The 118,410-nt window shown below is 52.3% G+C and overlaps 4 protein-coding genes and 1 long non-coding RNA gene across 15 annotated transcripts; 3 read left to right on the top strand and 2 right to left on the bottom strand.

Moving 5' to 3' along the window:
- Nucleotides 1–23,937: 23,937 nt before the first annotated feature.
- DOCK6 (dedicator of cytokinesis 6) lies at nt 23,938–71,360 on the top strand. 7 transcript variants are annotated; one of them, XM_027547687.1, is made up of 50 exons: nt 23,938–24,019; nt 32,319–32,406; nt 33,051–33,226; nt 33,707–33,775; nt 34,027–34,156; nt 35,709–35,921; nt 37,588–37,673; nt 39,325–39,391; nt 39,494–39,643; nt 40,564–40,644; nt 40,765–40,918; nt 41,072–41,199; nt 41,337–41,430; nt 41,808–41,970; nt 45,183–45,300; nt 45,387–45,457; nt 45,649–45,787; nt 45,875–45,976; nt 46,615–46,701; nt 47,412–47,643; nt 47,861–48,022; nt 49,060–49,223; nt 50,044–50,148; nt 52,342–52,434; nt 52,670–52,765; nt 53,443–53,583; nt 56,777–56,890; nt 57,016–57,186; nt 57,520–57,659; nt 57,750–57,919; nt 60,010–60,170; nt 60,440–60,622; nt 61,300–61,426; nt 61,726–61,810; nt 61,966–62,062; nt 62,198–62,332; nt 62,598–62,750; nt 63,218–63,376; nt 63,490–63,590; nt 64,474–64,666; nt 64,754–64,897; nt 66,238–66,369; nt 66,483–66,497; nt 68,013–68,138; nt 68,237–68,326; nt 68,878–69,114; nt 69,479–69,622; nt 69,718–69,824; nt 70,479–70,640; nt 71,119–71,360. In XM_027547687.1, exons 1-50 carry the CDS (start codon nt 23,976–23,978, stop codon nt 71,159–71,161), a joined length of 6,342 nt encoding a protein of 2,113 aa, XP_027403488.1. In that variant the 5' UTR covers nt 23,938–23,975; the 3' UTR covers nt 71,162–71,360. The 7 variants fall into 7 exon arrangements, 6 of the variants coding, with proteins under 6 accessions (XP_027403488.1, XP_027403489.1, XP_027403490.1 ...); XM_027547688.1 differs by lacking the exon at nt 52,342–52,434; XM_027547689.1 differs by lacking the exon at nt 50,044–50,148.
- On the bottom strand, nt 42,062–43,964 carry ANGPTL8 (angiopoietin like 8). Its single transcript, XM_027547693.1, has 4 exons — nt 43,635–43,964; nt 43,296–43,457; nt 42,429–42,538; nt 42,062–42,344 (listed from the first exon to the last, which is right to left on the bottom strand). Exons 1-4 carry the CDS (start codon nt 43,929–43,931, stop codon nt 42,317–42,319), a joined length of 597 nt encoding a protein of 198 aa, XP_027403494.1. The 5' UTR covers nt 43,932–43,964; the 3' UTR covers nt 42,062–42,316.
- On the bottom strand, nt 64,909–66,781 carry LOC113895891. Its single transcript, XR_003511944.1, has 3 exons — nt 66,693–66,781; nt 66,016–66,141; nt 64,909–64,991 (listed from the first exon to the last, which is right to left on the bottom strand). It is a non-coding gene; the product is annotated as an uncharacterized LOC113895891 (long non-coding RNA).
- Nucleotides 71,361–72,022: 662 nt separating the features above from the next.
- On the top strand, nt 72,023–98,549 carry KANK2 (KN motif and ankyrin repeat domains 2). Of its 4 annotated transcripts, none has more exons than XM_027547696.1 (13): nt 72,023–72,113; nt 73,736–73,949; nt 74,932–75,047; nt 75,525–76,736; nt 87,281–87,457; nt 87,555–87,657; nt 88,901–89,152; nt 89,789–89,876; nt 90,410–90,629; nt 91,680–91,822; nt 94,204–94,404; nt 94,488–94,577; nt 96,462–98,549. In XM_027547696.1, exons 3-13 carry the CDS (start codon nt 75,011–75,013, stop codon nt 96,513–96,515), a joined length of 2,577 nt encoding a protein of 858 aa, XP_027403497.1. In that variant the 5' UTR covers nt 72,023–72,113; nt 73,736–73,949; nt 74,932–75,010; the 3' UTR covers nt 96,516–98,549. The 4 variants fall into 4 exon arrangements, with proteins under 4 accessions (XP_027403497.1, XP_027403499.1, XP_027403496.1 ...); XM_027547698.1 differs by lacking the exon at nt 72,023–72,113 and adding an exon at nt 72,216–72,299 and having other exon boundaries at nt 88,913–89,152; XM_027547695.1 differs by lacking the exon at nt 72,023–72,113 and adding an exon at nt 72,224–72,299.
- Nucleotides 98,550–105,892: 7,343 nt separating this feature from the next.
- SPC24 (SPC24, NDC80 kinetochore complex component) lies at nt 105,893–111,977 on the top strand. 2 transcript variants are annotated; one of them, XM_027547699.1, is made up of 5 exons: nt 105,893–106,083; nt 109,799–109,943; nt 110,119–110,223; nt 110,361–110,437; nt 111,756–111,977. In XM_027547699.1, the coding sequence occupies exons 1-5, from the start codon at nt 105,924–105,926 to the stop codon at nt 111,860–111,862; spliced, it is 594 nt and encodes a 197-aa protein (XP_027403500.1). In that variant the 5' UTR covers nt 105,893–105,923; the 3' UTR covers nt 111,863–111,977. The 2 variants fall into 2 exon arrangements, with proteins under 2 accessions (XP_027403500.1, XP_027403501.1); XM_027547700.1 differs by lacking the exon at nt 105,893–106,083 and adding an exon at nt 108,708–109,501.
- The last annotated feature ends 6,433 nt before the right edge of the window (nt 111,978–118,410 follow it).

The raw sequence follows: 118,410 nt of genomic DNA on the forward strand, positions 1-118,410 counted from the left end.
TGCAGGAGATGTAGGAGACCTCGCCTGCGATGCAGGAGACCCTGGTTCGATTCCTGGGTTGGGAAGATCCGCTGGAGAAGGGATAAGCTACCCACTCCAGTATTCTAGGGCTTCCCTTGTGGCTCAGCTGGTAAAGAATCCGCCTGCAATGTGGAAGACTTGGATTTGATCCCTGGGTTGGGAAGATCCCCTGGAGAAGGAAAAAGCTACCCACTCCAGTATTCTGCCCTGGAGAATTCCATGGACTGTATAGTCCATGGGGTCACAAAGAGTCGGACATGATTGAGCAACTTTCACTTTCACTTTCCCCCATAACCTCTTTGGAGCAGATATCTCAGAGGTATCTCATGGGCTGCAGTCCTCATTTTGCCAAATAAAAGTTAACTCATAACTCTAATGTGAAATTTTTTAAGTCAACGAAACCAAAGTCTTCTTCATGCCTTACAAGGCCCTGCTGTGTCCTCAGGGACCAGAAAAGTGCCTAGCACACAGTAGGTATTCAATAAATGCTTATTGAATGAGCAAATTAATGCAATGCCCAGCCTTCCACATCTTCCAATTATTGCAAACCTTCCATCTCACGATAAGAAATCATTGCTCAGAGGACTCCCCTGGCGGTCCAGTAGTTAAGAATCCACTTGCCAATGCAGGGGACACCAGTTTGATCCCCAGTCTGGGAAGATTCCACATGCCAGGGGGCAGCTAAGCCCGTGCACCACAACTACCAAGCCCACATCCCACGACTACTGAAGCTGGCATGCCTAGAGCCAGTGCTCCAAAACAAGAGAAGCCACCACAATGGGAAGCCTGAGCACTGCAACTAGAGAAATCCCAGGCACAGCAGAGAAGATCCAGTTCAGCCAAAAATAAATAAATAAATTATTGTCCATCGGACTTCCTTGTCTGTATCAGGCCTTCCCCCAGACACTCCTCTCAGGGGTGGGTGGGGCTACCCTTTTTTCTCACGGCAGAAGAAATGAGCCACAAAACTTAAAGAATCCCCCAACTCTTCTCGACCCCATGGACTGTAGCCCTCCAGGCTCCTTTGTCCATGGGATTTCCCAGGCAAGAATACTGGAGTGGGTTCCCATTCCCTTCTCCAGGGGATCTTCCCAACCCAGGCATCGAACTCAAGTCTCTTACACTGCAGGCAAATTCTTTACCGTCTGAGCCACCAAGAAGGCCCCCGGAGACCAGCCCAACTAGAGGCATCAAAAGAATCCCCAGGAGAACACAATTCACAATAAGTCCCTGGCTGTCCAGTGGTGGACGCTTCCAACGCAGGGCATGTGAGTTCGATTCCTGATCAAAAAATTAAGATCCTGCAAGGCATGACCAAAAAAAAAAAGTCATTGGGTACCAGGGATTCAGGGAGAGTGGGGAGTGGGAGGTAGAGGGAGAAACAAGTGAGGGTTTGAGGGTAATGAAATTGTTCTTTATGGTGCTGTACTTGCAGATGCAGGACACTGTGGATTTGTCAAAACCCACGGAATGTCCAATACCAAGAGTGAACCTGAATGTGAACTGTGGACTTCAGCTGATAATAGTGTTATCAGTATTAGTTCATCAGTTGCAATAAAGTTACCACACTAATGTAAGACGTTAATAATAAAGCCAATGGAGCAGGGAGAGAGGAGATATATGAGAACTGTACTTTCCATTTAACTTTTCTGCAAGCCTAAAACTTTGCAAATTTAAAATTAATTAAGTAAAAATGTCCAGTATTTGGTAATCACTTTAAATGGAGTATAACCCGTAAAAATATTGAATCACTATATTGTACACCTGAAACTAATATAATACTGTAAGTCAACTATACTTCAATAGAGAAAGAAATGAAAGTGAAACTCACTCAGTTGTGTCTGGCTCTTTGCAACCCAGGGATTCTCCAGGCCACAATATTGAAGTGGGTAGCCTTTCCCTTCTCCAGGAGATCTTTCCAACCCAGGGATCAAACCCAGGTCTCCCTCATTGCAGGTGGATTCTTTACCAGCTGAGCCACAAGGGAAGCCCAAGAACACTGGAGTGACTATCCTATCCCTTCTCCAGCAGATCTTCCCCACCTAGGAGTCAAGCCAGGGTCTCCTGCATTGCAGGTGGATTCTTTACTAAATGAGCTCTCGCAAAACAAAATAAAATCATTGAGAAACTTAAAAAAAAATCTGATAATGGCATCTGTTTTTGGAGCAAAAAAAAAAAACCCAGATGCTTTGCACTTTGTAAAATAAATGAAAATAAATTTATTTTAAAAACTTTTTAAAATCAGGATCTAAAACACAAATACAGAAAACTCCATAAAGCACATAGGCTGGATACAGTGAATCATGGCAAAGCAGACAACGCTGGATGCATGTTTTGAGGTGTTATATAAGTAATACAGTATTGAAGGTGTGATTTACATAACTTGCTAGGAAGGCAGTGTGGTGTGGTCCTTAAGAACATGGAGGAATTCCCTGGTGAAGCACTGGACAAGAATTTGTCTGATAATGCAGGGGACAGTGGTTCGATCCACAGTCCAGGAAGATCACACACGCTGCAAAGCGACTAAGCCTGTGTTCTGCAACTGCTGATGCCTGTACTCCTAGAGTCTGTGCTCCACAACAAGAGAAACCATCTCCATAAGAAGCCCTCGAGCCACAAAAAAAGTGTAGCCCCTGCTCGCTGCACCTAGAGAAAGTCCATGTAAAGCTTAAGAAGACCCAGCACAGCCAAACATAAATAAATAAGTAAAATTAAAAATTAAAAAAAAAGAGCTTAGCACAGAGCCTGGTGCACTGTGAACGCTAAGTTTATGTTTTTAAGACATGGAAACCTTTCTCTGCTGTTGACTCTTGTGGGATCCAGACTTGTGAGATTAACTGGCCTAATATAGGGATCTTCTTGGTGGTCCAGAAAACTGCATGCTCCCAGTTCAGGGAACCCAGATTCCATTCCTGGTCAGGGAACTAGATCCCACATGCTGCAACTAAAGATCTCACATGCCACAACTGAGGCCCAGAACAGCCAAATAAGTAAAATAAAAATAAATATTTTTTAAAAGTGGATTAATATATCCCCATTTTACAGATCGGAAAAATGAGGCCCAAAGATTAAAACACTCCCACTGATTCAGAAAGTGGTAGGGGCCAGAATCTGACTCCAGGGCCTCAGTCTTAACCACCACATAGATGCCTTGTTGACCACCTGTGACATCACTTTGCTGACAAATGTCCACATAGTCACAGCTATGTTTTTTTCAGTAGTCATATAGCAATGTGAGTATTGGACCATAAAGAAGACTGAACGTCAAAGAATTGATGCTTTCGAATTGTGGTGCTGGAGAAGACTCTTGACAGTTCCTTGGACAGCAGGAGATCAAACCAGTCAATCCTAAAAGAAATCAACCCTGAATATTCACTGGAAGATCTGATGCTAAAGCTGAAGCTCCAATACTTTGGCCACCTGATGTGAAGATCTGACTCATTAGAAAAGACTCTGATGCTGGGAAAGAATGAAGGCAGGAGGAGAAGGGGATGACAGAGGATGAGCTGGTTGGATGGCATCACCGACTCAATGGACATGAGTCTGAGCAAACTCTGGGAGACAGTGAAGGACAGGGAAGTCTGGTGTGCTGCAGTCCCTGGGATCACAAAGAGTCAGACATGACTTAACAGCTGAACAACATCCGTCCTTTCCCTCACGAATATAGTTTTTCTTAGCTTTTGTTTTGTTTTTGGCTGTGCTCGAGAGGTATGTGGGATCTTAGTTCACAGACCAGGGATCAAACCCACGTCCCCTGCAATAGGAGCCTGGAATCTTAGTGACTGAACCACCAGGGAAGTCCCAGTCTTTCTTATCATAAAGTATGAAATCCACCATAGCCTTGGAGGCTCAGTGATGGAGAAAACCCAAGTAGAAAAATCCCTACGTATTGCCAGAGGACACGTTGTTCAGTTGCTAAGTTGTGTCTGACTCTTTGCAACGCCAAGGACTGTAGCATGCCAGGTTCCTCGCCCAGAGTTTGCTCGAATTCACGTCCATTGACTGGGTGATGTTCTCTAAGCATCTCATCCTCTGTCCCCCTTTCTCTTTCTGCAGGTTCCATAGCAGGTTCCAAAGCTGTGCGTTCAGAATAATCTCATCTTTTGAAAAATTAGCACAGTTACCTGTTCTGTATGGAAAAATGACCAGAAGGAAATTCAAAAAAATGTCAGCCTTGTTGGACTTTGGGGCAACTTTTTTTTTCCTTTTCTTATGTAGTTTTTCTCTGAAAAAATGTTCGCAACTTGTCTAGAGTGAGCATGGATTCCTTTGGCACGCAGAAGAAATTGTGAAGAAAATGGAGGGATGTTATGACTGTCAAAGGTGACGGGGTGGTGGGGGAGGGGACTTGAGGACAGGCTTCTGCATTCCCGGGAGGGTTTTCTCACCATCTCAGCAGATGCTCCTTGCTGAGCCTGGCAGGGATGTTGGAAATCACGACCTCATCTTGGACCACGCGAGTGAGAGCTGATCTGTGGAAACAAAAAACAGCTCTGACCCGAAACTGAGCTAGGACTTCAGGGGTCATGGAAAACAGTCCCGCCCAGCACAGGAATTTCCTTTGTTGGCTGCATTCGGACCTTTTTTCTGTGGTTCTCTCTTAAAAGATTTGAGCGAGTTGGTGTAGACACTTCTTGGAGATCTTATTCCATGCCAGGTGCTTGGCAAATGGTCTGGATGCTTTCCTCCCATCCCTGGAGGTGGGTGCTGTTACGACACTCATTTCACAGAGAGGAAACCAGAGGCACAGTGGGGTAAGCTCCGTGTCTCAGCCCCCGCAGATGAGATGTGAAGGTCTGTCTCTTGAGCCCAAAGTCAAGGCTTCTTACTGATGGGTGGCATCTGCTCACTTACTAATTCATTCAATTTTTTATTCAAAGAGCATCCATTGAGCGCCGCTTGTATGCCCACCGTTGTGCCAAACAAGACAGACGCAGTCCCTGTCATCACAAACTCAAATATTTTGGGGACCCAGATATGTAAACAGACAAATACAACGTTGGGAATGTTGGACCTGGATTCTTTTTTTCTTCCTTTTTTTTTTTTCTTCCATGCTGCTCCAAAAGGGCAGCCCAAGGTCATTCGTCCCTCTACGGATATAAATCTGAAAGACGCAGGAGGGAGGAGATGCCTGAAGCTCAGCTCGGAAGGCTGAGGTCAGGGCAGTCCAGCCCTCAACTAGTAACCATTTCCTCCGTTACCTTGAGACCTTACTCTGTGGCTTGAATCCTCAGAGCAGGTTCCTGGCGTGGGTTCTCCCCTCCCACTTTGGGAAGCTTTTCCGAATGGGTTTTTAGCGCAAGCGCAGTGGCTCCCGTTGATGTCTGGCCCTGCCCTCCTCCCGTCTGCATCGCGCAAGGTGGCATGGTGATCCCAGTGCCCGAGATTCTCATCTTTACCCACTGGCACCTCTAAGCCCGGGGTGGCTTTGTCTTAACTGGACCTCATATTAACTCAACGACCTCTTTAAAGATCTTATCTCAATAAACAAATACACATTACTATATATATAATGCGGAGAAGGCCCTGGCACTCCACTCCAGTACTCTTGCCTGGAAAATCCCATGGATGGAGAAGCCTGGTGGGCTGCAGTTCATGGGGTCGCTAAGAGTCGGACACGACTGAGCGACTTCACTTACACTTTTCACTTTCATGCTTTGGAGAAGGAAATGGCAACCCACTCCAGTGTTCTTGTCTAGAGAATCCCAGGGATGGGGGAGGCTGGTGGGCTGCCGTCTATGGGGTCCCACAGAGTCGGACACAACTGAAGCGACTTAGCAGCAGCAGCAGCATATATATAATGGGGCTTCTCAGGTGGCGCCAGTGGTAAAGAATCCATCTGCCAATGCAGGAGACTCAAGAGACCTGGGTTCAATCCCTCGGTTGGGAAGATCCCCTGGAGAAGGGGATGGCAACCCACTCCAGTATTCTTGCCTGGAAAATCCCACGAACAGAGCAACTTGGTGGGCTACTGTTCATGGGGTCCCAAAAGAGTCGGACATGATTGAGCGCACACACAAATACATGTACAAAACCGATAACTTAAGAAGGAGCTACACAGCGTAGCACAGGGAACTTTACTCAATATCTGTAATCACCTATACGAGAACAGAATCTAAAAAAGAGTGGATATATGTGTATGTGTAACTGATTCGTTTTGCTGTACAGTAAGAACTAATACAACATAGTAAATCAATTATACTCCAATAAAAAAAAAACCCATTCTCCAAATACAGTTCCATTCCGAGGTCCTGGGAAATAGGGCTTAAACACATAAATTTTGTGTGCTTTTTAAAATACTTGTTTACTTACTTATTTTTGACCCTGCCTCATAGCATGTGGCGGAGAAGGCAATGGCACCCCACTCCGGTACTCTTGCCTGGAAAATCCCATGGACAGAGGAGCCTGGTAGGCTGCAGTCCATGGGGTCGCTAAGAGTCAGACACAACTGAGAGACTTCACTTTCACTTTTCACTTTCATGCATTGAAGAAGGAAATGGCAACCCACTCCCGTGTTCTTGCCTGGAGAATCCCAGGGATGGGGGAGCCTGGTGGGCTGCCGTCTCTGGGGTCGCACAGAGTCGGACACAACTGAAGCGACTTAGCAGCAGCACAGCATGTGGGATCTTAATCCGTGACCAGTAATTGAACACACGTCCCCTGCATTGGAAGCTTGGAGTCTTAACCACTGGAACTGAAGTTCCAGCCCATGAATTTTGGTGGGAATTCCCTGGCTTCCCAGTGGTTAGTGCTTTCACTGCTGGAGGTACAGTTTCAGCATTCAGGACCTCTGGGAGCTAGTGCAGGACACACACCTCAGTGAAACCACCTGCGGGAGAGGGAGCTGGGGTGTTCATCCAGCCCCACCACCCCCATCAGCCATCGGGCAAAGGCTGCTCCCAGAGGCCATTAATTCTCAGATACTTCTCCCCTTCTCCAGAGAAAACCATCTGATACAGCCATCTGCGTGTTCAGTTCAGTTCAGGTCAATCACTCAGTCGTGTCCAACTCTTTGCGACCCCATGAACCGCAGCACACCAGGCTTCCCTGTCCATCACCAACTCCTGGCGTTTATCCAAACTCATATCCATTGAGTCGGTGATGCCATCCAACCATCTCTTCCTCTGTCGTCCACCTCTCCTGCCTTCAATCTTTCCCAGCATCAGGGTCTTTTCAAATGAGTCAGTTCTTTGCATCAGGTGGCCAAAGTACTGGAGTTTCAGTTTCAACATCAGTCCTTCCAATGAACACCCAGGACTGACCTCCTTTAGGATGGACTGGTTGGATCTCCTTGCAGTCCAAGGGACTCTCAAGAGTCTTCTCCAACAGGATCTCAATGGCAAGTCTGCCATAGCCCTATTCATCCCTCAGCTTTCAGTGTCACCTCCACAGGAGTCCTTCCGTGATTTCTGCATCCTATTTCCATGTATTCGTCACATCAAGGTCAGTTGAACCCCAGAATTGGAGGACTTAATCTTGTGCCAAAATTGTTACATCAGGGGATTAAAAAAACCCTTCTTGGAGTCTTGGTTTCCTTGACTGTAAAATGGGAAGGGTGTACTAGTGAGAGAATGAAGCCAGGTGAGGTTCATAGCACAGGACTGATCCTGGCCCAGAGCTGCTGGAGTGAGAACCTGCCACCCACTGCAGGGTCTCTCCTCTGCCTCCAGATGGTTATGAGCACAGAGCTGGACTCACATAGGACTGCTCTAAATCCCCCCTGTGGGGGAATTCCCTGGTTGTCCAATGGTTAAGACTCTGTGCTCCCAATACATAGGGGTCAGGGTTCAATTCCTGGTCAGGGAACTAAATCCCACATGCCACAGCCAAAAGTTCACGTACTGCAACTAAGACTTTGCTTGCCGCAACTAAAGAACTCACGCTGCAAGGAAGATCAAAGATCTTGCATGTCGCAAAGAAGACTGGGCACAGCTTCTTTACTTATAAATAAGTAAATATATTTTAAATGTATTTATTTTTAATTGAAGAATAATTGCTTTATAGTATTATGTTGGTTTCTGCCAAACATCAACACGAATCAGCCATAGGTATACTTATGTCCTCTCCCTCTTGAACCTCCCTCCCCATCACACTTCTCTAGGTTGTTACAGAGCCCTGGTGTGAGTTCCCCGAGTCATACAGCAAATTCCCAATGGCTATCTATTTTACATATGGTAATGTATGTTTCCATGTTACTTTCTCCATACATCCCACTGTCTCCTTCCTCCCCCCATAAATAAATTTTTTTAAGTTTTTTTTTTTTTAATAAATCTTCCCATGACTCCCAGCTTTACCACTTACCTGCTGTGTGGTCTTGAAAAGATGACTTCCCCTCTCTGAGCCTGAGTTTGATTCATTGGACACTGGCTCTGTTCTAGGACTGAGGACACAGAGGTTGGCAAGGCAGACAAGCATCCCTGCCTGCGTGGAGCTGACATCTTTGTGAGATGGGGCTGGGAGAAGACAAACAGATGTGTGATATAATATAACATGTCGAGTGGAGAGATGTACTGAGAAGAAAAAGAAAGCAGGATCAGAGAAGAACTGTCTTCTCCTGGGTGGTCAGGAAACATGTCTCTGGGGTCTTTGTTTTCAATGTAATTTACACTGAGCTTCCCTGGTGGCTCAGTAGGTAAAGAAACCACCTGCAATGCAGGAGCCCTGGATTCTATCCTTGGGTCAGGAAGATCCCCTGGAAAAGGAAATGGCTACCTACTCCAGTATTCCTGTCTGGACATGGACAGAGGAGACTGGTAGGCAGCACAGTCTATGGGGTCTCAAGAATTAGACACGACTTAGCAACTAAACCACCACCCACCATATTTTCTTTTTTTTTTTTTTTTTACCACCCACCATATTTTCTAAAAATATTTATTTTTATTTGGCTGCATCAGGTCTTAGTTTTGGCACACAAGATCTTCATTATATCATGTAGGATTTTTCATAGCAGAGCTGACTCTAGTAGCTCGTGGGCTTAGTTGCCCTGTGGCGTGTGGAATCTTAGTTCCCTGACCAGGGATTGAACCCACAATCTTTGCATTGTAAGGTGGATCCTTAACCACTGGGCCACCAGGGAAGTCTCTCTGGGGTCATTAATTAAAGAGCTGAAAGAGGAAGGAAGGGAAGGATCCCTGTGGTTACCTGGGGGAAGAGCATTCCAAGCAGAGGAGACAGCAGGTCCAAAGGTCCTGGGGTAGAACCATGTGTGGAACAGGGAGGCGTGGTCAGAGCTGAATGAGCGAGTGTGGGGGATTCGGAGGCGATGAGGGTAGGGAGGTGGAAAAGCAGGCTGTGTAGGGCCTTGGGGAACATGGGAGGACTTGGCCTTTAACCCACAGGGAGATGGGAGCCATGGAAGATTCTGAGCAGAAGACGGCTGGGATCTGACTCAGTTGCTCAGGCACCCTCTGGCTGCTACAGGAGGGACCGAATGCGGGGGCTTAAGGTACAGTTGCTAAGGTGACTGCACTGGTCCAAGTGAGCCCTGAAGGAGGCTGTTGGAGAATGGGAGATGAAGAAAAGGAGAGAAGTGCTCAGATTTTGGCTAGATCCTGAGGGCAGAGCCGAGGGGAGCTCTGCACTGCGCTGTCTGTTGGGGGTAGATGTACCCCCTGTATCTGATGCATGATCGTTACAGATGCTATTGCCTTTTCCCCCCACCCCCAGCCCGCCCTCCTGGCTAACAAAAGCATTCAATGACATCATCACAAACTGCTTTCCTTCCCACTAGAACAGGAGCAAGGCAGGCCAGAGCATTATCGTGCTGTTTAATTTTGATGAACCTGGGAACTATAAAGTGACATCTTGTTCCAACCTGCATGTTTTTTTTTTTTGGCTGAGCTGGGTTTTTCTTGTAGTGTGCAGGTTTTCGATGCTGTTGGCGGGTTTTCTCTAGTTGTGGGGAGCGGGGGCTACTCTTTATTGCTTGTTGTGTGAGGTCTTGTCATTGCAGTAGCTTTTCTTGTTGCAGAGCACAGACTTTTGTAGCTGTTGGCGCGTGGGCTCAGTAGTTGCAGTGCATGGGACTCAGTTGCTGCCCAGCGTGTATCTTCCCAAACCAGGGATCGAACCTATGTTCCTTACATTGGCTGGCAGATTCTTAACCACTGACCACCAATCTTAACCACTGAGCCACCAAGGTAGCCCCCAAACCTGGGTGTTTCTGAGCATTGATAAGTGTGAGCATCTCTTTACAAGCTCATGCATCTTCTGGGCTTCCTTTTTATAATTTTTTTAATTAATTGGCCATGCTGCTCAACTTGCAGGGTCTCAGTTCCCCAACCTGGGATTGAACCCTGGCCACCACAGTGAAAGCCCAGAATCCTAACCACTAGGTCACCAAGGAATCCCCTGGGCTTCCTTTAAAACAAAAACTTTATTGAGGTGTGACTAACATACAAAAAGCAGTGTCTGTCTAATGGATACAGCCTGGTGGGTTTGAGTAGGCTCTTCTTTTGTGACTTTACCTGTTTCTGCTCTTGACCTATTTTCTGGGTTTCAGGTTAGTGTCCTGTTCCGGTTGATCTGTAAAAGTTCCTCAAACATTCGTTGGTTTCAGACCTCGCAGATGTTATCTCTCATTAAATAGGCAACTGGAAGACACCTTTAAAAAAAAAAAATATATATATATATATATATTTATTTATTTGGCTGTGTCTAGTCTTAGTTGCAGTACTTGGGATCCTTTGTTGTGGCGTGTGGGATCTAGTTCCCTGACCAGGGGTTGAACCCAGGCCCTTGCATTGAGAGTGCAAAGTTGTAAGCACTGGACCACCAGGGAAGTCCCTGGAAAACACCTTTTTTAGTGAATGCATTTAACTTTTGAAAATCTCTATTGGAATGTAGTTGATTTACAATGTTTTGTTAGTTTCTGCAGTGCAGCAAAATGCATTCATTACACATATACATATATCCACCCTTTTTTTAGATTTGTCCCCCATATAAGTCATAGTTGTTTAGTCATTAAGTCCTGTCTGACTCTTTGAGACCCCATGGTTCCTCTGTCCATGGGGTTTCCCAGGCAAGAATACTGGTTGCCATTTCCTTCTCCAGGGGATCTTCCTGACCCAGGGATTGAACCCACGTCTCCCGTATTGCAGGTGGATTCTTTACCACCGAGCCACCAGGGAAGTCCATATAGATCATTACAGAGCACCAAGTAGAAAGATGCTTTTGATTAAATGCAGCCTCTGTTCTTTCTGCATTTGAGTCTCTCTTAAGTCTGCCCATTTCTCTCCACCCTGGCCCCTGGCTTTGTTCCTTCAGGCCATCACCATCTCCTCCTTGCTACCCCATCCCAAGTCACTCTCCACTCTAGTACCCTGGCAATCTTTCTAAAACAAAGTTTAGAAAGTCTGACTACCTCCCTCTCCTGCTCTAAATCTTCCCCATGGCTCCCTACTGCCCTTGCGATAAAGTCTGGTGGAAGAAAAAAGTGTAAGTGTTAGTCTGACTCTGCAAACCCATTGTAGTCTGCCAGATTCCTCTGTCCATGGGATTCTCCAGGCAAAGAATACTGGAGTGGGTAGCCATTACCTTTCCCTGGAGACTTTCCCAACCCAGGGATCGAAACTCAGTCTCCTGCCTTGCAGGCAGATTCTTTACCATCTGAGACACAAAGTCTGGTTAGATCCCACCAACTTCTCCAGTCTCCTTTCTCTCCAGTGTTCAAATTACAAATGGATGAATCTCTGGTTATTCCCTGATGGTCCAGTGGTTAGGACGTCCTGCTTCCACAGCCAAGGGCGCAGGTTCAGCTGCTGGTTGGGAAACTAAGATCTCACAAGGTCAGCGGCATAGCCTCCTCCAACCCCCAGAAAAAAGGATGAATCTCAAAGAAAAAAATCTCTATACTCCAGTCAAATTAATGCCACCCAGTTTCCTGAATATCTCTCCTCTGGGTTCTGTTCACACGGTTCCCACTGCCTGGAAGGCCCTTCACCTGCCTGATTCCAGCCCAGCCTGTAAGTCTCAGCTTATATGCCCCTTCCTTTGAGAAGCCCTCCAGCTGGATCAGACATTGCCTCCGGGTCCCCCTCAGTGCCTAGGATCCCCCAAGACTGCTCTGATTACTGGAGCATCATCTGTTATCCAGACAATGAGCTGAATAAATAAATAAATAATAAATTTATTATCCAGACAATAAAACAACCCCCCAAATTCCCCCTTGCTGGTCTTTCACAGCCAGCCCCATTCGCCAGCCCCATCCCCCAGCCCCAGGCAAATACGGATCTGCTCTCCCACGCTAGAGATCTGTTTTCTGAGAAAGTTATATAATTGAAATCATACGATATGTAGCCTTTTGAGTCTGGCCTCTTTCGCTGCAACATAAAACGTTTTGGGGCCTAAAGCTTTGTTGCCTGTATCAATAGTTTGTTCCTTTCTGTTGCTGAGGAATGTTCCATTGTATGAATAGACCCGAGTTTATTTTATATTCACCCATTGAAGGACAATTGAGTGTTTCCAGCAATTGGTGATGATGAATAAAGCTGCTGTAAATAATCATGTATGTTTGGTTTTTTTTTTAACATGAACATAAAATTTCATTTCTAAATACTCAGCAGTGGGGTTGCCAGGTTGTATGGTGGTTGTGTGTTTAGTGTTTTAAGAACCACCAAACTGTTTTCCAGAGTGGCTATACCATTTTGCATTCCCACTGTTCCCAACCAGAGTTCCTGGCCTCCTTCATCAATAGAAATTGACTAGAGGCCAGACAAGAAATTCGGGCAAGGCTTTCCTTTCCTGGGGTCCCTGCTGCAGCAGGAGTGGAGGGAGTATAAATAACAGGTTCTTTTGCTCGCGCCGGGAGTGCGGGGGGAGCTGGTTCCTATATTGGGTGAGGGTGGGAGTGGGTCCAGGGTTCAAGATGGAAGGGTGGCTTAAGTGATCACCTCCTGTGTTGGGTTTTGGTCTTTTTGTATTTTGTTCATAATTGTCCCAACTGTGCATGCATGCAGTTATTTTTAGTCCCATATAGTTTCTTTGTATTTTGCTGCTGGAGGAGACATTTGTCCAGTTGCAAGCCCTGTGGCAAAGGGTCTCGATACCAGCCTGTCTCACCACCAGCAGCATCTGAGAAGCCCAGTTTTTCTGCATCCTCGCCTGCACCTGGTGCTGTCGGTATTTTTAGTTTGAATGTTAATCACTCAGTTGTGTCCAACTCTCTGCGACCCCACGGACTGTAGCCCACCAGGCTCCTCTGTCCATGGGATTCTCCAGGCAAGAATACTGGAGTGGGTGCCCCTTCCCTTCTCCAGGGGATCTTCCCAACCCAAGGATCGAACCCGGGTCTCCTGCATTGTGGGCAGATTCTTTACCATCTGAGCCACCATCCTAATAAACATGAAACAAGTTTTTTACAGCTGCCATCATGAGCCAAGGTGAAGAATTTGAACCTGAACATCTGAGCATATACTCGGTGCAAGGTGTAGCTTACTTTTCTTGGCAAAACTGTTTTAAAGAGAAAGGAAGTTGCTGGCCTGAGAAAACTTGGTCTACCTAGAAGCTGAAGTTTTGTTGAAGTCATTGACAACTGCCCCAAAAATTAATTGTTAAAAACTGTCTTTCCTAACTTGTATCCAAGCCCCACCAGTTTTTTTTTTAATTCTTTGAAGGGGATATCTAGAAAATCAAGTAAATATGGGTATATATATATTTTTTTTTCTCTAATATTTTACTAAAAATGGGCTAAAGAATACACCTGCAATGCCGGAGATGCAGGAGATGCAGATTCAATCTCTGGGTGGGGAAGATCTCCTGGAGAAGGAAATGTCAACCCACTCCAGTATTCTTGCCTGGGTAATCCCATGAACAGAGGAGTTTGGCAGGCTATAGTCCATACAGTAACAGAGAGTGGGACATGACAAAGGGCTGAGCACAAAGCACAATATTTCACTCAAAGGATGACTTCCTGTACACCCTGGCATGCATTGCTTTTCTCATTCCAATCCATTCCATATGCTTCAGGGATGTTGCTTTCATTGTTTCTTTGGTTGAAATTCACAGCTCATTCTTTTTCACAGCTGCATAGTATTCCACTGCACAGAAACAGTGAAGCCAGCCCCACAGATAGAGTTGTGTCCAATCTTGGCTGTTTAGTTGACACTGCTATGAACATCCTCATCGTTTTCCATGGAAAGACTAGATTTCTAGAAACAGGCCTTCTGAGTCCAAGGGTTCGAGGGTTTGTAATTGGGAAACCTCCAGCTGATTTGTCCCCCACTTGGAATTTACCTAATGACACTCTGCCTATGAGGGACAGGAGAGTCAGATGTTCCTGAAACAAACCAGAGGGTGTATCTGACCCGCTCTGCACCGCTCCAGGGCTCCCCTCAGCCTGCAGGGCTACGCCCAGGCCCCCACTGGGAGGTCCTGCAGGACCTGCTGCCACAAACCCATCAGCTTTGAGTATCACCTTTCCCTCCCTGACCTCCACTTGGGAGACTTCCATTTCTCTCCATCTTTGCTTTGTTGTTGTCATTCTATTTATTTTTTAAAAAAATTCTAAGGAGTTCCCTGGTGGAGGACCAGTGGTTAGGACTCTGTGCTCTCACTGCCATGGGCCCAGGTTAGGTCCCTGGTCAGGGAACTAAGATGCCGCAAGTCACGCAGTGTGGTAATTTCATTTATTTATTTATATTTTACTTCTCTCTTTTTTTCTTTAATTTATTACTTCTCTCCATCTTTTCATTGCTCATCCCTCTGCCTAGAACTCCCTCCCTGATTCAGCCTAAACTTCAGGTCTCAGCACTGACATTACGGCTTCCCATCCCTGGCATACAGCAGGTGCTCAATAAATGCTGCTGGAGTGAATGAGTGAATGAATAAATAAATGAGGTGGAAAGGGAAGCGGGGGCAAGCTTATGGGGCACATAAGGGAGTCTGTAGGCCACAAGGAGAAGCATGGCTCCTTCTCAGGGCAATGGGGAGCCACAGCAGGCTTTAGGCTGGGATAGGCAATTTGAAAAATTTCTCTTATTTGTAGGGGCCATCTTTTTGTGCCTTGGGATCTTATCAGTGAAAGTATGTACGTGCCTAAAAGAGAACCCCTCATAGGATTTCCCTGGTGGTCAAGTGGTTAAGAATCCACCTTCCGAGGATTCGGAGGATTCCAGAGGACGTGGGTTTGATCCCTGGTCGGGGAACTAAGATCCAACATGCCACAGAGTAACTAAGTCCCTGCACTGCAACTGCTGAGCCGAGTGCCACAGCTAGAGAGAAGCCAGAACAACAAATATCCTGCATGCCGCACTTAAGACCCCACAGCAGCCAAAAAACAGAACAAAGCAAAAACAAACAAAAAAAATTAGAAAATTATTTTTAAAAAAAAGAGAGAGAGAGAAACCCTCAGGGAACTTCCCTGGTGGCTCAGTAGCTAAGACTCTGCACTCTTAATCCAGGGGGCACAGGATCATGTTCCAACTAAGACCCAGTGCAGACAAATAAATAAATATTAAAAGACAAAGAAGAAGTCCCCTCAGAAGGTAAAGGAAACCCATTACAAATCCATTACATAGGATACAGTTATCAAAATATTTTAAAAATATTTGTCTATTTATTTGGCTGCACCAGGTCTGATTGGTGGCATATGAGATCTTTGATCTTTGCAGCAGCATGCAAGATCACTAGTTGCAGCATGCAAACCCTTATTTGCAGAACGTGGGATCTAGTTCCCTGACCAGAGATCAAACTGGGGTCGCCTGCACTGGGACCATGGAGTCTTAGCCACTGGACCGCCAGGGAAGTCCCTTAAAATTTGTTGAATTGTGACGGAATTTGGGCATCTTTGCTCACGCATTAAATAGCAAGAGAGATCCAGTGGCAGCTCCAATGACTGCTATCGTTGGAAGCAGGGGCAGGCCTGAGTATGAATTTTTCCCCTCCAAATTCATGGATCCCCCTGAATTCTATTTGCAGAACTCTTGGATGTCTGGGAGCCCTGGAGGAAAATTCCCAGACATTGGAATGTGACAAGAGCACCAGAAATGAGCAAACTGGACAGAAGTGTCACTGGGAGGGATAAGCAGGGGTTACCAGGGACAGTGGATACATGTCCAGACAGACAAGCGTCCGGCAGCTTGACCATCTGTTCAAAGAAAAACAGGAAGCCTGTGGCCTGCCCCTCTGGCCTCCCTGGGCCCAGCCTTTGTCTTTGTGACTTACACTCCCAAGGCAGTCCTGGACACCCCGAGCCAGCTCCCTGCTTCCTTCCCCTACTCCGGAAGTGGCAGGAAAAACAACCCACTGAGGCAGCATCTCCCAGGTTCTGTGCTCTCCTGACACCATCTCCTGGGCTCTGAACGTGGGCCCCCAGGATCAGCTCTGAGAGTAACATCCCCGTTGCACAGGTAAGGAGGCTGAGGGCCAGACAGCCCCCCATCCCCCACCTCTGCCAATCCATGTGGCCAAGCCGGGGCCGGAATCCAGGTCTCTTCGGACTCCAAGTATTGCCTGTGACCATTCCTACTTTAAACTCACCACTGTATAGTCAAGGAACACTGCTCAATGTTATGTGGCAGCCTGGATGGGACAGGGGTTTGGGGAAGAATGGATACATGTACATGAATGGCTGAGTCTCTTCGCTGTCCACCTGAAACTACCACCGCGTTGTTAATCGGCTATACCCCAATACAAAATTAAAAGTTTTTTTAAAAAATAAGTTCACTATTGACTGTGAGACACCTTTTCATTCATTCATTCATCAAGTGATTCACCAAATTGCCAAAATGCATCTGAAGAATTGAGCTTCCCAGGTGGCTCAGTGGTAAAGAATCTGCATGCCAAGGTAGGAGAAAGCAGGAGATATGGGTCCAGTTCCTGGGTTGGGAAGATCCCCTGGAGGAAGAAAAGGCAACCCACTCCAGTATTCTTGCCTGAAAAATTCCCATGGGCAGAGAAGCCTGGCGGGCTATAGTCCACCAGGTCGAAAAGACTCGGACACAACTGAGCAACTGAGCACATACATTTGAAGAACCACTGGAGCAGTTTCCCGAATATGACAGACCCTCCCAAAAGTATGGATTTGAGGCTGGTGGCTGTTTCTCTTTGCACCTTGGTTTCCTGCCCCTGTGGCTGGTGACCTGGGGTGATGACACCACCTCCTGGGATGACTCCAGGGCCTATACACAGCAGGTGGTCAGGAGATGCTTGCTGAATGGAAGTTCCCTGTACCCCTCTTTCCCAACCTGCCCTTATCAGCTTATCCCTCTACACCCCTCCCCTTGTGGCAAAAAGGTTCTCTGCCTGTGGGCAGAAGAGCTGGGGGCAGGAACTAGTGTCCTGGTTGCACCATTCTTGCTGTGGGCACCAGAGGGCAGTGGGCACCCACATTCAGCCTCCCCCTATATGCCCCCAACACCCCTCAGTTTGGAAAGTTGAGGAATTAACCAAATTGATCTCAGCTTCCCTGGTGGTCCAGTGGTTAAGAATCTGCCTGCCAATGCAGAGGGTGTGGGTTCAATCCCTGGTCCAGGAAGATTCCTCATGCCACAAGGCAACTAAGCCCCAGTAACACAACTACTGAGCCTGTGCTCTAGAGCCCGGGAACTGCAACAAGAGAAGCCTCCGCAACGGGAAGGCGGCACACGGCAACTAGAGCAAGCACGTGCGCAGCAACGAACACCCAGCGCAGCCAAGAATAAATAACTAAGTGAAAACTTAAGATGAAAAAAGGAATTGAACCCCCTGCCATCAGGCTGCTTTCTCCCACCACACTGAAAGAGTAGGCACCAGGCGGCAAGGAGGCATCAAAGTCCTCTGGCCACTGGATCCTGTACCACTCTGTCTCATTCATTCTCTTATACAGCACCTACGGTATGTCCAGCCACGAGCTAAGCACTCAGGACACAGCAGTGAATAAGGTAGAGAGAAGTCCTTGCTTTTACAAAACTGACACTTAAGGAGGAGAAACAGATACCGTGGAATCAGGCAGTTACAACCAAGAGTCATCAGGGCTGTGAGGGGGAAAGCAAGGGGCGGGGGGCGCTGAGGAGGCCCTGACCCAACTTGGGCAGGGGAGGGAGGTGATCAAGGAGACCTAAAGAATGGTTGGAAGTTCTTTCAGGTAAAGATTAGGGGAAATAGTGTTCCAGGCAGAGGGTACAGCGTGTGCAATGGTCTGCAGGCAGCTGGTTTTGACCCTGACAAAGATAGAAGCAAACGTATTACAAAACAACGCTACAATGATTCAAATAGCGAGGTCCTGGAACAGGCATTGAGCAGCAGATCAAGAGAACAGAAGAAAGAGAGACAAATATTTATGGAGCGCTGACTGTGTACCAGGTGCTGGGGAACTCAGACATGAATTTTGTTGTTGTTCGGTCGCTAAGTTGTGTTTGACTCTTTGCAACCCCATGGACTGCGGCACACCAGGCTCCTCACTATCTCCCAGAGCTTGCTTAAACTCACATTCATTGAGTCGGTGATGCCATCCAACCATCTCGTCCTCTGTCGTCCCCTTCTCCTCCTGTCCCCAATCCTTCCCAGCATCAGGGTCTTTTCCAATGAGTCGGCTCTTTGCAACAGGTGGCCAAAGTATTGGAGCTTCAACTTAAGCATCAGTCCTTCCAATGAATATTTAAGGTTGATTTCCTTTAGGATTGACTGTTCTGACTGTTTCGATCTCCTTGCTGTCCAAGCGATTCTCAAATCTTCTCCAGCACCACAATTCAAAAACATCAGTTCTTTGGTGCTCAACATTCTTTTTGGTTCAACTCTCACATCTGTACATGGCTACTGAGAAAACCACAGTTTTGACTCTACAGACCTTTGTTGGAAAAGTGATGTCTGCGCTTTAGGCATGGATAACGCAGGACAGGGCTTCCCTGATAGCTCAGTTGGTAAAGAATCTGCCTGTACTGCAGGAGACCCCAGTTAGATTCCTGGGTCAGGAAGATCCACTGGAGAAGGGATAGGCTACCCACTCCAGTATTCTGGCCTGGAGAATTCCATGGACTGTACAGTTCATGGGGTCGCAAAGAGTCGGACACAACTGAGCGACTTTCACTTCACTTCACCTCAACACAGGACAGTGAAACACACTGTGATCGGGGCCATGACGGGGGAGGCATAGGCAACCGTGGGGGCAGGGATGTCCTCACTGAGACTCAAGGGATGAAGAAGGGATCAAACAGACAAGGTGTGGGTGGAACAGCATCCCAGGTGGAGGGAATAGCATTGGGAAGCAGCGTGAAGACAGCTGGTCTTCAGTTTCACTCCATCTCTCACATAAACATTCAACTTGCCTGCAAGTCAGTCTGCCCAGAGCCCACCCACTTCTGGGCCATCTCCACAGCCCCTCCTCAACTCAGCCCAGGCATCTCCCACCTGGGCCAGTGCGGTCCCTCCTCCCAGGTCTGCAGGTTGGCACCATCAGACCCCACTATCTGTTCCCCAGCATCAGCCAGAGGAGGCTGAAGTCCCCACCAAGCTTGGCCTCAGTATTTTTTTTTAATATTTATTTTAGTTTTGGCTGTGCTAAGTCTCTGCTGCTGCATGTGGGCTTTCTCTGGTGGTGGTGAGTGGGGGCTACTCTCCAGCTGTGGTGGCTTCACTTGTTGCGGAACACGGGCTCTAGGGCACGCAGGCTTCAGTAGTCATGGTACATGGGCTCCGGAGCGTGGGCTCATTAGTTGTGGCACATGGGTTTGGTTTCTCCACGGCATGTGAGATCTTCCCGAATCAGGGATCAAACCTGTGTCCCTTGCATTGCAAAGAGGATTCTTAACCACTGGAGTACCAGTGAAGCCTGGCCCCTGTTTGAGCAGCTGCCAGGGTCCAGTCCAGCCTGGTGGTACCTTGAAGAGGACCCGCCTTGCCAATCAGATCTGGTTGGCATGGGGGTGGGCAGGTTGCTGGGGCAAGGCCTTTATTGGAGGGATCTGGGGCTTCCCTGATGATTCAGTGGGTAAAGAATCCACTTGCGACATAAGAAGAGATGCAGGAGATTCAGGTTCAATCCCTGGGTTAGGAAGATCCCCTGGACAAGGTAATGGCAACCCATTCTATTATTCTTGCCTCAAAAATCCCATGGACAGAGGAGCCTGGTGGGCTACAGTTGAAAAGGTTGCAAAGAGTTGGACATGCCTGAGCAACTAAACACACAAGTCCAAGATGGTGCACGAGTCAACTTCCACTAGACACTGAGCCTCAGTACACGCTCACTGTAACACAACAGTAAGCTAAATGACACACCCCAGGTGCCATGACAGTTCCAAGACCGACCATCAGGGTCAAAAAGTGGGTGGTGGCCTGCTTCCTGGAAATTCCCACCTCCTTCCCCCAAGTAGCTAGATGCTCCTCCTGCTTATTAGCCTATGAAATTATCCACCCCTCTAAAAACTGACAACCCCATCCCCTGGTCCCGGTCTTGCCTTCTGAGATGGCTCCTACTCTGTGGACTGTGTTTCTCTCTAAATAAACCCACTTCTTACCTATCACTTTGTCTCTCACTGAATTCTTTCTGCGAGGAGGCAGTGAGAACCTGAAGTTCTTTAACTCCTGAGACCAGGTGTGTGATCTCAGTTAAAAGATCGTGGCTTTCAGTCCCAATCTGTTATCTGGTTTTGCTAAGGCAGGATTCATAGTCCCATCTGGCCCCTGCGTGGAATCAACTCCTACAAGGGCCTGGAGCTTAGTACTGACCACAACCCTCACAGAGCAGACAAGGAAACAGAGGCGGAGTGGTTGAGAGATTTATCGTGGGTCACACAGTGTGAGCTGGATTAGAACCTGACTGGTATTTATCTTTTTAAAAAAATATTTATTTATTTATTTGGCTGCGCTGGGTCTCAGCTGCAGCACACTGGATCTTCAGTCTTTGTTGCAGGCTCTTTAGTCGTAGAAAGGGGAAAACGTAAGTTGCTCAGTCGTGTCCGACTCTTTGCAGCCCCATGGACTATACACAGTTTATGGAGTTCTTCAGGCCAGAATACTGGAGTGGGTAGCCTTTCCCTTCTCCAGGGGATCTTCCCAACCCAGGAATCAAACCCAGGTCTCCCGCATTGCAGGCATATTCTTTACCTGCTGAGCCACAAGGGAAACTCAAGAATACTGGAGTGGGTCGTTGTAGAATGCAGGATCTTTAGTTGCCTCATGTGAACTCTCAGTTGCGGCATGTGGGACCAGTTCCCTGACCAGATATTGAATCCAGACCCCCTGCATTGGAAATGTGGAGTCTTAGCCACTGGACCGCCGGGGAAGTCCCTCAACTGGTATTCAGAGAAAAGCACTTAGGAGTCAGGCTCCCTGGGCCACAGATCTGGAAGGACAGATCTGAAAATGATTCACTCGGTGAAATAGTCTCCTCATCTGTACAAGGGGTATGTGACAGCACCCACTTGTGCGGAGGGAAACAGCACATACAAAAGCCCTGAAAGAGAGCTGCGCCCTAAAGCTTAGAGCCAGGTGGAGAAGGTAGGCAGCCGGGGTGGCGTGATTATGGGAGACAGTGGGAGGAGGGAAGGGCAGGCTGATGTCGCGATCAGAGCCAGAGCCTTTGTGGGCCACAGCGAGGACTTTGGCTTTTACTCTGAATGAAGTGGGAGCCATGAAGGAGATTCTAAGCAGAGGAGGGACCTGATTCCAGGGTTCACCGGCTCCTTCTGACCATGGAGGCGTGAGGGCAGGAGCGGGGGACCAGGTAGGATGAGGCCTGGGCTGGGAAGAGGCAGAGAGGAGTGGAGAAACCTGCCAGTCTTTGCTCACCTTCCTGCTTCCAGCCCAGCAGCTCCCAGCAGCCTGAAGGCAAGGCAGGGACTTTAGCCTGCCAGACTGCAGGTTGTGTTGAGGGTGCGGTGAGGCAGGGAGTGATGGGTGGGGTTACACCCGGCGCCTCCCAACCCACAGTGGCTGGACAACTGGGGCAGGTGTGTGGGCTGCTGACACGCTTGTGCACACACCACAAGCCAGGCTGTGCCCTCAGGAGCCTGGGGCTACATGGCAGGGCTACAGTGTTCCCCCACCATCCAGGCCCCCCTCCTGTGGGCTCAGGATCTGACACTGATCCACTGGGCAACTGGGGCAAATCACTGTTTCTCTGGTTGTCCAATCACTAAGTTGTGTCCAACTCTTTGCGACCCCATGGACTGCACCACGAGAGGCTCCTCTTTCCTCCACTATCTCCTGTAGTTGGCTCAAATTCATGTCCATTGAATTGGTGATGCTATGTAACCATTTCATCCTCTGCCTGTTTCTTTGGGCCTCATCTGTAAAAGGGAAGGGCTATTGCCAGCACCCATTCGCAGGAATGGGCTTCCCTGGTAGCTCAGTTGGTAAGGAATTCACCTGCAAGGCAGGAGACCCTGGTACAATCTCTGGGTTGGGAAGATCCCCTGGAGAAGGAAAAGGCTACCCACTCCAGTACTCTGGCCTGAAGAATTCCATGGACTATATAGTCCATGGGGTCGCAAAGAGTCGGACTGAGTGACTTTCAGTTTCATACACAGGACTGGAAACAGTACGTGCAAAGGCCCCCAAGGTACAGCTCATCCCTAGTCTGATTCAGTCCCCAATTCTACCTAGGACATTTTCTGACCAGGGCTAGAAGGGCCTTCAGAAGGAGGCCCCTGTGCATGCAAAGGCGGAGAGGTGAGCAAGAAGCTGGATATGCAGATGGTAAATGAGGGCTGGAGAATTCCTCTAAAACTGCTGCAGTGGGACCAAGACAGGAACCATTGGGGAGAGATCTGAGACCACATATTGGCCAAGACGTCCCCACATCCTCCTTCCACCGGAGGCGGCCCCATGGCGCAGCCTCCCCAACTGGCTCTCGCAGATCCCACCACCAGGTCCGGTGTCACATCCCTTAGCAGGCGCCTCGGAACCTGGCTGGACCCCTCTGCCTCTCTCACCACAGCCTGTGCTGTGCTAAGTCACTTCAGTCATGTCCAACTCTTTGCGACGCTATAGACTGTAGCCAGCCAGGCTCCTCTGTCCATGGACTCTCCCAGGCAAGAATACTGGAGTGCGTTGCCATTTTCTACTCCAGGGGCTCTTCCCCCACCCAGGGATCCCACCCGCAGTCTCTTGCCTCTCCTGCACTGGCAGGTGGATTCTTTACCACTTCGCCACCTAGGAAGCCCGTGCCTCAGTTTTGTTCAGTCGCTCAATCATGTCCAACTCTTTGCGACCCCATGGACTGAAGCACACCCCACCTCCCTGCCCCTTATCATCGCCCAGAGTTTGCCCAAGTTCATGTTCATTGCATCGTTTATGCTGTCCAACCATGTCATCCTCTGATGCCCTCTTCTTCTGTCCTCGATTTTTCCCAGCATCAGGGACTTTTCCAATGAGTCCTCTGTTCGCATCAGATGACCAAAATACTGGAGCTTCAGCTTCAGCATTAGTCCTTCCAGTGAATATTTAGGGTTGATCTCTTAAGATTGACTGGTTTGATCTCCTTGCTGTCCAAGGGGCTTTCAGGAGTCTTGTCCAGCACCATAGGTCGAAGGCATCAATTCTTTGGCCTTCTGCCTTCTTTACGGTGCCTCAGCTTACTCATCTGTAAAATGGAAGAAACAATAGGTCTCCCCAGACTCCACCCCAGTTCACCCCCTGCCCCACACATGAGAACTACAGGGCTTTGCTTAATAAACGCTGGAGATGATACTTATGGTACTTATAGTGATTTTAGCCAGAGGGCAGAAAGAGCATCCCCAGGGGAGGGAGTCAGAGACCCCCGCCCCAGTCCCTTGTCTTCTCCTCCCCTGCCCACCTCAGAGCCTCAGTTTCCCCAGCTCAGCCCCGAGGGCACGAGGGCGGCCCGGGGGACCCGCGCCCCTCCGGCCGGCAGGGGCAGCACAGAGCGGCCCGGGACACCCGGAAGGGCCCCGCCCCCGGCCCGGCCCCGCCTAGCCCGGGCTGCCCAGAACCGGGAGGCGCTGCGGCGGCGGCGTTCACGGCGGGGACGGTGCGCGCGGCGGCGGCGGCGAGGCCGGCGGCTGGACGCGCGGGGCGCCATGGCGGCCGCCGAGCGCCGCGCCTTCGCGCACAAGATCAACAGGTAGAGCGGCCGTCGGGCCCCCTCCCGGGCCGCCCCCACGTGTCCGAGCCCCGCCCCGGGGCGGCCCAGCCCGGGGCGGCCCAGCCCTCCCCCGCCTGGGCGTCCCTCATTCAAGCCCCTTGGGTCTTCGCCCGGTCAGCCCGCTTCCTCCGGCCCGGGGGGCGCAGGCGTGGGGAGGTAGGGAGGGCGGCGCGGGTCGGGACTGGGGGTCGTGTCGGGGCTGCTGGCGTGATGGTGGCGGAGGTCCGCCCTCGGAACCGGTGGGACGCGTCGGGGTGTGTCCGGGGGCCTTCCTGGAGGAGGTGGCTCCCGCGCTTCCTCACCAGCTCCTGGCCGATTCCCGGCCCTCGAACCCCGGGGCGTGGGAGTTGGGGGGCTCTTTCCGTCCCATCTGTGCCTGGTGTGGGGCGGGAATGTATCAGGCGCCGGAATTTGGGGCCGGGATGGCGTTCCTGGCAGCTCTTGAACCCCCTCGGGAAGTTTCCCGTGCTCTCTTCCCCGCCAGGGTCCCGTGCCCAGTTGTCTGGGGCGGGTGGGGGGGTGGGGAAGGGGACAGCTGTGGATGTCCCCCCGCCCCCAGCCCTGCTTCAGGCTCTCCTAGCACCGCCTGGACGCGCTGGAGATGGATGGGTGATTGAATGGAAGGAGTGGGGGCTGGGGACAGAACCAGCTGGTGGGCAGACGGGGGAGGGGACGGGCGCCAGGCGCTGGGGAATCCGTTTCCCTGGCCACTGGAGACTGTAAGAGACTCGGCCCGGGGAGGGGGATGTCGGACTCTCTGGGGCTGAAGCGCCTCCCCCCACCACTCTGGTCTGTACCTCCAGCAAAGCATTCAGAATCTGCTGGGGGCAGGGAAGCGGTTCTCTTGTATTAGTGCGTGGGCCGGGACACCCTGTGTGTCCAGCACTGCTGTGATGGAGACACCCCGGAAAAGAACCCACCCTTGGGGGCAGATACAATGGGGCAGACAGAGGAGAAGCCGGATAAAGTAGATTACATGTTAGTGGTAAGCAGTATGAGGACATACCAGGCAGAGATGGGAGGTGATGAGTGTGAGGACTACTTTAGACCTAGGAATCAGGATCAGGAAGGCCTGGAGAAGAAGATGACAAGTAAACAAAGAGCTGAAGGAGATGAGGGAGGGATCCATGCCCGGATGTGGGGGGAAGGGCATGTGCAAAGGCCCAGGGGCAGGAACCGGTGGAGTGTGTTTATAGATATCTGCTGCCAGCTGGGCTTCCTTGGTGGCTCAGATGGTAAAGAATCCACATGCAATGTGGGAGACCTGGGTTTGATCCCTGGGTTGGGAAGATTCTCTGGAGGAGGGCATGGCAACCCACTCCAGTCTTCTTGCCTGGAGAATCTCCATGGACAGAGGACCCTGGTGGGCTACAGTCTATAGGGTCGCAAAGAGTCAGACACAACTGAGCGACTAAGCACATAGCAGGTTGGAGCAGAGTGAGAAAGGGGCTGTGGGAACGGGTTGTACAGGGCTTGTGGGTTATGGGGAGGAGTTCAACTTTTACCCTGGGTGAGGTGGGAGCCATGGAGAGTTCAGAACAGGGGAGGGACGCTGTGACCTGGTGTCTGGACGCGTATCAGTTGGGCGGTTTTTACGTTCTGCTATCTCTGTGTCTGAATTGTCCCTCTGTCTTGGACCTTCGGTGTTTCTGAGCCTGGGGAGGTTATTACTGTTTCTTCGCCACTCAAGTCCCTGTGTCCCTGTGTCCTTGGGTCCTGGCATCCACTTGAGTGGAAGCAGAGGCCCTGGGTTTTGCCCTGGGAGATGGATACTGTAGAGCTCAGAGTAAGAAAAGCAGAACAAGATCTTGGGGCTGCCATGTTGTCGTCATTAGCTGTTAAGTCATGTCTAACTCTTTTGCCGCTCCATGGACTGTAGCCCGCCAGGCTTCTCTGTCTATGGGATTTCCCAGGCAAGAATACTGGGGTGGGTTGCCATTTCCTTCTCTGGGGGATCTTCCCAACCCAGGGATCAAACCTGTGTCTCCTGGATGGCAGGCGGATTCTTTACTGATGAGTCAGATTCTACCCCACCAGGGAAGCCCTGGGGCCCTAGTAAACCACAAACAAAAGGCTCAGGCCATCCTCTGACAGGGTCTGCAGAGCAGACACCCAGGTGTCTACATGCTGAGACCTAGGCCTGTATTCATCTCCTTGTTCGCTGAGATCATTCATTCCGCAAATGCCACAGGAACCTGCATGTTAGACTGTCCCCCAGATTCCTAATGAACAGGCTCATTTAAAACAAAGATTTGGAGGGACGACTTAAAAGTACAAACTCATAGAGCCAGTGGTTAGGACTCCAGGCTCCCACTGCAGGGGCATGGGTTCAATCCCTGGTCTGGAACTAAGATCCTGCAAGCCATGTATCCAGATAAAAAAAAGTGATGGTCATTGTCACCATTCCAGGTTGGATTTTAAAGAATACAAGTGAAAAAAAAGAAAAAAAAACATGTCGCATACAGTACATTTGTCCGTATTGTTTGTGCTCAGTTGTGTCCGACTCTTTGCAACCCTATGGACTTCAGCCCACCAGGCTCCTTTGTCTGTGGGATTCTCCAGGCAAGAATACTGGAATGGCTTGCCATTTTCTTCTATAGGGGTTCTTCCTGATCCAGGGATCGAATCCACATCTCTTGCATCTCCTGCATCGAATTGTCTCCTGCATTGGAGAAGGATTTACCATTTGAGCCACCATGATGGATGATATGCGTTCAGAAAAATGCCAAGTTTAAAAGAGTAATTATGAAACAAATTCCAGGACTTCCCTGCTGGCCTACTGGTTAAAACTCTGTGCTTCCGATGCAGGAGGCACGGGTTTCATCTCTGGGCAGGGAACTAAGATCCCACATGCCTTGCAGTGCGACCAAAAAATTGAAAAAAAAAAAAAAAGAAATGCCATGGAAGAAGTCACTTGGATCAAAACAGGGGCTGTCTCTACCTTCCTGAGCCTTCCCACTCTAGCCGCCCTCCCAGGTGATCTGCACCTGGTTCTGCTCCTCAGGGAGCTACCATGCTGGTGGCTGCTACTATCGTTTCCCCACTTGCATTATAATGTCTTCATTTAATTTGGCTCCCTGTCTGCTCTGAGTTGGTTTTGCCTGTTTAGAACATCCCATAAATGGAACCACATGGAATCTCAAGTCCTCTGTGGCAGCAAGATGTCAGGAGAAGGGCTCATCTGTGTTGCTGCATATAGTCAGACGCATCCCTTTTCATCGTCGCATACTTTTCCCTCTGCTTGTGTATTCTCCACCTTCAGTCAAGGAACTTGTGAGTTGTTTCCCTTTGAGGTTGTCATGATCAGAGCTACCGTGAACATTCTTGGCCATGTGTTTCCGCCTGAGTATCTACACCTCAAAGTGGAATTGCTGGATTGGCATGTTTTCAACTTTGCTTGTTCGTTTACAGATGGTTTTCCGAAGGGATTCCCCTAGTAGCAGATAAGAATTCCTAATCCTTGGTGGCATTCATATTATTTGCCTTTAAATTTTGCCAGCACTCATATTATTTGCCTTGCCAGCACTCACTGTTCGCCTTTAAATTTTTCTGCCAGTCCAGGAGGTGTGTGTATAGGGTGGGATATGAGGAGGAGTCTCTTCATGGTTTTATTTTTCGAATTTTATTTTTGGCTGCACCATGTGGCTTGTGGGATCTTTAGTTCCCTGACCAAGGCTTGAACTCATGCCTCCTGCAGTAAGTGCAGAGTCCTAACCACCGAACCACCAGGGAGTTCCCATTTATGTGTGGTTTTTTTTCTTTAAGATTTTAAACATTTATTTACTTATATTTATTTTTGGCTGCGGTGGGATCTTTGTTGCTGCTTGAGGACTTTAGTGGTGGCGAGCAGAGGCTGCTCTCTAGTTGCGGTGCTCTGGCTTCTCATTGCAGTGGCTTCTCTAGTTGCAGAGCACAGGCTCAGTAGTTGTGGTACACGGGCTTAGTTGCTCCGCTGCCTGTAGGATCTTCCCAGATCAGGGATTAAACCTGTATCTCCTGCACTGGCAGGAGGGTTTTTTTGTTTTTTTTTTACTGAGCCACCAGGAGAGCCCTATAGTTTTGTGTTTATTCATTTTCTTCCCTCACTTTTTGCAGACTTATGTCAAATTCCAAGGCTTATTGTCATTCTTATTTCTGGTTTTATCATCCTCCTTCCCTGTAAGAGTAGACCTCTGTTAATCTGACCAGCCCTAGGGGGAGGTCCTGGAGAAGGCAATGGCACCCCACTCCAGTACTCTTGCCTGGCAAATCCCATGGACGGAGGAGCTTGGTGGGCTGCAGTCCATGGGGTTGCTAAGAGTCAGACACGACTGAGCGCCTTTACTTTCACTTTTCACTTTCCTGCATTGGAGAAGGCAGTGGCAACCCACTCCAGTATTCTTGCCTGGAGAATCCCAGGGACAGGGGAGCCTGGTGGGCTGCCGTCTATGGGGTCCACAGTCTCACACGAATTCCTAGTGATGCCACTGCTTCCTCTTTCCCCTCTGAGCACCTCTTAGAATCATATCAGGTTGTCAGGTTTTCACCTTAGAAAGATTGATCTCATCAATCAAATTCTGAGACCCGTTCCTGAGAAAACCCACTAAGTTCAGCTCAACATTTTGCCTGCTTTTTTGTAATGTGGTCCATGGGGACATCCGAAGCACATCTGATGTGGGAGTGAGACACAGGAGTGGGTAATGACTCCAGGTGAGGGTCCTGAGCATCCACAAGGGTGGGCTGTGCTTGGTGAGACACAGAGGATGGTGGGAGGGCAGGGTATCTGTGTGTGTGTAAGTTGCTAAGTTGTGTCTGACTCTTTGCAACTCCATGAACTGTAGCCCGCCAGGTGCCTCTCTCTGTGGAATTCTGCAGGCAAGAGTATTGGAATGGGTTGCCATTGCCTTCTCCAGATTCTCTGTATGGACCCGGTTAATCTATATAGCATAGATTTGAAGATTTGTCGGGGTTCAGATGGTGCTGAAGGCCGAGACCGGATGGGACCGCTCTGGGGGCAGGTAAAGGGCAGGTGTTCCGCAGTCTCTGTTCTTGGCTCTGCTCCCTGTCACGGGCGTCGTGGCATGCCTAACGCTGAAGGACTGTGACCCCCAGCTGACCAGGGCTCCATTCTGGGCACTGCTGTGTGACCCCGGGTGCCTCACGACCCCTCTCTGAGCCCCACTCACCTTTGGTTTACAAAAGCAGGGTCAGAAATTCCAGTTTGCCAGGATGCTCTTTGAGGCAATGTGGTGACAGCAACTCTTAATTAAGCACTTACTGTGTGCCAGGCCCTATACTCAGAACAGCTCGATAAGAGGTGGGTACCAGGGTGGCACAGTGGTAAAGAATCTGCCTGCCAACGCAGGAGATGTGAGACACATGGGTTCTATCCCTGGGTCAGGAAGATCCTCTGGAGAAGGAAATGGCAACCCACTCCAGTATTCTTGCCTGGGAAATCCCACGGATTAGAGGAGCCTGGTGGGCTACAGTCCATGAGGTGGAAAAAGAGTTGGACGCGACTTAGCGACCAAACAACAACAGATACCACTAAGCCCAGAGGCCTGGAGAAGAGGTGTCGTTCACCCAGGCTCGCCCAGCTCCAAGTGCAGAGCTCTGTGGCTCGGTGAACTAGTTCCCGTGGCCATGCCATTGTGGACTCAGTGGGTTCCCACCCTGGGGCACTCACTCCAAGGCCAGTGACCAAATGAAGCTGGACGTTCGGCCCCCGCTCCCCTCCCTGCTTTGCAGCAGCAGCTGCAGAACAGCTGGGCCCAGGGCACAGACAGGTTCCCTGTTCCAGCATCTTTTGTAAATCACCCCCAACCCTCTGTGCCCAGGCTTCCCGAGTAAGCGGCCAGGACTTGGGGAATTTGAGGACAAGTCTCTGGTGGCTCCGAGAGAAAAGAACCTGCCTGCAATGCAGGAGACCTGAGTTCCATCCCTGGGTCAGGAAGATCCCTTGGAGAGGGAAATGGCAACCCACTCCAGTATTCTTTCCTGGAGAATTCCATGGAAAGAGCAGCCTGATAGGCTACAGTCCATGGGGTCACAAAGAGTTGGACATGACTGAGCGACTAACACTTTCACTTCCCCTGATTTTTAATATCCTTTGAAATTCCTGCAAGCTAGTCTTCCCTCTTCGCCTCCCACCCCCCATCCAATAGAAATAGTTGACACAGAAAATAAATAGAATCCAGGGTCAGAGAAAGAAGGAGGCTGCCGTCTCACATCGGAGACCCCACGTTGAATCAGGGTCGTGGTCGAGTTCTGTTTGACCCACACAGATTTGAATTCAGAGGCCTCCAGGCTCCGCTGAAGCTCCCAACTGACCCCACCCCCACCCACACCTGTCTTACCTGGGCCCACCCCGCACATCTATCTCACTGATGACACATGGGCCACATTTGCAATCCTTAGCACTTTTAATTTCTTTTTGTTTCAGTAGTTTGAAAAAACATTTATTATTGATTTCTTTGGCTGCACCGGGTCTTACCTGTGGCACTCAGGGTCTTTAGTTGCTGCATGTGGGATCTTAGTTCCCCAACCAGGGATTGAACCTGGATTGGGAATGTGGAGTCTTAACCACTGGACCCCCAGGCAGTTCCAGGCATAACTTTTTTTTTTAATTTAATTTTATTTTTTAACTTTACAATATTGTATTGGTTTTGCCATATATCAAAATGAATCCGCCACAGGTATACACGTGTTCCCCATCCTGAACCCTCCTCCCTTCCCTCCCCATACCATCCCTCTGGGTCGTCCCAGTGCACCAGCCCCAAGCATCCAGTATCGTGCATCGAACCTGTTCTGGCGACTCGTTTCATATATGATATTATACATGTTTCAATGCCATTCTCCCAAATCATCCCACCCTCTCCTTCTCCCACAGAGTCCAAAAGACTGTTCTATACATCAGTGTCTCTTTTGCTGTCTTGTATACAGGGTTGGGCATAACTTTCTATTAAGCAGATTTCCAAACAATGAGAAAAGAGTGATTGAGGCCTGAATCTCCCACAGTTGCTTTCTTGATTTTAAGAGACACTGAGGCCCAGAAAGATTATCCCACCTGCCCAAAGCCACACAGCTAAAAGATAAGGGGCTTTCCTCAACTTACGGTAGATTTAGGCAAGGTGGACTGAGAGGAGGATCAGAAAAGATGCACTCATTCCATCAAAAAAAAAAAAAAACGTTAATGGGAATTCCCTGGCGTTCCAGTGGTTAAGACTTGGCACTTTCACTATCAAGAGCTTGGGTTTGGTGGAGGAATTAAGACCCTGTAAGCCGTGTGGCATGGCCAAAGAAAATAATTTATTGAGCATCTACTGTGTGTGGGGTCCAGTGCCGGGGCCTTCATGGGGACAGCACAATCCTAGTCTTATTTGTACAAAGCCCTCGGGGAGCAAGGGTCTCCAGGCCCAGAGCACAGAGTCCAGCCTCAGAGCCTTGGCACTCAACTGTTCCCTCTGCCTGGCACACTTTCCCCCAGATAACTGCATGGCTGTCCCTTCCTACAAGCTCAGCTGAAGGAATTGAGAGTTTGGGGAACCCCTTCCCCTACTGGGTCTGTTCCCAATTCCTTCTCCTCCTTCCCCTCCTCCTTCCCCCATGCTGGCTGTCTCTCCCCTGTGGGTCTTGCCCCTTGACCCTCAGTCTCTGCTGTGACTGAAGGCCAGTGCGGATGCAGACGGCCCAGGAAGGTTACTGCACTGACCTTGGTGGCTGGGTTGTGCTCCAGGAGTCATGCTGGCCTCTTACACACCGTCAGCCTCAGTCTTAGACCCCGATAGGGTGTGTGTATGAACACCAGGCCCCCTGCTCAGCTCCACTGCTCTGTGAGGGCAGGGCAGCTCCAGATAGGGAAACTGAGGCTCAGGGGCAGAGTGACTTGTCTAGCAAGGGTGGAACGGGGCTCACCTTCCTGATAAGGGGTTGGGGGGCAGAGATCCCCTAGATGAGGACGTGGAGACCTTTCTGCAGATCTGGGAGCCTGTTCTGGTGGGAAGAAGAAAGAGCGGGGATCAGTGACCCCCAGGCGCTGCCCAGCCGCAGCCCCCTGCCCCCCTTATCTGTGCTTGGAAGAGGAAAGGGGGTGATGTGTCTGCCACAGCCTTGGGGGCACCCATGCTGAGATCTATGCATCCTGGATCCTGGGTTCTCTTGGCCCGTGGCCGGATTTTTTTCTTTCCACAGCCTGGCTTTTCCTCTCCTAGCATGAATCTGTGGGCCCCAAAGCCCCAGTTCCCAGGACCCCGCTGCCCGAGTTTTCGCGCCCTCTATGGTCCCCTTCCTGTCCCCGCAGGACAGTGGCTGCCGAAGTGCGGAAGCAGGTGTCCCGGGAACGCAGCGGCTCTCCCCATTCCAGCCGGCGCTGCAGCAGCTCCCTGGGGGTGAGTGTTTGGGAGGCGCTCCCCTACCCAACCTGCTGTGGGGGAGCTGAGGCTGGGAGGGGCCCAGCTGTGGCAGGGGAGGGGGGTCCCAGTCCTGGCCCAGCACTGTCGCATTCCCCATTCCCAGTGAGTGTGATGGGGAGCTGGCTGGTCCCCCTCTGCAGGGAGCAGCCCCGTGGGTGGTCAAGGGGGGAGAGGTTCGGCCCCCACCCCCCCTCCCCTGTGCCCACACCTCCTGCTGTCTAGACTGGACCACCCAGCTGGGGATGCTGGGGAGGGAGGTCTGGGGAATGGGCTGCTGCGGCAAGGGAGGAGGTGGGGCTCTCTCGCCCCCAGGGCCTTAGGAATTGTCTCTTTCTTTGCTACAGTCCACAGGCCTTTCCTTCCACCAGGAGTTTCCTGCCCTTCCAGGCACAGGGTGTGATTTCCTGCCTGGAAAGAGGGGCCCGGCCCAGCTGGGAAGGGGGTGGAGCGGCTGAGGTCACTCACTGTCCCCTGCGGCTCCTCCAGGGCCCCTCCCACCACTCCAACACCCTCCATGGCTCCCACCGCCCCCTTGATTGTCTGAGGCCAGCCCAAGCCCACACTCAGCCTCCAGCCCCCAACCCCGGGGCCCAGGTCACAGCCACTTTGCTCCACCTCAGGTCCCACTGACCGAAGTTGTTGAGCCCCTGGATTTTGAGGATGTGCTTCTGAGCCGGCCGCCGGATGTAGAGCCTGGGCCTCTCCGGGATCTGGTTGAGTTTCCAGCTGATGACCTAGAGCTACTGCTGCAGCCCCGGGAATGCCGAACCACGGAGCCCGGTATCCCCGAGGACGGGTGGGTCAAGCCCCACACCCTCCCTATCTGTATCTCCACACTGCCTCTGTACCCCACATCAACAGTCCCTCTCCCACCAAGCTCCCGAGAGCCCTGAGTTCAGCTTCTGGCTTGGCTCTGTGACCTTAGACAAGTCCCCTTCCCTCTCTGAGCCTTTACCTCTATATCCCTGAAAAAGACAGAAGGACAGGCCACTGGAAAGATTTAACACTGGGTCCTGCTTCTGTGTGGGGCTCCTTGATGGCTCAGACAGTAAAGAAACTGCCTGCAATGTGACAGACCTGGGTTCGATCCCTGGGTTGGGAAGATCCCCTGGAAGAGCTCATGGCAACCCACTCCAATGTTCTTGCCTGGAGAAGCCTATGCACAGAGGAGCCTGTTGGGCTACAGTCCATGGGGTTTGCAAAGAGTCGGCCATGACTGAAGTGACGGACGCTTTCGCTTCTCTGCTTTTGTTTACCCTGATTGTATTTTGTGCAGAAAGATGGATGCCCAGGTGAGAGCTGCGGTGGAAATGTACACTGAGGACTGGATCATTGCCCATAGGAGGTGGGTCTGACTCGGGGGCAGCTCAGGGTAGAGAGGCCAGGTCTGAGCCCAGAGGAGCCCGTTGTCTGCCACTGTCGCTGCTCCTCCTGGTTATGCGCCCACTGTCCCTGCAAGGGTAGCTGGACTTCCGCGGCGGCGCATCCAGGGGATGGATGGCCCTGCAGGCATCACGGGGGCCTTGCGGGTGTGTCAGTCAGCACCTTGGGGAGCCCTGGGGAGCCCCCATTTCTGCTACCCTCTCATCCTCCTAGATACCAGCACCTGAGTGCGGCGTACAACCCCATCACCACGGAGACTCAACGGGAGAGGCAGAAGGGGCTTACCCGCCAGGTCTTTGAGCAGGACACTTCTGGGGATGAGAGGTCCAGCCCCGAGGACTCGGTGAGGGAGCCCTGGCAGGGGTCACTATAGGGGTGGGCGGGTGGAGGGGTGTGCACCGCCTGCCTGAGGCTTCAACTCTAAATCCTTTGTGATGGGCAATGACCTGAACAGCGCTCCAGCCCCACAGGAAATCTATCAGCCCTGTAACTGAAAAGTTAAGAATCATAATTATCAGCATTTATGAGCTTCTTTTTTTTTTTAAGTTACCCAGTCATGTCCAACTCTTTGTGACCCCATGGACTATAGCCTGCCAGGCTCCTCTGTCCATGGAATTCTTCAGGCCAGATACTGGAGTGGGTAGCCATTCCCTTCTCCAGGGGATCTTCCCAACCCAGGGATCAAACCCAGGTCTCCCGCATTGCAGGCAGATTCTTACCATCTGAGCCACCAGGGAAGCCCTATTAAGTGCTTGGTGTATACTAAATGTTTTATACTTGTCCTCTTTTCATTCTGTGAAGCAGGGAAACACCCATTTTGCAGATAGAGAAATTAAGGGGGCTGTTCCTTGGCGGTCTAGTGGTTAGGATTCGACGCTATCACTGCTGTGGCCCGGTTTTAGAACCTGGTTGCAAGGAACTGAGATCCCACAGGCTGCCCAGTGCAGCCAAAATTCAAAAAAAGAAAAAAGAAACTAAGGCATGCCTGGCTTAATAGAGGGCTTTCATTGGCCTGCTGAGGTTTGAACCTGTATTTTGTCAACCAATATTTATTGAGTGCCTACTTTTACCAAGAATCATATAAAGAAATACTGTTATTGTTTCTAGTGTTATCTGTTTATGAATGTAGTTGGGGAAACTGAGATCCTTAGCTGTTGGGGTTAGAGACCCAGGGTCACAGAGCTGAGCTGGGATTTAAAGTAGGGTAATCTGCTTCTGGGGGCTTTCCCAGTGGCTCAGCAATAAATAACCTGCTTGCCAATTCAGGAGTGTGGGTTCAATCCCTGGGTCTCGAAGATGCCCTAGAGGAGGAAATGGCAACCCACTCCAGTGTTCTTGCCTGGGAAATTCCATAGACAGAGGAGCCTGGCGGACTCTAGTCCATGGGGTCACAAAAGAGTTGGACCAACTGAGCACCTCAACACCAACAAATCTGCTTCTGACCAGAGCTGAGTCTAGAAGGTCTGGCAGATCCTGGGCTAGTAACAACCCCAGTGAGAAGAACTCTCCCTTCCCTGGCAACAGTGAGCAAAGTCCTCAAAGGCTCTCATTGGCCCAGCCCAGACATACCTGACTTTGCTGTGTTCTGATTGACCAGACAAGGGTCATGTGATGCCCAGACTGGGAAGTAGCCTTCCCAACCATAGTAAAGGGTGACACCCATTTTGCAGATGAAGAAACTGAGGCATGGCAAGCTTAGTAGAGGTCCTTCACTGGCCAGCTGAGTCTTGAGCCTTAATTTTTTCAACTGGTATTTTTTGAGTGTCTACTTTTACCAATAATAATCATATCTCCAGACAGAAGTTTCTAGAAAGAAGGTCAGCAAAGCCCTCAGGTGACCCTTGTCATGGTGACCTTAGCCCCTGGTCCTGAGCATGTGCATTCTCTACTGGCAGGATGACCCCCGACACTCCTCAGGCTCCCTGGATGACACCCCACGAAGCAGTGGTGCCTCTGGCATCTTCGACCTGAGGAACTTGGCGGCAGATTCTTTGCTACCCTCACTCCTGGAGCGCGTGGCCCCAGAGGACGTGGACCGGCGTAATGAGGCATTGCGGCGGCAGCACCGGCCCCGAGCCCTGCTCGCGCTCTACCCCGCACCCGACGAGGTGGGTGCCCGCTCAACTGCACAGCCCCTGGGATCAGTACACAGCCAATTGACATGTATCCCTGTGTATGATCCCAGTGAGATTTCCTGGGTGCCTAATGTATACCCTGCATTTCAATTCAGTAGCTCTTACTGGATTCTCCTATATTGTATACCCCTGTATTTATCCAGGCAGCATTTATTGGGAACTTACTATATGCTGCTGTATTTACTCAACCAATATTTATTGTATGCCTACTGTATAGTCTTTAAACAAACAGCATTTAATCAACCAGCATTCATTAAGCACCTGTTATATATGCCTGTGTTTATTGGGCACTCACTGTGTTGTTCAGTCTCTAAGTCGTGTCCAGCTCTTTGCGACCCCATGAACTAGAGCTCGCCAGGCTTCCCTGTCCTTCACTATCTTTTGGGATTTGCTCAAACTCATGTCTATTGAGTTAGTGATCCAACCACCCCATCCTCTGTAGCCCCCTCTCCTCCTGCCCTCAATCTTCCCCAGCATCAGTGTCTTTTCCAATGAGACAGCTCTATTTAATGACTATTATTTATTATATATCCCTTTATTTTTATCTACCCAGCATTTATTGGGCTTTTACTATATACTCATATTTATTCCATCAATATTCACTGTATGTCTACTGTATAGTTTTCTATTTAAACAGCATTTGAGCAACTAATACTTATTGAGCATCTGTATATATCCAACTGACTTTTATTAAGCACCTAGTATATACATCTGTGTTTTAATTCAGCGATTCACTGAGTGCTTGCTGTATAGCCCTATGATTATTCAACCAGTTCTTACTGGGTGTCTAGTATGTATCACTATGTATGTCTAGTCAGCATTAATTAGATATTTTCTGTATACATCTATGTTTGTTCAACCACATTATAGTAGGTACCTACTACATACCTCTATTTATCCAACCAGGATGTGTGAGTGCCTGTTGTATAGCAGCCACTGGGGATACAGCCATGAACAAGATAGACCCAGTCCCTGCCCTCTGAGTTCAGTCTAGTGGAGAAGAGACCTCCCTACAGGAGATGACAACCCAGAGTAGTGCCATGATGAGCTGTGTGTCATTGTCCCTCAGGGCTTCGCAGGTGACACTGGTGGTACAGAACCTACCTCCCCGTGCAGGAGATATTAAGAGATGCTGGTTCTATCTCTGGGTCAGGAAGACCCTCCCCCGCCCCCCACCAGAGGAGGGCATGGCAGCCCACTCCAGTATTCTTGCCTGGAGAATCCTAGGGACAGAGGAGCCTGGAAGGCTATGGTCCGTGGTGTTGCAATGAGTCAGACACAAGCATAGCGACTTAGCACACACGCACGCACATTGTCCCTCTCACAGCCCTCCGTGTCCCAGCCATGGGGCCCACTGCATCAGGGCCTGGTGAGGACCTGGAGTGTCAGATACCTCTGGGTGAAGGAAGGCTTCCTGGAGGAAGTGCCAGCTAAACTGTGACCTGCTGATGAGCAGGTATTGACCAGGCCAGGAGAAAGGGAGAAGGAGGGCATTCCAGGCTGGGGGAACAGCATGTGCAAAGGCTCAGAGGCTGGGGACTGAAAGCTTAATCAGGCTGAGGGTAGAGCTGGTCTCAGGCCACACGTTCCAGCTGCTCCCTGGAGGATGGGTCCCAGCTGCCCCTTTGGCTCTTGGCAGGATGAGGCTGTGGAACGTTGCAACCGCCCAGAGCCACCGCGAGAGCACTTCGGACAGAGGATCCTGGTCAAGTGTCTGTCGCTTAAGTGAGTGTGCTGATTCGTCCCTCCCTTCAGGCACGCAAGGGGGGATCCTGGGGGGATTACAGTGAGGCATACAGTCGGCGTTCACTATGCGAGCCAGGCCATTACTGTGTGCAGCCCTGAGACCATAGACTTTCAGGCTGGGAAATAAGACTTCTTTCATTATTCAAAGCCACTAATCCTAAGTTCCAGTTGAGTGCCAGCCTCAGCTCTCAGCCTTCCATGTTTATTTTTTCTTTGTATATTTATGTGTGTGTGTATTTTTTATTTAAAAAATTTTAATTTATTTTAATTTTTAAAAAACTTTTGCTGTGCTGGGTCTTCGTTGCTGCACTGGCTTTTCTGGTTACGGCAGGCAGGGCTGCTCTCTAGTTGCGGTGCATGGGCTTCTCCTTGTGGTGGCTTCTCACCTTGCAGAGCATGAGCTCTAGGTACACAGGCTTCCGTAGTTGCAGCACTTCGGCTCGGTAGTTGTGGTGCACAGGCTTAGTTGCTCCGGGGCATGTGGGATCTCACCATTCTAGAGATCAAACCTGCGTCTCCTGCACTGGCAAGCAGATTCCTTACCACTGAGCCACCAGGGAAGCCCTCCACGTGTATTACCTCTGACCTTCACCGCAACATCACGTTGTGGGTTCGGGTGAGAAACTGAGGCTAGGGAGGTGAAGTCATTGTGCCCAAGATCACAGTGACTTGTGAGGCCAGAGTCTGGCCCTCGCCCAGTCTGCAGCTGGCACCCAGGCTAGAGGGGGCGCTGGTGACCCTGGGCCTGGCTTCTCGCCGCCACAGCCCCTGCACATCGGCCCTGGGGAGCAGCCAGAGTGCGTGGGAATGGAGCGGAACAGGATGTGGCCTTGGACCCAAGCCCGGCCCTGCCCCTCCCTACCCTGAGTTCCTGCCTGGATGGGGGCAGGAAAGGGAGGCCCCATCTGGCCTGAGGCCGTGGTGGGCTGCCTGCCTCCAACACACAGGCTGGGAACCAGCTCTGTAGGCTCATTCAGTCATTCAACCAACAGTGAGCGCCTGCTGTATGCAAGTTGTATAACTGGGATGACCACACGGGGCTCCCTAGGTGGGGAACACAACACACACAAAGGTCTGGAGAAAGAAAAAATGAGGCCAAGAGGTGGGTGGGTTTGCTCCACGCAGGGCAGTGGTGAGCCTCAAATTTTAAGTTTTTTTTTCTTTTTCTTTTTGGCTGTGCTGGGCTTTGTTGCTGTGCCCTGGCTTTTTCTAGTAGCATCGAGTGGGGGCTACTCTCCAGTTGTGGTGCTCAGGCTTCTCATTTCGGTGGCTTCTCGTTGTGGAGCATGGACTCTAGAGCGTGGGCTCAATAGTCGTAGTGCACGGGCTTCGTTGCCCCGTGGTGTGTGGAATCTTCCTGGACCAGGGACTGAACCCATGTTCCCTGCATTGGCAAGTGGATTCTTATCCACTGGACCACCAACTGAGGACAGACCTCAGTTTCCCCTTTTGCAAAATGGGACAGGCCTTTCCTACAAGTCCTTAGATGGTGCTTCTTTGTGACCCAGTGGGAGTCAGATGCCCTCCCCTCCCAGTGCGCTGAGGCTGGGCTGGACCTCCAGAGGGAGAGGGCATATGGAGATGAGAGGGTCAAGGTCAGCCCCTGCCAGAGAGCCCCCATTCATTGCAGGTTCGAGATTGAAATCGAGCCCATCTTTGGCATCTTGGCCCTATACGACGTACGAGAGAAAAAGAAGGTAGGAGCCCCTTTCTTCCCCTTCCTCCCACCCGCTCCTCTTCCTTGCTGCAGGTGATGGTCTTCCTGGGGGTGGGGGCTCAGCTGTTTCTTGTGCCCCTAGATCTCAGAGAACTTCTACTTTGACCTGAACTCGGACTCCATGAAGGGGCTACTGCGGGCCCACGTCACCCATCCTGCCATCTCGACCCTGGCCCGCTCTGCCATCTTCTCTGTGACCTACCCTTCGCCTGACATCTTCTTGGTCATCAAGGTATACTGACTGCGGCTGGCAAGGGGTTGATCATGGTGAAGGCCACAGGTGAGGTCCCTGCTCTCATAGAAGAAGACATGTCTCCAAGAATGGTGATCAGGGCTGTCATGCAGGAAGCCCAAGAGGAAGCCTGAGCCCACAGGGAGCTTCTGAGTGAACCCAGGTGGGGAGAAATCACCAAGGGCTTCTTGGAGAGGTGACAGCTGAGCTGGCACCCATGAGTAGGCAACCTGGGGAGAAATGGCATCCTGGCACATGTGGGTAAACATTTAAAATGGGTGTTTTTTTTTTTTTTGGTTGAGTTTTTCAGTTTATTAGGGGTGGGAAAACTTAATTGGCACATGGTTTGGGATTTTGTTTCCAGGAGTGAGCTCAAATTTCCTTTCCCAAAATGTTCAATTAGTTTTTGATCAATTAATTAATGACATTAATTGGACACCTTAAGGCAGGCACTGCTTCCAGTCAGTCAGGCTCCACAAGGATTCTGGCCTTTGCTCCTCACAGCCCAGGGAGGTGGGGGTTGCCATGGGGCCCATTTTACAGATGGGGAAACTGAGGCACAAAACCCAGAAGGAATGTGCTCAAGGTCCCACAGCCCCCAAGTGGTCAGGATTGGAGTCCAGGCCCAGAGCCGTGCTTGGAGTGGACTTTGCTTATACTAAGAAATAAAGATGTAAATATGGGAGGAAAAATGGAATCTTGGCTTTGGGGGCAGGGCTTAAATGGTGGGGCGGGGGCAGCTAGTTACGCAGGCTGACAGCTAGCACTCAGTCCAAGGGATATGGGAGCCATGGGAGGTGTTGGAGCGAGAGCCCTAGCTGGGTGGAATGTTTGGGAGATGGTGAAGGTCAGAGAGGTTGGGAGTGAGGTGGGGAGGTTGGGGTCCTGGCAGCACCTTACTGGGCTTACCCGCCCCTCAGCTGGAGAAGGTGCTGCAGCAAGGAGACATTAGCGAGTGCTGCGAGCCCTACATGGTGATGAAGGAGGTGGACACAGCCAAGGTGAGCGTGGGAGGCCGGGCGGAATGTTGAAGGGGTACCCCCGCAGAGCAGATCCTGGATTCAGCAGGCCTGGGACACTGAGCTTGTGGGGGGTGGTGTGTGTCGGGGGTCTCCTCCCAGAACAAAGAGAAGCTGGAGAAGCTACGCCTGGCGGCTGAGCAGTTCTGCACCCGTCTGGGCCGCTATCGCATGCCCTTCGCCTGGACGGCCGTGCACCTGGCCAACATCGTGAGCAGCGCCGGGCAGCCAGACCGAGACTCAGACTCAGAGGGCGGTGAGGAGGCGGGACCGACGGGCCAGGGGCGGAGCTACTAGGGTAATGAAGGGGCGCCCTCTGCTGGCCGGACTAGGTACCAGGCCTGAGTCTGCAGTGTCTTGGCTCCCCGCAGCCTTCATTTCTGTCCCTCTCCATCACTGTCTCCACTAGAGCGCCGACCCACCTGGACCGACCGCCGCCGTCGGGGACCCCAGGACCGGATGAGTAGTGGGGACGACGCTTGCAGCTTCTCTGGCTTCCGCCCAGCCACACTAACCGTCACCAACTTCTTTAAGCAGGTGTCATGGCTGGGGGCGGGGGTAGGGGGCTGAGAGAGGGGAACCCCACGCACATCCCCATTTCCCTCTTGCGGCCGCACGATCGCCGGGGATCCCCAAACCTCTCAGCCCTGGTTCACTGGGGCGGGTTCGTGCAGGAGGCTGAGCGGCTCAGTGACGAGGACCTCTTTAAGTTCCTGGCTGACATGCGGCGCCCGACATCCCTGTTGCGACGCCTGCGTCCCGTGACCGGTGCGTCGTGTGCCCCATACATGAGACGTGTCACTCATGTAGTCACTGAAACCCGCATCTGCTGTGCCAGATCTTGGTGACCATGATAGACAAAGCCCTGACTTCGGGGGTGGACCTTCCAGTGGGGGCCAGAGATGAGAAACAGAATAAATAAGACAGGTAGTGGGTCAAACCGGGAATGTGGGCAGAGCTGATCAAAGATGGGAGGCAGCAACGGGAGTTGAGGGTGACTTCCCGCCATAGCACCTGAAAGATGGAGCCACCAGAGGGCATTGTGGGAGAGTCAGAGCCCTGACCTGAGCTCGGAGTGTGTGTGTAGGGGAGGGGACCCCAGCTGGAGACTCCGAGGAAGGTGCAAACTGGCTCCCCCTCCCTAGCCCAGCTCAAGATCGACATTTCCCCGGCCCCCGAGAACCCCCACTTCTGCCTCTCCCCGGAGCTGCTTCATGTCAAGCCCTACCCAGACCCCAGAGGCCGGCCCACCAAGGAGATCCTGGAGTTCCCCGCCCGTGAGGTCTATGCCCCCCACACCAGCTACAGGTACAACCTCTGGGGCAGCCGGGCATTTGAATATGGGGGTCATCATGCAGAGTGAGGTCTGCTTCCCTTCCAACACACACAGACGCTGGCCTGAGATGCCACTGCTCTGCTTTAATAGGGAATGTGTAGGCATGAAGGGGCATATCCTTCCTCCACCCTTCCTCGACCATCCATGTTCTCTGCCTGCGTCCCCGCCTGCTTCCTTCTCTGCTCCATGACTGGAAGCCGGGCCCAGCACCCTGGCTGACCTCAGCGGATGGGCAGCTTCTCCCTGTGCAGGGGCCGCATGGGGCAGGGCCGTGTCCCTCGATGCATGACTGGTCCTCAGTTCTGCCCAGGCTCAGGCTCAGGCTGGGAGCGCAGCCATGTGGAGTCTGGGAAGGAGGTGAGGCTTAGCCAAGGCACAGGGATACCCCCATTCCGCTGCCCTCGCACACCTAGACCCCCTCCAGGCTCACCTCTCCTGAATCTGTCTCAGCCGCTGCTGCTGTGCCATCATCTCCTGCTTCTGTCGCTGCACATGACCCGTGAGGACCCACACGATGTGGCTCTGCTCATCAGCATGGGCCTGTGGATCAGGACAGAACCCTCAGCTGGGGGCCCCCTCACCTCCTATCCCTGGATTCTGCCCAGACTCCCCCCGCTTCCCACTGTATCTGTGTGATCTGCAAGCCACTGCCACTCCTTGGCCTCAACTTTCCCAGCTGTAAAATGGGGATGAAATAGGAGTCCCTCTATGGGATTGTTCTGAGCATGATAGAGATTGTGATGATTTAATTGCTAAGTCGTGTTCGACTCTTGCAACCCCATGGACCGTAGTCCACCAGGCTCCTCTGTCCATGGGATTTTCAGGCAAGAATACTAGAGTGGGTTGCCATTTCCTTCTCCAGGGGATCTTCCTGACCCAGGGATTGAACCTGTGTCTCCTGCATCACGAGTGGATTCTTTACCACTGAGCCACCAAGGAAGCCCATGATAGAGATTATTAGGGGGTATAAAACAGTGCTGAGTACATCATAGGTGCTCCAGAAACACTCTTCTAGTATGCGTTTATTGAATAACTATTATGTGCCCCATCTCAGGTTGAGGATTTTATCTGCGCTGAGTCCCTGGCTCTATTTTGAGACATCAGTTGTTGTTCTTATTTACAAATAAGGCAACTGAGGCATGAAAAGGCACATGGCTTTTGCCCAGGGTCACGTAGCATAGAGGCCAGGGTACGAGAAGCCTTAACTGGGTCTGGGGGTCTCTGGGACAGAAGGTTCAGAAATGAGGTCTGATTGTGAGTCAAGGTCTTGATTCCCCCAGGGCCAGGAACCCCTTACCTTTAAGGCCTCAAATTCTTGGCGGACATGGCCCAGCCACACGCCCTTCAGTTGAACTTCTAGCTGCTTCATTTTCTCCTGCAGCACCTGCTGTCCCCGGGCCACCTCTCCCAGCGCCTGGGCTGTGGCCTCTGCCTGCAGCTTGAGACCATCCTCTTCTATCTACCAATAGACCGTGGATGTTAGTAGGATGACCTACTGAAATCAGCCTGATTTTAACATTGGAAATCCTGTGTTCCAGGAACCCCCTCACTCCTGGGAAAACCCCAAAGATCAGCCCAGGCATAACTCCACTATAGACTCCTACCCACCCCACAACACCCCAACTGCAGTGCCCACCTGCATCTCCAATAGACTCGCACGTAGCTCTTGGGCTGCATCCTGGCCCTGGCTGACCTCCTTCCCCAGGAGCCCCAGCACCTGGCCATAGAGGCTCAGGCTGTTCCTGGCCTTTATCAGCTGTGCCTCTGTGGCCTTGTACACGCCGTTGAGAGCCTGGCTCAGCTGCAGGGCCCCGTGGAAGAGCAGGGTCAGCTCCTCCTGCTGTGCTGGCTCTGAGCCACTCATGGAACCCACCAATGCCGGCTGGGCCGTCATTGCCAGGGCACACAGCAGGCACAGCACGAGCATGGGCATGGCTGGAAGGCTGGGGAGGGTGTGGCCACAGCCCCGTTGGGGCTGCCTTTTATGCCTTAACACCCGCCCCTTAACTTCAGGTCAATCGTTAACCAGCCAGCTGGGTGCCCCGTGTTGTGCAAGGGCCTGGAGGTGGCACCACAGTTGCATCAGGCGGATGTCCAGCCAGCCACGCTGGAATCACGCTGGCTAGGGCTTGGGGCCAGGTGTGGGCTGGGGCACTGGTGAGAGGATAGGCCCAGGCCTGGCTGGAGAGCCCTACGGCTCCTAGCCTCCCTTTCCCATCTGTGGATGGGCACGACAACAGTAACGACAATAACGGTGAGGCTTTTATGATCGCCAGTGGTTCACCCGGAGCTGCCCCACTGCTATCACACAGTAGCTGGTCTCATAACCTTCTCACAAGCCTGCAATGCCCGAGTCTTTGTTGACCTGGCTAAAAGCTAGGGGAGCAGGTGATGGTGATCCTTTCAAGGCCACACAGCCTGACTCCAGGACCTCCACGTGCCCTGGATCAATGCTCACTGCTGTTTTTCCCCCTGGATGACTGTGGGCAAGTGCTTCTGTTTCCCTGCCTGTGACTGTGAAATGGGGGATGATGTGAGGTTCCCCCTCAACAGGCTGCTGGTAAGAAATAAATGAGTCGCTTCACGTCAGGTGCTTAGAACAGAACCCAGCACACAGTTGGCCCCACATTAATGTTTGGTGCAATTATTGACATTATTGTTGTTTAGTATCATTGATATGACAAAGGCTCAGCTGGGAGGCTTGATGCCCCCATTATATAGTTAGGGAAGCGGAGACCCAGGGGCCTGCTGGGGTTTGTACAAGCTTACTCTGGAAGAGGGAGGCAGAGCCCTGACCTCAGCCCAGCTCTTGTCTCCAGCTCTCGCCTCCGTTTCCCCAGCTGAGAGACAAGCCATGTAACTCTAGTGGCCTCTTCTTGGGGAAGGGGCAGTCGGGCTCCGGAGCTGGATGAGGGGCAGGTCAGCCTGCCCCTGAGCACCCATGTGTCTCCTCTGCCTCACCATGCACCCTCAGTGGCCCTGAAGTCCCTCTGTATTCCCACCCTCTGTCACTGTTCCCCCATCTGTGCTCTGAATGGTACCCATCTATTCCCCACTCTGGACTCAACGTCTCCTGCCTGCTGCCCATCACTGTCCCTGACCCAGCCCTCCGTGTCCCGGTGGGGTGGCCACTGTCCCCCAGGCTCTCTGTCCCTCTGACGTGGCCATGCCCCTGCCCCCACAGGAGCCTGCTGTTCGTGTACCCACACAGCCTCAACTTCAGCAGCCGCCAGGGCTCCGTGCGCAACCTCACTGTGCGAGTGCAGTACATGGCAGGCGAGGACCCCAGCCAGGCCCTGCCGGTCAGCGGCTGGACCAGGGGAGGTGGATGGAGGTGGGGGGAGGGGGTTGGTCCCCAGCCAGTCCCTCATGCCTTTGCTCCCCCCAGGTCATCTTTGGCAAGTCCAGCTGCAGTGAATTTACCCGTGAAGCCTTCACACCGGTGGTCTATCATAACAAGTATGTGGTCTGGGGTGGGGGACTGGTGGGGATACAGATGGGCAGGAAGGGGGTGGGGGGATGGGCAGTCTCCTGGAGTGCAAATAGGGGCACCTGAGACAGACAGCAGGGACAGTGGGGCCCGGCAGAGGGGGTGGGACAGGCAAGGGGGAGCCTAGCCTCCAGCAGAAGCCCCAGCCCGGCCCTGCCAGGTCTCCCGAGTTCTACGAGGAGTTCAAGCTGCGTCTTCCCGCCTGCGTGACTGAGAACCACCATCTGCTCTTCACCTTCTACCACGTCAGCTGCCAGCCCCGGCCTGGCACAGCCCTGGAGACTCCTGTGGGCTTTACTGTGAGCCCCCCCACCGCCTCTCCCCATCCATGCCCCGCCCTCCCAGCCCTTGTCCGGCCCCACACCTGACCCCCCGTCTCTCCCCAGTGGATCCCACTGCTGCAGCACGGCCGGCTGAGGACAGGCCCCTTCTGCCTCCCTGTGTCGGTAGACCAGCCCCCGCCCAGCTACTCCGTACTCACACCGGATGTACGTGCCCTGGACCCCCTGCCAACCAGCACCGGGTCCCAAGAACCCCAGCCATGCCCTGCTTTCCTTCCCGCAGCACCCCGGGCGCCTTGTCCTCTGCTGAGGCCTCATCACACCCACCCCTGTTATTAATCCTGTGTGTCTTCCTGCCCCATCTGTATCCCTCCCTGCTGTGGGGTGTCCCTCGCTTGTTAATGCCCCCCGCCCCCGCACTCACTGTTCCCCACCGATACCCCATTGCCTTGCCGCTTCAGGCCCCCATTTGCAGCTCTGCCTGCTTGACACTCTTCCTGGAGCACTTCCTCCCCATGGGAATGCTGTGTCAACCTCCCACAAACCCTTTCATTTGCGCCCGGGTCCTCTCATTATGTTGTCTTTTGTTCATTCCCTCCAATAACATTCATCCTCAGTCTCCCTTCTCCTGTGAGCGTCCTGGGCATCCCTGAGCTTGCCCTGTCAGTGCTGCCCACAATCCACCCCCATCTCTGGGCTGGGCTGTGGGGCCAGGGGGCAAGGTGCCCAGCAGTTCCCCCAGGCAGGGCCACAGTCAGGCCACAGTGTCGCAATGGCTGAGCTGGTGGCCTGAGCGGTGGCGGGGGAGGGCGGGCCCGTGCCCACCTGGCGTGTCCCTCCCGCAGGTGGCGCTGCCGGGCATGCGCTGGGTGGATGGTCACAAAGGCGTGTTCAGCGTGGAGCTCACAGCTGTGTCCTCTGTGCATCCCCAGGTAGGGGGCGGGGCCGCAACCCGGGAGTCTGGCCCTGGGGTTGGGCAACAGTTTCCTCTGTCCTGGGAGGCCTGGCCTTGGGCCATGGACGTGACTTTGGTCAGCAAGGCTGGCTCCTAGGGAAGCTGCTGACTCAGGCGGGGGTGGCCATGCCAATGGTCATCGCAGCTGGAGCTTTGGCCTTTTTTGCATGGTCTCTCCTCTTCCCCCTGGCCCCAATTTGTCCCTTGCTATGTCTGCGATCGCTCCTGTTTTTTTTTTTTTTTTTATCTATTTATTTTTGGCTGTGCTGGGTCTTCGTTGCTGCACACTCTTTCTCTAGTTGCAGTGAGTCGGAGCTCCTCCCTAGTTATGGTGCATGGGCCTCTCGTGGTGGTGGCTTCTCTTGTGGAGTGCAGGCTCTCGGGCACGCAGGTTTTAGTAGTTGCAGTGTGCGGGCTTCAGTAGTTGGGGCATGTGGGCTCTAGAGCCTGGGCTCAGTAACTGTGGTGCACAGGCTTAGTTGCTCCGTGGGCATGTGGCATCTTCTCAGGCCGGGGTTCGAATCCACATCCCCTGCATTGGCAAGTGGATTCTTAACTGTTGGACCACCAGGGAAGTTCCCTCCTCATTTCTTTTCCATTCACTGGTCTCCAGCCTCGGTGTCTTGACCCACTCAGTCTCCCGCTCAAACCCCAGTCCTACCCCGCTCACCCCTGGCCCCCCACCAGGACCCCCACCTGGACAAGTTCTTCACCCTGGTGCACGTCCTGGAGGAGGGGGCCTTTCCGTTCCGGCTGAAGGACGCAGTGCTGAGTGAGGGCACCGTGGAGCAGGAGCTGCGGGCCAGCCTGGCGGCCTTACGGCTCGCCAGCCCCGAGCCCCTCGTCGCCTTCTCCCACCATGTACTGGACAAGCTCGTTCGTCTGGTTGTGCGACCCCCGGTCATTGGTGGCCAGATTGGTGAGCTATCACAGCCTCAGACTTTAGTTTCCCCATCTAGAGAGTGGGCCCAGTGTCTAGTGGTGACCTCCCATAGCCCATTTATCTCTCTGGGCTCAGCTTTCCAATCTGAAAAATGGCCCCTCAGTCCCCTAGTCCCCTGAGCTTTTGAAGACCACATGACCCCCTTGGATCCTGAAGCAGGAGCTTGGAACGTAACCTCTGCTCTGCCTGGCAGTGAACCTGGGTCGTGGCGCCTTTGAAGCAATGGCCCACGTGGTCAGCCTCGTCCACCGGAGCCTAGAGGGTGCCCAGGACACCCGTGGTCACTGCCCGGTGCTGGCTGCATATGTCTACTACGCCTTTCGACTGCCTGGCACAGAGCCCAGCCTCGCGGGTGGTGAGTGTTGGTGGGAGACTCGGGGGCACAGGAGATACCTGGGAGGGAAGCATCCTAAGCAAAGGGAAGGCATGTGCACAGGTCCTGAGGCTGTACAGGCCTTGGTTGATTTACACAATTTATAGGAGAGCGAGAGAGAGAGAGCTTTGTACCCCAGCCCCAGGACTGTGGTCTCTATAAATTTTATTGACAAGCGATTCAGCCAGTTAGCAAGCAGGGACTGGAGCAGAGCAGCCTGGGTTTGACTCTCAGTTCTGCCTATAAGCTCTGTGACCTCAGGCAATGCCTTTACCTCTCTTGGCCTGTTTTCCTATCTTTTAGCCAGTGATAATACTGGTGCCCCTCCCGTGGGGGTGTTAGTAATAATAAATGGCAAGTGGAAGTGTTAGTCACTCAGCGACCCCAGGGACTGTAGCCCCCTAGGCTCCTCCGCCTATGGGGTTCTCCAGGCAAGAATACTAGAGTGGGTTGCCATTTCCTTCTCCAGGGGATCTTCCTGACCCAGGGACTAAGCCCAGGTCTCCTGCATTGCAGGCAGATTCTTTACCATCTGAGCCCCTAGGGAAGTCCAAACGGCATGGTGAAATACTTGGCACAGTGAACACTCAGTAAAGTTGGATTATTTTCATTTGCTAAATGATATAATAATAGCCAGTAACCCCTCTGGACACATACAATATGCTGGGCACTCCGTGTTTTTCATCCTTCTCAAAATTGCTATGAGGCAGAGCCACTATGACACCCATTTTATGGGTGAGGAACCTAGAGGTTTAGAGGCAGAAGGTGACTTTGGGGACTTCCCTGGAGGTCCAGTGGTTAAGACTCTGTGCTTCCACTGCAGGGGACGTGGGTTCAATCCCTGGTCGGGGAACTAAGATCCTTCATGCTGCATGATGCAGCCAAAAGAACAACCCATAACAATAACAACAAAAACACAAAAAAAGAAAGTGACTTCACCAAGGGCATCCGACTGGGAAGGGACAGGAGGTCATCAGGGCAGGTGGGCAGGGGGCTGAGCATATTCCTTCCATCCTCAGGGGCACCTCCATTGACGGTGCAGCCTGCCACGCTGGCCCGTGGCCCTGGCCGCCCCGCCAGCCTCTACCTGGCACGCTCTAAGAGTATCAGCAGCAGCAACCCCGACCTGGCCGTGGCCCCTGGCTCTGTGGATGACGAGGTCTCCCGCATCCTGGCCAGCAAGGTAGGTGAGCGGCCCCTGCTGGCGCCAGCCTCAGGGGTCATGGCTGCTGTGTGGGTGGGTGAAAGATCTCAGTGTTGAAGGAAAATGGAACGACAGACAGCAGCACAGATGAAGACTTGACCCTGAGGGATCCCCTGGCGGTCCAGTGGGTAGGACTCCGCACTTTCACTGCCAAGGGTGCGGGTTTAATCCCTGGTTGGGGAACTAAGATCCCACAAGCCACGTGTGTGTGTGTGTGTGTGCGCGCTAAGTCGCTTCAGTTGTGTCCGACCCTTTGTGACCCAGTGGACCTTAGCCTGCCAGGCTCCTCTGTCCATGGGATTCTCCAGGCAAGAATATTGGAGTGGGTTGCTATTTCCTTCACACAAGCCACACAGAATAGCAAAAAAAAAAAAAAAAAAAAACTTGACCCTGGACAGCAGGGCTGGGCTCTGGCTGTCAGTTCGGGAGCTGTGACTTGGATTCTGAGGCTGACCCAAGGATGGGTGACTGGAGCTTGAAAGAAGAGCAGCGTGTACGTAGCACAGCGGGGTGTTTCCACATGTGCCACACGCATGTATCCACAGGGGGGCGGCCTTGTGCACATTGCCCTCGCACATTGGAGCACGGTTGCGTGTACTCGTGTATTCCATGCACAGACATATGTGGTAGGCATATACACACATACCTTGTGCGTGTTTTGCACACGTGTATTCCAGGGTCACATGTGGGTGTCCACGTGGGCACATGTGTGGCCCAGGGCAGTGAGCACGCTCCGTGTTTGTTGCTGGTTTCCCTGCCCTCTGCCCACAGTCACTCCCATTTACCCGTATATCTCCAGGGTATCGACCGCTCACACTCTTGGGTGAATGCTGCTTATGCTCCAGGAGGCAGCAAGGCTGTGCTGCGACGGGCCCCCCCTTATTGCGGGGCCGACCCCAGACAGGTGCCCTCCCTACCTGACGTGCCCCTGCACGTGCATCACCCCACCTCAGCATGGGCTCCTCCCACCTTCCTGGCTGCTGCCAACTAACCTAGGGGGGCTGCCTGGAGGAGGCAGCAGACCACCCCCCCACCTCCTGCCTTTGTTTGGGGCTGTGGCATGGATGTTGAGGATGTTGTAGGCAACACAGGGGCATCTTCACCAGCTTTTTGCTGCCACACAGACCACAGCCTCAGGCAGAGACAGAAGGGACAGAGTAGTATCCAAATAGCATGCAATTGATGTGCAGTGACAGAAAGGGAGGGGCAGTATGCAATAGCATGCAAATGACCCAGCCACTCTAACCTCACTTCCTGCATGGCCTCTCTCTCCCCTTAATCCACTCTGTTCAGGAGATTCAGCTGTCCCCTTGACACAGCAACCTGAATGATGCCCAGAGGGCAGAACTGAACCTTGGCTCCCTCACCCCATTTCAGGCAGAGGGACCCCTTCCCAGGACCCTGGGTGTGGGGAGGGGCTTTGCCATCAGATAGTCCTGGCATCAGTCCTGGTTCTGTTAGGGGCTCGCTCTGCACTCCAGGCTTTGAATTTTCAGAAGTAGTGAAGACTCGCTGCTCAGTGCAGCGACCCCAAGCTTGGGAACGAGTTAGGGCATCGCAGGTAGGACTTTGTTGGGGAGACAGATCCTCGGGCCAGCCTCATCCTTGAGCTGCTGGCTAGTCTGGGAGATTGATGCCCATCAAACAAACGCATGACTATGTAAGTGGAGGAGGCGAAAACGCCTGCAAGGAAGTGAACCGAGACAGGGCAGTCTGAAGAGTCTGTCTCCTAGAAGGTGACCTAAAGAGTGAGATAGAGCCAGCCAGGGACGAGTGGGTGTTCCAGGTGGAGGGAAAGGCTCTGCAGAGGTTGGGAGCAAGCTCAGAGGCCCCTGGGCACCCAAGGCTAGATTCCCTGCACACTTGGCCCCAGGCCACGTGTTCCAGCTTTGTGCCTGTCACCTAGGCAACCTGCACAGCATGGCAACCAGGGGACTGTTCACAGCTTGAGCAGGGGAACTCTGGGCAGGCTTCTAAGATTTCTGAGAGTCTGGCTTCATGGGCCTTTCCAGTACCCCCCTGACATTTTGAACAGGCCTCCCCACAGTGCCCTCAGTTCTCTGGGGTGTCAGCTGGGCTTGGAAGGGCACACTGCAGGTGACAAGGTGTCAAGAGGGCAGGCATTCCGGACCTCAGGAGGAGGAGGGGGGAGGCGGCAGTGAGGCTGGCCTTGGCAGGCCTTGGCAGTGGGTGGCCCATCTGATGCAGGCCGGGGAGCCCAGGGTGTGTGGCTGGGACTGTGGGAGCTGTGGGGGCCCCCTCATGCTCGAGGCAAGGGCCTGGGCAGTTTCCAGGGCTGGGCCAGTTCCACCATTGGGCATCTCCTCTCCCTGTCAGTGGCTTCACCTTCTGACCAGCCAAGGAGGCGGGGAGAGTGGAGCTTGAGCACTCCATGCCCATTTCACAGATGGGGATGCTGAGGCCTGGCGAGGCCCCAAGTAAGGCTGGAGTGGGGCCAGGCCTGGAACCTGGAGCTCTCGGCTGCTCCTGCTGCCTCTCACCACTTCACCTCCTCTGTCCTTATCTTTCTTTTTCTTCTTTCTCCTCCTCCATTCTCCCCTTTAATCCCCTTTGTCTGTACTCTGCGCCCCTGTCTACGCTCTCACTTCTCCTTGTTGCCCTGTCCATCGGTGAACTCACGGACTCACCCTCCACCCTCAACCCCACTCGCGCTCCCTGCTCTGACCACGTTATCGTCTCCATCTATGTTGATTTCATTCTCTCCACCTACACGCCCCACCCCCCACCACTTTTCTTACTTTTGTCTGCCCGGTCCTGCTCCATCCGTGCTCACCTCCGACGGGCTCCCGTCCACATCCTCACCTGTCCCCTTCACTCTGCTTGTCGCCTCCTTACCATGTCTTGCTTATTCTCATCTTTTCCATCACTTTCATGCTTTCTCCGTCTGAATCCACACACTGCTGTCTTTATTTATTAACACTGCTCGTTCCATCCACGCCCCCACTGTCCGTCCACATGGGCACACCTCCCCTCCATCCATGCCGCCGACCGTCTCTCTTCTCCATCCGTACCGTCTGTACCCACACTAACCGCCCCCTACCCCCCACCATCCCATCCCCTCGCCATTCCATCATAGGCCATCGACCGCAGCTCTAGCCGAACCTCTTCCTGCCTCGAGAGCTCCTCCTCATCCCTGCCCACCACCCAGCCGAGACCCACTATGCAGAAGGTAGTCGGAGACGGGGTGGGTGACTCCACTTTGGGGTCCAGAGCTCCCTTGACCCCCCAAGCCCAGTGGGGTCTGGAGAGCCAGGAAGAGGGCACACTGACTCCTTCTGGCCCCTCTCCTCCTGCATGGCCTCCCATTGCGCTAACCCCGAGCCATCCAGCTGCATCCTCCCCTGTCACGCTGGGGGTACAGCGTGGGTGCCTCTGCACTCCGTGACCCGTGCCCCTGCCCCCAGCTGCTGCATGAGGAGCTGGCCCTGCAGTGGGTGGTCAGCGGCAGTGCTGTGCGCGAAGCCGTCCTGCAGCACGCCTGGTTCTTCTTCCAGCTCATGGTGAGACTCCCTGTTCCCTGCCCGAGAGCAAGGGCCCCTGGAGAGACTCTCTTAAGGGAGAGAAACCCCCTGAGATTTCATCTAAGCCCCCTGAGAAATGGCCCCAAGAGACCCCCCACATGGAGATAAGAGATGCCTAAGGGAATCTCTCCCTGAAGAGCCCCTGAAACTTACTTGAAACCCCTTCCCCTGTGTGAAGGATTCTCCCCCCCACTTTTCCTGTGACACCATTGAGAAACTACCTAACAGGGAGACCCACATCATCCCCAAGAGACAGAAGGAAACTATTGAGATCAGACTTGAACATGCCCCCAGACTCCTCAAGAGGTGCCTTGAACTATTCCTGCTGACGATAACTGCCCCCACCTCAATCTGGTGGGCCTTGAAACCCCACCCTCATTCCTACCACCCAACTTTGACCACTGGAGACCAGTTCTAGCCCTACACATGCTCTCTCTCAGCCTCCTACCCCTCTAGCTAGCCCTCACTTAGGCCCCACCCATGGCCTTCTCGGGCCCCGCCCACCATTCTCAGGCCCCACCCACACGGTCAGGTTCTAGGATCCCTTATGCCCACCTTTAACCCACCTCAAGCCATCACTCACAGTCCCCCAAGTTCCACCCCCTTCTGGCAAGCCACCTCCACCTCCACCCCCTGTCCTCTCGTTCGGCCCCCAGGTGAAAAGCATGACGCTGCATCTGCTCCTGGGTCAGAAGCTGGACACACCCCGCAAACTTCGCTTCCCTGGACGCTTCCTGGACGACATCGCAGCCCTGGTGGGCTCTGTAGGCCTGGAGGTTATCACCCGTGTCCACAAGGTGAGGGGTGTGGGGCCTCCATGGTGTGTGGGGGTCAGGGGTGCTGAGGGAAGACGTGGAGCCAGCCAGGTGGGGTGCCAGTCTGCCCGGTGGGGTGCCAATCTGCCAGGTGGGGTGCCAGTCTGCCCGGTGCTTCCTGGCTGCAAGACCACAAATCCCATTCACTGGATGGGTCTGTTCACTCAACATCTGTTTCTTAAAGCACCTACTGTGTGCTTTACAGCCCTAGGCTGGAAACTAGAGACAGACAGTGGTGACCAAAGCAGACCCAGTTCCTTGCCTTCATGGAGCTGTTAGGGAACAGCAGTTGCAAAGGCCCTGGGGCAGGACCTGCCTCTGTTAGAAAGCAGTGAGCCTGAGCCTACGCTTCAGGCTGCAGTGGAGTTAACCAAGGACGGGAATGAGAGTTGGGGAGGGCAGGGAGCTGGTAGGGCAGATCCATTAGCCCTTGCACAGTGCCAGTATACAGTAAGTACTCAATAAACAGACATTGATATTTGAAACCTTGACAATTAGACAACCTTGACAACCAGACGCTGAACCACTGATTCTAGTGCTCACAGGAGCTGTGCAGACAATAATGATAATACTTGTGCGTTTGTTGAGCACTTGCTGTGTACCTAAATACTTTAGATGGATCCCATCATTAAACTCTCCCAACAGCTTCATGAACTTAGTGTTATTGTTTTCTCCATTTTACCAATGGAGAAACTGAGGCAGAGAATGACTAATAACCTGATATCACATGACTGGGAAGGGGCAGAATGGAGATTTGAACCCTCACCACCAGCTTCAGTTGGGAGAGTAGGGCTTCTGGTGGACCAGAGGGTATGTGCCCACTGGCTGTGGCCAGAATGTTTGATTTTTTTATGATTTTGTTTATTTCTTTTGATTTTTGGTATAGCTTTATTTAATTAATGTATTTATTTTGGGCTGTGCTGGTAAAGAAAGGCTCACACATTGCTTTAGTTGTGAGAGTGGGGTCTGCCCTCTAGTCGCCGTGTGCCGGCTTCTCGCTGTTCTGGAGCACAGGCTCCAGGGCGTGCGGGCTTCAGTGGTGGCGGCACGTGGGCTCCGTAGTTGTGTCTCCGAGGCTCTAGAGCACAGGTTCAGTAGTTGTGGCACATGGGCTTAGTTGCTCCGAAGCATGTGGGAATCCTCCCGGATCAAGGATCAAACCCGTGTCTCCTGCATTGGCAGGTGAATTCATAACCACTCGGCCACCAGGGAAGTCTAGAATGTCTGATTTCCAAAGAGAAAGGGGACTTCTGTATTTGATGGGAATTTTCCAGATGTTTGAGATGCCAGTCCAGCCCAAGCTGGCTCTTGTGCAATTCCCCATGACCTTTGGGCTGATCTCAAAGGCCTTGACCTGGTTGCACCAAAGTCTCCCTAAGAGCTAAATTCCAGATTACGAGGAAACCCCCCTTCAAGAAGGCTACGGGGAACAACAGCACCCTTGAGAAGCAGCTTCGTCACAGCTGAGGCATCGGTGATGGGTCCCAGCGGTCATTCCTTCACTGGACATTTATGGAGCATCCAACTATATCAGGCTCAGTGCACCAGGCAGACCCTGTCTCTGCCCTCCTGTGGACTTGGAGCTCAGGCGGGTTTTGTATTTTGTCTCTGGGTCACAGGACCTGAGAACCCCTGAGGCTAACTTCTGAGGCCATAGGGTAACTCACGAGAACAGGAGGGCAGCTGGGCCTTGAGGCCATATAAGCCTCCTTGCTGTTCCTCCTTGCTGGGCACTTCCTGCTCCAGGGCCTTTGCACTTACTGTTCCTTTTTTCTCATCCTTCAGGCTTCCCTCTTTTTTTTTTTTTTTTTACTTAATTTGTTTTTGGTTGTGATGGGTCTTCATTGCTGTAAACGAGTTTTCTCTAGTTGCAGCAAGCAAGGGGCTACGCTCCAGTTGCAGTGCTCAGGCTTCTCGTTGTGGTGGCTTCTCTTGTTTTGGCCACCTGATGCTAAGAGCCAACTCATTGGAAAAGAATCTGATGCTGGGAAAAATTGAAGGCAAAAGGAGAAGAGGGCAGCAGAGGATGAGATGGTTAGATAGCATCATTGACTCACTGGACATGAATTTGAGCAAACTCCCGGAGATAGTGAAGGACAGGAGCCTGACATGCTGCAATACATCAGATCACAAAGAGTCAGATATGACTTACTGAATGAACAACTCTTGTTGTGAGCACAGGCTCAATAGTTGTAGAGTATAGGCTTAGTTGCTCCAAAGTGCGTGGGATCTTCCCACTCCAGGGATTGAATTTGTGTCCTCTGCATTGATAGGCAGATGCTTAACCACTGGACCACCAAGGAAGTCCCCAGGCTTCTTTTGAAATAGCATCCTGTTAGGTATCTTTGAAACATGTAGAACTATCTGGAATACTTTTATCAGTTAGGGTAAAAGTTAATTTGCTTGAATATCATCACAAGCGGTTTAAATGTGACCAGAGTTTATTCCTGAGCATAAGTGGGTTGCAGGGAGCTCCACATTGTGGGCCTGGCCATCTCAGTTCATCATAGTACCCACCACATCAGGTGGTGGGAACGGGAGGACCTGCCACATCACTTTTCTCAAATTCCATTGGCCAGAATATGGTCACGTGATTTTTCTCAGCTGCAAGGAAGGCTGGGAAATGTAGTCCCTACCCAGCTCTGAACTCTGAGAAAGGGTCCCGGTACCTAAGAGAGGATATGGGGGCAGGGGAAGTTAGCAGCCAGTCTCTGCCATCTGCGTTGTCTTACTGAAATCTGGTGAGAGAAGGGACTTCCCTGGTGGTCCAGTGGCTAAGACTCGGTGCTCCCCATGCAGGGAGCCCGGGGTTTGATCCCTGGCCAGGGAACTAGATCTCACATGCTGCAACGAAGACCTAGCACAGCCAAATAAATAAATACTTATAAAAATAAATAAAATCTGGTGAGAGAAGAAAAAAGAGTGCCCTCAACAGAGCTGGATGGAGAGTAGACACCTACCTGAGGGGGAAGGGAAGAGCTAGTCGGAGAGGAGGACAACCAGGAAGGCCAGGAGTCTGGAGCTGAGACAAGGGCGTGTCAAGGAGGCCCAAGGCTTTGCGGCAGTGACCCGGCTCCTGGAGGTCACTGGTGGCCTTGGCGAGAGCCAGGCCCAGGGCAGGGACTGAGGCTCCATGGGGCGAGTGAGCGTAGGCTGACAGGCCCTGTGCCCCCAGGACATGGAGCTGGCCGAGCGCCTCAACGCCAGCCTGGCCTTCTTCCTCAGCGACCTGCTGTCCCTGGTGGACCGCGGCTTCGTCTTCAGCCTGGTCCGGGCTCAGTACAAGCAGGTAGGAGTGGGCGTGGCGGGCACGGCGCACCTGCAGGAACGTGGGGGGGCTGGCAGTCCTCCGGGGGACGTGGGTGGGGGGTGGGCAGAACCATGTAATGTCTCCTGCCAACCCCTCCCCTGCAGGTGGCCACGCGGCTGCAGTCGGCCCCCAACCCGGCAGTGCTGCTGACGCTGCGCATGGACTTCACGCGCATCCTGTGCAGCCATGAGCACTACGTGACCCTCAACCTCCCCTGCTGCCCTCTGTCGCCCCCGGCCTCGCCCTCACCCTCTGTGTCCTCCACTGCCTCCCAGGTGGGCTGGCCTCACTTCTGCCGCCTCTTCTTGCCCCATCGACCTCTTGCCTTCCAGCCCTCATCTCTGTCCATCTCACACATAGGCCACTGCTCAAGGGATTGACCCCTTCTCGCTGACCCTTCACCTCTGACCCTGCATTCTCAGCAACTTCCCGGGAGGACCAGCTTCTGATTTCTTACTTCTAACTCCCAGACTGGCATTCCATCTGCCATTTCTAAGATCTCTGATTTTGGACTCAACCCCCTGTCATCTCACAGATGAGTTAACCCCGACCTCTCCCCTCTGACCCTTGACTCCCTCATCCCCTGTTTTGTCCCCCAACCTCTCCAGAGCTCCACCTTCTCCAGCCAGGCCCCAGACCCCAAGGTGATCAGCATGTTCGAGCTGAGCGGGCCTTTCCGGCAGCAGCATTTCCTAGCCGGGCTCCTGCTGACGGAACTGGCCTTAGCCATGGAACCTGAGGCCGAGGGGTGAGTGCAGGCCCTGTGTGGTCCCTCAGGGTGGGGGGTAGGGTGCAGGATCCACGCACACTCCATCCTGAGCACCTCACTACTTTACAGGGCGTCCCTGCTGCACAAGAAGGCCATCTGTGCTGTCCACAGCCTGCTCTGCGGCCATGACGCCGACCCCCGCTATGCTGAGGCCACCGTGAAGGCCCGGGTGGCCGAGCTATACCTGCCACTGCTGTCACTCGCCCGGGACACGCTGCCACGGCTGCATGACTTTGCTGGTCAGCAGGGCAGGGTGGGATGGGGTGGGTTCCACCATCTGGGGACCTGATTGATTCCACAAGGCTCAGGTCAGGAAATGTGGGCAAGGAGTTAAAACATGGGTGTTAAGTTCAGAGGAGCAGGTTTAAGTTCTGCCACAAGGCCCCAGGAAAGCCTCAAGGTCAGAAAAGGTGGGCAAGGAGCAAAAAACCTGAGTGTTAGCATCAGAGAAGTGGCTTTAAGTCCTGCCACAGGGCCTCAAGAAAGCCATTAACCTTGCTGAGCCTCAAGTTTCTCAACTGTAACGTGGGGACAGGGGTAGTACCAACTACTCCTAGGATTTTGTGAAAATCTGGGGAGGTGTAGGACTGGAATACTGTCAGTGCACGATAAACGGGAGATGAATTATCTGTTAGAAAGAGGTGGGAGCAGGGAGAGGTGGGGACCATCAGGGTGAGAGGGCAGTTGGAGCCTTGTGTTCATTAATTTGCACACTGACCAGCACCATCGATGAACAAGTGTGCACTGTGGTTGAAATGCACAGACTTAGAATTGGGGGGTTGATGCCCTTTGTCATTTCGGGGAAACTCTCAGTTGTTATCTTTTGATTTTTTTTTTTTTCCGCCTCGTTTTCTCTCTTCTCTCCTCCTTGGACTGCAATGACACGTATGTCAGACCTTTATGATCCTGTTACACGTGTCTGCTGTGCTCTGTTCCGCTTTTCATTCTGTTTGCTCTGTTGTGCATGAGTTAGGAAACTTTTCCCCTGTGTGTGAGCTCACGACCTCTGTCTTCTGCTATGGCTGGTCTTCTGTTAATGCCCTCTGTTGAGTTCTGAATTCCAGATGTTTTATTTTTCACTTGTAATATTTGATGTTTTTGTTGTAGATTTCGGCTCTCTGTTGATATTCTCCATCTATTTACCCTTGTTTGTGCATCTCTTCTACATTTTATCTTTAAAAATATATTTATTTACTTGGTTGCACCGGGTCTTAGTTACAGCATTTGAGGTCTGTAGTTGAAGCACGTGAACTCTTAGTTGCCGCATGTGGGATGTAGTTCCTTGACCAGGATTGAACCCAGACCCCCTGCATTGGGATTGCAAAGTCTTAGCCACTGAACCACCAGGAAAATCCTCTACTTTTTATTTCAGTGTCCTTGTTTGCTCACTTCAGTATTTGATCATCTCTGTGCCGTGCCTGCCCCTGTTGTCTTTTCTCCCCTGTCAATCACATTTTCCTGCCTCTTCACGTCTTCTGATTTTTTTCTTGTATTTTGGACATTGTGTGTAAAAGGGCCGTCAGGACTGAGGCAATGTCCTCTTTTCCCAGTGAGGGTTCATCTTTCCTTCTCTTAGGCAGATAGGAAAAGGGGCTGATCACCTCAATCCAGTCAGAAATCCATGTTAAACTGGGCTGGAGCTTGAGGTTGACCTTGTATCTCAAGAATCTCTAGGCTGAGACCTAGTCTGTATTTGTTGGTAGCAACTCTCTCTGATGATACTGTTTTGGGGGCGAGTGGACAGGATAATCTTTTAAGATCATAGATTTTGGAACCAGACTGTTTAGGTTAAAATTCTAACTTTACCATTTACCTATTTTGTGATCCCAAGCAGGTAATTTAACCTGTCTTTACCTCAGTCCCTTCTTCCATAAAGTAAGGATGATACAAGTACTTACCTCATAGGGTTGTGTTGAAGAATAATAGTTAATATTTTTAGAGTGTTTAGAACACCACCTGATACGTAAGAAATGCCACGTCTGTGTCAGCTGATGCTATAATAATGGCAGCAGCAGTTATTATTATGGTTGTTACCATTGTCATCATCATCTTTGCAATGACTGCTCCTGTGCACCAGGCCATGTTCTAAGCATTGAGCATAGCGTGGCCAGAGCAGATAGATATAGTCCAGGCCTTTGTGGATCTTAGTTGTACGATGACTGTATCTAATTGCAAATATAATAAGTGAGCTCTGGGAGTCAATAACTAGAGACCACACCCTGGTCTGAGGGGGTGGTATCAGGGAAGGCTTCCTTGAGGAGGTGACCTCTGAGCTGAGATTTGAGAAAGAGACAGAACTAACCGAGTGCTCTTGGTTCTCTTGTCCCAGAGGGCCCAGGTCAGCGCTCAAGACTGGCCTCTCTGCTCGACTCAGACACAGAAGGTGAAGGGGACGTGGGAGGCACCATCAACCCCTCAGTGGCCATGGCCATTGCGGGTGGCCCCTTGGCCCCTGGCTCCCGAGCCAGTATCTCCCAGGGCCCAGTGACGGTGAGTACTGGCCTTGTCCCCAGGGACACCAGCTAACATCCGATCATCTTTGTGCCTGTGTCTAATGTCTTTTCTCCCTTATCAATCACATCTCCCTACCTCTTCACATGTCTTGTGATTTTTTGTTGTATTTTGGACATCATGTGCCCGATAACCCAGTAATAGAAGTTACGTAATAAAGTACCAATCGGCCAGTTCTCACTTTACTGTGGAGAAAACGAAGGTCAACTCTCTTCCTTCTGATCCCCCTGTCCACTCTCCGGCCCCAGGCTGCTCGCTCAGGCTATGCCCTCTCTGCTGAGTCCAGTCGGACCTTGCTGGTGTGTGTGCTATGGGTCCTGAAGAACGCTGAGCCGGCCCTGCTGCAGCGCTGGGCTGCGGACCTGACGCTCCCTCAGCTGGGTCGTGTCTTGGACTTGCTGTACCTCTGCCTGGCTGCCTTCGAGTACAAGGTTCGAAGGTCGGGCAGGGGACTGGGGCATAGAGGGCAGGTTGAGGACACATGGCGGGGGGGGGGCGCCTGGAGTGACGTGGGCTGGGTGTGAAGGGGTGGACTGCACCAGTTGCTGGGGGGAAGGGATAGATTGTTTCAGTGCTTTAAGTTACCAGCCAACTGCTCCTACAGTTTTGCCTCTGAGAGAAGTTCCTGATAGAAATCAAGGAATAATAAGAGTCCATGTACCTTTCTCAGTTCCCCTGCTGGCTCAGTGGTAAAGAACCTACCTACCAATGCAGGAGACGCAGGAGATGTGGGTTCGATCCCTGGGTTGGGAAGATCCCCTAGAAGAGGAAATGGCAATTCACTCCAGTAAATGGCAATCCACTCCAGTATTCTTGCCTGGAGAATCCCATGGACAGAGGAGCCTGGTGGGCTACAGTCCAAAGGGTTGCAAAGAGTCAGACATGACTTAGCAACTGAGCACATGAGCACGTGCTGAACCAAAGCAAAAGGCGGAAATTTCCTTCATGAACAGAATCCGGGAGGTGCTGAGAGCTTAGAGCTTGCTGTAAAGGGGAGGACCATGTTTGCGAGCACAGGTTCCTGGAGGGATAGGGCCAGAAAAAGCAGACCACATAAGCGCATAGAAAAGGACAGAGTCAACCTTGAACCTGTTCTCTGCCGTCTCAGGGGAAGAAGGCCTTTGAACGCATCAACAGCCTCACATTCAAGAAATCACTGGACATGAAGGCCCGACTGGAGGAAGCTATTTTGGGCACCATTGGAGCCCGACAGGAGATGGTGCGACGGAGCCGTGGTGAGAGGAAGGTGTACCCCCACACATGTCCCCACTCAGTGCCTCCCACACTTTGTACAAGGGTCCCCGAGACGGGAGCCGTTCCCACCTGTCTGGCTCACTTTTCCCAGAAGTCCACACATTATCTCTGTACACATGGCACATGGGCTTCTGTGTTCTCTGTTGATGTCTAACCGTGTCCACTCCGAGGCGTCCACATCATCCAGTGACCTCACAGGGATCCCACGTGTGTATCTTATCATGGTCACGTGTGTCCTTATGTTTTTGCACATGTGTGAACACCCACCTGTGTGTCTCAGAGAGGAGCCCATTTGGGAACCAGGAGAACGTTCGCTGGCGGAAGAGCGTCACACACTGGAGACAAACCTCGGACCGTGTGGACAAGTGGGTGTAGGCGGGACATAGTTCACAGGGGTTAGATCAAGTTCCAGAGAACTGTGCCCCCAGGGCAGATAAAGGAACAGCGCCCAGCTGTCGGTGGGGGGGGGGGGGGAGTCTGGCCAGGAGAGGCCCTCCCCAGCCCCTCCCCTCCCATCTAGGACCAAGGATGAAATGGAACACGAGGCCTTGGTAGACGGGAACCTGGCAACCGAGGCAAGCCTGGTGGTCCTGGATACACTGGAGATCATCGTGCAGGTATGGCTTGATCCAGCATCTCCATGACCTCGGACCCCACCAACGGGCCTTGTGATCTTTGACTTTCAGAATCCCTCTCCCTCCCTGACTCCATAACCACCCCAGTCTCTAAGAGCTGGATTTCTGGCCTGCCAGACGGTGATGCTGTCAGAGGCCCGGGAGAGCATCCTAGGCGCGGTACTGAAGGTCGTGTTATACAGCCTGGGCAGTGCCCAGAGTGCCCTCTTCCTGCAGCACGGCCTGGCCACACAGCGGGCTCTGGTATCCAAGGTGAGTATCTCTGACAGCCACGCCTGCTGAGTGCCCAGACACACCCCTTAACCACAGTTTGCAGAGGAATTGAGGATCAGAGTGGCAGTCAGTTACCTGGAGTCACACAGCAAGGGCTTAAACTGGGTCAGACGCCAAAGCCTGCTGGTTTGGCCAGAGAAGGCAGAAGAGCCCTGTGCTTCTGCCCAAGTCCCCATGGGGAACCGCCTGAGTCAGAACAGGGAGAACTCACTGGTGTCTGTTTCACCTTGGGGGCGGGGGCCAGTTCCCAGAGCTGCTATTTGAGGAGGACACGGAGCTGTGTGCCGACCTCTGCTTGAGGCTCCTGCGCCACTGCGGCAGCCGCATCAGCACCATCCGCACCCATGCCAGCGCCTCCCTCTACCTCCTCATGCGCCAGAACTTCGAGATTGGCAACGTAAGCGGGGACCGGGGGGCGTGGCCTACACAGGGCTCCAGGGAGGGCCATTGATTAGGGTTCTTTACTCATGTTTTTAATAAGTTGTATTTATTCATTTTTGCCAGGTTGGGCTATATTCCTGCCCGCGGACTTTCTCTAGTTGTGGTGCACAGGCTTCTCGTTGCGGTGGCTTCTCTTACTGCAGCGTGCAGGCTCAGGGCCTGTGGGCTTTAGTGGTTGCAGCACGTGGGTTCTGTAGTTGCGGTGCACAGGCTTAGTTACCCCGTGGCACGTGGAGTCTTCCCAGACCAGGGATCGAACCCATGTCCCCCTGCAGGGCAGGCAGATTCTTAACCCTTAGACTACCAGGGCAGTCCTGAGCAGGGGTCTGGATCAAACAGACGCGAGGCAGAAGGGGAGAGGGGTGAGGTCAGCAGGCTGAGAAGGCCCACAGGCAGGCGTGCTCTTCCTCCTGGCCCACCCAGAATTTCGCCCGTGTGAAGATGCAAGTGACGATGTCGCTGTCGTCCCTGGTGGGAACAACACAGAACTTCAGTGAAGAGCACCTGCGCCGTTCACTCAAGACCATCCTCACCTATGCCGAGGAGGACGTGGGGCTGCGGGACAGCACCTTTGCTGAGCAGGTGATCCCCGGGCCCCGGCCCCACCTTCCACAACCAGGGTCGTTGCCCCACCCTGCTTGACCCCTGACCCCGTCACTTCGGCCACATCACTCCCGGCCCTTCCCCTACTCCAGGTCCAGGACCTGATGTTCAACCTGCACATGATCCTGACTGACACGGTGAAGATGAAGGAGCATCAGGAAGACCCGGAGATGCTTATTGACCTCATGTACAGGTGAGGAGGGCCGGTCGGGACCGTCAGCCATTCACAGACAGGCGAGGGGCGAGGAGGTGGTGGGGGGGAGCAGGTGAGCGTACAGGTAATAAGAGAGACAAGTAAGGATGGACAAGTGATGAGGGCCCAGGAGAGCAGACAGATGAGGACCAAGGGAGAGGGAAGACGACAGGTGAGGGCACAGGTAAGGTACGGGCAGGTAAATGAGCAAAAGAAAAGGGCACCAGAGGAACATACAGATCAGGGTGACAAAGCAGAGCCAGGACAGGTGAGGTAGACAGGTGGGAGAGGCAGGTGAGGCGCCAACCCATGAAGGGCTGACAGATCAAGAGAGCAAAGTGCTTTGGAGGAGTATTTAGTAAGAACCTGGGGAGTCGGAGATGGGGGCCCAGGTAATGCAGACAGGGAAGGGAGGGGGCATACAAAAGGGTGGGCCCCAGGCAGACAGGTGGCATGGTTCAGGATCCAGGTGGAGTAAACTGACGAGCAGGACAAGTGAGGGAGCGACACTTGTGCAGGGATGGACAGGTGTGGAGTGGAACAAGTTAGGGGACAGGTGAATAGAGGAAGGGAGGCAGTGATGGGCAGGGCAATGGGGATACAGGTGAGACAGGTGAACGGGGTACAGGTGAGGAGACTGGCTGGTCAGTGGGAGACAAGGAGGACTGCTGAGAAGAAAGATGAGTATAAGGGAGAAGACAGGTAAGGGGATGGACAGGTGAGACAGGTGCGGGGAGGGAGAGGTGAATGAAGGTTCAGGTGGGGAGGTCGTCTGGGGCAGATGGCTGGGGTAAAAGGAGAAGGGGATGGACAAGGGAGGGGCGAGCAGTGAGGGGCGAGGTGAGTCTCCACCCACCTCCCATCGTCCTCACCTGGGCTCTAGGATTGCCCGGGGCTACCAGGGCTCCCCAGACCTGCGGCTGACGTGGCTGCAGAACATGGCGGGGAAGCACGCGGAGCTGGGCAACCACGCGGAGGCCGCGCAGTGCATGGTGCACGCGGCCGCGCTGGTGGCCGAGTACCTCGCGCTGTTGGAGGACAGCCGCCACCTGCCTGTGGGCTGCGTTTCCTTCCAGGTGAGTGGCAGGGGTAGGGGTCGTGGCGGGCGGGGGTGTGGCCCGTGTGGGGAAGAGACCAGGCTCTGAGCCCACCTCCCATCCCAGAATATCTCATCCAACGTGCTGGAGGAGTCCGCCATCTCCGACGACATCCTCTCACCCGACGAGGAGGGCTTCTGTTCCGGGAAGCACTTCACAGAGATGGGGCTGGTGGGGCTGCTGGAGCAGGCGGCCGTCTACTTCACCATGGTGAGGCCCAGGGCCTGCGGCAGCGGCGACTTCCGCTCTTGGGTCCCGTACCCGCTCCCGAAGATTCCAGATGGAGCTGCTGCGAGGACACTTTCTGGGTGGGAGATTGGTGGGGGAGAAGGATTTGGGTCCCTCTGAAGCCACTTTCCTGCCTTTCTCCCCTGAAAACTCTTGGTATATGGGTGAGGCTTGAGTATGTTCAGTGACCATTTAAAAAAAATTAATTTTGGCCGCACCTGGAGGCTTTGGGGATCTTAGTTCCCTGACCGGGGATTGAACCCTGGTCCTCTGCAGTGAGAGCGTGGAGTCATAACCACTGGACCACTGGGGAAGTCCCTAAAATTCTTTTCTGTTATGAAAAATTTCAAGAACACATAAAAGAAAGTTGTGTCCCCACCACCCCTCATATGCAGCACCCAAAGTCAGTGACCACCTATGTTTACCATCCTGTTTCAGTTCTTTGCATTGAACTTTCTTTTTTCCTTTTTTTTTTTTTTTTTAATTTTATGTATTTGTTTGTATTTATTTTTTGGTTGTTCTGGGTCTTCACTGCTGCACGGGTTATTCTCTAGTTGTGATACACGGGCTTATTGTGATGGCTTCTCTAGTTGTAGTGCACGGGCTTCCCAAGCACAGGCTCAATAGTTGTGGTGCACGGGCTTAGTTACTCTGCATCATGTGAGATCTTTCTGGATCAGGAATCGAACCCATGTCTCCTGCATTGGCAGGTGGATTCTTTACTACTGAGCCACCAAGGAAGCCCCTCGAGGTTTTTTTGATGTTGTGTTTATTATTACTTTGCTGGAGTCTCAGAGACAAAGGCCTTGGGAATAAGCCCGATGGTGGACACAGACCTCAGACAGTCAGCAAATAGCTCGGATACCTGTTGTGTGCCAAGCTTGATGTTGGCCCTGGCTGGCACTCAGGAGTGCCTATTACCATGCGCCAGCAGGCATGTGTGGAGGCCTTAGGGATCATGCCAGAAGGGCTTACATCCAGGTACTGGTCCTGGGGAGCCCCTCCTGTCTCAGGTTCAGTTTCCTGTCTGAGGGATGGGGAAAAAGAAAATGACTCCTACCAATGAAGGAACATGGATAAAGCATAGATGTACACAGCACCTGGTCCGCAGTAGGATGGTGGAGACCACAGAGGATGTCTGTAAGGGCTGAGTGGAAAGGCTGGTACCCGATCTGGGGCAGATGCAGTCAGGGTGGGCTTCCTGGAAGGTGATAGAAGATGGCACCCTGGGGGAGTGGGTAGGAGTGTGGTTGGTCCAAGCAGGAGAGAAGACCAGGGTAGGTGCTGGAAACCCTGACATATCCCCACACCCCCATCCCCAGGGCGGGCTCTACGAGGCCGTGAACGAGGTCTACAAGACCCTCATTCCCATCCTGGAAGCCCACCGCGACTACAAGAAGCTAGCTGCCGTGCACGGCAAACTGCAGGAGGCCTTCACCAAGATCATGCACCAGGTGGGCCCAGGAAGCCCTCCAGCCCCAGCCCCAGCCCCAGCCCCAGCCCCAGCCCCAGCCCGTCGACTCCTGCCATCCCCAGCTGACTTTGCCCCTTCTCTCTCTCACCACAGAGTTCCGGCTGGGAGGTGAGTGGCCACCTACCTGTCTCTGGGACCCCCATGACAACTGGTCAGCAGTGGTCGGGGACCACCAGGGGGCGCTGGCGGAGCACGGCTGCCCGGCCACAGGGGCTCAGTGGGCGATGACCAATGACGCACCCCCACTACTTCCCCCCAGGTCCCCCTCCCTGCCCCAGATCTCCAGGGCAGCTTGTGACTCACCCAGCTGGGAGCTCTCCAGTGACACCCCTCCCTTGGGCAGGGCCAGCTTGGTCACTGCCTGAAAGGGGGGCCTCCCGCTCCCGCCCTCTGTCTCTGTTTCTTTTTGTCTCTATCTCTTGGTCTCTTCCCATCCATCTCTCCCTGTCTGTCTCCTTGCTAGCTCACTCTGTGTGTGTCTCTGGGTCTCTTATGTCTCCCTGTCTCCTCAACTTCCCCCAGGATCTCTGCTCGTTTGCCATTTCATGTTCCCCCTCTCTGCCTCTCCCCTACTTGGGTCTATTTTTAGGCATCTCCTAGTTTGGGGAGAATTTTCTGGCCAAAGATGGCAGGAACCCAGAGCCAAGGCGGGAGGGCTGGGTGGGGGCCGGGCAGGGCAGGCGGGTCTCCTCCCTCCCCGGATCTCCCTACCCATAGAATGATTGTCATCAGGCTGTATAACTAGGACCCTGGGGGTTGGGGGTTCTGACCTGTGACCTCTGCAATGACTTTGTCTCTCTGCCCCTGGCTCCCACCTCCCTCTCCTGGTGCCCACCCCACCCTACCTGGATCCGCTTTGGTGAGTGAACATGAGCCACCCCTGTCCTTCCTGGTGGTGGGTCATCTACCTAGGGTGGGAGGAGGGGGAGTCCCTCTTTCCAAACTTAGATCAGGGAGGGGAGGGGATGCCCTGGAACAAGGGAACCAGAGCCTCTGTCCCAGAGCAAGAGACAACCATGACTTCCTTCAGCCATGTGTGCATTTATTGAGCACCTACTGTATACCCGGGGCTCCCAGGTGGCACAGTGTTAAAGAATCTGCCTGCCAAGGCAGGAGACAGGAGTTCAGTCTCTGGGTTGGGAAGATCCCCTGGAGAAGGAGATGTCAACCCACTCCAGTATTCTTGCTTGGGAAATCTCATAGACAGAGAAGCTTGGCAGGCTGCAGTCTATGGGGTTGCAGGGAGTTGGACATGACTTAGCAACTAAACAACGACTATATACCCAGCCCCACAGACATTGAGAAGTGAGTTGTGAGCAATAGAGCTCTGTTCCTCATTGCGTATTCTCTGAAGAAGTGCATGGGGCGAGAGGGAGAATCAGAAACTTAGGGTTTGTGTTCAATGAGAATAAAGATTGAGGGGGCAGCAGATAAGCTGGGGAGAAAGAGTGAGGGTGTGGGCAGTGGACAGTCGGCCAGGTCCACATCTCTGCCTGTGATGTGATGTTCTTGGGGTTCCCCCAGTCCTCCACCCATCCCCCTGTCTTCTGCACATGGGGCTGGAGGACACGTGTCTCTAGGGTAAGGGCCTCCCGGTCAATAGCAGCTCTCCCACAGCCCCAGCGCGTGTTTGGAACATATTTCCGTGTGGGCTTCTACGGCGCCCGCTTTGGTGACCTGGATGAACAGGAGTTCGTATACAAGGAGCCATCCATCACGAAGCTGGCTGAGATCTCACACCGGCTGGAGGCACGTCCTGGCGGTGGGGGGTGGACAAGGCACTGGGCCGCCCTGGGGCTGGGTGAGGGCTGCAGCCGTGTGGCCCTGAGTCAGCCCCGTGTCCCCAGGAGTTCTACACGGAGAGGTTCGGGGAGGATGTAGTCGAGATCATCAAAGATTCTAACCCTGTGGACAAGACCAAGCTGGACCCGCAGAAGGTGAGGGCTTCCAACCATCCCCCCAGGGTCCCCCAAATCCTATATTCAGAGACTCTATGTACCACATCCTATGGCCCCTCAAATCCTATTTCTCTAGGAAAACTCCAAAGCTTGTCTCTCTCAGGAACCCCAAAATCCTATTCCTTAGGGATTCCCATTCATCCGGATGAGATGTGAAAGTGTTAGTCGCCCAGTCATGTCTGACTCTTTGCAACTCCATGGACTGTAGCCCACCAAGCTCCTCTGTCCATGGGATTCTCCAGGCAAGAATACTGGAGTGGGTAGCCATTTCCTTCTCCAGGGGATCTTCCCAACCCAGGGATTGAGCCTTGGTCTCCTGCATTGCAGGCAGATTCTTTACTGTCTGAGCCACCAGAAAAGCCCCAGATGAGACATAGGGAGACCTGAGAACCCAAATCCCTGAAACCCAAAGCCCACAGACCCAGTGAGGCTCAACCCCCGTTCTACAGGGATGGGGCCCCTGCGGGAGGCCGACAAGCCCCAACTGTGTAATGGGGCTGAAACCTTTACCCCTGGGCCCCACGCCCCAGGCCTACATCCAGATCACATACGTGGAGCCACACTTTGACACCTATGAGCTCAAGGACCGGGTGACCTACTTCGACCGCAACTATGGGCTGCGAACCTTCCTGTTTTGCACACCCTTCACGCCGGACGGGCGTGCTCACGGCGAACTGCCGGAGCAGCATAAGCGCAAGACATTGCTGAGCACGGCCCACGCCTTCCCCTACATCAAGACCCGAATCCGTGTTTGCCACCGGGAGGAGGTGGGTGGTCAGGGACGGCCCAGGGAGTGGGGAGGTGAAGAGACCCTAGACCAAGGGAGGCGGGGGACCCCCAAATTCCAACCTCCAGGCCCTAGTCGGCAGACTTAAACCCCTCCCTCCAGACCTTGCTGACCCAAGTCTGGACTAGAACCAGGCAAGAGTTAGCAGCAGCACACCAAAAGCAGCTGAACCTTGACCCTCACCCTGCCAGACCCAGGCAGGCAGGAGCCCCCAGACCCAGTTCCTTACACAGCTTCTTGGACCCCTATGAACCCCCAGCCAAGATCCAAGCTGCCGTGGGCTGGTTTGGGTCAAGGCATCTCCAGGCCCCAGCCAGCGGCACATGCCCATCCTTACCCCACAGACGGTGCTGACCCCGGTGGAGGTGGCCATCGAGGACATGCAAAAGAAGACTCGGGAGCTGGCCTTCGCCACTGAGCAGGACCCTCCTGATGCCAAGATGCTGCAGATGGTGCTGCAGGGCTCTGTGGGGCCCACTGTGAACCAGGCACGGCTGGCAGGGGAAGCAGGCTGCCCAAAGCCCCACTGGGGGCAGGGGGTGGTGGTGTGCAGATGGCCTCATGAGCCCCTGTCACCCCACAGGGACCTCTGGAGGTAGCCCAGGTGTTTCTGGCTGAGATCCCAGAAGACCCCAAGCTCTTTAGGCATCACAACAAGCTGCGGCTCTGTTTCAAAGACTTCTGCAAAAAGTAGGCGTGACCCCATCCCCAGACAGGGCCCCTCTAACCACCCCCCATTATGATTCTGCCTACCTGACTCCCCAGTACAGCCAGTCTATCACCCTGACCCCCCTTTATGGCCTCTCTGATTTCCATTAAGTCATGTCCACCATCAGTGACTCAGTGGACATGAGTTTGAGCAAGCTCCAGGAGATAGTGAAGGATAGGGAAGCTTGGCATGCTGCAGTCCATGGGGTTGCAGAGAGTCAGACACGACTGAGTGACTGAACAGCAATATATCCACCTATCAGACCCCCATTATTACTGTGCATGCTTGACCCAAGTTCATGGCCTCCTCACCTCTCATTTTTTTATTTTTCTTTTGGTTGCACTGAGTCTTCATTGCTGCATGCAGGCTTTCTAGTTGTGGCAAGTGAGGGTTACTCTTGTGGTGTGTGGGCTTCTCATTGTGGAGCATAGGCTTCAGGGCCCACTGGCTTCATTAGTAGCAGCACGTGGACTCAGTCATCGCGGTGTGCCGCTCTACAGCGTGTGGACTTCAGTAGCTGTGGCGCCTGGGCTTAGTTGCTCCACAGCACGTGGAATCTTCCCAGTCCAGGGATCGAACCCAGGTCTCCTGCATTGGCAGGCAGATTCTTTACCACTGAGCCATCTGATCCTCAGGTGTGAGGATGCGCTGAGGAAGAACAAAGCCCTGATTGGGCCGGACCAGAAGGAGTACCATCGGGAATTGGAGCGCAACTATTCCCGCCTGCGGGAGGCTCTGCAGCCTTTGCTCACCCAGCGCCTGCCCCAGCTGCTGGCACCAAACACAGCCGGCCTCAGGTGCCTAACCCAAGTCCCCCGCCCACCCTAGAGAGGGTGAGATGGGGCAGGCAAAGCCCAGCAGAGTGTGGGGGCTACCATACGTGTGCCTGTCAACACGGGTGCTCAGGGCTTTGCACATGCATGTGAACACTTGCACATGTACATAATATTCAAACTCTGAGCCACCATTTCTGATCCTGGCTAGGTTATTTCTCAGGCATGTGACTTCATTTTTCTGAGCCTCAGTTTCCACATCTGTCAAATGGGTATGATTCATATCTCCAGTGGTGGATTCTATGAAGGAATCTCCAGTTCCACGGCTGGATCAGAACCAATGTTAAAGGAGCCAGGATGACCATAGAAGGATCTTAGGAGGGGGAGGAGGAGGAGGGGAAGGAAAGGAGTGGGAGGAAGAGGAGGAGGTGATGGCTGGAGAGCATTATGGAGTTGGGGACCATGTGGCCGTGTTGATCTACTTCATTCCTCCCTCCCCCAGGAACTCCTTGAACAGAGCAAGTTTCCGGAAGACTGACCTTTGAGCCCACAGGGCCTGGAGCCACTCCCAGAGGAACCAGGACCCTGGCCTCAGCTACCTGTGCCTTCCTGACAGTCTCTCTCACTGCCCACTTGGCTGTGAGGCGACCACATCGTGCACGGGGCTGGGCCCTCTTCCTCTGTTCTCCTCTGTGTGCACTGATGCTTCTTGTCTTTTCTAATTTAAAATGGTTTTTGTAAACAGCCTGTGTGGTGTGGTCCCTGGGGGCTGGGTCCCAGGTGCATGCATACTCGACCTAATTGTTGATGATGGACACTGAGAACTAGTTGGGTGCAACAGACAGCAGTGACGACCCATGCAAAGTCCTGCCCTTGTAGAGCTGACATTCTAGTGGGGAAGGCAACACACAAATGACAATGTCATGTGTGTTCATGGGGAATAATGGTGACATTTGTTAAGCCCTTGCCCAGAGCCCAGATCTGTATAACTGCCACCCAGAAAGACACTGTCCCATCTATGGGCCTGGCTGCACGAGGGACAGCCTGCTTCATGGTTACAGAATCATCTCAACACCACTGTCAGGCAGGCAGCATTCTTATCCCGGTTTACAGATGGGGAAACTGAGGCAGCCAGTAGTTGGAGGCTTAGTGGTGTTGAGATTGGAAACCAAGTCTGGCTAGCCACGGAGCCCAGGCCTTGGCTGAGGTCTGCGGCCTCGCGCTGATCCACCCCTCCCTTCCCGCCCGCGGTGGTCAAGTCACTATACCAGGCCTGCGCTAGGGGGCTGGGGGAGGGGTGACCTCCCGCAGTCACCACCACTACCGCCGCCCGCCCTCCAGGAGCTGGACTCCGGCCAGCCCCGCCCCCTCCCGCCCCCCGCAGCCGCCCAGCTGCAGCGGGCCGGGGAAGACAGCAGTAGGGGAGCACTGTCCCAGGGACTGGAGGAGGGGACGAGGCCGGACACCCCCACACGCGCACACACACCTGCCGTCCAGGTGCGATCGTGTCCCTTACCATCCCCCTCCACGTTGGCCCGGCCTCAGGCGACAGGGGGCGGGGCCGGCCCCGAGGGGGCGGGGCGGGGCGGGGCTACCGCCGAGGGCTGGTCGGGCGGCGGCGGCGGCGCGCGGAGGGCGCACGGGCGGCGGGACGCTGGGACAGCGGCGGCCGGAGCGCGAGAGGCGAGTAGGACCCGGGTTGGGTCGGGGTTCGAGCCCGGTTCTGGGTTCGAGCGTGGTCCCCACCCCACCCCACATCACCCCACTCTCAAGCCCGGGGCGCGATCTCGCCGGTCTCTACTAGCCGCTGCCTCCAACTCCATCATCTATGCGCAAACTTTCCGGACTTGAGAGTGTCGCGGTCCCCGCGCTTCTGCTCGGTCCTTATCTTTGCTCCTGTCCCTGCTGGTCTCTCCCAACCCCATCCTCCATCCGTACCTCCCTATCCCTTCGCCCCATCACTGCCTCCCCGCTGCCCCTCTCCCCTGTCTCCATCCTCCTTTCTGCCTCTGCCTCGTCCCCCTCCTCCCTCCCTTGTCCTCCCGCGCCCTCCTCCGTGGCCGGGCAGGAGCCAGGCCCCAGGCGGCGGGAAGGCGGCCGGGCGTCCGGCCGGGCTGGGCCTCGGCCTAGCGGCTGGGCCGGCGTGGGGAGCTGCAGCTGTTTGCCATTAGCTGGGGACCCCGCAGGCCCCGCCCCCTCCCTGCACGGGACGGGGTCCTCCTCGCCCCTCGTCTTTGGGACGGGGAGAGGAGCGAGAAGACCCCAGAGACGTCCAGGCTGGTCTGGGACGGGGGCTTCAGGGAGACCCTGTTGGACTTTCGGGCCGCCTCCCAGGGACCCCGCGTTACTTCCCTGAGCCACCTACCTGTCCCCTCGTGGACTGGCCTGTCTACCTTTCCATATCTCTCTGTTCTGTCTCATGTACTCGCCGTGCTCCAGGGAAGGTGAGCCACAGACACCCGCCACCACTACCCTTTCCCTCCCCCCCCCCCCATCTGCTTTCTCCACCTTTAGCCAGTCACCCACCCACATGGAGCATGGTCACATGGCTTCAGACCTCAGTCTCTGCCTGGAAAATGGGGGTGCGGGTGGCTTGGCTGGCAGCGAGGGGAATCTACCAAGCTAAGGATTCAAATCCAGACCCAGCTACTTCCTCGGGCTAAGTGACCCTGGGCAAGTCACTGTGTATTTCTTTCTTTTTATTTTGGCCGCCCCACGTGGTATGTGGTATCTTAGTTCCCCCACCAGGGATTGAACCTGTGCACGGAAGCATGGAGTTGTAACCACTGGATCGCCAGGGAAGTCCCATTCTGTGTTTCTGTGTCCCAAAACACTTCATCTTACCCAAGACACCGTAATACACGGTGATAACTACCCGCCTGGTAGGGTTGTTGTGATGATCAAAGGAGTTGCCTGGATGGTAATTATAGTTATACCATTATTCACCCCACCCCCTTCACCTCCAGGGGTCTCCACAGGGGTACCGTTTCTGCTTCCTGCCTCTAGTCTCTCTCAGGTTCCCAGAAAATATTTTCCATCACTTCCCTCTTGTGCAGGGGGTGACCCTTCAGGCAGGTGGAAAGCCAGGTTTCCTACAATTGGATGACTGTGTGTTCCAGGCACTGAAAGAAGGAGAAGTGAGGACAGAGACGTAGAGAGACAGGGCGGGAGAAGTGCAGAGAGACAGAGACGTGGAGAGACAGAGAGAGACGTGGAGAGAGACAAGCAAGAGGCTAAGCAAGGAGGACGTAAGACAAGACAAGCTTGGCTGCCCCTGGAGCTTCGGCCCCGCCTTCATGCCCAGCAGGTGCTCCACCTGGCCCATCCTCCCAGGTACCCACTGCCCTGGCACCTCATCCTGAAAAGGGTGGGATGGGCTGGAACTTCTGCAGCAGGGTGGTTAGAGGTCAGACAGCAGAAAGGACTGGCCAAACTCGGTCAGAGTTGGGGACAGAAGTACCCTGGCCATCCTCCAGGTCTGGGGGTGCAGGTTAGTGAGAGGCCCTGATTGTCTTTCCCCTTTCCAGCCTCCGGCACCCCCTCTCACTTCCTCCCCCCACCCCCATGACTTCCGGGGCCTCCACCCGCTCTCTATCCTTGCTGCGCCCCCGAGCCCCTGAGCCGGACACATCCTGGGGGGGCCGGGGTGGGGGAGCAGGAAGTTCTCGTGTAGCCCGGCAGCGAAACTGTTTATTTTTAGAGAAAATTGTTTCCATAAAGGGGAAAGGCTTTGCTCCTTGCTGCCTCCCCCCAACTTTCCCTACCAGCCCCCCGCCACTGCCAGGCTGACCCAGCTCTGTTTGCGGGTCTCCTACCCTGGGCTCTGTTTCTCTTTGTGCCCCTGTGTCCCCAGATCCTTGCAGGAAGGCTGGCTGTCTCCCTATTAGTGCCCCCATCTGCCCACCTAAGCCCTGATCTGTCCTGGTAACCAGTTCTTGCCTGGGCGGAGGGGAGGGGGCACAGGAAGGGTGGCGGCTGTCGGACTTCAGCACCCCATCCCCCCCCCCCCCCCCCCGCCCCGCGCCTGGTGGGGGGCCTTGTGGAGGCGGGGCTGTGGGAACAGCTGGAGCCTGTCCAGGGGCTAGACAGATGTGCGGGCGGACCGTGAGGTTTGGTTTCTTTGTTCCAGGCTGTGGGGGCCCCCCCCCACAACCCTTTCCACAATCAGGACGGGTGTGTGCCTGTGAGAGGGTCCCACGCCCAGGAAAAGAGGGAGGTTGGTGGGGAGGGAACAGTGGGGAGGGGTGGCCACCTCCCCTTCTCCTGCAGACTCTTGACTCTGGGTGTCATCACACCCTCTTCACCCTCTTCCCAGGTAAACCTCAGCCGGTGCTGCAGGTGGTCTGACTCACAGTACCCCCCAGAGACACCTGAGGAGCTCTGCAGGCAAGAGGATGGCCCAGGTCCTGCACGTGTCAGCCCCCTTCCCAGGTCAGGGGTCTCGTGAGAAAGAGGGCCCAGCCTTGGGGTTGGAGGTGGGGCGTGAGGGACACAGGCCAGGTCCTGTGTGGCCTGGAGGAGAGAAGGGGGCCTGACCTGAGTGGGGCTGAGGGTAGGACACAGCTCTATCCTGAGGGCCTGAATGGAGACAACTCGGTTCTGCCCTCGACAGGCTAATGGAAGAGACAGGGTTTTTCAGGAAAGGAGGTTGGTCTGAGTTGGGAGACAGGGTCCTGACTCATTTGGGAGGTTGGAAGCACAGCCCTGCCCTGGGAGGGTTCAAGGGGGACACAGGGCCTTGCCTTAGGCTGGGGAGGTGGAGAGGGGCCTGAGACTTACAGCGGAGCATTGAGCAGCCAGTGGTGTCCCATCCTTTGGGCCAATAAGCCATGACTCACCCAGGGGCATCAGTTTGCCCCAGAAGGGGACCACAGTGTTCAGAGGCGCTGGCTTTTCTCTCTACCTCAGGGACCCCCGGCCCAGCCTCCCCGCCTGCCTTCCCCTCTAAAGAGCCTGATGTCCCCTACTCGGTGGAGACGCCCTACGGCTACCGCCTAGACCTGGACTTTCTCAAGTACGTGGACGACATCGAGAAGGGCCACACGCTGCGGCGGGTGGCCGTGCAGCGCCGGCCCCGCCTGGGCTCCCTGCCCCGTGGGCCCGGCTCCTGGTGGACGTCCACTGAGTCTCTGTGCTCCAATGCCAGCGGGGACAGCCGCCACTCGGCCTACTCCTACTGCGGCCGTGGCTTCTACCCGCAGTACGGCGCCCTGGAGACACGCGGTGGCTTCAACCCGCGGGTGGAGCGCACGCTGCTGGACGCCCGTCGCCGCCTGGAGGACCAGGCAGCCGCCCCTGCCGGTCTGGGCTCCCTGACCCCCAGCGCGGCCGGCTCGACGAGCTCACTGGTGGGCGTGGGGCTGCCACCCCCGACACCACGGGGATCGGGACTGTCCACGCCGGTGCCGCCCAGCGCCGGACACCTGGCCCATGTGCGGGAGCAGATGGCGGGTGCCTTGCGGAAGCTGCGGCAGCTGGAAGAGCAGGTGAAACTGATCCCCGTGCTCCAGGTGAAGCTGTCGGTGCTGCAGGAGGAGAAGCGACAACTCACAGTGCAGCTCAAGAGCCAAAAGTTCTTGGGCCACCCTGCAGGAGCCCGGGGCCGTGGCGAGCTCTGCCTGGACCTCCCTGAGGCCCCCGAGGACCCAGTGACGCTCGAGACCCGGAGCGTGGGCACCTGGGTCCGGGAGCGGGACTTGGGCATGCCCGACGGGGAGGCAGCCCTGGCCGCTAAGGTGGCTGTGCTGGAGACCCAGCTCAAGAAAGCACTCCAGGAGCTACAGGCAGCTCAAGCCCGGCAGGCCGACCTCCCGCCCCAGGCCTGGCCACCGCCAGACAGCCCAGTCCGTGTGGACACTGTCCGGGTGGTGCAGGGGCCAAGGGAGGTGGAGGTGGCGGCCAGCACAGCGGCAGGGGCCCCTGCTCAGCGGGCCCAGAGTCTAGAGCCCTACGGGGCAGGGCTGCGGGCCCTGGCGACGTCCAACGGGGCTGAGAGCCCCCCTGTGTTCCGCAGCCATGAGGTGATGGAGACAGTGTTCCCAGCCCCCACCGCATCCACCAGCAACGTCCACCAGGTGAAGAAGATCAGTATTACAGAGCGCAGCTGTGATGGAGCAGCAGGTGAGCCATAGTAGGTGGGGGCAGACGGTGGAAGGTCCCTCCTTTTCCTCTGAATGCTGGGCTCCAGCCCCAGCCCTGTCCTTCCACCAGCACTCAGAACTTCAGTTTCTTCATCTGTGCAAAGGGGACACTTGTGCTGCTGACCCAGTCCCTCTAGGGACCGTGTGAAGAAATTAGGTGTCTGAAGAATTAGGTGTGTGCTCATGTCTAGAACGTTATAAATATGTAGAAAATAAGAGGTATTTGGGTGAAGGTCCCCAGGGCTGTCAGTTGCTGGGCAAAAAAAATTCTTCCCTGATTGGCAAAAACCAGTCTCAGGCCATGAAAAAGGAAATGTGTTGTTCATGTAACTTAGTGACAACTTCAGGCATAGCTGGATCCGGGTGCTCAAATAGCCTCAGGAATCTCTACCTCCCTCTTTCTCTTCCTCTGTGCATCCTGGAAGCTCTCTCAGGCAGGCAAAGGTGATCACAGCACTCCTGGCATCTGTTGAGGCAGCTCATAAAGGGAAAGGGAGCCCCTCAATCCAGATAGCACCAGTAAAAATCCCAGGGGTGACCCTTCTTGGTTGGCTTGGGTCATTTGCTCCTCACTGAGCTAATCACTGAGTCTCTCGCTGCCCAGGCGCAGATCCTGGGGTTGGAGGAGCCCCACCCAAGTCCGGAGGGAGGAAGGGGATGCTCCCTGGAGGAACTGCTGAGTCCTCATGCTCGGAAAGGGGATGTGGGATGTTCAGGATAGCAGCTGCCCCACCACCGCTGTCCTGAGGCCCCTGGGAGACGCTGCCAGAATGACTCATAATCCAGACAGCTGTTCTTTATCTAATACCAGTCTGGTGCTGACGGCTCTGTTAAGTGTTTTGCCCACCGAGGAGGTTAAGACAGTGGGCTGTGTAGCAAGGTCACCTGGGTTTAAACTCCACTCCTTACTGTGTGACCTGAATGATCAGCTTCACTTCTCTGGGCCTCAGCCTCCCTGTCTGTGAAGTGGCCTTGTAGCGGTCCACACCTCTAGGATCCTTCTGGATTAGTGCACACATACAGCACGCACTTAACCATCGTGTGTTGCTACTTCTACTATTAGTTGTCGTGTCACTAAGTCGTGTCCGATTCTTTGCAGCCCATGATCTGTAGCCCGCCAGGCTCCTCTGTCCATGGGATTGTCCAGGCAAGAATACTGGAGTGGGGTGCCATTCCCTTCTTCAGGGGATCTCCCTGACCCAGGGATCCAACCCGGGTCTCCTGCATGGCAGGCAGATTCTTTACCATCTGAGACACCAAGGAAGCCCAGAATACTGGAGCAGGTTGCTATTTCTTACTCCAGGGGCTCTTCCTGATCCAGGGATTGAACCCATGTTCTTTTGTGTCTCCTGCATGGGCAGGCGGATTCTTTACCACTGTGCCATGTGGGAGCCCCCCTACTAATGATTTTCAGGTCAATTCTTATCATAACTGGGGAAACTGATGTTTGCGGAGAAGCTTCACATATCCTTTGTCAAACATCCAGGATCTGAGACTAGGCTGTTCTGAAGCTATAGCATGCCTCAAAGATTCAGCCCATTTCCTCGTCTAAGTCTCAAATAATATCAGGTGGTCAGAGCCCTGTAGAGGCACCAGAGGGTATGAGCTGGAGGGCGGGGTCCCAGCTGTGTTTTCTTGCCTCCCCATGTTCTTCCTGGCCAGCTCTGGACTCCACCCCTGTTTCTGTGTCTATCCCAAACACCCAGCCCTGAGACCCTGGCCCCCAGCCAGAGGCCCCGCCCAGCCCAGCCTCCGGATCTCTTAAGAGGCAACCTCCATTCCAGACGTGCCTCCCAGCACAGCCATGGGGCCTCCTGCCTGCAGGACACACAGACCTAGCCATGTCCCCACCTTGTGCAAGCGGTCACCCCCCAGAAGTTCTTCCTTGTGTTTCACTTAACTCCCTCTTGCTGCAGCCAGCCCCAGTCTCTGCCTCGCTTAGGCGGAACTGGCATGTGCTAATTCATGTCATTGCCTTCTCATCCAGGGAATATTTACTGAGTGCCTGCCATGTGCTAGATTTTTCTAGGCACTGGGGACACAGCAGTGAACAAGACAGATGGAAAAGCCCCCGCAATAAACAAATAGCCCACCAGAAACAAGTGAAGAAAAATCACTTCAGAGAACGCATGTTTGAAGCAAATAAAACAGGGATGTGGGATGGGTGGTGGTTGGATGGCATGGAGGCCCGTGTTCAAATTCTGGTTTCCCTGCTCCCTAGCTCCGTGCTCTTTAACCTCTGTTAAACCTGTTTAACCTCTCTGTGCCACATTTGTGGGATGGGGGTGGGGTAGGGCGATGGTACTGACCGCCCAATGGCACCAGATCTGTGTGAGCTGAAATACATCGGTTGGTGTTGAGTGTTCAAGATGGTATCAGGCACTGGTGGGTGCTCAGGGGTTAACTGTTGGCTCTTTGAGCCAAGATGTGAGAGAAAAGAAGTACCTGGGTGGTTTCTTGACAAATGTTTTGTTTTTCTGTTTTTTGGCTGCACTGCATGGCATGTGGGATCTTAGTTCCCCACCCGGGGATTGAACTCGTGCCCCCTGCAGCAGAAGCACAGGGTCTTAACCACTGGACTGCCAGGGAAATCCTTGACAAATGTTTAGACCACTTAGGTCGGTCATGCATAGGTCAATAAGGAGGCTGGGAGGAGTCCAGCCTTTCTGCCACCTAGAATTTGCTTGCTGCAGTGAAGGGCAGGAAGGGTGAGAGGCAGCCATCGCCTCAGGCTGGCAAACGTGGATGAGACAGGCAGAGGCCCAGAGACCACTGAAAACTCTCATTCACCCCTCACCTTTCAAAGGCACCACAGAGAGATTCCTGGGAGAAGGGGCAGCCAGGCACGTGCATCTGTGGGGTCTCTCCAAGGCTTTGAAATTTCCTGTTATTGTTTGAAACACAGTCCTATGAATGCAATTCATATTCTTTGTGGAAGGTTTGGAAAGTACAGAAGACTCTGTAAAGTGAAAGTCGCTCAGTCGTGCTGGACTCTTTGCGACCCCATGAACTATACAGTCCATGGAATTGTCCAGGCCAGAATACTGGAGTGGATAGCTTTTCCCTTCTCCAGGGAATCTTCCCAACCAGGGATCAAACCCAGGTCTCTTACATTGCAGGCAGATTCTTTATCAGCTGAGCCACAAGGGAAGCCCAATAATACTCAAGGGGGTAGCCTATCCCTTCTCCAGTGGATCTTCCCCACCCAGGAATCAAGCCAGGGTCTCCTGCATTGCAGGCGGATTCTTTACCAACTGAGATGGAAGACTCTAGAACACTAAATAAGAGCTCCATAAACCCACTACTGCCTGGACACAGCTGCTATCGATACTTCTTTCCTTCCGATTTTTTTTTTTTTTTTCTCATGAAGAAAATAATATGTATTTTTGGAGTCTGGCAACATGTACTGATGGAATTTGTTGTGTTGCCTTATTTTCTATGTGAAAGCATTTAGGCAGCCCTTACAGTGGGCCAGGGCATTATGTGATGTCCTTTTTGTATCTTAATTCATTGACACCCCCAGTACCACTTGGAAGCGGGTGGTGTTTCTATCTGTTTTACAGATGTGGAAACTGAGGCACTGAGTGGTAAAGGAATTTGTCCATAGTTTTCAAAGCCAGGATTTAAATCCTCTGATTTCTTTGATTTAACATTATCCCAGGGACATTACATCATGTTATTTAAAAAATTTAGGGGAATTCCTTGGCAGTCCAGTGGTTAGGACTCCAAACTTTCATTGTCGAGGGTGCAGGGTTCAATCCCTGGTCAGAAAACTAAGATCCTGGAAGCTGCAAGGTGTGGCCAAAAAATAAAAAACTATTGGAACATGCTATTTATCTTTTAACAGCTGGGTGACTGTTTACTGTCAAAAAGAAAAAAGAAAGTGTTAGCTTCGTCCGACTCTGCAACCTCATGGACTATAGCCCACCAGGCTCCTCTCTCCATGGAATTATCTAGGCAAGAATACTGGAGTGGGTTGCCATTCCCTTCTCCAGGGGATCTTCCCAACCGAGGGATCGATTGCAGGTCTCCAGCATTGCAGGCAGATTCTTTACCGTCCGAGCCACCAAAGGTGCCATGCAAATTTCCTTCTGTGGGAACCTTTCATCTCCTGCTTTTTTTCTTTTTGGCTGCCTCATGCGGCTTCCCAGGATCTTAATTCCTGGACAAGAGATTGAATTGGGCCCTTTCAGTGAAAACACTAAGTCCTAACCACTGAGCCTCCAGGGAAGTTCCTGGAAGAGCATTTTTAAGGACCATGATATCTGTTACCAAATTGCTTTATTCCTCCCGACCCTGCTAACCCCACGCTGTGGACTCTCCCTTCCTGCACTAGTTGGCCAAGTGATTTAAATTTTTTAAAAATTTCTTTTGGACTTAAGGAGTTAATCTAATTCTTGGGCCCATGGCCCAAGAATCTCACCAGCCCCATTGAGCTAGGGATGGCACCTCTCTTGTTTGACTTTAATTCTTTTTTCACCTTTGTCTTCCACCCTCAATGTTGAGGATTGATAAATATTTTCAGCTTTGTGGGGTATCTGGTCTCTGTTGCAATGACTTGACTCAGTTCTGCTCAGTTCTTTTTCCCCCCAGCTTTACTGAGGTATATTTAATACACAAAAATCTGCACATTAAAAAAAATTATTTTGTATTGGTATATAGCTGATTAACAATTTTGTGATAGTTTCAGGTGGACAGCAAAGGGACTCAGCCATACATATGCATGTATCCATTCTCCCCCAAACTCCCTTCCCAGGCAGGCTGCCAAGCAACACTGAGTTCCATGTGCCATACAGAAGATCCTTGTTGGTTATCCATTTTAAATATAGTATGTACATGTCCATCCCAAACTCCCTAACTATCCCTTCCCTCATCCTTGCCCCTGCCTCCCTGGCAACCGTAAATTCATTCTCTAAGTCGGTGAGTCTCTTTCATAATCTGCACATTTTTAATGTATACATTTTGATGAGTTTAATGTCTCAGCTCTACCTTTGTAGCATGTAAGCAGGGTAGCCAATACATCAACGAACTAATGTGGCTATATACCAATAAAACCTAATGTGTAGACACTGAAATTTCAATTTCCTGTAATTTTCACGTGTCCCAAAGAGGCTCCTCCTTTCAGTTTTTTCCCAACCATTTAAAAATGTAAAAACCGTGCCCACAGGCCGTGATTCAGCCACCCCTGCTGTCACACACCCCCACCCCATTGTAATACCATTCCTTGCAACCCACCTTCCAGAAGCTTATTTAGATATTTGAGTGTTCTTGAAAAATATGCCCTAGGCATGTTTAATTTCCTAAAATGGTATTGTGCTTTAGGAAAAAAAAAAATATCTCTTTCTGTTTCATATTTTTTCCTCTCTACACTCTATTTTGGAACTCTCCACCCTGATCTGGTGGTTTGTCACTTTTAATGACTGCATAGATTTCTGCTGTAGGTATGTGCTACACTTTCTTATATGACCCCTCCTTGGTGGACACCTGGGTTACTTCCAAGTCCTGGCTGCTTTGAATAGTACTGGCTTCGTCCTTACATGTCCTGTCCTGTGGGGTTGCTGGGTTACAGGAAAGGCACAACTTCACTCCAGATTTTGTCTAATTCTCTCCGGAAGTTCTCTCTGGCCACACTCCCACCAGCCATGGCTGGGTCTGAAGTGTCCATTTCTCTACATCCGCAGTAACATAGTTTATTTATCTTTCTAATTTTTTGCTCATTTGATGCAGTTGTCCAAGGTGGTATCTCCTTGTTTTAAATAGCATTCCTTTGATTGCTGGTGAGGTTGAGCATCACCATATATGTTTCACAAGCCTCTGTTTTTTTCCTTTGGGGCAATTTTGAGATGTTCCTGGCATTTTCCAGAATAGGGGTTGGTGAACTGTAGCCTGCAGGGCCACATGAAGCCTGATGCCTGTTTTCATACAGCCCATGGGCCCAGAGTGGTTTCTGTGTTTTTAAATGGTTGAACAATGTGAAAAGAGTAACATTGTGTGATATGAGCACAATTATATGAAATTCAAATTTATTAGAACACAGCCAGGCCCATTCATTTAGGTACCGTCTAGGGTTGCTTTTGTATTGTTTGCAACACATCTTATGACCCACAATATTTATTATCTGGCCCAGGACAGAAAAATTTTGTTAACGCCTATTCTAAAAGATAATTCTTTGCCTGTTTTTGGCATTATGACTATCTTTCCACAGCCTTTATTCTTCTGTCAATTAAATTTAAGAGGTTTTTTTTTTTAACAAAATAGTTTTAACCAAGAGTTTTTTAACTCTTAATGTTGATGTTGTTAAACTCATCGCAGATTTATTTTTTTGATTTTTAGTTCTTTCCACTTTATCTAGGTATGATTGACATATAAATTATATTAGTTGACTGTGCTGTGCTCAGTCAGTCATGCCCGACTCTGCAATCCCATGGACTGTAGCCTACCAGGCTCCTCTGTTCATGGGACTCCCAAGGCAAGAATACTGGAGCGGGTTGCCATTTCCTACTTATTATATATTATTATAAGTAATAGTATTCATATTAGTTGAGGGTGTACACATTGATGATTACTATATATATATGTGTGTGTGACAATGTATACATGTATATATGTATGTATATATTGCAAAAATGATTACCACAGTAGGTTTAACATCCATCACATCACAGTTATAATTTTTTTTTCTGTGATGAGAACTTTTAAGACCTGATCTCTTAGCAATTTTCAAATATATGCCAGAGACTTGTGGGTTCAGTTCCAGACCGCCACAATAAAGCGAGTCACACATTTTTTGGTTTCCAAGGGCATATGAAAGTTATGTCTACACTGTAGTGTAGCCTATTAAGTGTGCAGTAGAATTATGTCTAAAAAGACAATGTACATACCTTAATTTTTAAAATACTTTATTGCTAAAAAGTGGTAACCATCAGCTGAGCCTCCAGCAGGTCATAATCTTTTTGCAATGGTAACATCAAAGATCACTGATCACAGGTCCCCATAAAAAATATAATAATGATGAAAAACCTTGGAATATTCTGAGAATTACCAAAATGTGACACAGAGACACAAAGGGACAAAATGCTGTAGGAAAACTGGTACCCATAGGCTTGCTCCATGCAGGGTTGCTATTGGGCTTCCCAGGAGGCTCAGTGGGAAAAGAATCCCCCAGCCAGTGCAGGAGGCTCAGGTTCAATCTCTGATCTGGGAAGACCCCCTGGAGAAGGAAATGACCACCTACTTCAGTATTCTTGCCTAGGAAATCCCTGGACAGAGGAGCCTGGTGGGCTGTAGTCCATGGGGTTGCCAAGAGGCGGACACGACTGAGTGACTGAGCATAAGCACTTCTGTTTACCCCCAGTTCTCTCATGGGGTCTGTGCCGAGCCCTCTTTCCTCACCTCCTTTGGCCTATTTCTTCCTGCAACCCTGCCCTGCTGATTTCATTATTGTGGCTTTGGGAATACGTGTTACTGTCTCCTAAGCCGACTTCCCCATCCCTGCCCGCTTTTAGCTGGCCAGGGAGGGGCCAGCTGGCCATGGACCTTTGTTCTTCCATATAAATTTCCATATACATTTTGGTAACAGTTCGCTCCATCTCCCAGTAGAATAACAATAATAACTATTATCAGTTCTGTTATTGTTATTTTAGTATTGCAGTGTCTGACCTTGAACTTCTCACGACTGGAAGGAGCCATCCCAGCTTTTGAGGGGCAGAGCCTGCTCTTCCGTGGGGCTAAAAGGGCCATAGCATTGCTCTGGTTCACTCTTTTTTTTTTTTTTCCACTTTTGAAAAATTTGGGGTAAACAACATATAACATAAAACTTACTCTCTTAACCATTTCTCAGTGGCAATAAGCACATTGCTGTGCAACCAACCTTACCATCCATGTCCAGAACTTATTTTATTTTATGGATTTATTTGCCTGCTCTGAGTCTTCATTGCTGTGAGGGTTCTCTCTAGTTGCGGTGCACTGGCTTCTCACTGCGGTGGCTTTTCTTGTTGTGGAGCACAGGCTGTGGGGCGAGCGGGCTTCAGTAATTGTGGCACGAGGGCTCCATAGTTAGAGCCTGTGGGCTCTAGAGCAAAGACTCAGTAGTTAGTAGCAAAAGCACATGGGCTTAGTTGCCCTGAGGCACATGGGATCTTCCCGGACCAGGGATCTAACCCCCGTCTCCTGCATTGACAGGCACATTCTTCACCACTGAGCCACCAGGGAAGCCTCCCAGAACTTTTCCGTCTTCCCAAATTGAATCTCTGTCCCCTTTAAACACTTACTCCCCATCCTTCTCCCCCAGCCCCTGGCACCTGCTATCCTACTTTCTATCTCTATGGATTTAACTCTTCTACGGACCTCGTGTAAGTGGGATCATGTAAATCAGGCAACATTTGTTCTGTGACTGGCTTCTTTCCCTGAGCATAATGTTGTTAGTGTTAGTCTCTCAGTCGGGTCTGGCTCTTTGCAACTTAATGGACTGTAGCCCTCCAGGCTCCTCTTGTCCATGGAATTCTCTGGGCAAGAATACTGGAATGAGTTGCCATTTCCTTCTCCAGGAGATCTTCCCAACCCAGCGATCAAACCCAGGCCTCCTGCATTGCAAGCGGATTCTTTACCATTACGGTCTGAGCCACCAGGGAAGCCCGGAGCATAATGTCCCTTTACCTGAATTTAAGTAACAGATGACCTTCCAGGTGTTTTCCATCAGGAAGCCTGGCTTTGGGCGACAGTGATACTTTCCACTGTTTCTTGTACTTTCCACTTGACCACATAGTGCTTTTGTTTGTCAGATATGAATTTATTGACAAGATTAAAAAAAAAATCAGATTCCCGTAAAAACCTGGCGTTTGCTCTCTGTTCCCCACGGGAGTTGGAGCTCCCGACTCTGGAATCCGCCTGGCCCGACCCCGCCCTGGCCTGGGGCGCTGTCGGAAGCTTTTATGGCCAATGTCTCCTCTGTTTGATGTGCTCTGCTTGTGTTGAGTGTTTACTCCCTGTTCCTAGCTCAAGTTGAGTGTTGCTCATGGACTTGAGGGAGTAGTTGCTGCGGTTGTCAAAAAAAGTTTAAGGGAATTAAAACGAATTGGTCTGCAGACCCCATGGTCAGTGGCAGGAAGGGGACATGGAAGCCACACGTGGCCTGGGATGCAGGGGTGACCTCAGTGGGTTCTGAGACCCGGGCAGCCACTCAGGGTCTCAGGACTTTTGTTCCTGGCTCCAGGCTGGTGATCTGGGGCTAGAACTCTCTGCCAACTTCACTCCTGTTTTTGCAGTGGGCACCCTCGGGATCCTGAGTCCTACAATGTCACCTTTGTTCTCAGACCAACCTGGGCATTTTTTTTTTTCCTAATTAAGATAAAATTAGGAACTATTAGGATATAACATAGGGTTTCCCTGGGGGCTCCAATGGTAAATAATTTGCCTGCGATGTGGGAGACCCAAGTTTGATTCCTGAGTTGGGAAGATCCTCTGCAGAAGGGAATAGCTACCCACTCCAGTATTCTTGCCTGGAGGACTACAATCCACGGGGTCGCAAAGAGTCAGACACGGCTGAGCACTCACACACACACACACACACACATAACATAAAAGGTTTCATTTTAACCATGTTTGAGTGTCCATTTCACATTGTTATGCAACTGTCCCCACCATCCACCCTGAGAACATTTTCATTGACCCAGAGTGAAACCCACCTGGGTGGGGTTTTAACTTTCTAATAGCCCTTATTGTTTTTTTCTTTTTCTGGCCACCCCCTGTGGCTACCCTTATTGCTTCTTTTTACTGATTATTAAAAGGAAAACCTGCTTAATGTTTAAAGTAAAGAAGCAGAAAGCCAGATACAAAATGTTGTCTAAGCACAATGCTATAGGTATTTATAATATTGAAATATTATTTTATAAAATAATTTATAATAGTGAAATAATATTGTAAAGTGATAATAGTAAGTCTTATCAAAATGGAGCTGACAGCTCTCTTGACTTAACAAATATTCTTCATGCTCTTGTCGTGCATATTGTTTTAAGCCCTCTCTCTCACTCTACTGTCTTTAGTGTGTATGGCGTCATGATGTAGGACATGTTTTGTCTGAGACACAGAGAGGTTAGTGACCTGCCTGAGGTCACACAGCTCTTTTGCGGGAGATTTGAGTCCTGATCATGACCACTATTTTCAGCTGTAGTTTCCAGACAACACTCAGTATGATGTCAGAGCCAGGATTATAGGGGTCCTGGTCACGAGCCAGGATTATGGGGGTCGTGTGATCTTCCCTGACCCTGACCGTCTGTGAGGCCGGCAGCAAACCAGAACTGGAATGGATCCTGCCTCTTCTTTGCAGGGTGACCTTAGGCCACCCTCAGGGTCTCAGTTTCTTCATCTGTAACAGTCCAGCTTCCACATGGGAAGTTTTGATGAAGTAATGCAAGAATTAGCCCTTGGAGCACCTGGCCCAGCGTAAGTGACAAGAGGCAGCTGTTATTACTGTTCTTGCTTGGCTGTTGTTACCGGCAGTAAATGCCTCTTCTCCTGCCTCTTCAGGTCACCCACAGGCTCCTGCAGAATCGTCCTTATCACCCCCGGAGTCTGAGGGGGCCACCCAGGCGCAGCCAGAGAAGAACACAGGCCAGGTACCTGCCCATGATGACACCACCATCAAGGAGCCCATCAGGCAAGCAGCCTGTCATGAATCGGAGTTTGAGGAGGCTGGGGGTGCAGGTAAGTGGGAGTGGCTGCACGGAGGACCAGGCGCCAGAAGCCCAGGCATGGGGTCTGGCTTTGGGAGACTCTCATGACACCATCCCTCCCCCTCCAGGAGGGGCCCAGGCAGGCCTGCGGTCCATCATGAAGCAGAAAGAGGAGCCCACAGACCCAGAGGCCCACCGGAGGAGCCTCCAGTTCGTGGGGGTCAACGGCAGGTGAGAGATCCTGGGCTGAGCCCCTCACTTTGATTCATTCATTCAACCCAAGCACGGGAGACAGATGAGGAAACTGAGGCACAGGGAGGCCTGGTGGGCTGACTCCAGTCAGTCCAGTGCTGAGCTGGTGCTGTAACCACTACATCTCACTGCCCCATGGGAGGCGCTGGGCTCTACTGTGTGCCCCATGGAGCTCCTGGTCCACTGTGACCTGGGGCACTGATGGGCGGTCCCAACCCAGCATGGTTGGAGCAATGATGGGGATGCTCAGGCAGTGAGGGGGGCCTGGCAGAGGCAGAGATGGCCCTGGGGAGAGTCACCGACAGAGGGGAACACGTGTGCTGCAGGACAAGCAGACCCTTGCAAGGCGCAGAGTGGGGGGTGGGAGGTCTCCTGGGGAGGACACATCCTGGAAAAATGCTCCGAGGCAAGAGGAAGCCATGACATGAAAATAGGAGAGGACTTCCTGGGTGGTCCGGTGGTTAAGACTTCACCTTCCTGTGCAGGGGATGCAGATTCGAACCCCAGTTGGGGATCTAAAATCCCTCTTGCCTCACAGCCAAAAAACCAAAACATAAAACAAACAATATTGTAACAAATTCAATAAAGACTTTAAAAATGGTCTGCAACCAAAAAAAAAAAAAAATCTTAGAAGAAAAAAAAGTGGGAGGCCTGGGGAGCAGAAAGAGTTGGGGGCCTTGACTGCCAGGCACAGAAGCTTAGACTCTGTCAAGAGTTAGCAAAAAGCATGAGGGTCCTATTTGCAGTAGGGCAAGGGTCTGAATCAGTATAACACCTGTGTAAGGAGCAAAGTGGGTTTCCCTGGTGGCTCAGATGGTTAAGAATCTGTCTGCAATATGAGAGACCTGGGTTCGATCAGTGGATCAGGAGGATCTGCTGGAGAAAGGAATGGCAACCCACTTCAGCATTCTTGCCTGGAGAATTCCATGGACAAAGGAGCCTGGTGGGCTACAGCCCAATGGAGTCGCAGGAGTCAGACACAACTGAGTGACTAACACACTTGCTAGCATAAGGAGCAAAGTGTAAGAGGTACCGAAGGGTAGAAGGGAAAAGCAGTGCCCCTCCCTGACCCCCCAGACATGATCCCCATCACAGGCAGTGTTTATTGAGCACTTATTGCATCCCTGGAGCCCTGTCAACTTCATAGTGCCAGCATCCCCATTTAATGGATGGGGAAACTGAGGCCCCGAGAGGTCAAGTGCCCCTCCTCTACCACCTACAGCATCTCCCCCAGGTATGAGTCCTCCTCGGAGGACTCCAGTACCGCAGAGAACTTCTCGGACAATGAGAGCACAGAGAACGAGGCCCCAGAGCCAGAGGAGAGGGTTCCAAGTGTGGCCGAAGCCCCCCAGCTCAGGCCCAAGGAGACGGCGAAGGCCAAGACGAGCCGGGAGGAGTCTCAACTGCCCCAGGAGTCTCTGCACACGCCCACAGCTGAGGGGGCATCAGGATCAAGTGCAAAAGACGAGATCCGGTCAGTTTTCTGGGTGGGAAGGCTTCAGGCAGGGCCTGGGGGGCAGAGAGGGTGACCTCTGCCTCAGATCCCACCATTCAAGCCCTCTGAGAGGAAACTCCCATCAGTCATGTACACCTTAGTCTGAATTAGTGAACCCACTCTTTCTGGGCATCTGAAGATCTGGTGGCTTTGACAAAGGGCCTCAGGGGGGGCAATTTGGGCTGTTGGGGTTAGGGTTTAAGGGGCAGGCCAAGTCTGTTCTTAAGTCACCCACCTTCTTTGGGACATTTTGCCCCACCTGTCCATCCTGCGTATGTCTCCTATTTCTACCCTTGATGAAAAATCCATCCTCAGAAAAAGATTTCCATCTGCCACTGGCCATTTGGAATAAAGTTTGACCCATGTGTCCATTTTCTCTTGGGGTCTGTGTGTTCCCCATGTCTGCCCCTTGGGGTGCCGTGTAAAAGTGTCTGAGAAAGATGGGGGTCTGAGATTCCACCACTCAGGGGAGCCCTGGCAGGACTGGGTGAGGGCCACGGGGCAGAGTGTTGAGACCCTCTGTGAGCACCCCAGTTGGACATGGTGGGTGGAGGACACCCAGGAAGCTGAGGCGAGTGCTCCTAAGATAAACTCCCCTTCGTCTGCTCTTGGCAGGATGGAGCTGAGTCCTGACCTCATCTCAGCCTGCCTGGCCCTGGAGAAGTACCTGGAGAACCCCAAAGCCCTCACCGAGCGGGAGCTGGTACGGTGGGGCCCTGGGCCTGAAGCGGGGGCCTCCTTCCCCTCCACCCCCATCCTGGCTTCTTCTCAACCACAGTGTCTTTCTGTGCTTTGGATCATGAGTACCCCAGGATCCTAGCTGGGAGCTAGTGGGCGAGGGGCTCCAAGACTTGAGTCGTGGTCTTTGGAGAGGCACCAGGGAGGAGGGAGGGCCAAGGATGGTCACCTGCCAGCAAAGCTAGCCTTGGTTCCTGTTCCTTCCCGGGCTTGAGGAAGGGGAGTATTTCCTGCTGCTGTATTTCTTCTGATGGGTGTGTACACTTGACCTTGAAGATCCCATCCAGGGTGGAGACGCTCACACCTTCCTCTGGGGGCATACCTATGACCATGGGGTCTACACTTCCCTTTGGGGCAGGGGACACTACACTTTTCTCCAGGGGGAGCTCACCTAGGGTGGGGCACCCACATGTCCCCTCTGGTTCAGGGTGGGCTTCATCTGGGCCAGGGTGGGCTGCCGTGGCCCTCACTCCCCTCTTCTCTCCGGCCCGCGTCCAGAAAGTGGCCTACACCACGGTGCTGCAGGAGTGGCTGCGCCTGGCCTGCCGCAGTGACGCCCACCCGGAGCTCGTGCGGCGCCACCTGGTCACCTTCCGGGCCATGTCTGCGCGGTTGCTGGACTACGTGGTCAACATCGCTGACAGCAATGGCAACACAGCGCTGCACTACTCCGTGTCCCACGCCAACTTCCCTGTGGTGCAGCAGCTGCTGGACAGTGGTGAGCCTGGGGATCGGGGGAGGGGGCCCCTGGGGGAGCAGGCGGGCTGCCACCCGGGTCTGATGTTCTGATGGGGGAGATGCTACCCTCCTGGTCTGATGAGGGAGGGTGCCCTCACAGACTGATGGAGGAAATGCCACCCTCCTGATGTGATGGGAGAGCTATCACCCTCCCAGTCTGATGGAGGAGACATTGCTTCCCAGTCTGGTGGAGGAGATGCCACCCTCATAGTCTAATGGAAGAGACACTGCCTTCCCAGTCTGTTGGGGAGATCTCACCCTCCCAGTCTGGTGAGGGAGATACCGCCCTCCCAGTCTGATCAGGGAGACACCGCCCTCCCAGTCTGATGGGGGAGACGCCGCCCTCCCAGTCTGATGGGGGAGACGCTGCCCTCCCACACTGGTGAGGGGATAGAGGCCCTACCTGTGGCCCCAGTGTACTGGAAAAGGCAGCCATGGTCTTATGGAAAACACACGGCCCTTCCACCACCCCAGTGACCCCTGTATGAAAAAGGTGACACCCTTGGAACCCTAATCTGAGGAAAGGATGTGGCTTCCCATCTGGGGCTCAGAGACAAGTTGTGGTCTGCAATTAGATGTGAAGAAATTAGACGCGACTCTCCACTAGTCAATCTGATGAAGGAGGCAGAGCCCACAGTCTAATGGAGGAGACATAGGCCAGACTGAAAGATGACCAGGGGGCCTTTCAGATTAATGAGGGAGACACAAATCCTGCTTTCAGCCCTAAATGTGGGAGCCCAGTCTGGTGGAGGAATCACAGACTTCATTGTTAGGAGCCCCTCCCATAGTAGAGATGGGGACCCAGGGGCAGAATGGGGTTGTCAGTCTAAGAAAAAAGAAGGAATGAGTCCACACCTAGACTAATGGAGGAGACATGGTGCCCAGTGCTCACTATGGTAGTGAACAGGGCTTCCAGTCTGATGGCAAAGACGAGGCCTGGTCCTAAGGGGCCCTCCCCCAGCCTTGAGGCAAACCCAGCCAGCATCGTGGGGGTCTGAGACCCGATCTCTTCCTGGCCCCCCGCCGGCAGGTGTCTGCCAGGTGGACAAGCAGAACCGCGCCGGCTACAGCCCCATCATGCTCACCGCCCTGGCCACCCTGAAGACCCAAGATGATATCCAGACCATCCTACAGCTTTTCCGGCTTGGAGACGTCAATGCCAAAGCCAGCCAGGTATAGACCCTTGGCATCAGTGACCTGGACAGCCCTTCCCACTTATGACGTCCTAGCCCTGCCCCAAGCCCAAGGCGAGAACCCCCACTCCGCAGGCAGAGAAACTGAGGCGCAGAGAAGTACTCATTTCCTCGAGGTTCAGCTAGAGGAGGGGGACTTGAACCTGGGTCTAGCTCCAGAGCCCCATTCTTTTTTTAAAAATAAATTATTTATTTGGCTGTGCCAGATCTTAGTTGCCACGTACGGGATCTAGTTCCCTGACCAGGAATCAAACCTGGGCCGCCCTACTTTGGGAGCTTGGAGTCTTAACTACTGGATGACCAGGAAGTCCCAGACCCCGCTTGCTTTTTTACTGATTTATTTTTAATTAAAAGAATTGTATTAGCAGTTTAGGTTTTTTTTTTTTTTTTAATGGAGTATAATTGATTTATAATGTTGTGTTATTTCTGGTGTACAGCAAAGTGATGCAGTTGTATATATACATATATGTAGATTATTTTTCATTGTAAGTTATTACAAGGTGTTGAATATAGTTCCCTGTGCTATGCAGTAGGACCGTGATGTTTATTTTATATACAGCAGTGTGTATCTGTTAATCTCAAGCCTCTAATTTATCTCTCCTTCCCCACCTTTTCCCCTTTGGTAACCATAAGTGTTTTTTTTACTATGTCTGTGAGTTTGTTGCTGCTTTGTAAATAAGTTTATTTGTATCATTTTTTTAGATTCCACACATACGTGGTATCATATGATATCTGGCTTTGTCTGATTTATTTTGCTTAGTGTGATCATCTCTAGGACTATCCATGCTGTGGCAAATGGCATTATTCATTGTTTTTTATGGCTGAGTAGTATTCCATCGTAGCACATTGTACCACATCTGCTTGGTCTCTTCATCCATCGATGCTTTCACGTCTTGCTTGTTGTAAAAGTGCTGCAGTGAGCCCTGGGGTACAAGTATCTTTCTGAATTAGGGTTTTCATCTTTTCTGGGTATATGTCCAGGTGGTTTCCTTTTTAAAAAATTGAGGTGAAATGCACTTAGCAGCAGCAGCAGCAGCACATACGATGAACCCTTTTAAGATGACAGTTCAGTTCAGTCGCTCAGTCGTGTCCGACTCTTTGCGACCCCATGAATCGCAGCACGCCAGGCCTCCCTGTCCATCACCATCTCCCGGAGTTCACTCAGACTCACGTCCATCGAGTCGGTGATGGCATCCAGCCATCTCATCCTCTGTCGTCGCCTTCTCCTCCTGCCCCCAATCCCTCCCAGCATCAGGGTCTTTTCCAGTGAGTCAGCTCTTCGCATGACCGGTAGCATTTAGCATAGCTGCAGTACCGCGCAACCTCTGCCTCTGCCTGCCTCCAGAACACTTTACACGCTGATGGGAGACCCGGCACCCGCAGCTGTCACTTCACTCCCATCTTCCCTCCCCCAGCCCCTAGCCCGCGCAGTCTGCTTTCTGTCTCTGTGGATTTGCCTGTTAGGGATACAGTATAAATGGAATCATGTAGTAGTGTGTCCTTTTGTGTCTAGCTCTTGTCACAGAGCATAATTTCTTTATTTGGCTTTGCCTGGTTTTAGTTGTGGCATGTGGGATCCAGTTCCCTGCATTGGGAGCTGGGAGTCTTAGGCACCAGACCACCAAGGAAGTCCCTGGACATTGGTTTTTATTGAGATTTAACCTCGTAGCTCAGTCGGTAAAGAATCTGCCTGCGATGCAGAAGACCTGGATTCAATCCCTGGGTCAGGAAGATCCCCTGGAGAAGGAAATGGCAACCCACTCCAGTATTTTTGCCTTGGAAATCCCACGGACAGAGAAGCCTGGCGGACTACAGGCCATGGGGTTGCAAGAGTCAGAAATGACTTAGCCACTAAACTACCACCAACTGGTAGACAGAAAAGCGTACAATTCTTAGCTCAACACATTTTACTTATGTTTGTACCTGTGACTTAGGAATCTGATTTAAGTGGGCATATGGATGGATAGCATCATATGGTGGACATGAACTTGGGCAAACTCTGGGAGATAGTAAAGGACAGGGAGGCCTGGCGTGCTGCAGTCCATGGGGTTGCAAAGAGTCAGATATGACTTAGCAACTAAACTCCAGCAACAACAAGGGATGGGGAGACACAGAGCATGTGCCCGAGGAGGAGACATTTAAGCTGAGACCTGAGGGATGAGAAGGAACCAGTGGGAAGAAAAGGGATCAGCAAGTACAAAAGCCCAGTGGTAGGTAGGATTATTCGAAATACAGAAGGAGGCCCATGAGTGGAGGTGCAGTTAGCATCAGAGTACTCAGGAACCATGGAAGGTTCTAGAGCAGGGGTGTCACCTTCTGGGGCCTGCATGATCCATAAGCCTGTTCCTTTGCCCTATCCAGGCGGGGCAGACAGCCCTAATGCTGGCGGTCAGCCACGGGCGGGTGGATGTAGTCAAAGCCCTGCTTGCCTGCGAGGCAGACGTCAACGTCCAAGATGACGACGGCTCCACGGCCCTCATGTGTGCCTGCGAGCACGGCCACAAGGAGATCACTGCGCTGCTGCTGGCCGTGCCCAGCTGTGACATTTCCATCACCGACCGTGTGAGTCCCCACCCCGGTGCGCCCTGCGGGGAGGGTGGGAGCACAGTGCAGAGGGCATCAGCATAGCAACCGATGCTTTGCAGGACGGGAGCACAGCTCTGATGGTGGCCTTGGATGCGGGACACAGTGAAATTGCGTCCATGCTGTATTCCCGCATGAACATCAAGTGCTCGGTGAGTCTCAGCCCTAGCTGGGAAGGGGGTGGGGGCTTTGAGGGGGGATGGCGTACAGAGACCACGCCAAGGGCTGCAGAGGCAGCTGTTTGTTGAACCTTCATGGTGGCCCCATGAGGAAACAAGACACAAGAACTAAGACTGTTCAGCTATGGTTGGTGATCACAGGATTCAAACCAGATCTGTCTGGTTCCAAATCGTGTTCTTCATGACCATGTGGAGGACTTTGGCATTTACTCAAAGTGTGTCATTGTATCCAAGGCCTTGAGAAGTTTCACTGTAAAGAAGCCTAACTGTGCCTTAATGGGGAATTTCTCTGATTTGACCCTAGAAATCTGGGTTGTTTTTTTTTTTTTAATCATGCCCATTAGCAAAATGCTCTTCTGGAAGCCTAACAGGAGGATAAGATTGATGTTCGCTGTGTCCTGAGTGCTTGAAGGAGGAGAAAGCCCTGCCAGTCTGATGGGGAGGCAGGAGCAGTCCTCATAGGTCTCTATAGCAGTGCCCTGTCTGATGGAGGAGACAAGCCCTTCTAGTCTGATGGCATGTGTGTGCGCTCAGTTGTGTCCGACTCTTCGCGACCCCATGGACTGTAGCCCACCAGGCTCCTCTGTCTGTGGGATTTCCCAGGCAAGAATACCAGAGTAGGTTACCATTGCCTCCTCCAGGGGATCTTCCCAAACCAGGGATCAAACCCACGTCTCCTTCATTGGCAGGCGGATTCTTTACCACTGAGCCACCTGGGAAGTGCCTGCTAGTCTAACGGACTGTATACCAAATGCCTCCAGGGCGGGATTTCCAGAACCCTCCACATGAACCCTATTCAGTTGCATAATGTACTGTTACTGTGACCATTTTTCAGGTGGGGAAGCTGAGACTTAGAAGGTTCCATTCTTGGTCCAAAGCCTCACAGACAGGAAAGGGCAGAGACCTTAGGGTGTGAATCCAGACTTTGGACTGGAACCTGTCTGCCCGCTCCTCCTCACCCCCATCTCCCACTTGCCCTGGTCTCCCTGAGGCATGTCTGGGGCCAGGTTCCAGGGTGGCAAGGTAGGTGTTTACCACAGCAATTTCCCCAAGTAGTCCAGGAGAGAGAAGGTTGCTGAGACATAAGCCATCTGGCTCCTGCTAGGCTTACAGGTTCTTTCTGAGGCTCTGAGTCTTCCCAGCGTCACTGCTTCAGGTCTTAGGTGCTCAGGGATCCCCTTGGGATCAGCTCTGGGACTCCATGTCCACACTGGGAGATGGGGGTGATGGGGCTGGGTGGTGTCCTGCTGTCTGACATGTGGTCCTGCTCCCAAGGGCTCCATCACTGTCCTCTGGGGCCACTGCTTCCGCATGCTTCTCTGGCTCGCACCCCCACTGCCCCTCCACTGTCCTCCCCAAAGTGGCCAGAGGTCACTGTGAGCACCTGAGTTGGGGTACAGCCCTCCTCTGCTCACAGCCCTCTGTGACTCCCACCCTGCTTGGAGTGGGGTCATCCTCAAAGCCCACCTCCCCCCACTCTTACCTCCCCCTTCCTTGCTTGCTCTGCTCTAGCCACACTGGCCTGATTGCCGCTCCTGCCTCAGGGCCTTTGCACTTGCGGTTTCCCCTGCCTGGAACACCCTGCCCCTTGGGTGCCCCTCCCAACATCCTTCAGACGTCACCCTGCCAGACCACCTGCTCTCCACTGTCACTGCCACCTTGTCACTCAGGAAGAACCCTCCACTGCATTCATCTATGAGCTTCTGTGAAGCTATCTCCCCAGCAGTGTCACCTCCTTGAGGCCAAGAGGCCACAGCCTGTTGTTCACTCACCACAGGCGCAGAGCCAGCCAGCAAAGTCGCTACCTCAGACCCCCAAGGGGAGGCCAAACTAAAGGAATCCTGCCTCTCATTTCAGTTTGCCCCGATGTCAGATGACGAGAGTCCTGCGTCATCCTCTGCAGAGGAGTAGCCGTGAGAAGAGCCCAAGGTGCCACTCCTGGGGACCAGGCAGGCAGCCCGGAAAGAACTGTCCCCCGGGCCAGCTCCGGCTCCATCCACCAAGGTCCCAGTATCAAAGGCAATCGGGGTTTTCCTCTGCTTCCCAGGGGGAGACCCCAACAGCATGGAGACTTCAGCTGAAAGCGGGTTTTTTCCCAGTACCCCGGTTCAAAGCAGCCGCAGCACAGACTGGAGCTAAACTCATATGTAAATCGGCGCCAGTGGCTGGCTCTGAGGCGTGGGTTTGTGAGGAACGCTGAGAACAATCAACTGGCAATTACAGATGGAGGAGGGTAAGAGGGAAAAATATTGTATTTCTGAATCACAGTTGGAGGGGGAAAAAATCACTTATTACTTGTTGCCAAATTTGAAAGTCACTGGAATCGTATATTTTCACTTTAAGCCTAAATGCTGTTACGCACGGATCGCACCGCCTAGAGTGTCCTGACACCCAGCCCCCCTACATTTAATTGTCTGGTATATAATCGAGTTTTGTCCCCTGTCCCCTGCCCAGACGACTTTCTTGGTGGCATTCTCTCGTGGTCTCTTCACAAAGCAGATTCTGTCTTTGTCACCCGGGGTGGGAGGTTTAGTCAGTTCTTCTGCCTTCTGTTTCTTCCCACTGCGAGCGGCCCACCCGCCCGCCTCCGCCCCATTCAGGTGTGGGGCTCTGGAACCAGCAGCCGAGGGGTGCGAGTTGTGCCCTTCTTGCGATTCCCCAGAATCTCCTCCACGCAGGGGGGCCCTGGCAAATATTCATTTTCCTAGAAAATCCTTTAGACCTGGACATGTAGGAAATGAATCCAGTCCCCAGAGGGGTGCCTACATCCCTAGGCTTAGAACCCCAGTGACAAGGCCATCCTTCTCCACAGACTCCAGAATGTCTCTCCTCTAAGGAAGGAAAACAGGGCATGAGACTGCTGGCAAGCCCAGGCCCCGTTCCAAAATTCCCATGTGTGCTCGATTCAAAGTTGGCTGCCCCCGAGGGCTCCCAGTACAAACTTAAAGAGACAGAGCTTTGCCGAAAACCAAACAAGGGCCAGCTGGTTGTCTTTTTTTTTCTTTAAACAACCTACAGGCTTTCCGGAGCCGCCTGGAACACAGCCTGCTGGAAACGGGGCTCTCCCAACACACACAGTTTCCTGCATGGTCTATTTTGTCTCAGAATCTCAACATAGTTTTCTTTCCCATTCCTTCCTTTTGTGACCAAAAAAGAAAGAGAAAAGGAAACAGGGAGGGGAGGAGGGGGACAGGTTCTAAGCCTCGAAAAGTGCCTTGTGACCGGGGAGTAAGATCCCTTAGTCTTTAGACTTCCTGCCCTCTCTTGTCCAGTTCTCAGCGTAGCCAGCAGGGTGGGCGCTAAAACCCCAGCAAGACGGGTCAAGCCCTCAGCACTACACGCATTCATTCACCAAAGCCAAGTGCTGGCTTCTCTTCTAGTAAAGTAGGTTTCCTGGCCTGATGGAGTCTGCTCACTTTGATGATGATGGAAGGGATAGTACCTAAGACAAGAGAGTTTGGATGGTCAAAGGAGAGAGACACCCCCGTTTGTGTGTGTACGTGTGTGTGTAAATGAAAAGGAAAGGAAACCCAAGCTGACTGGGGATGACCACTGACAGGAGGCCACAGCTTTGGGCAGCTTTGAGAAGCGGTACGAGAGTTGTGTGTCTGTGTGTCCGGCCCTGGAGCTGTGGCTGTGTTTATTTTAAGCTTCTAGAAGCAGCTCATTGACCACCGTGCCCCCCTGCTCCACACTGTGAGTCCATATTTATCCCTGTGTGTTCCCTTCTCCCTGCCCTTACCCCTTGGGCTTGGCGTGGTAGGTTACAGGGGGTTCTGTGTCTGACCCCGCTCTCTTCTCACATGTATTCAAGACCTTGAACTTCACTTTCCGACCATGGTACGTCCATAAAGACAGTATTACACTTAAATGAAGTATTCCTTTTTGTAATCATTTTTTAGAAGGTAAAGGAATTTAATAAAGCTACCTTATGAGAAGGCCAAAGTGTATGTGTCTGGTGTTTGTCTTACTGTACTCCTCTTTTTATTTTTAAATCAATTAATCTTTAAAATTTTGGCTGAGCTAGGTCTTCGGTGAGGCACACAGGCTTAGCTGCCTGTGGGATCTTAGTTCCCCAACCAGGGATCAAACCCATGTCCCTTGCATTGGAAGGGGGATTCTTAACCACTGGACCACCAGGGAAGTCCTTGTATTTCTCATGAAGCTTTAAAATAGATCTCTTTGTAAACGTGGACTTATTTGAACAACGTTCAACACTACAGAATAGTGCCGAGACTATTAAAATAAACGCCCTCATGCTCCGCCCTACACCGACACTATCCCATAATGTAGTCACTAGCCAGCTGTGGCAATTTCCATTTAAATGCAAATCAGTTGTAATGAATTCATAGTCAGTAGCTGCACAGAGCTGGTGACTACCAGACTGGGCTGCAGAGATACAGAACACAGTCAGAGTTTGTTTAGAAAGTTCTAAACAAACCAACTGTGGGCACCTCAGGAAAAAAAAAAAGTTTCCTGATTTTTTTTTTTCTTCATGACAAAATAATTTACAGTGATTGTAAAAGGCAAACTTTAAACAATAATGGAAACATCTGGCCTAGGGGAGGGTGCCATGGTCCCATTTGGTAGAAATATGCACCATTGTCAATACTTGGAGAATCTCCTGCCAAACGTTTTCCTAACAGGCTGAGTATTAAAATACTTTGTTTTCCTGTTTTATTTTTTTTATTGAGGCAGCATTATACCTTTTGTGTATGAGTCATGTACAAAAGCTGGGGGCTTCCCTGGCAGTCCAGTGGTTAAGACTTCGTGCTCCCAATGCAGGGGACATGGGTTTGATCCGTGGTTAGGGAACTAAGACCCTCCATGCACCAAAAATAAAAAAGTGTACAGCTCCATGGCGGTTTGAAAAGTGAACATCCTCGGGTTACCAGGACAGGAAGGGCAGTCTCCTCAGCCCCTCCTCTCTCCAGTCCTGGGACCTCTCTCCCTCTCTTCCCCAAGGATAGCTGATAATGGATGATTGGTCTCCTGATTCTCACTTCCTCTGTTTTCCCTCTGGACTGGGAGATAATGGGTGGTTTTCAGAGGTTATAGGAAGTCCTAGAAATTTTATGCAATGTTGTATATTCCTAAGTGGAAGGGTTCACTGATTCTTGTCAGTTTTCGGAAGGGTCTGTGGTTTGTGAGCCAAGAAGAGACCTTTTGGATATTAAAAAAAAAAAAGATAGATAGTGGGAGGCTGCTGTACAGCACAGAGAGCTCACTTCAGTGTGATGACCCCAAGGAGTGGGGATGAGGGAGGGGATGTATGTATACACACAGCTGGTTCCCGTTGTTTTATAGCAGAAACCAGCACAACATTGGAAAGTGATTATATTCCAATTTAAAAAAAAAGATAATTGCAAAGAAAAAAAGTATTGTTCAGAAACTTCCTGGCAGTCCAGAGGTTAGGATTTGGTGCTTTCACTGTTGTGGTTCAGGTTCGATCCCTGCTTGGCGTACTAAGATCTCACGAGCTGCATGACATGGCCAAAAAACAAATAAAATAAAAATTCTTTCTCGTAAGCAGTCACCCAGGATCATTTCGTCATCTTTGCTACCTTGTCCAGCTCATGCTGAAGACTTCATTCCCTACTCCCCAAATCCAGTGTCTTGTTTGGCTTTTTAAAAAATACAAGTCTGTTTATTTTTGCGGCAAAATATACATAACAAAACATTTACCGACTAAACTATTTCTAACTGTGAAGTTCAATGGCATTAAGTACATTCACTTTGTTGTGCAACCCTCCCCACCATCCATCTCCAGAACTCTTTTCATCTTCCCAAAGTGAAACTCTGTCCCCTTTAAACATTAACTTCATCACCCCCACCCCCAGCCGTTAGCAACTCCCATTCTCCTGTCTCCATGAATTCAAGTACTCTAAGGACCTCGTGGAAGTGGGGAGCTTTTGTCTTTTTATGACTGGCTTATCCAACCTAGCATAATATACTCAACATTCATCCATGCTGTAGCATGTAGCAGAATGTTCGTACTTAAAGACCGAATAAAATTCCATTGTTTGCATACACCACATTTTATCCATTTATCCATTGAGGGACACTTGGTTGCTTTCACATTTGAGCTATTGTAAATCGTGCTGGGTGTACAAACAAGGTCCCAGCTTTCGACACGGGGGATATATACCTAAGAGTACAATTTCTAGATCATGTGGTAGTTCTATTTTTAGTATTTTGAGGAATAGCTATAATTTATTCCAGAGCGGTTGGCCCACCAACCAGCTCCTCCATTTCTTCACCAACAATTGTTATTTTCTGATTTTTTAAATTGTTTTAATTAATTTTTATTGAAGTATAGTAGCTTCCAGGTGGCGGTAAAGAATCCGCCTGCTAATGTAGGAGATGCAGGTTTGATCCCTGGGTCGGGAAGGTCCCCTGGAGAAGGAAATGGCAAGCCACTCCAGTATTCTTGCCTGGAAAATTCAATGCACAGAGGAGTCTGGCGGGCTACAGTCCATGAGGTCGCAGAGTCAGACACAACTTACTGAGCATTGCACGCACATATAATAATTGCTTTACACTGTTGTAAAGCTTTAGCTTCTGCTTTATGATTTATTTTTCATAGGAGCCATCATAATGGCTGTGAGTAGTTCTTGCTTTATTTTTTGGCAGTGAAGTGAGTGGCCTTTCTGACAGAAGCATTTATATCTTTCAGGCTCTGCTGGTGCAACCTGGAATGGCTTATCTCTTGAACAGCCTTTCCCAGCTGATAAGAGAGCTATCATTAGCTCATGGCTTAGAAAGGTTAAGAACTTGCCAAGGTCACAGGTGATCTGCACAGCCAGAAACTGAATCCATGGTCTTATCGCTTTTTTATTCCACTCAGCGTTGTGCCTGCCTTTCAACGCAGAGAAGGTCAGCCCCTAACACCAAACAAAGGTCACATAGCTGATGGTAACGAAGCAAACTCAGCATCAAATGCTCCGCCATCAGGATGGTGAGCAATGCCATAAGCATTGACTCTAGGGTCCCAGCTCCACACCCGGAAACCGACATTTCTGCAGGAAATACAAAGGTGACATCACTTGTATGCAAAGCCACTTTATGAGACAAAGGATGGGGAACCTCTTTTTTTTTTTTTAATTAATTCATTTGACTGCCCTGGGTCCCAGTTGTGGCATGTGGGATCCAGTATCCCTAACCAGGGATTGAACCCCGGGCCCCCTGCATTGGGAGCTCAGAGTCTTAACCACTGGACCACCAGGGAAATCCCAGAGCTTTTGTTCTTGAACTTCCTCTACTCCATATTCTTCCCCCAGGGGAGCTGTCATCTGGCACTGGCTGCATCCTGACAGCCTGAATTTCTATCCACAGCTCAGATGTCTTTGCAGACTCATACAGCCAAGCAACTGCTTTCTTGATAGCTCCACACAGTCATCCTCCAGGCCCTGGGACCTTCCCCAAACCTTTCCTTTCACGCACTCCCTCACCTCCAAGTCTGTTCCTCTCCATATTGGTCACAAGTACCTAATAGGTATTTGGGCCACCACCTAATAGGTATTTGGGCCAAACGCCCAGGAGCTTTCTTTCTCTTCATTCTGCATATCCAGGCTTGCTGGCAAGTCCTCTCAATTCCAGAAGATCTAGAGCCAATCCCCTGCCTAGCTCTCCCCTACGTAACATCTTCCAATGCTTCCTGGTGCATCAGAATAAAGACTCGCGAAATCTCTTGCTCACTCCTCTCTGGCCATGACAACCTCCTCACCATTCCTTAAAGAAATTAAACGGCTGGGACTTCCCTGGTGGTCCTGAGGTTAAGACTCTGAGCTTCCAAGGCAGGGGGCCTGAGTTCCATCCCTGGTCAGGGAACTAGATTCCATATGCCACATCTAAGAGTTTGCATGCTGCAACTAAAGATCCTAACTGCCGCAACGAAGACCTGGTGCAGCCAAATAAATAAATATTAAGAGAGAAAGAAAGAAATTAAACTTCCACACCTCAGGAGCCTTTGAACTTGTTCTTTCCTTTGCCTTGTGTCTTGCTTCCTTTTCATCACTCAGGTTCCTATTCATATGTCCCCTTCTCAGGGAATCCATCCTTGAGCCCCCAACCTAAAGCCATTTCCCTCCCCTGCTCCAACTCTAGTGATTTTGTCCTATGACCCTGTGTTATTGCCCTCAAAGCAAGTCTTCCTGGCAGACTGAAATGATCTCATTCATTTATTTGCTTATTGTGAGGTCTTGTCACTAGAGCAGTGACTTTCAATGATATTTTAAAAAAAGAGTTTTGGCACTCCCTTAAATTTTTTTAATTCAGTGGTTTCCTTACCTTAAAATTTTTAAATATAATTTATATCTTTTTATTTATTCTCTTTTGGCTGTGCTGGGTCTTCAACACTGTAGATAAGCTTTCTAGTTGTGGTACACGGGCTTCTCATTGTGGTAGCTTCTCTGTTGCAAAGCATGGGCTCTAGGGTGTTTGGGCTTCATTAGTTGCAGAGTGTGGGCTCAGTAGTTGTGGCACATGGGCTTAGTTGCCCAGCGGCATGTGGGATCTTCCCGGACCAGGGATCGAACCTGTGTCCCCAGCACTGCAAGGCAGATTCTTAACCACTGGACCACCAGGGAGGTCCTCATGATTTTTCACATGTCCCACAACAAGACACAAATTTCATATGTGACCCAGGGATCCAGGTGTTACAACTGCATCACGAATTACCTCCAAATTTACTGGCTTTAAACAAAAACATGGATCTTGCTCACAAACCTGCGGTTTGAGCGGGCTTGCTGGGAACATCTCTCTCTGCTCCTCTTGGTGTCAGCGGGGAAGGCTCAAAGGCTGGGGGCTGGAATCATTTCAGTGCTCACTCCCTTACTTGTCTGGTGGTTGATGCTGGTTTTGGCTGGGTCCTTATCTGGGAGACAGTTCATGTGGCTTGGGCTTCCTCACAACATGGCAAATGGGCTCAGAGAGCCTATCCTGGAACTGAGAGAGAGGGAGAAAGCTAGCACCAGGCAAAAGATGCATCTTAGTTTCTGACCGAGGCTTTCAAGTCATACAGCGTCCCTTCTGCCACATTCTGTTAGTTGCACAAAATCCTGCTGAAGTTCAAAAGAATAGGTCTGCTTCTTGACAGGGAGTGGTAAAACTGGAACTATTTCTGTCGCTATTTTTTGGAAAATACTACCTGCCACACCCAGTAGACAAATGTTTGGAGTTTCCCCAAAACAATACCTAGCTTTTTGTACACAATGCACTGATTTTTTTCACCATTGTATTCTGCAGCAAATGCTGATCATGACCTGCTGCACTGATGTCTTCACATTTGAGGGACAGGTCACAAAAATGAGGAGTTTTTCTTTCCTGTACTGTAACCCTGCACAGCACAGTGTTCAGTAAGAGCTGGATACCTCACCTACTGCTGCTAAGTCACTTCATTCGTGTCCAACTCTGTGTGACCGCATAGACGGCAGCCCACCAGGCTCCTCCATCCCTGAGATTCTTCAGGCAAGAACACTGGAGTGGTTGCCATTTCCTTCAGCTACTAGCTCGCTATGTATGTTTTACTTAGCACCTATATAGTAACCCCTTTTAGTTCACTCAGAATCGATTGATATGGGGCCTTAAATGCTGTGTGCTCAGTCGTGTACAACTCTTTTCAACCCCATGGACTGTAGCCCACCAGGCTCCTCTGTCCATGGGGTTTCCAGGCAAGAGTACTGGAGTGGGTTGCCATTTCTTCTCCAGGGAATCTTCCCAACCCGGGGATCAAATGCGCATCTCCTGCATTGCAGGAAGACAATTCTTTACCCACTGAGCCACCAGGGAAGCAATAACACCTGTATAGCACTTACTGAATACGGGTACTGCCCTTATTTAACCCTCATGCCAATTCTTTTATTTATTGAGGTATAGTTGATTTACAATGTTGTGCTAATTTCTGCTGTACAGCGAAGTGACAAGTTTTACACACACATATATATAATATTTTTAAATATTTTTTCCTATTAGGATTTATTCCATGAGATTGGATGTAATTCTTTGTGCTATACAGTAGGACCTTGTTGTTTATCCATTCTAAATGTAATAGTTTGCATCTGAGTCAGTGAGTGCTTAATTTTCAGTCGTGTCCGATTCTTTGCAACCCTTTAGACTGCAGCCATGAGGCTCCTCTGTCCATGGGGTTTTCTAGGCAAGAATACTGGAGTGGGTTGCTATTTCTTTCTCCAGGGGATCTTCCCCACCCAAGAATCTAATCCACACTCCTGAGTCTCCTGTATTGCAGGTGGATTCTTCACCTGCTGAACCATCACGGAAGCCCTGCTAACCCCAAACTCCCAGTCCATCTCTTTCCCTTCCTCCTCCCCCTTGGCAACCACCAGTCTGTTTTCTATGTCTGTGGGTCCATTTCTGTTTTGTGAAGGTGAAGGTGAAGGTGAAGTCGTTCAGTCATGTCCTACTCTTTGCGACCCCGTGGACTGTAGCCCACCAGGCTTCTCCGTCCATGGGATTCTCCAGGAAAGAATACTGTTTTGTAGATAGGATCATTTATTCTCAAACCAACTCTTAAAGCAGACACTATGATGACCCTCATTTTGCTGAAGAGGAACGTGAAGAGCAGAGGGATGAAGCAATTTGCCTGGGGTAACACAGCTTGTTGCTGTTGCTTAGTCGCTAAGTCCGACTCTTTGCCACCCTTTGGACTGTAGTCCCCTCAGCATCCTCTGTCCATGGGATTTCCCAGTCAAGAATACTGGAGTAGGCTGCCATTTCCTCCTCCACAGGATCTTCCCGACCCAGGGGTGGTACCTGGGTCTCCTGCCTTAGCAGGAGGATTCTTTACCACTGAGTCACCACGGAAGCCCAGTAAAACAGCCAGTAAGTGGCAAATCTGGGGTTGAAACCCAATAAATCTGGTTGCAGACTCCATTTTGCGATGCAGCCTCTTATAGACTACTTATTTATGATTATTGTGAGTATTCCATGCACACACCACAGAACGTCGGTTCCACGTGAGGCAGTTATCAGCTTAGTCCCTAGAACCCCAACCTGGAAGCAGCAGGCACTGAATTTGGTAAGAAGGAAAGTTTGAACCTCTTGCAGCAGCTCTCCAGCCAGCACAAGCGCATCAGGCAAGACTATCAGGCAGGACTGCAGAGACACGCCCACCCTGCGCAGACTGGCCTTCACCAGTGACTGACAGAAGAGTTGGCGCAGGCGCACTTGTCCGACTCGAAGCAGCCGCCCTCATTCGCTGATGACTGACGTGGGATCAACCCAATGGAAACGAGTCTCTCCGGGATGGGGGCGGGGCTAAGGGGACAGTTAAATTTGCGCGGGATTTGTTCTAAGGTAGTCATGGCGGCCTTCCGCGATATGGAGGAGGTGAGCCAGGGGCTGCTGAGCCTGCTGGGCGCCAATCGCGCGGAGGCGCAGCAACGGAGGCTGCTGGGGCGCCACGAGCAGATGGTGGAGCGGCTGCTGGAGACGCAAGACGGCGCCGAGAAGTGGCTGCGAGGTGAGGACCTGGGCGGGCGGGGCGAGGGGCAGCCGGGGTCCGTGTCATGGGAGCGGTGGCCAAGCCAGTCACGAACCTCCTCCCTTTTGGGCGCCCCTTCCCCTAACCTATTTCCCCGTGCAGGTGAGCACTGTCCCCTCTGAGCCTCTGTTTCCCCATTCATGAAATGGGCTTCAGGATAGCAGCGGGGGTTTGTGTGTTAGTCGCTCAGTAGTGTCCGACTCTTTTTTGCTACCCCCATGGACTGCAGGTCGCCAGGCTCCTCTGTCCATGGGGATTCTCCAAGCAAGAATACTGGAATGGGTTGCCGTACCCTCCTCCAAGGGATCTTCCCAATCCAGGGATCGAATCCAGGCCTCCCGCATTGCAAGCGGATTCTTTACCATCTGAGCCAGCCAGGGGGTTTAGTGGTGAATATGAGTTTGCAGGCTCTGCCGCTTAGTGAGCAGGAGCTGGGGTACGCAGGGTTTGAATTGAAACTCAAGTGTCAAAACACCGGGTTTGAATCCCAGCATTCCCACTTCCCAGCTGTGAGATTTGAGGTGACTTACTTAACCTCACAATGCCTCTTTTTCTATAACTTGGTGTAACAATAAATAATCCACATCTTCCTGCTGAGGTTGTTCAGATGTTTTACTGAGCACCTGCTGTGCCCAGGCATAGTGCCAGCCCTGGGGTGACAGCAGGGAATAGAGCAAACACAATCCCTGGGGTGAGGGGGCTGCTGATACTCTACCGGGTTGAGGGAGAGAATAAACAAGAAAAATGAATTTGTCAGGAGGTGATGGGCTAAGGAATTCAGCCCTTAACTCCTGAGCCCTGTGGTCACAGTCCAGTGGTTTGCCTCTCAAGCCTCAGTTTCCTCATCTGTGAAAGGGGGCTGCTGAAGCACCCCTTTGATGACTCAAAGTGAAATTCACAGAAATGATGCTTGCATAGCACTGTGCCCTTGAACGGGGTGGAAGTGGGGGCTGCTCATGTTGCAGCTTTTCTCAGCATCAGGGTATTTGGGGTTTTTTTAAAGGCTTCAGACTTTTTTTTAATTGTGGTAAAGTTGACGTAACGTGAGGTTTACCATTTTAACTATTTTTAAGTGTCCGGTTCAACAGCATTAAGCACATTCACATTGTTGTGTAACCATCCCCACCATCATCTCCAGTATGCCATTGTATGGATACACTATATTTTGTTTATCCATTTATCACTGGACACTTGGGTTGCTCCCACCTCTTGGCGATTGTGAATAATGCTGCTATGAACAGGAGGGTACAAAATAATCTCTTTGAGTCCTTGCTTTCAATTCTGTTTTTGTATTTTCCCAGAAGTGGAAATGCTGGATCAGATGATAATTTGATATTTAATTTTTTTTGAGGAAATGTCATCGAGTTTTCCACTGTGGTTTCAGTGCCAGGGATTTGTAATGCCTTTTGACAATTACACTTTATGAGGGGGTGTTGTTTGGGTTGAGACTTGAATGAGCTGGGAGCTAACCATAGGATGCCTGGGGGGAGGAGGGATCCTGGCAGAGAGGACTCTCAGGGACAAGGTCACGAGGTGAGAATGAGCCTGGAGACCCAGGAGAAAGAGGTGAATGAGGTCAGCAGTAGCCAGAGCCTGCTAGCCCCCAGGAGGAGTTTGGATGTTGGTTCTAAGCATGTTGGAATCCGCCTTTCAATGCAGGAGACTGGGGTTCAATCCTTGGGTCGAGAAGATCCCCTGGAGAAGGAAATGGCAGCCACTCCAGTATTCTTGCCTGGGAAATCCCTTGGACAGAGGAGCCTAGTGGGCTACAGTCCATGGGGTCGTATAAGAGTCAGACATGACTTAGCAACTAAAACAGCAACTACTAAGCGTGGGGATGCCCTGGGCCGGGTCTTCTGCTCTTTCCTCCTCCTCCTCCTTCCTTTTCTCCTCTCCCTTTCCGGTAACTCTACTTCCATGGGTGGTTGGGGAGAAGATCAACATAACCCAACCTGCCTGGGTCAGCAGAATGGATGGATTTGGGGCAAGGAGAGAAGAGTCAGCATTCTAGGGTGCTGGGGTTTGATCAAAGAATCCAGTTCAGGGACTTCCCTGGTGGCAGTCACGCTTCCACTGCAGGGGGCTTGGGTTCGATTCCTGGTCGAGGAACTAAGATCCCACATGCTGCCCAGCGTGGCCAAAAAAAAAAGAATCCAGTTCAGATCCCGGCTTTGGAGCTAAGTTTGTGGACAAGCCACTTCTTTGAACTTCCATTCATAGCCTCTCAAACTCAAGGAGGGCTAAGCTGCCCTCAGAGCGTTGTGAGAGTACAGAATGGGTTAGGGCCCCCTGGTCACCCGTGGCCAGAGCACGCATGTAGGCAGTGACGGCTTAGACTGAACAGCCAGGAGACTTGGCTGTGGTTCGGACGGTGCCTGGAGAAGGGGCGGGAAGGCTGCGTAAGAGAGCCAGACCCCCAGCTCTCCGACAGGAAGTCAGCAGGCACCGTCTAACACAGGTCAAGAAATAGCAGCATAAGCAAATTATTTAGAAATATGAAGGCTGATGCCAGAGAAAACAGTGAGGAGTTTAAGTGGCTGCTTCAGAGGGTGGAGAGGCTTAGAGAGGAGTGTGTGTGTGTGTGTGTGTACATGTGCAAGTGTGTGTTTAAGTTTTCACAACCATAGACATGTAGTGCTTTGATTAAAAATTAACTTGATCTAAGTTTGTAAACAAACACTGGCCCTCTGAGAAGCATTGTCATCTGTGTCTTCCCTGGGTTGGCTGGTTTCTCTGACTCAATGAGAAGGAACACAATAACCTTCTTAGGGTGTTTTTGATCTTTTCAGATGTTCCGTTCCAAATACATTTATTCTGAGTAGGTGTTGGCTGATATTTAGCGACTGTAAGACACAATTTGTGCCTTGAAGAAGAGAGACAAGAAATAAATAAGCCAGGATGATGGTTAAGAGCACAGTCATGCCCCAGGAGGGAGAGGACAGTGTCCATTCCGCCTGAGTTGGGCATTATCCAGGAGGTCCTCAGGCTGGGAATGGGTGTGCCCGATGGCAGCATCCCTGGAGGATAGGCAGGCGGGGGCCCAGGAACACACATGAGAAAACATGGCATGTCTGCATGTATTAATGACACATCTTTGCAGCCAGAACAGAGGGAAAACACGTGGTCGGGAGAAAAGCAAGGAGAAAGGAGGTCAGCAAGGAAGGGGAAGGTCCTTATCCTGGAGACACTGGGGGAGCCCTGGGAGGTCTTTGAGCAGAGGAGTGACTTAGCATTCGGCCTCTGACGCAGCCACTCTGAAGGCAGAGAGCAGAACAGACTGGCAACAGGAGCGACCAAAGCAAAGCAGGGGGGCTGACAGGGTGGTCCTGGAGGGATGAAGGACCAGCACGAGGAAGGAGGGGCCCTGCCAGGATGGATGGCCAACTGCATCCAAAGAGTGAGTCCTGGGCTTGTTGTCTGGGCAACGGGGTGGAGAGTGATGTCATACATTAAGACTAGGTGGACAAAGAGGGACTGGAGTTTCTTCGCCTGATGGATTCAGGTGTGACTTAGTGAAATGGATACCCTGAGTCAGATTCCAGGTGGGACTCTTGTGGGTATTTGTAAATAGGACGATGGGTCTGGGAGCCACAAATGGAAGTGGGCGTAGATGGGGGTGTTGAGGCCGTCCTCTGCTCCGGGGTTCTACTGGGGAGCCTGAGTTGAGGGGCCGAGACTTCACCCCACCCTGCAGAGATCCTCACCGCAGAGAAGGAGGTGGCCCAGCGCCTCCTGGATGCAAAGGAGCAAGCACACCAGGGTGGTGTCGAGGTGCGGCAGCTTGAAGCTGAGCTTCAGAGGGCCAGCGAGGAGGACGCCCATCTGAAGGCCAACCTCCTATATCCTTTCCTGTGTGTGTGGAATGGTCGGACCCCAGCCCCACCTGGGAGGCACCTGTTCACACTGGAAAACACACCTAGAGCCAGTGGCTTGGGGCCGACAGGGTTGGTGTGAGGTATGAGCATGTGGGCAGCCCTGCCTCCAAAACCAGGGATCCTTAACTACCTGCTTTACTCAGCTCACAAGAGAACTGGAGGAGCTCAAAGAGATTGAGGCGGATCTCGAAAGACAAGAGAAGGAAGTTGATGAGGACACGACAGTCACCATCCCTTCAGCTGTGTAGGTCCATAGATGTGATGTGAGTGCGTATCCCTGTGAGTGTGTGTGTGTGTGTCTGTAGCCCATGGATCTTTGCTAGAGTTAACCCTGGAATGACTTCTTTTCTCTATTTTTTTTTTTTTTGTCTTCTCGCACAGGTACGTGGCTCAACTTTATCGCCGAATTAGTAAAATCGAGTGGGATTATGAGTGTGAGCCTGGGATGATCAAAGGCAGTATCCTTTGTGGGGAAAGTGAAACCCTGGGCACTGCTGGGGAGAATTAGATGGTGCAGACACTGTGGCAGATCCCACACACTGAACAGCATGATCATATGACACCATTCCACTTCTGGGAATTGGAATATGACCCAATTTCACCCTGGGTGTACCCACAAAGGAACGAAAGCAGGGACTTGAACGGTGTTTGTACATCCATTTCACAGCAGCCCTGTTCACAAGAGCCCAAAGGTGGGAGCAACCCAAGCATCTATCAGCAGATGAGCAGAGAAACAAAACGTGGTCCATCCACAGGGTGGAAAAAAGGAAGACATCCCAACACAGTTTACCGAGGATGAACCCAGGGTATAGTATGCTGAGTGAAATAAATCAGACACAAAAAGTCGATACTATCTAGTTCCACCTGCCTGAGATCTCTAGAGGAGTCAGTTTCATGAGGACAGAAAGTAAGATGAGGATGATCAGAGTGGGGTAGGGGGAGTCAGTGTTTAATGGAGACAGAGTTTCAGTGTTCCAGGGCCCTTCCCTGGTAGCTCAACTGGTAAAGAATCCACCTGCAATGTAGGACACCCTGGTTCAATTCCTGGGTTGGGAAGATCCCCTGGAGAAGGGAATGACTACCTACTCCAATATCCGGCCTGCAGAACTTCATGGACAGAGGAGCCTGGCGGGCTACAGTCCATGGGGTCGCAAAGAGTCGGACACAACTGAGTGACTTTCATTTTGACTTTTCAGTTTTACAAGATGAAGAGTTCTGGGGATAAATGGTGACGGTTGCACAACAGTGTGATATACCGAATGCCACTCAACAGGGCACTCGAAAATGTTTAAGGTGGTCAGTATAATATGACATAGATTTTACCATAGTTTTTTTAAAGTACACTGTCAGAATTTACTTTTCTGTTTATGAAAATTTGTTTCAGTCTCTCTCTTTTTTAGCTTCATCTGTTTTGTTTTGGCTGTGTTGGGTCTTTGTTGCTATGTGGGCTTTTCTTTAGTTGTGGAGCGCAGGGGCTACTCTAATTGCAGTGTGTGGGCTTCTCCTTGTGGTGGCTTCCCTTGGAGCACGGGCTCCAGGGTGCACGGGCTTCAGTATTTATGGCGCACAGGCTTAGTTCTTCTGTGGCCTGTGGGATCTTCCTGGACCAGGGATTGAACCTGTATCTCCTGCATTGGCAGGCAGATTCTTTACCACTGAGCCACCAGGGAAGCCCCTCTAAGTATCTTAATAATAACAATTGCAAGGCAGTATCCATTTGTCGTGGGGTTGAGGGAGAGGGCAGTGCATGCTGGCTTTCCTTACATCCATGCTCAGTCCACCATGGCCCCAGCGTTGCCCAGCCCATCCACCTGGACAGCACCCAGCTCTCTAAGAAGTTCATCAGCGACTATCTCTGGAATCTGGTGGACACAGAGTGGTAGCCTGGAGCCTCTGGGACTGTGTCACACAGCCCCACTCAGTGGGAATCAGCCGTGGTGGGTGGTCAGTGCCTTGGTGGTGAGATGAGCTTAAAATTAAATGTTGACACATAAATGAGTTTTTGTTTTTTACTGATTTTCTCCCCGCCCCCCCACCACCCATTTCACCCTCCCGACTTTGGCCTTGGATGCTAGACTAGGTAATCAAAGAGAACCAACTTAACCTTGCCAGGGCTGTAACTTCACATCTGTAACAGTGCATGCCAATGACACTGTGGTAGCCAATAACAGATTCCAGGTCTTCATCTGTGATTCAAGTGTGGCCCCTTTTCTATCCATTCAATCTCTAAGTGCTGCTGTGTGCCCAAGGTGAAGGTGACAAGGATCTCTTCAGCCAACAGAGGAGTCAGAAGTGATCAGATGCCACCCTCGGGCTAGAGAGTGTCCAGAGTGCTGTGGGACCTCGGCTGGGAAGGGAACACCCAGAGGATGGGGGTGGTGTTCATGCAGGGACTAGAAAGGAAGAGCCAGTCACAAAGAGGTTATGTAGGGACCCATCCCTGGATCCAGGGTGGACTGTGTATTGGAGACCACTGGTTGCCTCCCTAATATTTATTCACCACTTGGTAAGGAACTCCTTCTAACTGCCCAAGTCAAAACACAACTTTCTGGGGAGGGAGGTAGTAGGGGGGTTCAGGATGGGGAACAATGTACACCCGTGGTGGATGCCTGTTAATGTATGGCAAAACCAATACAATATTGTAAAGTAAAAAAAAATAATCAGATCAGCTCAGTTGCTCAGTCGTGTCTGACTGCGACCCCATGAATCGCAGCACGCCAGGCCTCCCTGTCCATCACCAACTCCCGGAGTTCACTCAGACTCACGTCCATCAAGTCAGTGATGCCATCCAGCCATCTCATCCTCTGTCGTCCCCTTCTCCTCTTGCCCCCAATCCCTCCCAGCATCAGAGTCTTTTCCAATGAGTCAACTCTTCGCATGAGGTGGCCAAAGTACTGGAGTTTCAGCTTTAGCATCATTCCTTCCAAAGAAATCCCAGGGCTGATATTCAGAATGGACTGGTTGGATCTCCTTGCAGTCCAAGGGACTCTCAAGAGTCTTCTCCAACACCACAGTTCAAAAGCATCAATTCTTCGGTTCTCAGCCTTCTTCGCAGTCCAACTCTCACATCCATACATGACCACAGGAAAAACCATAGCCTTAACTAGACGAACCTTTGTTGGCAAAGTAATGTCTCTCCTTTTGAATAATAATAATTGAAAAATTAAAAACAAAACACAACTTTACCCAGTCTCCTTTGCAGTTAAATTCAGGACAATGAAATGTAAAAAGTGTTGTGACTTCTTTAAAGTCAAGGGAGTACCCCCCTCCCCTTCCCCTCTATTTTCTGGAATTTGGGTGTGATGGCTGGAGCCCTGGCAGCTGTATTGCCACACGAGGAGGGGTGACATTCTCTAGAGATGATAAGAGCCTGGTTCTCCGATGATGGTGGAGCTGGGTATCAATACTGGACTTCTTGGGTGCAAGGGCTAACCTGCTGTGTGTGTCTTTCTTAGTTTAGTTTTTCTATCACAGACACCCATAATAAACCCTCACTGATTGAGCATGCAGCCAAAGCCTGGGCCAGCCAATCAATGCATTCACCTAACCCCCATCCTCAGTGACTGAGGTACTACTACCAGCAGGAAGTTTATGGCCAGCCTCTCTGCCTGCCTGAGGGCAGCAAGTGCGAAGTAGGGTCCCTTTGCTATCAAGCGTCTCCTGGATACAGCTTCGCCTGAAGCTAGTAGATTTAGCAGTTACATGAACCTCTGGGTGTTGGGTTTTGTGCACCTCTGTACAACTTACAATAAGTAAAATTTGTATTTCTTGATCAGAGAAGGACATTTCTAGGCAGAAGGAACAGTAAGTTCTAGCAGCACCTGAGTACATCAAATGGGCACTAAAAATAGTCCATTCCCGTACCCCTTGGAGGTCCTAGGGCAAGTAATCCTGCCTGTTGGGTCCGGGAGATAGACCCCAAAAAGCGGTTATTAGTGTCACTGAAATGCAAGCCTCCCCAGGCCATCTGGCTCACAAGATTCCCAGAACTTCAGAGGCCCTGCTTTTATGCTGAGGCCCTGGCTTTACATATTCAAGGCTATGTTCCCATAAGCCCTCCTGGGCTGTTTTCATTTTCAAGGTTGGCAGAGTTGTTTTATGATGTGAAGAAGAAGCAGAGCCCTGCATTGGTAACTTTGGCCTCCAAAGGGCAAAAGACGACCTAGACCAGGGTTTTCCTAACCCCAGCCTTCGCAGTGCTGGGGCCAGGTCCCTCTCTGCTGGGGGCTGTCCGGGACATCATAGGATAACCTGGCGGTAACCCTGGCCTCCACCCTGTAGATACTGGGAGCCAACCCCTGTCCTGAAAACCCTGGGGGTTGGGGGGGTGGACCTACTCAGGGCTGCCACCCCCACCTCCACCCCTCTGCCTTGTAGCCTGAGCCGGGAATCCATGAGTCTTCTGCCAAGGTCAGTTGAGAAGCTCCTGTCACCTTGATGGCCGTTCCTGCTGACACAGCCAGCCTCCACCTGCTCCCCTGCACGAGTGAAGGTGCCAGGAAGGCTCCCTGCCCTGAGAGGACTGGGGCCCAGTCAAGTGTCCCAGGGCTGGCAGAGAAGTGTATTTCTCTCTAGTTCAAATTTATGGGCACAGAGTCCCTGGGAGAGAAAGCTGGAGGCAGGTACAGTTACAGAAAAAGTTTTCTCTGGGCCCCAGCTCAGGGCCTGAGCCCTTTCCCCAGGGATCTGCTCCCCTGCCATAGTCACACCCTCCTCCAAGCAGTGGCTTTGTTTGGGGAGGGGCCTAGGAGGCATTGCCTGCCTGCCCAGAGCTCAGTGACCAAGAAGAAGGACATTTGACATTTGAAGGAGGCTGTATGGACACAAGATTCAGGGGGCCAAGTCCAATCTCCCCAGGCAGCCCCCCGAGACCAGCCCAAGGAGTGAGCAAGGGGGTGAGGCACGCAGCCCAGTGGGGCCCTATGGGCGGGTTCAGGGAGGTGCCTGAACTCACAGGGGCCAGGGAGGCCCTGGCCCTCTGCATGCCTGGGCCCTGACTCACTGCCCAGTGCTGGCCAGACGCCCGGATGGCCTTGGCCCACGGCCTCCAGCCTGCACCCCCACCCCCGCCCTGCCTGCTCTCCCCCTGAGAGCCAGCCCATCAGCAGCCACCAGCCTTTTCCCAGATTATGGAGCCTGGCTAGGGGCACGTTGAATGCTAGGCCAGCCCTGGTAGGGGTGCAGGATCAGTTTCCCCTCTACCACCAGGAAGGGAGCATGGAACCCAAACCTTGGCACCCCCAGAACTGAGACTTGACCCCACACACCCACCCCATTCCTCTTCTGGCATCCTCTCAGGCCAGCACCACCCCAAGCTGGTGAGGGGGATCCATTTTACAGATAGGAAAACCGAGGCACAGCTTGGTCCAGTCAGTTGCCCAAAGTCACAGTGACACCCCCTCCCCAGGAGGCTGAACCCAGCAGGGGGGCCCCAGGGTCCATGGAGGAGACTCTTGGCTCTACAGATGAGAAATAGACTCCGAGGCACCTGCCTCTTATCCAAAGTTACCCAGGTGGAAAGAGACCAAGAACTGGAACTCAGGCCTGTACTTGGTAGAGCCCTGCCAGGCAACAGAGCACTTGAAGTCCTTAGTAATCAGTGGTTGCTGGTCCAATACCCACACACCTGGCCAACCTGGCTTTTTTTTTTTTTTTGCCTAGAGACAACACAGCTAACATTTCAATGATTGTCTTTCAATCCAGTTTCTATGCTTTCATACATTTTCATATAACTGACATCTCAGAAAGTAATGTTTGAAGACTGCTTTAAAACACTAAAGTTACATTGTGAAATGCTAAGTCACTTCAGTCGTGTCTGACTCTTTGCGACCCCATGGACTGTAGCCCACTAAGCTCCTCTGTCCATGGAATTCTGCAGGCAAGAATTCTAGAGTGGGTTGCCATTTCCTACTTCAGGCGATCATCCTGACCCAGGGATTGAACCCATATCTCTCACGCAACCTGGCTTTTAATTGGTGTTTCTGGAGAAAATAGGCAAGGGTATATGGAGTGGAGAGGCCGAACCTCTCACCTGGACCTCTGGCAAGCTTGGTGGGCTGAGGCTGGGGAGAGGCTGGGAAGATTGACCACAGGGGATCAATACAGACACAGCAGTGCTTGGACCACCCCCAGGAAGGCCCCAGGACCTCCTGGTGGCCTCCCCACCTGACTCAGCAGTGTGCAATGGACATCTGTGACCTGCCAGGCCCCCCAATCCAGGGAGCCAAGCTACTGTGGAGGCCGTGAGCAGGTGCTGTGTGCTGGCTCCCAGTGCCCTTCAGTGACGGAACCAAGGCACAGTGAAGGTAAGCTGGTCACGAACCGGTATCACAGCTGATGAAGGCAGAGCCTATTGGAGGCCCCAGGGAGCAAGAGTAATTTGAGCCCAGACAGACCTGAGCCCCCAGGGGATAAAAGTATGGAGACAGTGACCCAGGCAGAGGGAACAGCAAGTACAAAGGTTCAGAGATAGCAAAGAGGCCAGCAAGGAGAGAATGAGAGGCCATGGGGCTGGATCAAGCCAGGCCTGCAGTCCACAGTGAGACATGAGCAGGATTTTCAGATTCCGGGGGTGGGGTGGGGGAGCTCAGAGTTGGGGCTTGGGAAAGGAGAGTCTGACACTGCCCTCTTGACACAGGTCATGGTGCAGAGGCCCAGCCAACTAGGGGAGTGGTTTTGCTTTGAACCCCCAAGCTCCCAGCCTTCAGTCAAATCATAGGCACAGCTTGGGAGAGGAGGCTGTGGTGTAAGCAGAGCAGCTGTGCCGGGGAGGGTGGAGCCCCTCCACCAAGGGCAGGAGTCAGAGCTGAAACCTGAGCTGCCTGGAGGGGAGGCTGGACAGGACCCAGGAGTCCTGGGGGCTGTTCCCCGCCTCTCAATTCCACTCCACTCCATGGGGTGGGTGATGTGATCAGTATTTGCTCAAATTCCAACTTTCAGCCGCTCTCATCTCCTCATCACTGAGGGAATTCACTGCCTAGAGGAAGGGGGGCGCTGCCCCCCACCATGGGGGAGGGGCCAGCATGCGGACAGTTCTTCCCCCTCCCTTCCTTCCCCTCTTTCCTCCCACGGACCTGGGCTCAGCCCCGCAGGCTCCAGCCTGACTCACCACAGGCAGCTGTGGTTTCAGATGCCTGTGGGGGCTGGGGGTTGGGGGTGGAGGCAGCAGAGGATGTCAATTGGGGTGTCAGGCTTGGGGGAGCAAATTCCTCCCACTACCCGGCTGGTGTTGGTCGGAGCTGTCTAGCCTCTTGGAGAGGCCGGAGTTCAGAATCACCTGCCCACACCCTGTCCTCAGGGACAGCAGCTCCCAAGCTCCAGTCTGCTCCCCACCCCTTTGGGGGAGCCCACAGACCAACTCCAAGCAGCCGGCCAGCTGCCCCTCATCTTACCTGAGTGACAACCACGCCTTTCCCCAGGGGACCCCCTGTGAGCCCAGAGAGGTTCACCACCACGGCCTTGCCTTTTAGGCTGCCGCTGTTGACGGATAAGGCAGGGCATCCAGGTCTCGCCAGGAGCTTGGGACCCAAGCCCAGTGACCCCAGCCTCCCCTTTCCCATCTGTAAAATGGGCTCTGGGCCCCTGCATGGGCCGCCACAGAGAGGCTGCAGACAGTTAATCACCAAGAAGGGTCTGCTCTTATTTTTCCTGACACTCTAAACCTGTGTCTGTGTCACACTCACTGGCACGCTGGGGGCGCCGAGGAAGGATTTCGGTTACTACTCCCTCCGTTAACAGAAAACTGCCCAGGCCAGGGATCAGAAACTTCCATCACCTCCAGTCTCTCCCAGGCTGCCGGAGACCCCCCCCTCCAAGTCCTGCCCACCTTCCCCTCTCAGCGCTCTCGGCCACTGCCCGGCCCCTCCCGCGCGCGTCCGGACTGTTCAGGCTCATTTGTCCGGTTTGCCACGCGGCTGAGCATGGAGTCAGTCAATCAACCAATTATCGAGCGCCCGCCTGCAGGCCCCGGACGCTTCCTGTGCGGTCCGCTCAGCTCTCGCCCCCAGAGGCAGTTTGGAACCTACCCAAGACAAAAGGTGGAAGGAAGGAAGGAAGTGCCACCCTGTGGACACAGAAAAGATCGCAGTCCCGGCGGCTCCCGGCGCTTCCCTCCGCCACCGCTACACCCGCCACCCGCGGAGCCCGGGAGGCGGGGATCAGCATCGCCCCGTTTGCAGGTGGGGAAACGGAGGCTCGGATGGGTCCAAAGTCACCCAACTCCAGCCAGTCTGCACCCTTTCCCACCCACTGCCTCCATACTCCGGGTCCTCTGCCCTTGGGCCGGGTCCTGCAGGGAACCCCGTTTCCCACGTCCTACTGGGCTCAGCACAAAGGGGCGCTAGCGGGAGGGGGGTGCTGGCGGGAGGCGGGGCGAGGCTAGAATCTCCTCTCTCTGTGCCGTGGACGGGTCTCCTCCCAGCTCCCACAATTC

Source organism: Bos indicus x Bos taurus, chromosome 7 (genome assembly GCF_003369695.1).
Source record: "Bos indicus x Bos taurus breed Angus x Brahman F1 hybrid chromosome 7, Bos_hybrid_MaternalHap_v2.0, whole genome shotgun sequence".
NCBI classification, from domain to species: domain Eukaryota; kingdom Metazoa; phylum Chordata; class Mammalia; order Artiodactyla; family Bovidae; genus Bos; species Bos indicus x Bos taurus.

Excerpts from the sequence above, each read along its gene's own strand:
- DOCK6 (XM_027547687.1), top strand. The coding sequence starts at position 23,976 with ATGGCGGCCGCCGAGCGCCGCGCCTTCGCGCACAAGATCAACAG. Across the intron at positions 47,644-47,860 it reads GGTCATTGGTGGCCAGATTG|TGAACCTGGGTCGTGGCGCC; the intron begins GTGAGCTATCAC and ends TCTGCCTGGCAG. Across the intron at positions 57,920-60,009 it reads ACGGCTGCATGACTTTGCTG|AGGGCCCAGGTCAGCGCTCA; the intron begins GTCAGCAGGGCA and ends CTCTTGTCCCAG.
- ANGPTL8 (XM_027547693.1), bottom strand. The coding sequence starts at position 43,931 with ATGCCCATGCTCGTGCTGTGCCTGCTGTGTGCCCTGGCAATGACGGCC. Across the intron at positions 43,458-43,634 it reads CGAGTCTATTGGAGATGCAG|ATAGAAGAGGATGGTCTCAA; the intron begins GTGGGCACTGCA and ends GTCTATTGGTAG. Across the intron at positions 42,539-43,295 it reads AAGAATTTGAGGCCTTAAAG|GCCCATGCTGATGAGCAGAG; the intron begins GTAAGGGGTTCC and ends CCTGATCCACAG.
- KANK2 (XM_027547696.1), top strand. The coding sequence starts at position 75,011 with ATGGCCCAGGTCCTGCACGTGTCAGCCCCCTTCCCAG. Across the intron at positions 90,630-91,679 it reads GCAGCAGCTGCTGGACAGTG|GTGTCTGCCAGGTGGACAAG; the intron begins GTGAGCCTGGGG and ends CCCCGCCGGCAG. Across the intron at positions 94,405-94,487 it reads ACATTTCCATCACCGACCGT|GACGGGAGCACAGCTCTGAT; the intron begins GTGAGTCCCCAC and ends GATGCTTTGCAG.
- SPC24 (XM_027547699.1), top strand. The coding sequence starts at position 105,924 with ATGGCGGCCTTCCGCGATATGGAGGAGGTGAGCCAGGGGCTGCTGAGC. Across the intron at positions 109,944-110,118 it reads CATCTGAAGGCCAACCTCCT|TCAGCTCACAAGAGAACTGG; the intron begins ATATCCTTTCCT and ends TACCTGCTTTAC. Across the intron at positions 110,438-111,755 it reads GCCTGGGATGATCAAAGGCA|TCCACCATGGCCCCAGCGTT; the intron begins GTATCCTTTGTG and ends ATCCATGCTCAG.